The following is a 144179-nucleotide window of genomic DNA, read 5'->3' as shown; positions in this document are numbered from 1 at the left end:
AGAGACAACAGGGTACTACAGAAAGTTCATCCCCGTTATAGTACCACAGCTGCTCAACTCAGAGACCTGACAAGGAAGAACAGGCCAGATAAGGTAGTGTGGACCCCAGCATGTGAGCAGGCATTCCAGAAGCTTAAAGAAGCTTTGGGAGGACACCCTGTGTTAGCCAGTCCAGATTACAGCAAAGAATTTGTGCAGGTGGATGCTTCGAACCATGGGGTGGGGGCTGTATTTAGCCAGATTTCTTCAGAGGGGGAATAGCACCCAGTGGTTTATCTCAGTCATAAGCTCCAACCCAGGGAGGAATGCTATGCAGCTGTAGAAAAGGAATGTCTAGCCATAGTGTGGGCACTGCAGAAACTTCAGCCTTATCTGTATGGAAGAAAATTCACTGTTATGATAGATCACAACCCTCTAACATGGTTAAACAGAGCCAGCCAGCAAAATGCCAAGTTGCTAAGATGAAGCCTAGGGTTGCAAGCATATGATATGTCAGTGTAGCACCACAGTGGGAGTAGCAATGCCAATGCAGATGGGCTCTCAAGACAGGGAATGGTGTAAGGTACACCCAGATAGACCTAACCCTCTCAAGCTATGTTTCTCAAGGGTCACTTGAAAAACTAACTTGAGTTCTCCGCGGGAGAGAAATGTGAAGACTGGTAGAGAAGGGTGAAGGCTGCCAGCCTAACCAGATAGAATTTTATGCATAATTCTATCATTTGTAAATATGAATGTAAATCACTGGCTTATTGTCTTAAATGAAAAAAATGCTGTTATAAAAATGTGGCAACTGTGCTCTCTACTGAACTAGTAAAAGCATGTTGTGACCCTTTGATCTAAAGTCGGCTCCAGTCCGGCTAGATGAAGGCTTCCTGCCTGTTGTTTTAAGGCTAAAGTTAATGACCAGAATTTACATGTGGAATGTCCTTTATTGCTCTAAGTGTAAAATAATGTAAATGCGGTTTCTGTGTGGCCTGGGAATCAGGAAAGTCTGAAATTATGTAATGTTTTATCAGAACTGCAGTTTCAATTTAAACAATGAGAACCAGAGATTATTAACCATTTTTGTCTTGATATCTAACTCATCAGCACTCTGCCTGTTTTCTTATGTATGTTATCTTAGACTTGTGTTTTTTTAGAGAGCTAGAAATTAGAAAGTTTAGACTAAGTGTTTTTCTGTGATGTCAGAACTGTACTACTGAATTATTTTAAGTATCGCTGTGTGATCTCTGAACTCTTGACTAGCACTGACTGTGTAGTAGGGAGTATTGTCTTGTGGTTTTAATTATTTATTATTAAATATTTTAAAACCTTTTAACTGTTGCTGGTTTGTGTAGAGATAATTTAAGCTCTTAAGAGTACTTGCATACCTTTGGTAAAACTGTACAAAACCATTCTAATAGCTTTAGCCCTGGGCTACACTTACCAATTAGATAATAATATTGCACAGTAGTAATTGGACACTCTTTTAAGGGCCTTTGAGTAGCTGATAATTATTAGTGGGTGGTGGCAGCTGGTACTACCATATAGTCTGGGTAAAAGGGGCACAGCTGGAGAACCTGTGCCAGCCTTCCCCAGAAGTGTCTGTGTGGTTGTATAAACTCTTATCTCAAAGTGCATGTGTGTGTGTCAGTTACTTGGGCCAGGACATGAAGCACTGGTTGGACAGAGAGGGTACTAGAGGTTTTAGCTTGCCCACTAGGCTGAGATCTGGACCCTATAGCTGTGCCAGTGGGGAGAAGCAAGGGTCTGCCCAGCCCTGGACTGACTGTGATCTCTGTGTGCTCTTAAGGGAAATTGCACTTTACTGTGTGTATTTGTTATCCTTTTCTCCTATATGAGATGCCCTCTCTGGTGTTGGTGGTGAGGATTGAGGCTCCTTGATTGCTGGGCCAGGGCATGGGCTTCACATGGATTATGTCAGTAAGTATGATATTTTGGATGATAAACAGCATGGCTTCCACCCTAGGTGCAATATAATTGCTACCTAATTTTGTCTCACTGATCATATATACAAATAATATGATAAATGGATTGCTAAGTTGTCTGTTTTCCTTGACATGCACATTTGAGGCAATGGACCATACACGTCTTCTTCAGATGCTGACAAACTGTGGATTTTACAATAAGGTTAACACTAAGATTTAAAAAAAAATAGCTTACTGGCAGAACGTTCTGAGTAAAAGGAACAAAACTTCAAACTGAAACTGCCATGGAAACCTATGGAGTTCCTTAGGGTTCCAAGCTTGGCCATATTTTTTTCTCAATATTTTTGAATGATCTTCCATGGAATCTTCAGTGACTTAACTGTGTCTTTTATGCAGATGACATTGTCATTACACATGCAGACCCGCATTTAAATACCATCACTAAGGATTCACATCAGGACTTCATGCACCTCTGGAACTGGTTAACTACTAACAGAATAGTTATAAATTCCTGAAAAACATAGGTGATATTGTTTGGAATCTCAAAACATATTACAAATGCCTCTGATATCAATATCACCAAACCCAGAAATATACCACTGCCAGGCATGCATACACACGCACACACACACACACACACACACACACACACACACACACACACACACACACACACACACACACACACACACAGAGCTAGCCATTAGCAAAGTACTGACAAAACTTATAATCGGCTACAAAATTTCTAATCTTCAAACCATAGATGCCAGAAGAGCAATTGCTGTTAATGCATTAATTCCTAGGCTTGAATATTGCCTCACTTTCTTTCACTATTTTCTCTTCAGAATATGGCTTTACTATAGACAAAAGAAAACAAAATACTGAGACACATTTACCTGGGTAGTAGAACTGAACATCCCTTCACCACACTAAGTAAATACAAGTATCTTCGTATCACGTAACAGCATTGCTATTCCTAAACACACATTTAAATTACTACATGATAGATGTTGCTCACTTCTACTATGTAAACTAGCCCCAGAAAACAATTTTACAGTCTTGGAGGAATTTCATTACTTAGATCCTCTATTAAACTTTCCATTACTGAAAGAGCTTTTACCAAATTTTCATCAGCCTGCTGGCACACTATCCAAGATAATATTAGACAAACTGATACGGCAGTTTATTTCAGCCAGAAACTAAGAGATCATATGCTCAAGAATAATACACGCACCTGCTTTACAAATCCTGGTTAAGTGGTACACATATTTGTGCTTCATGTGTGCCCTGGCAACTATGAATGATGCCTACTACAAGTGTTTGCATGATATTATCTCAGAACACACCTGCTTACAGCCATTTGCTTGAAAAGGCAAATGCTCTAACTCCCACAAGCTTGATCTTACTTAATTATTTAACCTCCCAGCACCTGGGCCTATTACTCTGGGTAGCCTTACCAGACTCCTAACTCTAACCTTAAAGCTACCATCCAGTTCCTAACTCAATTCCTTGCTTCTTAACCCTAAAACTCCAACACCCTCTCCCTAAACCTAAATTCCTTGATTGCTTCCTAACCCTAAATTCCCTTCCCACTACCTAATCTTAAACGTCCTTGCAGTGCCAATTGATAAAAACAAAAAGAACTGACCATCCACAGCCAATAAATCCATGTTATTCTTACAGACAAGACTAATTACAAAAATAAAATTAGGTAAGTGCTTTCATGCATTAAATGCACTTCTTCAGACCGCAACATAAAAACAGCTAAAACTCAATTTAAATATATAGCAGACATTAATTAGACTTAATGATTCAATTTCTGTGTTCTAAGCACAGGTTTTAAAGGTACATTATCATTCAGTCCTGGGGCTCTGTGTGCACACAATGTGACAATCCATTTTAATTCTGCCTTCTCTACTATATAAATGATATTCCCCCATAAAATTATTATTATTATTAAAAACCTGTAAAACCAAGAAGAAAACATGTGTGGGACATTCACTATGTGTTTAGCTAAAGCATTATTCATGCATTTGCATACCCCTAACATGTTCCAAACTTCAGTCCTCCTGCAGGGGGCTCATTCCAAGGAACGATTAGCAGCTCACACCTCTGACACACCTCCTTTTCTGTTTTTATCCATAGCAATGAAGCAACCAAACAGATCAGTTGAGGCAGTGTCCGATGAGCCAAGGAAGGAAGAAGAAGAAAATATATCCAGAATGAAGTGCTCCACTGTAGAGAACCAAAGAACTGAAATAAGGTCTGATATCTTGGTTATTAATATTTCATCCTACATTCTTTTGCAGTTGCAGGAAAGTTTATTAAATAAGGGGCTTTTATACATACATTTTGAATCATTAAATCTAATTGTCTACTATATATTTGAACTGAGTTGGAGCTGTTTTTGTGTTGTGATCTGAAGAAGTGCATTTAAAAACCTCAGCTTTGGCCTGCTAAGATCTAGCTGTATTCAACTGGATGTATAAGAGAATTTAAGTACCTTTATCTGCACTTTTTTCAAATAATACAGTATTTAAATTGATTTAATTGTGTTGCATGAATATTAACATAACTGGAAGTTTTGACTCTGTTCTTCAGTTAGTGCTTGCTTGAATTTTATTGTCTGTTAGTAATTGCAGGTGTGGGGGTAGCCACATTCTTTGATTTCCTGTCACTGCCTATTTAAGTGGTAGAGTTTGAAATATTTTCTGCTTAAAAACCTCAGCTTTGGCCGACTAAGATCTAGCTGTATTCAACTGGATGTATAAGAGAATTTAAGTACCTTTATCTGCACTTTTTTCAAATAATACAGCATTTAAATTGATTTAATTGTGTTGCATGAATATTAACTGAACAGGAAGTTTTGACTCTGTTCTTCAGTTAGTCTTAGTGGCTTTGAAACTGCCCACCCCTCTTGTAAATTTGTGTTTGGATACTCCTTCTGGGCCCATCTCATTTGCTCACTCAACTGAGTGCAGTGAGATCATATTCTGATTTCAGGCACTCCTACTGTGTACAAAGAGAGCATCTGGGAAAGAGAACAAAAAAAAAATGTAAGCTTGTTTCCTGCCTTTCCTGTTAAGTGGTTTAGACTGTTTGTAGGCTTCTGAGCCCCCAAGCTCTTCTGTGTTGGAGGGAAGCCTTCTAGCTTAGTTTTGTTTCTTATAACTAGCCAGTTTTCTAGTTTCAGCACTCAAATCTGTTTCTTTGAACTCAGCACTTGTTCAGAACTCATTGTAAGCACTACATAAGCTGCAAATTACTACAGCACTCAACTTTCCTCACTTGTCTAGAGGAAAGCAGTTGTTAGTACTTAATAAATAAGCACGTATCCAGGCATGTCTAAGGGTCAGCTCCCAGTGATTTCTCCTGTCTACCTGATGAATCTGGGCATCTTGGGGCAATGCAGCAATTGCCTCATGTACACAGACAACCCTCTCCTCCTACCACCCAACACTACAACCTGTGAGAGATGCACTTATATAGCCAAACTGGAAGCAAAGCTCTCCTCACCCAAGACTGGACTAGACAGTCAAGAGGAGAAGGTAAACATGTGCACCACACCACACTCATCACATAGTCCCTCAAAACCTACACCACCAAAACACACACATAGAAACACAAAACACACATCTACATTCGCTGAGGCTCTCAATAAAAACCTGCCCAGGCATCAAGGACATCCAAAGCATAAACGCAAGCAAACTCCACCTCCCAACACAACCCAAATGACACATAGCCCACAAAGTCAGCGTGCCATTCAACCACAGCCCATAAGGCATAACAATGTACCCAACACTCTAGTCGTAGGTGACTCTATAGTCAGGCACACTGATGTTCCACTCACTAGACTAAACAAGGAGAAAGCTACTGTCAGCTGCCTGTCAGGTGCCAGGATCCACCACATAACGCATGCACTCAGGTCACTCCACAATAAGTACAAATATGACACTGTCATTGTCCATGTTAGTGTGAATGACCTGAGACGTAACTCCCTGGACTACATGAAAAGAGACATGGAGGAGCTCTCCGATCTTGTATCCCAGGCAGGTATGACCCTAACCCTGAATAGCATCCTGCCATCACCCAGAATGATACCACAGTTTGTTTGTTTGTGTCTTTCGGCTTTTCCCAGTTAGGGGTCGCCACAGCGGAACTCTGGTCCGCTAATGATTGGCAGTAGAATACAAGGACAAAATGATTGACTTCAACAATTGGCTAAGCTTCTGGTGTCATTCTAAAGGGATCCAGTATTCGTCTGCCTGGGACGACATGATCGACAGACCACAATACTTTGCCAGAGATGGCCTGGCACCTGTCGCCCTTAGGATTCCGGATACTGGCTAAGGCTCTTGCCACCCCTATAGTGCCTTTTTTAGGCAAGGCTCAAATGACAAATTCACCACTGTAACAGGTACAAGCAAGCAAAATCTGAGGGTAATGCTACTCAATGCTAGAGGTCTAAACCTCAAAATGCACTCACTCGAGACACTCCTTAAAATGGAGAACATTGACATCTGTGCAGTGACAGAGACCTGGTTCAAAGCTCCAGAGAGCACCCCTGCATTACCAGGCTACAATTCATACCACACCTTTCAGCCATCTAACCCAGAATGAAGCACTAAAGGCGGAGGCGTGTCCATATTCATTAAGGATATCCACACCTCCAGGCTAGTTGCACAGCATAATGCATCTGAGATTATCCAAGTGCAACTAACTCTGGGCAAGACCGCAATCCAAATTGTAGCTTGCTACAGACCCCCCCACCATGCCCCAGGATTCCCACTCCTCATTTCTTGATACACTGGAAAGTATTAGGGTACAACCCAACACCCTACTAATGGGCGATTTCAATTACCCCACCATTAACTGGGAAAACTACTCATGTACCAACACTTTTGCTCAACGTTTTCTAGAATTCATAAATTCTAACGCCTTGGATCAACTTATTCACATCCCCACCAGGGGCAGCAATATCCTAGACCTGGTCATTACCAACATGGGAAACCGGTGTTCCACACCAGAGGTCAATTCCTTGTTGGTCAGATCCGACCACAGGCTAATCAGCCTAGACAGCCACATCCCACCCCCATCCCCAATTAGGGAAAATATCGTAAAAAACTTCTCCAAAGCCAACTTCACACTTCTTAAGACAAAAGTGGCAAACTTCATGACACCCATGCAGATGGACAATAGAGGTATGACTGCTGGATCATACACAAATGCACTTTATAAGCACTTACACGAGTGCATGGATCATGCTATCCCTAATAGAACCAAGATGTTATTCTCCAAAAAAAGGAAGCCAATCTGGTGGTCCTCTGCCATAAACAAACTCTACAACAGAAGAAAGAAACTGCTGCAGAAAAGAGTAAAATCCCATGACTGGAGGAACTCCCTGGTCAACCTCAGTAAGTAACTGAGATCCCTCATAAAATCCTCCAAAGCTAGTTACGAAAACAAAATTGCCACTGACTCTAAAGACAACCACAAAGCATTCTATAGCTATGTCAAGAATCTAAATGGGAACACTCAGATCTGCTCTGAGTTACAGCACAATGGCACTAAATATACAGAACCAACTGATATTGCCAACATCCTAGCAGATAGGTTCAGTGCTAACTTTACCCCCCTTCTCACCCCCTAGAGGGCCCATCTCTATAACAGAATAATGCAAAGTTCCTATAATCACAGCTGCACAGGTAAAAAACACACTCTCCAAAGCCAAGAACACAGCATCCATGGGACCTGACAATATCCCAGGCTGCGTTCTACACGAACTACAGAATGAACTGGCACCCTACCTAAGTACCATGTTCAATCATAGCCTCACCTCAGGCTTTGTACCCACGGAATGGCGCACCATGACAGTTATCCCACTCCACAAAGGGGGAGCCACGACGGACCCCGGGAACTACCGCCTCATTAGCCCGACGAGCCTGGTCTGCAAGGCCATGGAACATATCATTGTGGAACTCATAAACAAAGACATTGGTAATCTCCAAACTCTGGACCCTACCCAGTTTGGATTTGTAAAAGGCAGATCATGTCTCCTAAACCTGATTGACTTCTTTGAAGCAGTCACCAAAGCCATAGATGAGGGTAAAATGGTTCACACAGCTTATCTAGATCTCGCCAAGGCTTTCAACACCATCCCCCACTCTGGAATTATAGATAAGCTCACTAAACTAGGTATAAATCCCTATATCACAAGATGGGTTGCCAACTGGCTCATGGACAGAACCCACACTGTGAAAGTAGCGGATTCTAAATCCGACTTCAGACCAGTGACAAGTGGAGTACCACAGGGTTCAGTCCTGGGTCCTCTCCTGTTTGGTATCTACTTCTCTGAAGTGCAGGCTAACACAGAAGGTCTTTGGCTAACAAAGTTTGCAGATGACTGCAAACTAGGAGCCATAATCGAAACTCCTAACGATGTGGACAAACTACAAAAGGGCCTCACTGAGACAGATACCTGGTGTCAAAGCCATGGCCTGAAGCTCAATGCCAAAAAGTGTATTGTCATCCCCTTTGGTAAAAACTCTGTACCCATGAACTACCACATAGCTGGTAGTCTACTTAATGCCAAAAATGTGATAAGAGACTTTGGGACACAGGTGGACAGTAGTCTCTCCTTTGATAATCACATCGCCACAGTGATCAGGAAATCTCATCACAAAAGGATTCTCATCCAGAAAAAAAGAGGTCATCGTTCCCCTCTACTCATCACTCATTAGACCCATTATAGAGTACAACACCCCTTTTGGTATGTACCTCACAAGACATCTACAACAACTGGAAAGACCACAGAAATACCTCACAAAGAGGATTACTGGCCTCAAACAGATGCCCTACGCAGACCGTCTCAAAAAACTACAGCTTTACTCCATCGCATATCGCCTACTCAGGGGCGATCTCTACCTAACATACAAAGCTATGTCAAACCCAGAGCTGTTGGACATGCTCCACTTAAAGAAATCCCAATCCCTCTGAGCTACATGCTCTAGTGACCTAAACCTTGTCAACACAATAAACAGAACATGCTGGAGGGATAGATTCCTGTCCCAGAGACTTCCCATACTCTGGAACAGACTACCTATCTATGTCAAACAGAGCTCCTCATTAGCACTCTTCAAGAAAAATCTTGATGATTGGATGGGAAATGGGAAATTCACCCCGGGGATCACTTCTATGGCTCTGCTCGACAGGGGCACAGGAAAATAATTTTCTTGGGTGGCGAAAGCCTGGGTACATTTTTTGGCTAGGCTTGTATGGGCCCTAGGGCCGATAGCCTAGTACCTACGCATAGAAGAACTTACCTAATTTTATTTTTGTAATTAGTCCTGTCTGTAAGAATAAAACAGTTTTATTGGCTGTGGATGGTGGGTTCTTTTTATCCATTTGTTTTGGCATTTGAAAAAACTGTCCTTAGAACTGAGGGGGTTTTCATTTTTATCTGGATCTCTTCCAGTTCCCTATACCTAAAACTCCCCCTCCTCCGTTTCCACCCTAAAACTCCTCTCCTGCTCCTTTTTTTAAACACCTTTGAGAATGCATCACATAAGACATAGGTACACATACATTAATAGAAAAGAAAACAAACCATATTAACATAGTCCATATACATATATTATACATCACATATGTTTTCTTTCTTTATGATTATCCAAATTTACATAATTTGTTCAACTCCTGCCTTCTCTTAAACCTCACTCCTCCTCCTCCTGAACATTATTCTGCATCTCTGGTTCCCACAAATTCTACTTTTTGCTCCTTCCCTTTCCTAAAGACCCCTTTTCCAGTTCTTGTGTCTCTTTTACAATATTCAGTACTTCAGATGTACGTAGTTGGTTTAGACTCTGGTTTCCATTCTCTAGTAATTGCTTTTTTTGGCAACCAACATAATTAAATTTAATAAGTTCCCATAATAAATGCCCTTTTCACTCATAAACGTTTCACCATCCTTCCATATATAATCTCAGGGGTCTCTCTCAATTTCTATCCACCCACCTAACTCCAAAAACTAAACTTCATTGCACTGACCATGCATTCTCCATCCTAGCACCTAAAATTTGGGACTGCATTCCACTCTCAATCAGAGACATTCAAATGTACTCCAGAAAACAGCTCAAGGAACACCTCTTCCCTTAAACAAAGTGCACCTGTACTTACACAGATCATGTTACATGAACACTGCAGCTTTCCTACATCCCTGTATCCCAGTTTTAACCTTTCTTATCTTATCTTGTCATCCACTAACTCACTTATTGCCTCTCATTCATCCTACATCCTTCTTCCCTTTGCATCTCTCACTCTTCTCTCCTTTCTACTCCTCTTCCTTCTGCATATCTATCTCTCCATTTCTCTCTCTTCTTTCTGTGTAACCATCTCTGACATTATGGCTGCATCTTATCCCCAAAGCTCTGTTCAGCATAATTCCATTTTTCCATCCATGTTTTGACTTTGTAAACTACTTCTTGAACTAAATGTTATAGCATATTTTTGCATTTGTAAATATGTCTATGTTTTATAGCATATCCTTGTAGCTGTAAATATGTTTGTTCATTTCTAGTGTGATCCTATTCACCTGGGCTTATGACTGCAAATGGTCCATTGAGATCTGTGCACCACACCAATAAACAAATATAAATAAATGCAATAAACTAACTAACTAACTATAACTAAATGAATAAATAGATCAGGGCCGGCCTTAGCCGAAATGGCGCCCTAGACAAAGTAGTGCTCCAACGCCCCTTAAGCACCACCCACACCACAGTCATGAAACATCCCTATTTGAGCCACACTCACAGGGTCACTCCCCAAAAATGCCACTCCGGTCATTTCCTTAAAATATTTAAATGCATAGGAAGAATAACTACATTAAAAGGTATCGTTAAATACAACTACTTTGCATAGTATTTTCTACTTTAAATACGAGACCAGATCACGGTCAAATAGGGCCCTAGGCAGGGTAATAGATTGACACCCAGAGCAGCTGCTCCTGCAGCAATCCCCTCCCCCCAGCAGCAGCCCCCTCTTCAGCCATTCCAGTGTTCCATTATTTGGTTATTTCTCACCAGTTACCATGCATACTGTTCTGTTATTTGCTTCTACAGTCATTACAGATATTGAACTAAAATAGCACAAACACAGGTAGCCATTTGCTAAACAATACATTCTCGCAATGAAAACAGACTCAGCATAAGCAGTACACTTCTCTGCCCTTGAAACTCACATTCATTGAAATGGAAAAAATCATATACATTGAACGGCATGAAAACCCACATTCATAGAAAATGCATCTGGACAGTGAAGAATTAAGTTTACCTTTGGGCTGTTTTCAAAACAGACTCCTTGCACACATTTTTTAGGGCCATGCATCCGTGTATTTGTTCTTTAATTCACCTTCCTGACTGCATTGAATTATATTCCTGGTATAATACAGCACCACTTGTTAGAAAGTGTTTTAAACTTGTAGTTATAAACATTCTTTTAATAAGCAATGAAACAAAATGTATGAACCAGTAACTACCCATTTCAGAAATTTTCAATCATAAAAGGCCACTCAAGACTTCTGTCATTATAATCCACCAATATTACTCCATACTCAACTTCTGCAGATGTAAAATCATCTGAATTCCACATTAAAGAAATCCGTACCTAATGAAGAGGTTGCTACTGGCAAAACAACTTCACATATCAATGTTTTATCAACAAATTCAGTGCCTGTTTTCCTTGAAGAATTAATTGCCTATATTGCATTAAAAAATTGGTAAGTTGGTAATATTGCAATACGAAATGACCAACAAGTTCATAGTCACTAGGCATTCATACAAAGGACATACTCAGGAGTGTAGAACCCCTATCGCCCTTATAATGCACCAAATAATCAGCAATCATATGGGCAATGCAATATCAGCACTCCATCTATATCTGGGTACCTTGCCTATATTTTTCTTCAAATATCTTTGGACCTACTTTTTTGTATTGATTAATTTGGATTTCTCTTCTGCATAAATACTGCACCATATCAGATCTCTCTCTTTCAGATGTCTATTTTTTTTGTTATACCTTTCAAAAAATTCTGTATTTTATTCTTTATATTTTTGCACTTCCTCTGGAGTTTCTTTTTCCAAATGGTCCAAGGTTTCTTGGTCTATATCATGTTTTTCATGAATCTGTTATACTAATGAAAACAAATTTGCATTTGAAGCTTTTGACAGTTTATCTTGTGCAAGTATTTTAATTTCTTCTAATTTCTCTCTTGAATCTTTTTGTGTATCTTCTGTCCAGGAATTCTGGACTTTTTGCGTAATAGTAACAATATACAACTTATTTTTTATCTTCAATAATCCACTCTGTCATTTTAATGGTTATTTTCTGACCTGTCAGATTTTGTGGACTACTACTTCCTTCTACAACAGGTGGGCCACCCTCCCCCCCAGAGCATGGCCTAACTCCATTGTAGGAATTTTTCAGTGTCTTGAGGATTCGACACTGTCATTTTTTCCACTCCTTGCATTAGTCCGCCTGCCAGGATTGGGCATTTTTTTTTAACATGGGACTTGTGCACCCAGGTGTTCTTTCTTATTTTTTTTTTTTACGTGCTTCTGCCCATGATACATAGACTGCATATTACATAGCATGCATCAGGGTCGTCTTGGTGAGATTTTGTAAAACAAGGGTCCAACTCATGAAGCTGCTCACCAAGACTTGAGAACAAATTCAATTCCAGCAATACTGCTCTTCTTTGGTTGCTGATTTTATCATCTCCCTACAGGGAACCCATGTTATCCCTCTACTCAGACCCAAGACGGCTTGTAATGTAGTAGTCAGCAAAAAGAAACAGGAGTCAAAACTAAGCTGTTTCATGTCCCACTGCTGCTGCTTACTGGCTGGCACTGTCAGCTTTAATGCCAGACCTGAAGTTAACAGCACCTTCTAAGCGTTACTAAGGTTGAGTCTCACACTAGCGTAGTATTGAAGCAGGATGTAACTTAACTGCATTTGGAGTGTAAGAGTGGCACTCTATGCACTACACGATTATGGATGCTGGAAGTGCAAAAGAGAAGTGCCCATATTCATTTTACTAACTGCAAGAAGAAATCTCACTGCTGTCTACAAAATGAAAAGCTTGAAATGGCATGTTAATGATAAAAAAACACCTGCCATTCTACCAAAATCATACGCCTGATAAATGTGAAAAAGCAAATAGAAAGCTGCTCTCCTGTAGGAAGGATACCCAAATGTAAAATCTTTTCAAATCTCTTGAAAAGAAATACTCACTAATTGGCAGGCTCCAAACACAAACCACTCTTCTACATGGAAGTAGCTCTCCAATAACAGAAAATTAAAAACATGAGTTAAACATGAAGGTGTAAATATTCAAACACAAAGTACCAATATTAATTCCACCAAAACCACATGCTACTGTAAGATTATAGTTTAAGACAGTTTTTCCTAAACTTCTTTCCAATTAAAGAAATCTATCCAAAATTTCCCCATCTTTACTGACAACAGAAGCATACACTTAAGAAACTACTACAGCAGGTCTGTAAAAAAACTGGAAGAGATATCTCTGTTAAGTTACAACTGTGCATGCATGCATGCCTTTAGTGTATGATATACATCTCTCATACGCACATCTTTTTAGCTTCATAAAGACAAACTATGTGCTTATGCAGTGACATTATAGAACACTTGCACACCAATTTGATATGCCTGATATTAGTTAGCCCCCTTCCCAAAAACAGCGCAATATATGTAAACTTGAAACTTCAATGGTTTTCCTTCTTGACCGCAGCCCATTCTCATATGAAAATGTACGTCGTCAAAACAGGTGCTACAACTGTTCTGCCAGTGAACTCCAGGTAGTTTCACTACGCAAGCACATTTCACTACCAGTACTCCAAAAAATATATATTAAAAAAAAAAATACCCCTTTGTACGCCTGCGGAATGTGCATGCACCTGGAGAGGAAAATGGCCTCAGAAGACAGAACGTCCAAACAGAAAAAGCAAAGTACTGAGACATTTCATAATACCACGCTCCATCAGAATTGATCTTTTTAAACTCAGTTTCCATGTTCACAGTGATGCCTGTGCAGACGGAGCAATGTTGTTTATATCCCGGTCTCTACATATGGTTTATTTATTTTAATTAATTTACTAAAGTCTGAGTTATGTAAATTACTTGAAATATCCTTTCAAATTGTGGAGTTGAGGCAGCTGTGTGGGGTGCAGTTATTTTATTTAGCATACTTGAAGATAAGCTATAGTGGTAAGAATTAGAGGAAATAAATATTAGGATGGTGTAAGAGAGTTAGAGGTACAGTTAAACACATAGCAGAGAAGGAAAGATAAAATCAACCAGTTAAGAAACCAAGGGGATCAAGCTATGACAGTATTGTTTTTATCCAAGGCTTTTGATACTGTTTTGTGTCAGCTACTACTTACATAGGTTAACTTTCCTACAAATCGGCAAGCCTCCTATTCATTGGGTACATAGCTGCATAGGAAATGAATCACAAGCAGTCCAAAAGCAGCAAATGTTAATCCTTCTTTAAATCTATTTTGGTTGGCAATCCACAGGGATACATTCTAGGCCCGCATATTAATACCTGGTAAGAAGCATTCCTAACTCTGGCCTAATGCAGTAGGTGTATGACTTGTATTATCATCCCTTCAGTTAATTATTTAACCAACTTCAAATTTCTGTACAAGGTGTTCTTAACATCAAGAAGTCCTTCACTGAATCACAGCCTGTACTTTAATTCTAAAAAAAAAAAACTAAACTCCTGTTCATCTCAGCATTATCAGCAGTCACTAATTTTAATATCACATCAACAGATTGCACCGCTATAGAATAAATAGCACAGAATAAACTAGAGTGTCAGTGTAGATGGGTAATTTAAAGTTTGACAATTATATTGATTACAGCTTACCACCATATAAGAAACTAGGTTCATTATATAATGTTAATGCCTGACTTGAAATGAATATGCACATCAGACAGTCAACAGAACACTGCTTCATCCGAACCTTTTCTTTGTATCTGCAATACTAATCCGGCTACTAAAAAATTAAAATCAATTAAACTTGAGTAGAGCTGCAATAATATACTGCGGTGGTGGTGCTGCAGTAGCATTGTCATCTCACAGCCAGAAGTCCCGTTCGATTCTCAGCTAAAGCGTCTTGTGGAGACATGCGTGAAGGGGCATACCTTCGTTGAAGGTTGTGCGTCAGGGCTGGTAACTCGGCCGGCACGTAAAAATCGTCTGCCAATCAATAGCGGACCGGAGTTCTGCTGTGGCGACCCCTAACCGGGAAAAAGCCGAAAGAACCATTAAGAAAAGTAAATTAATTAATTAAAATAAATAAACACAAATTGCGCCCTTTACGAGGCTGGCCTGCATGGAGCCCTAGGTGGTCGCCTAGTTCGCCTATGCCTAAGGCCGGCCATGAAATAGATGCATACATATATTCATGCATACATACATACATACATACATAAGGCCTCACTATGTCTAGGAAATTTGGATCCTGGTGTCCCAGCTCAGAAGAATAATTTTCTACTTCCAGCTGGCTGCTCCCCTGATATTTCTGAAAAAATACTCTGTAAGAAATTTTTTGAACATGCCAACTCATTGTACTCCCAAAAAATATGTTCCCAGTTGCATCTTTCTTCCCCCACACCTTCAGCATTTACTATCTACCTGAGAAAAAATTTGTTGATGTCTGCTTCTAATATAAAAAATACTTATGCAAACACTCCCAAGTAAAAATCCTAAACTTTCTGGACTTTTTTTCATACTTGGAAGGAATACATAATTCCTTCCATTGTTCCATTGTAAATTGCTTTTCCAGTCTCTCTTCCCAATCATGTTTAACCCATTCGGACTGATTTTTACATGAATTGAATATTTTATATGTCCTACCAATTATCCATTTTTTAACAACAGCTTCTGTTCTAGATTCAACTAAAAGCTCTACCCGATCAGGTCTTTTGCTCAGGACTCCCTTATCCTTTTCTCTTTACTTTTACTCTGGTCTGGTTAGATTCTCAGCTAGAGTGTCTTCTGCATGGAGACATGCGTGAATGGGCGTACCTTAGTTGAAGGTTGTGTGTCAGGGCTAATAACTTGGCATGTAAAAATCAACGACCAATCATTAGCAGACCGGAGTTCCACTGTGGCGACCTCTAACTGGGAAAAGCTGAAAGACACAAACAAACAATCAGTCTCTGGAAGGAAAGGCAGTCTCTGACCTGCAATCCAAACTTCTTGGCCTAATTCCACTTTATTACCTTTCCTTCATTAGTTATTCACTTCCAATATTTTGGCTCCTTTGCCAGTGTTCTCCAGAAAATTCCAGCCCCCTCTTGCCTACTTTCTGTACCACCACTTACAGTCATCCCTATTGACAGTGTTTTTTCTCCTTTCTAGTGTTGGCTTAGTTCTTAGAATACTTTCTGTAGCTTTACGAATATAATATTGTGTGGTTTTTATTATTCTACTTGAGGATCTGCTTCCAAAATCCCACTCTCTCCTTATTTCTTGACCCCCCCAACTCATCATTTGTTTCCACTTTGATTTATAACCTTCTACCTGTATTGTGTACATGAACATTAACTGTGTAGCTCTAAAATGTTCCTTCAAATCAGCTAATTCTAAACCATCTTGTCTTGTTGGGAGGATCAACTTATCCCACTTAACTTTTGCCCTCTTCTGCTCCAAGATAAATGCCTTCAGTTCTTTTTTAATTATTGCCCACTTTTCCTCTGCTTGATAAAAAATATGCCTGACCTCTATATAAAACCAAAAGGGCTAAAAATCTTCACTGCTGGCATCTTACAATTGCTCTCCATAAACAAGAGCTTCCAGTTTCTCAGTTTTTGTATTATTTTTTTTTCTTTAGTCTCTTCCCACATATCCTTAGCTGCTATGAAAAGCCTTTTTAATCCCTACTCCTAAATAATTAATCTTATCGTCTTCCCATAAATATGGGTATTGCTAAACCAATTCATGTGTGGGAAGATAATTTATTGCTATAGCCTTTGTTTTATCTTCTTTAATTTTATAACTCAAAAAGACTTGAAACTATCTGAAAATGTTCCACAACACCAAGATGACTTTTTTTTTAGATTTTTTTGAGGACAAAATAATACTATCTGCAATCAAAGCCAACTTTTCTTGATTACCATATATATCCTTGAATTTCCGAGTCCCTTTTTTTTCTTTGCTAATTGCTTTAAATATAAAGCAAATAACAAAGGGGGAGAACACACACTTGCCTGGTTCCTCTGTTCAATCAGTACTTATTAGAGAGGAACCCTCCCACTTTAATCATTTCCTCAGGTCCTTCATACATCCTCCTAATTAACCTTATGATTGTATCAGGGAATGCATATGCTTTCATTGTCCTACTCATAAAATCACAGCTTACTCTTTCAAATAGTTTCTCTACATCAAGCGCCACCAACAACTGTTGTATTTTCTTACATCCTGCTTCCCTCTGGTTCATCATTGTTCCATTAATGTCAAATGTTTGCCTCCCCTCCACAAAGCCACATTAATCTCTATCATTTTTGTCAATACATTTGCATTCTTTTATCTAGTACAGACATAAACACTTTATAATCATTGTTTAGAATTGAAGTGGGTCTATAGGAAACTGGGTCTGATGTGTCTTTACCCTCTTTGAGTGATTCAGCCACCACAGCATTTTTTCCAAGATGTTGGTGCTTCCCCTCCTTTTAAAATACTATTAAACAAAATCTTCCAAGCACTTATCACTTTCTTCCCTCATAGCTCCCAGACTTCGACAGAAATACCATCTGTCATAGAGACTTCCCTGCAGATTATTTACACATCACTGTTTGATCTCTTCTTCTCCTATATTAACTATTACTTGTTGAGCCTCATCAACCTCTACTTGAATACATAGTTCATCCATGAATATTTCCAACTGTTCTCTTTCTCGATTTCCACATTTCTCTGCTTTATGCAAACGTTCATGTTTTTAAACATCTCCTACATCAATAGGATCTCTGGTTATTATGTTTGTTATCATAGGCTCCCAAAGTTTGGCACAAACCCTTTGACTTTCTGTTGTCTCAGACTTCCTCCCTTATCCCTAACCATAAAACCCTCTTCTGGTTCTCTTAACCATAATATACCCCTCCTGCTTCCTACCCCCTACAAAAACTCCTCCGGTCCCTCCCACCACTGGGTAAGGTGCGGTAGTGTCTTGGGTGACCTCATATACGAGTTTGAGTGCAAACGGCAGCCTGTAGGAGACGCTCCAAGTCCCTGGCTTTGATACAGTGGTGCTTGGTGGCTTAGGACTTGTACGCCTGTAGTAGAACCTACTACAAGACTTTTTGTTTTGCTGCACTCTGCAGTTTAAACTGGATTTTCTCATTCAGAACCTTTTGGCAAATAATGGCCACTGTGCTCCACTTTAAATGCATTATTTTCTCATCCTTATGAAAATGCACGTTGATGCAATGTTTGTTTTCCTAGCAACTTTCGAAGTATGCAAGACCAACATTTAAAATCCGTACCTGATTTTGGACCCTCGTCTCCAGCCCTCCCCTTTTTTGTTTGCTTTATCGACGATTCTTAAGCTGACTACTAAGCCTACTAAGCAATGGGGGTGGGGCACTAAAAGTCGCTTCTGTTCAGAGGCGACCTTACAGCTGTTTTTTACTTGCACAGAGTCACACAACAGACAAATAGGGGCTGTGATGGAATTCAAACGCTGAACCACTGGATGTAGATTGTTCGCGGCCCATCTATTTAATCTTCTGCGTCAAATTTCCATTAGCAATATTACTTCCTAGATTTGTTCAAAGGGATCTGAGGTTGAGCAGCAAAGAATGTGCAACCGTAACACCCATAGCTCTCAACCTTTTATTACCTAAATACGAACATGCACAACATGTGGAACACTGACCCAGCAAGCGCTTGCTGGCACCTTCAGTTAGAAAGCTCACAGCATGGTAAAAATGTGCTATCCTGCATTTAAGTTTTTTTTTTTTGCTGAATTCGCATTCTTAAGTATTAATTGATTGCGACTATAAGTCGCTTCTGTTCAGAGGCGACCTTGCAGCTGATTGTTACTTGCACAGAGTCATACAACAGACAAGTAGGGGCTGTGGTGGAATTCAAACGCTAAACCACTGGATGTAGATTGTTCACGGCCCATCTATTTAATCTTCTGCGTCAAATTTCCATTAGTAATATTACTTCCTTGATTTGTTCAAACAGATCTGAGGCTGAGAAGCAAATAATGTGGAACCGTAACACCCATAGCTCTCAACCTTTTATTACCTAAATACGAAACATGCACAAAATGTGGAACACTGACCCAGCAAGCACTTGCTGGCACCTTCAGTTAGAAAGCTCACAGCATGGTAAAAATTTGCTGTCCTGCACTTTTTTTTTTTTTTGCTGAATTCACATCAGTAAGTATTAATTGATATGAATATTAGTTTAAAATTCTTTATAATGAATGTGTGGCAGACTCTTTCGGTGTGAAACTATGAAGAATGTGCCATTTTGAAGACTCAAAATGAGGAATATTCCTCATAATGAGGATGTATGGAACATCATAGGGGAGTTTTCTGCATCCTCCTCAGCAGAGCTGTGTCGCTGTGCTTACTTGCTGCACAGAAATACAATCCCGTGTCGGTGGCTCTTAAGCTTTTGATGGTGAGCCAGCCTTTCTGAGCACCGTCCCTGGTGGTGTTTAATCTTCCTTTAAACTCCTCGTCATCTGTAGCATCGCCAGTGCTATAGGAGTAGGTCATGAGCTTCAGCCCACCGTGACCCCCTGGCTGTTGGCACCAGACAGTAGATGTAGTCATAGTTGTTGTCATCATGATGGCAATAGAGCTCCACTGAGTCACCGGGTCTCTTGTTAAGTACCCTAGGTGACTCTTGAAATAGGATGGAGCTGCAGTGACCTGTGTCCAGTAAATAGAAAAAAAAGGATTAAGAAAGGGCAAGAAAATTACCTGGAAAGTAATTCTTTTATTCATTGAAGTATAATAAAATTGTGTACTGATTAGATGAGTTATACCAGACACAAAACGTTTAAATTGCAAAATAAATAAATACATAAATAAATAAACAAATTATCCTGAAATGTTGATTCTGTCAGATAACCACATACTTATGTTATTTATTCATACGGTACAAGGAATTGTTAGGTTTGCGTCTGAAGTACTTTCTCAGTCACAACTATTGTGATACAAATATTTTCCCAGCGGTTCCATTTTTTACGGTCCACCCTACCACAGGAATCCCCTATACATTTTTCTGGATAATTTGTTCTATAATATACTATCCATTTTTGCATTATCTGAAGTAGATCCGTAAAGTTTTAATGAACCAGCATTAAAGTAATAAATATTAGGAGTATTCCATCCACAAGACAGTTAATTTAGGAAAGTAAAGAAAAATAAGAATATTAAAAAAAATCTCATTTTAAAAAATTGAAAAGAATAATAATTACAGAATATTTTAATTTTATAAACTTGCAAAGAAAAAAAAAAAATCCCGATTTCTTTATACACGCATTTAACAACGGCGTGCATGCAGTATTGTCCAGTATTTTACATTTTTAACTTCCTGTTTCTGTGTATTTTTAAATTCATCTCTTACGTGGCATCCAAAGCAAAATGCAAAGAACAGCGGCACTTGGAAACAATTTCATCGCTTCTTAAGGCAATGCAAGGAAATGCGAAAGTACACTGCTTTTTTATGCACAAAAAGAAAATGGCGCCTCAGTAAACTGAAAAAAAAACGTTTCTGGAACTACCCTTTAGATCATACCTCTCAAATTTTCAGCACAAGAAAACTGAACAAAACCTAAAATAAATGAGGGGGTAAAGACCCCCAAACAGGGACAGATTTAAAATGTTGTTCTTATAAACTATGAAAATTTGTACAATAACAGGAGTTGTGTTGGCATGCATTTTTCCGAGGGAAATGAAGTATTAAACTCAAATTGTCCATCATTATTTAACAAATTCAACGTGCAGCAGCGATTTGTCAGAAAGGCACAAATTTTATGTGGAGCACGAGCAGGCCAACAATATGAGGCAAAAATCGGAACAGTTGAGAGGTATACTTCAGTTGCACTGTTAGATATTTTACGCAGTACTTCTCTCAAAACCCCATGGACTGCGGTGGTGGTGCTGCGGTAGCATTTGTCGCCTCACAGTAAGACGTCACAACCCCACACCTGTTCAATACAGTGGTCTGAGGGACCAGGAGATGGAGCTCGCCGGTTCCAGACTGTGTGCAGTATAGCTCCTGGCTTAACATGAAGTTGTAGAAAACCGACTTAGCTGAAATTAGGGTATCAGTTACCCTCACCGTTATTTGATTAACTGACCCATATCGTCCTAGTTCAGAAGTAAAGACAGATTTCCATGTCCTACTGTATACACGACTGTTGTCTGTTTTCTACAAGCATCTTTTGATTTCTTTCCAGTTTTTGTTCTAGCTGTTTAACTCGTTAATGGGAAAACAAAATATGTTTCAATATTCTGGCCTCGAAACTTGGGCCCTTTAAGTTTGAATGCATCGTCTTGTCTCAGGATCCCCTTTTCTGAAATACTGCTCATTCATGGTACCCGTTACTTTCAGTGAGGCATGCCAAAGTTTCTGCTATATATCCCACCCATCTCCTCTTCTGTATCTCCTCTTCTGTATTCTCTACGGGTGCAAAGGGACCTCAGTACCTCGCAGCCATGTCCACACCACTTAGTCTCTAAATCCATGAAAAATGGAGGAAGCCAAAAATAATGGGAGAGCAAAGGGCCGAAATCTGGAACAGAATTTATATATTCCACTTACAAAGTTAGAAAGTTGCTTGGATAATAGGTTTTTGCATTAGCATGTTTTTTCTGAAATATATGAAGTCTGAAACTCGGTTGTGTTTCATTCATTGTAATTTCAATCCTCACTGATGTGCCAGAAAACCACAAATGTTATGCGAAACATAAAAAAAGTGAAGCAAAATCAGGACATTTTGCGAAAATCTGGACATTTGAGATGTATGAATCATCGTATTTCTTTTTACATCGTTTGATTGCTTTATGGTCATGTTGATGCCTACATCCTTGGCCTCTTTCCTCATTTAGTTGTTCCATGCTGATATTGCAGTATTTGTCCAACATATCTCTCATCGTTTCTACTCCAAAATGAATGACACAGTGTGACAAGGGAGCAAAATATCAGAAAACACAGTCAAGTAAGTTCAGAAATTCTAATAGTGTTTGCAGACTACAGAGCAACATATATTATTACAAATAATATGCTTCTGAATGCCATTTTCTGTGTGGAATATTGCCCCAAACTTGCACTGCAGAAGATTTTTAACAGCCAGAATGAATGTCCCTCATACAATTGTGTGACAACTGAGATATGTGCTACTCTTTACCTGTTCCTGTTGCACATCATATGTATGTTCTACCTGGCTGACAGGATACCCGAGTAGTATATTATATGGGATCTTATTTTCTGTGGTATTTTACTCTGCACTTTCATTAGAAAACTTCTCAGCCTGCACTAAATCCATGCAGTACATAGAAGCAGTTATACAAATATCATACAGCCTTCTGAACTTCCAGGCATCAAACAAATGAACCACTGAAACTGCATTAATCTCAGATTACTCACTAGACCCCCCTTAGGAAAAAGCCCTATTTACAACTAACTCTGTGTCTGAATGAGAAGTCATCATTTAGCCCAAACTCGGCCTATACACCTAGTCCATGTTGTCTCATATGTTTACTAGCTGTTCTTGGGTCAATATCTCAAATACCTTGTTTAAACAAATATGGCCTACATTTATTCCTTGCTCCTTATTTGTTAACTGGGTAAGTGAACTGGTTCTTCACTGACCCTTTGCAGTCACAGCTTTAGAAGGGTAAATTCATTGCATATGAAAACTTTAGTCAAACAACCTTGAAAGAATCAATGAGTCATTACTATACTGGAATTAACTGGAAACAACTGAAATGAGACTGGAACGAAAGCCTTTATCTGTTAATTAACAGGTGCCAGTCTCTCCTTTATGGGCCAAGTATTGTGTACTTTTCAGAATGGATTCTCCAAACACTGTAGTGCATTTAATAAGAATTTATTAGATGTTCACAATATCCGAATACTGTCTTCATTAACAGTGCTGATAAACAATAACAGTCTGCAGAAATGCTGGGATGCTGGTTAGTAACAGTGCTGCTAAATGTATCCAAAGTTTCTGCACTTATATTCTGATTGTCCTGAATAATGTAAACTGAAACAGTCTTTGTTTGACCCATCTTCTGTACTCAGGCTCAAGTGTCTGTATTGTAGCGTCCTTTCTAAAATGCTGGATATTTCATCTTTTCTGTATGTCAGGTCGAACTAACTGACTTTCCTAACTGTATCTGAAGCATATTTTAATAATACCAAAACCCTGTAATGCTTTGCATGCCTCCTTGGCCTTGGTTACCTTGGTTTCCAAGCCTGGTTTTTATGTAGCATTTTATTGCTATGTACATTTTTCCTTTCAGAAAGGAAAAAAAAAAACAGTCTGCAGCCTTCCCTTGGGAACTGTTATCTCTCATGCTTTACTAGCAAGGTTATTTTGCCCTTCTGCGTAACTGTATTTTCTAAAATGTATGTACACACTGAGCAGAGTGCAGGAGGTGTGTTGACTACAACTCTGATCTGGGATATATAAGTATTCTGTTTTTTGTTTTTTTTTATACTGATTATTGTTTCTAGCAATTCATATATAACACATTTTATTTCATGCTGCATAGTTTTTACTACATTTTATTGCTATTAACTAATCTGCATGAGTAACTGATTTGTTTGCAGTTAAAAGCATTCTATAGAGTCTCTTTGCTCCTTTATCTGTTTAAAAACTTTCATTTTGTGGCTTTCTGTATTGTTTGCTATTTAAAGAGTGTAGGTTAATAGCTTTAGTATCCCCACACTCACTCCCTGTTGGTGTCTTGTTGTTATACTTGGTGGCTTTGCAGTTGCCTGCCCATACTGTAAATTTGACCTGGGACACTCCTCCCAGTCTAGTGTCATTAGCTCATTCTACCTAATACAGAGAAAAAAATAAGCTTCTTTCCTGTAAGTGGTCTAGACTGTAGGCTTCTGAGATCCCAAGCCTTTCTGTGTTGGAGGGAAGCCTTCTACCTTAATTTTGTTTCTTAGAACTAGCCAGTTTTCTAGTTTCAGCACTCAAATCTGTTTCTTTGAACTCAACACTTTTTCAGAACTCATTGTAAGCACTAAATAAGTGGCAAATTACTACAGCACTCAACTTTCCTCACTTGTCTAGAGGAAAGCAGTTTTTAGTACTTAATAAATAAGCACCTATCCAGGCATGTCTAAGGGTCAGCTCCTGGTGATTTCTCCTGTCTACCTGATGAATCTGGGCATCTTGGGGCAATACAGCAATTGCCTCATGTACACAGACAGCCCTCTCCTCCTACCACCCAACACTACAACCTGTGAGAGATGCACTTATATAGCCAAACTGGAAGCAAAGCTCTCTTCACCCAAGACTGGACTAGACAGTCAAGAGGAAAAGGTAAACACTTGCACCACACCACACTCATCACATAGTCCCTCAAAACCGACACCACCAAAACAAACACATAGAAACACAAAACACGCACCTACATTCACAGAGGCTCTCAATAAAAACCTGCCCAAGCATCAGGGACCTCCAAAGCAGAAACACAAGCAAACTCCACCCCCCCCCAACACAACCCAAATGACACATAGCCCACAAACTCAGTGTGCCACTCAACCACAGCCCATAAGGCATAACAACATACCCAACACTCTAGTCATAGGTGACTCTATAGTCAGGCACATTGATGTTCCACTCACCAGGCTAAACAAGGAGAAAGTTACTGTCAGCTGCCTGTCGGGTGCCAGGATCTGCCACATAATGCATGCACTCAGGTCACTCCACAACAAGTACAAATATGACACTGCCATTGTCCATGTTGGTGTAAATGACCTGAGATGTACCTCCCTGGACTACATGAAAAGAGACATGGAGGAGCTGTCCGATCTTGTAGCCCAGGCAGGTATGACCCTAGCCCTGAGTAGCATCCTGCCATCACCCAGAATGATACCACAGTACAAGGAAAAAATGATTAACTTCAACAATTGGCTAAGCTTATGGTGTCATTCTAAGGGGATCCAGTATTTGCCTGGGATGACATGATCGACAGACCACAATGCTTTGCCAGAGATGGCCTGCACCTGTCACCCTTGGGATTCCAGATACTGGCTAAGGCTCTTGCCACCCCTAAAGTGCCTTTTTTAGGCAAGGTTCAAATGACAAATTCACCACAGTAACAGGTACAAGCAAGCAATATCTGAGGGTAATGCTACTCAAAGCTAGAAGTCTAAACCTCAAAATGCACTCACTCGAGGCACTCCTTAAAATGGAGAACATCGACATCTGTGCAGTGACAGAGACCTGGTTCAAAGCTCCAGAGAGCACCCCTGCATTACCAGGCTATAATTCATACCACACGTTTCGGCCACCTAACCCGGAATGAAGCACTAAAGGTGGAGGTTTGTCCATATTCATTAAGGATATCCACACCTCCAGGCTAGTTGCACAGCATAATGCATCCGAGATTATCCAAGTGCAACTAACTCTGGGCAAGACCGCAATCCAAATTGTAGCTTGCTGCAGACCCCCCACCATGCCCTAGGATTCCCACTCCTCATTTCTTGATACACTGGAAAGTATTAGGGTATAACCCAACACCCTAATAATGAGTGATTTCAACTACCCCACCATTAACTGGGAAAACTAGTCATGTACCAACTCTTTTGCTCAACGTTTTCTGGAATTCGTAAATTCCAATGCCTTGGATCAACTTATTCACACCCCCACCAGGGGCAGCAATATCCTAGACCTGGTCATTACCAACATGGGCAACCGCTGTTCCACACCAGAGGTCAATTCCTCGTTGGTCAGATCTGACCACAAGCTAATCACCCTAGACATCCACATCCCGTCCCCACCCCCAGTTAGGGAAACCACTGTAAAAAAACTTCTCCAAAGCCAAATTCACATTTCTTAAGACAGAAGTGGCAAACTTCATGACACCCATGCAGATGGACAATAGAGGTACGACTGCTGAATCCTACAGAAATGCACTTTATAAGCACTTACACGAGTGCATGGGTCATGCTATCCCTAATAGAACCAGAATGTTATTCTCCAAAAAAAGGAAGCCAATCAAACAAACTCTACAACAGAAGAAAAAAACTGTTGCAGAAAAGAGTAAAATACCATGACTGGAGGAACTCCCTGGTCAACCTCAGTAAGAAACTGAGATCCCTCATAAAATCCTCCAAAGCTAGTTACGAAAACAAAATTGCCACTGACTCTAAAGACAACCATAAAGCATTCTATAGCTATGTCAAGAATCTAAATGGGAACACTCAGATCTGCTTTGAGTTATAGCACAATGGCACTAAATATACAGAACCAACTGATATTGCCAACATCCTAGCAGATAGGTTCAGTGCTAACTTTACCCCCCTCTTACTCCCTAGAGGGCCCATCTCTATACCGGAAGAATGCAAAGTTCCTATAATCACGGCTGCACAGGTAAAAAACACACTCTCCAAAGCCAAGAAAACAGCATCCATGGGACCTGAAAATATCCCAGACTGCGTTCTACACGAACTACAGAATGAACTGGCACCCCACCTAAGTACCATGTTCAATCATAGCCTCACCTCAGGCTTTGTACCCACTGAATGGCGCACCATGATGGTTATCCCACTCCACAAAGGGGGAGCCACGACAGACCCCGGGAACTACCGCCCCATTAGCCTGATGAGCCTGGTCTGCAAGGCCATGGAACGTATCATTGTGGAACTCATAAACAAAGACATTGGTAATCTGCAAACTCTGGACCCTACCCAGTTTGGATTTGTAAAAGGCAGATCATGTCTCCTAAACCTGATTGACTTCTTTGAAGCAGTCACCAAAGCCATAGATGAGGGTAAAATGGTTCATACAGCTTATCTAGATCTCGCCAAGGCTTTCAACACCATCCCCCACTCTGGAATTATAGATAAGCTCACTAAACTAGGTATAAATCCCTATGTCACAAGATGGGTTGCCAACTGGCTCACGAACAGAACCCACACTGTGAAAGTAGCGGATTCCATATCCGACTTCAGACAAGTGACAAGTGGAGTACCACAGGGTTCAGTCCTGGGTCCTCTCCTGTTTGGTATCTACTTCTCTGAAGTGCAGGCTAACACAGAAGGTCTTTGGCTAACAAAGTTTGCAGATGACTGCAAACTAGGAGCCATAATCAAAACTCCTAACGATGTGGACAAACTACAAAAGGGCCTCACTGAGACAGATACCTGGTGTCAAAGCCATGGCCTGAAGCTCAATGCCAAAAAGTGTATTGTCATCCCCTTTGGTAAAAACTCTGTACCCATGAACTACCACATAGCTGGTAGTCTACTTAATGCCAAAAATTTGATAAGAGACCTTGGGACACAGGTGGACAGTAGTCTCTCCTTTGATAATCACATCGCCACAGTGGTCAGGAAATCCTTCTATGTGGCTCATCTCATCACAAAAGGATTCTCATCCAGAAAAAAAAGAGGTCATTGTTCCCCTCTACTCATCACTCATTAGACACATTATAGAGTACAACGCCCCTTTTGGTATGTACCTCACAAGACATCTACAACAACTGGAAAGACCACAGAAATACCTCACAAAGAGGATTACTGGCCTCAAACAGATGCCCTACGCAGACCGTCTCAAAAAACTACAGCTTTAGTCCATCGCATATCGCCTACTCAGGGGCGATCTCTGCCTAACATACAAAGCTATGTCAAACCCAAAGCTGTTGGACAGGCTCCACTTTAAAGAAATCCAATCCCTCCGAGCTACATGCTCTAGGGACCTAAACGTTGTCACCACAATAAACAGAACATGCTGGAGGGATAGATTCCTGTCCCAGAGACTTCCCATACTCTGGAACAGACTACCTATCTATGTCAAACAGAGCTCCTCATTAGCACTCTTCAAGAGCAATCTTGATGATTGGATGGGAAATTCACCCCGGGGATCACTTCTGTGGCTCTGCTCGACAGGGGCACAGGAAAATAATGTTCTTGGGTGGCGAAAGCCAGGGTACATTTTTTGGCTAGGCTTGTATGGGCCCTAGGGCCGATACCTAGTACCTACCTATGAACCTATAATGCATAGAAGAACTTACCTAATTTTATTTTTGTAATTAGTCCTGTCTGTAAGAATAAAACAGTTTTATTGGCTGTGGATGGTTGGTTCTTTTTCTTTTTATCCGTTTGTTTTGGCATTTGAAAGAACTGTCCTTAGAACTGAAGGGGTTTTCATTTTTATCTGGATCTCTTCCAGTTCCCTATACCTAAAACTCCCCCTCCCCCCTGTTTCCACTCTAAAACTCTTTTCCTGCTCCTTTTTTTAAACACCTTTAAGAATGCATCACATAAGACATTGGTACACATACATTAATAGAAAAGAAAACAAACCATATTAACATAGTCCATATACATATATTATACATCACATACGTTTTCTTTCTTTCTTTATGATTATCATCAGTCCAAATTTACATAATTTGTTCAACTCCTGCCTTCTCTTAAACCTCACTCCTCCTCCTGAACATTATTCTGCAACTCTGGTTCCCACAAATTCTACTTTTTGCTCCTTTCCTAAAGACCCCTTTTCCAGTTCTTGTGTCTCTTTTACAATATTCAGTACTTCAGATGTACGTAGTTGGTTTAGACTCTGGTTTCCATTCTCTAGTAATTGCTTTTTTTGGCAGCCAACATAATTAAATTTAATAAGTTCCCTTAATAAATGCCCTTTTCACTCATAAACGTTTCACCATCCTTCCATATATAATCTCAGGGGTCTCTCTCAATTTCAATCCACCCACCTAACTCCAAAAACTAAACTTCATTGCACTGACCATGCATTCTCCATCCTAGCACCTAAAATTTGGGACTGCATTCCACTCTCAATCAGAGACATTCAAATGTACTCCAGAAAACAGCTCAAGGAACACCTCTTCCCTCAAACAAAGTGCACCTGTACTTACACAGATCATGTTACATGAACACTGCAGCTTTCCTACATCCCTGTATCCCAATTTTAACCTTTGTTATCTTATCTTGTCATTCACTAACTTGCTTATTGCCTCTCATTCATCCTACATCCTTCTTCCCTTTGCATCTCTCACTCTTCTCTCCTTTCTACTCCTCTTCCTTCTGCATATCTCTCTCTCCATTTCTCTCTCTTCTTCCTGTGTAACCATCTCTGACATTATGGCTGCATCTTATCCCCAAAGCTCTGTTCAGCATAATTCCATTTTTCCATCCATGTTTTGACTTTGTAAACTGCTTCTTGAACTAAATGTTATAGCATATTTTTGCATTTGTAAATATGTCTGTTTTATAGCATATTCTTGTAGCTGTAAATATGTTTGTTCATTTCTAGTGTGATCCTATTCACCTGGACTTGTGCCTGCAAATGGTCCATTGAGATCTGTGCACCACACCAATAAACAAATATAAATAAATGCAATAAACTAACTAACTAACTATAACTAAATGAATAAATAGATGCATACATATATTCATGCATACATACATAAGGCCTCACTATGTCTAGGAAATTTGGATCCTGGTGTCCCAGCTCAGAAGAATAATTTTCTACTTCCAGCTGGCTGCTCCCCTCATATTTCTGAAAAAATACTCTGTAAGAAATTTTTAAAATATGCCAACTCATCGTACTCCCAAAAAATATGTTCCCAGTTGCATCTTTCTTCCCCACCACACCTTCAGCATTTACTATCTACCTGAGAAAAAATTTGTTGATGTCTACTTCTAATATAAAAAATACTTATGCAAACACTCCCAAGTAAAAATCCTAAACTTTCTGGACTTTATTTCCTACTTGGGAGCAATACATAATTCCTTCCATTGTTCCATTATAAATTGCTTTTCCAGTCTCTCTTCCCAATCATGTTTAACCCATTCGGACTGATTTTTACATGAATGGAATATTTTATATGTCCTACCAATTATCCATTTTTTAACAGCAGCTTCTGTTCTAGATTCAACTAAAAGCTCTACCCGATCAGGTCTTTTGCTCAGGATTCCCTTATCCTTTTCTCTTTGCTTTTACTCTGGTCCGGTTCGATTCTCAGCTAAAGCGTCTTCTGCGTGGAGACATGCGTGAATGGGTGTACCTTCATTGAAGGTTGTGTGTCAGGGCTGGTAACTCGGCACATAAAAATCAACTACCAATCATTAGCAGACCGGAGTTCCGCTGTGGCGACCCATAACCAGGAAAAGCTGAAAGACACAAACAAACAATCAGTCTATGGAAGGAAATGCAGTCTCTGACCTGCCTAATTCCACTTTATTACCTTTCCTTCATTAGTTATTCACTTCCAATATTTTGGCTCCTTTGCCAGTGTTCTCCAGAAAATTCCAGCCTCCTCTTGCCTACTTTCTGTACCACCACTTACAGTCATCCCTATTGACAGTGTTCTTTCTCCTTTCTAGTGTTGGCTTAGTTCTTAGAATACTTTCTGTAGCTTTATGAATATAATATTGTGTGGTTTTTATTATTCTACTTGAGGATCTGCTTCCAAAATCCCACTCTCTCATTTCTTGAACCCCCCCAACTCATCATTTGTTTCCACTTTGATTTATAACCTTCTGCTTGTATTGTGTACATGAACATTAACTGTGTAGCTCTAAAATGTTCCTTCAAATCAGCTAATCCTAAACCATCTTGTCTTGTTGGGAGGATCAACTTATCCCACTTAACATTTGCCCTCTTCTGCTCCAGGATAAATTCCTTCAGTTCTTTTTTAATTATTGCCCACTTTTCCTCTGCTTGATAAAAAATATGCCTGACCTCTATATAAAACCTAAAGGACTAAAAATCTTCACTGCTGGCATCTTACAATTGCTCTCCATAAACAAGAGCTTCCAGTTTCTCGGTTTTTGTATTATTTTTTTTTTTCTTTAGTCTCTTCCCACATATCCTTAGCTGCTATGAAAAGCCTTTTTAATCCCTACTCCTAAATACTTCATCTTATCGTCTTTCCATAAATATGGGTATTGCTAAACCAATTCATGTGTGTGTACATAATTTATTGCTATAGTCTTTATTTTATCTTCTTTAATTTTATAACTCAAAAAGACTTGAAACTATCTGAAAATGTTCCACAACACCAAGATGATTTTTTTTTAGATTTTTCGAGGACAAAATAATACTATCTGCAATCAAAGCCAACTTTTCTTGATTACTATATATATCCTTAAATTTCCGAGTCCCTTTTTTTTCTTTGCTAATTGCTTTAAATATAAAGCAAATAATAAAGGGGGAGAACACACACTTGCCTGGTTCCTCTGTTCAATCAGTACTTATTAGAGAGGAACCCTCCCACTTTAATTCCTGCCTCAGATCCTTCATATATCCTCCTAATTAACTTTACTTTCGTATCAGGGAATGCACATCCTTCCATTCCCCTACTCATAAAATCACAGCTTACTCTTTCAAATAGTTTCTCTACATCAAGCGCCACCAACTGTTGTATTTTCTTACATCCTGCTTCCCTCTGGTTCATCATTGTTCCATTAATGTCAAATGTTTGCCTCCCCTCCACAAAGCCACATTAATCTCTATCATTTTTGTCAATACATTTGCATTCTTTTATCTAGTGCAGACATAAACACTTTATAATCAGTTTAAAATTGAAGTGGGTCTATAGGAAACTGGGTCTGATGCATCTTTACCCTCTTTGAGTGATTCAGCCACCACAGCATTTTTTCCAAGATGTTGGTGCTTCTCCTCCTTTTAAAATACTATTAAACAAAATCTTCCAAGCACTTATCCCTTTCTTCCCTCATAGCTCCCAGACTTCGACAGAAATACCATCTGTCAGAGACTTCCCTGCAGATTATTTACACATCACTGTTTTATCTCTTCTTCTCCTATATTAACTATTACTTGCTGAGCCTCATCAACCTCTACTTGAATACATAGGTCATCCATAAATATTTCCAAGTGTGCTCTTTCTCGATTTCCACATTTCTCTGCTTTATGCAAACGTTCATGTTTTTAAACATCTCCTACACCAATAGGATATCTGGTTATTATGTTTTTATCATAGGTTCCCAAAGTTTGGCACAAACCCTTTGACTTTCTATTGTCTCAGACTTCCTCCCTTATCCCTAACCATAAAACTCTCTTCTGGTTCTCTTAACCATAATATACCCCTCCAGCGTCCTACCCCATAAAAAACTCCTCCGGTCCCTCCCACCACTGCAGCACTTGCCTCACTCGAACTCAGACAGGGTGTTTGGGTAAGGTGCGGCAGTGTCTTGGGTGACCTCATATACGAGTTCGAGTGCAAACGGCAGCCTGTAGGAGCCGCTCCAAGTCCTTGGCTTTGATACGGTGGTGCTTGGTGGCTTAGGACTTGTACGCCTGTAGCAGAACCTACTACAAGACTTTGTTTTGCTGCATACTGCAGTTTAAACTGGATTTACTCATTTAGAACCTTTTGGCAAGTAATGGCCACTGTGCTCCACTTTAAATGCATTATTTTCTCTTCCTTATGGAAATGCACGTTGATGCAATGTTTGTTTTCCTAGCAACTTTCGAAGTATGCAAGACCAACATTTAAAATCCGTCCCTGATTTTGAACCCTTGTCCCCAGCCTCCCCTTTTTTGTTTGCTTTATCGCCGATTCTTAAGCTGACTACTAAGCCAACTAAGCAATGGGGGGGGGGCGGCACTAAAAGTCGCTTCTGTTCAGAGGCGACCTTACAGCTGGTTGTTAATTGCACAGAGTCACACAACAGAGAAATAGGGGCTGTGGTGGCATTCAAACGCTGGACCACTGGATGTAGATTGTTCGCAGCCCACCTATTTAATCTTCTGCGTCAAATTTCCATTAGCAATATTACTTCCTAGATTTGTTCAAACAGATCTGAGATTGAGCAGCAAAGAATGTGCAACCGTAACACCCATAGCTCTCAACCTTTTATTACCTAAATACGAACATGCACAACATGTGGAACACTGACCCAGCAAGCGCTTGCTGGCACCTTCAGTTAGAAAGCTCACAGCATGGTAACAATTTGCTATCCTGCATTTTTTTTTTTTTGCTGAATTCGCATCGTTAAGTATTAATTGATTGCGACTATAAGTCGCTTCTGTTCAGAGGCGACCTTACAGCTGATTGTTACTTGCACAGAGTCATACAACAGACAAGTAGGGGCTGTGGTGGAATTCAAACGCTGGACCACTGGATGTAGATTGTTTACAGCCCATCTATTTAACATTCTGCGTCAAATTTCCATTAGCAATATTACTTCCTAGATTTGTTCAAACAGATCTGAGGCTGAGCAGCAAATAATATGGAACCGTAACACCCACCCATAGCTCTCAACCTTTTGTTACCTAAATACGAAACATGCACAAAATGTGGAACACTGACCCAGCAAGCACTTGCTGGCACCTTCAGTTAGAAAGCTCACAGCATGGTAAAAATTTGCTATCCTGCACTTTTTTTTTTGCTGAATTCACACCGTTAAGTATTAATTGATATGGATATTAGTTTAAAATTCTTTATAATTAATGTGTGGCAGACTCATTCGGTGTGAAACTATGAAGAATGTGCCATTTTGAAGACTCAAAATGAGGAGTATTCCTCATAATGAGGATGTATGGAACATATTAGGGGAGTTTTCTGTACCCTCCTCAGCAGAGCTGTGTCGCTGTGCTTACTTGCTGCACAGAAATACAACCCCGTGTCGTTGGCTCTTAAGCTTTTGATGGTGACCCAGCCTTTCTGAGCACCGTCCCTGGTGGTGTTTAATCTCCCTTTAAACTCCTCTTCATCTGTAGCATCTCCAATGCTATAGGAGTAGGTCATGAGCTTCAGCCCACCGCGACCCCCTGGCTGTTGGTACCAGTAGATGTAGTCATAGTTGTTGTCATCATGATGGCAATAGAGCTCCGCCGAGTCACCGGGTCTCTTGTTAAGTACCCTGGGCGACTGCTGAACTAGGATGGAGCTGCAGTGACCTGTGTCCAGTAAATAGGTAAAAAAAGGATTAAGAAAGGGCAAGAAAATTACATGGAAAGTAATTATTTTATTCACTGAAGTATAATTAAATTGTGTACTGATTAGATGAGTTATACCAGACACAAAACGTTTACATTGCAAAATAAATAAATACATAAATAAATAAACAAATTATCCTGAAACGTTGATTCTGTCAGAAAACCACATACATACGTTATTTATTCATGCGGTACAAGGAATCGTTAGGTTTGCCTCTGAAGTACTTTCTCAGTCACAACTATTGTGATACAAATATTTTCCCAGCGGTTCCATTTTTTACGGTCCACCCTACCACAGGTATCCCCTATACATTTTTCTGGATAATTTGTTCTATCATATACTATCCATTTTTGCATTATCTGAAGTAGATGCGTAAAGTTTTAATGAACCAGCATTAAAGTAATAAATATTAGGAGTATTCCACCCACAAGACAGTCAAAGAAAAATAAGAATATTAAAAAAATAAGAATAATAATTACAGAATATTTTAATTTTATAAACTTGCAAAGAAAAAAAAAACAAATCCCGATTTCTTTATACACGCATTTAACAACGGCGTGCATGCAGTATTTTACATTTTTAACTTCCTGTTTCTGTGTATTTTTAAATTCATCTCTTACGTGGCATCCAAAGCAAAATGCAAAGAACAGCGACATTTGGAAACAATTTCATCGCTTCTTAAGGCAATGCAAGGAAATGTGAAAGTACACTGCTTTTCTATGCACAAAAAAGAAAATGGCGCCTCAGTAAACTGAAAAAAAAAACACGTTTCCGGAACCACCCTTTAGATTATACCTCTCAAATTTTCAGCACAAGAAAACTGAACAAAACCTAAAATAAATGAGGGGGTGAAGACCCCCAAACAGGGACAGATTTAAAATGTTGTTCTTATAAACTAAGAAAATGTGTACAATAACAGGAGTTGTGCTGGCATGCATTTTTCCGAGGGAAATGAAGTCTTAAACTCAAATTGTCCATCATTATTTAACAAATTCAACGTGCAGCAGCGATTTGCCAGAAAGGCACACATTTTATGTGGAGCACGAGCAGGCTAACAATATGAGGCAAAAAGCTGAACAGATGAGAAGTATACTTCAGTTGCACTGTTAGATATTTTAGGCAGTACTTCTCTCACAACCCCATGGACTGCGGTGGTGGTGCTACCGTAGCGTTGTCGCCTCACAGTAAGACGCTGTCCAGGTCACAACCCCACACCTGTTCAATACAGTGGTATGAGGGACCAGGAGATGGAGCTCACCGGTTCCAGACTGTGTACAGTACAGCTCCTGGCTTATCATGAAGTTGTAGAAAACCGACTTAGCTGAAATTAGGGTATCAGTTACTCCACCGTTATTTGATTAACTGACTCATGTCGTCCTAGTTCAGAAGTAAAGACAGATTTCCATGTCCTACTGTATACACGACTGTTGTCTGTTTTCTACAAGCATCTTTTGATTTCTTTCCAGTTTTTGTTCTAGCTGTTTAACTCGTTAATGGGAAAACAAAATTTATTTCAATATTCTGGTCTCGAAACTTGGGCCCTTTAAGTTTGAATGCATTGTCTTGTCTCATGATCCCCTTTTCTGAAATACTGCTCATTCATGGTACCCGTTACTTTCAGTGAGGCATGCCAAAGTTTCTGCTATATATCCCACCCATCTCCTCTTCTGTATCTCCTCTTCTGTATTCTCTACGGGTGCAAAGGGATCTCAGTACCTCGCAGCCACGTCCACACCCCTTAGTCTCTAAATCCATGAAAAATGGAGGAAGCCAAAAATAACGGGAGAGCAAAGGGCCGAAATCAGGAACAGAATTTATATATTCCACTTACAAAGTTAGAAAGTTGCTAGGATAATAGGTTTTTGCATTAGCGTGTTTTTTTCTGAAATATATGAGGTCTGAAACTTGGTTGTGTCTCATTCATAGTAATTTCAGTCCTCACTGATGTGCCAGAAAACCACAAATGTTATGCGAAACATAAAAAAGTGAGGCAAAATCAGGACATTCTGCGAAAATCTGGACATCTGAGATGTATGAATCATCGTATTTATTTTTACATCGTTTGATTGCTTTATGGTCATGTTGATGCCTACATCCTTGGCCTCTTTTCTCATTTAGTTGTTCCATGCTGATATTGCAGTTATTGTCCAACATATCTCTCATCCTTTCTACTCCAAAATGAATGACACAGTGTGACCAGGGAGCAAAATATCTGAAAACACACTCAAATAAGTTCAGAAATTCTGATAGTGTTTGCAGACTACGGAGCAACATATATTATTACAAATAATATGCTTCTGAATGCCATTTTCTGTGTGGAATATTGCCCCAAACTTGCACTGAAGAAGATTTTTAACAGCCAGAATGAATGTCCCTCATACGATTGTGTGACAACTGAGATATGTGCTACTCTTTACCTGTTCCTGTTGCACATCATATGTATGTTCTACCTGGCTGACAGGATGCCTGAGTAGTATATTATATGGGATCTTATTTTCTGTGGTATTTTACTCTGCACTTTCATTAGAAAACTTCTCAGCCTGCACTAAATCCATGTAGTACATAGAAGCAGTTATACAGATATCATACAGCCTTCTGAACTTCCAGGCATCAAACAAATGAACCACTGAAACTGCATTAATCTCAGAGTACTCACTAGACCCCCCCCCCCCTTAGGATAAAGCCCTATTTACAACTAACTCTGTGTCTGAATGAGAAGTCATCATTTAGCCCAAACTCGGCCTATACACCTAGTCCATGTTGTCTCATATGTTTACTAGCTGTTCTTGGGTCAATATCTCAAATACCTTGTTTAAACAAATATGGCCTACATTTATTCATTGCTCCTTATTTGTTAACTGGGTAAGTGAACTGGTTCTTCAATGACCCTTTGCAGTCACAGCTTTAGAAGGGTAAATTCATTGCATATGAAAACTTTAGTCACACAACCTTAAAAGAATCGATGACTCTGTACTGTACTGGAATTAACTAGTAACAACTGAAATGAGACTGGAACAAAAGCCTTTATCTGTTAATTACCCAAACTCATGCTGAACAGGTGCCAGTCTCTCCTTTATGGGCCAAGTATTGTGTACTTTTCAGAATGGATTCTCCAAACACTGTAGTGCATATAATAAGGATTTATTAGATGTTCACAATATCCGAATACTGTCTTCATTAACAGTGCTGATAAACAATAACAATCTGCAGAAATGCTGGGATGCTGGTTAGTAACAGTGCTGCTAAATGTATCCAAAGTTTCTGCACTTATATTCTGATTGTCCTGAATAATGTAAACTGAAACAGTCTTTGTTTGACCCATCTTCTGTACTCAGGCTCAAGTGTCTGTATTGTAGCGTCCTTTCTAAAATGCTGGACATTTCATCTTTTCTGTATGTCAGGTCGAACTAACTAACTGACTTTCCTAACTGTATCTGAAGCATATTTTAATAATACCAAAACCCTGTAATGCTTTGCATGCCTCCTTAGCCTTGGTTACCTTGGTTTCCAAGCCTGGTCTTTCACATAGTCCCTCAAAACCTACACCATCAAAACACATCAGGCATTTTATTGCTATGTACATTTTTCCTTTCAGAAAGGAAAAAAAAAAAAACAGTCTGTAGCCTTCCCTTGGGAACTGTTATCTCTCATGCTTTACTAGCAAGGTTATTTTGCCCTTCTGTGTAACTGTCTTTTCTAAAATGTATGTACACACTGAGCAGAGTGCAGGAGGGGTGTTGACTACAACTCTGATCTAAGTTATATAAGTATCCTGTTTTTTTGGCTTATTTATACTGATTATTGTTTCTGGCAATTCATATATAACACATTGTATTGCCTGCTGCATAGTTTTTACTACATTTTATTGCTATTAACTAATCTGCATGAGTAACTGATTTGTTTGCAGTTAAAAGCATTCTATAGAGTCTCTTTGCTCCTTTATCTGTTTAAAAACCTTCATTTTGTGACTTTCTGTAGTGTTTGCTGTCTAAAGAGTGCAGGCTAATAGCTTTAGTATTGTCCTAGTTCAGATTTGTGTTAATTGGCTGCTGGCTAGTGGGGGCTGGTTCTTTTGTGCTTTTTTTAAAAAAAAGTTGTCTAAGATTGTATCTTCTGGTATTTAAGCCCTAACTTTGAGAGGATTTCTGTCTCTACACACTGAGCAGAGTGGAGGAGGGGCGTTGACTACAACTCTGATCTGAGATATATAAGTATGCTGTTTTTTGGCTTATTTATAGTGATTATTGTTTCTAGAAATTCATATATATAGCACATTTTATTGCCTGCTGCATAGTTTTTAGTGCATTTTATTGCTATTAATTAATCTGCACAGGTAACTGATTTGTTTGCATTTAAAAGCATTCTGTAGAGTCTCTTTGCTCCTTTATCTGTTTAAAAACTTTCATTTTGTGGCTTTCTGTAGTGTTTGCTGTTTAAAGAGTGTAGGTTAATAGCTTTAGTATCCCCACCCTCACTTAATAAATAAGCACCTATCCAAGCATGTCTAAGGGTCAGCTCCTGGTGATTTCTCCTGTCTACCTGATGAATCTGGGCATCCTGGGGCAATGCAGCAATTGCCTCATGTACACAGACAGCCCTCTCCTCCTACCACCCAACACTACAACCTGTGAGAGATGCACTTATATAGCCAAACTGGAAGCAAAGCTCTCTTCACCCAAGACTGGACTAGACAGTCAAGAGGAAAAGGTAAACACTTGCACCACACCACACTCATCACATAGTCCCTCAAAACCTACACCACCAAAACACACACACAGAAACACAAAACACGCAACTAAATTCACGGAGGCTCTCAATAAAAACCTGCCCAAGCATCAGGGACCTCCAAAGCAGAAACGCAAGCAAACTCCACCCCCCCAACACAACCCAAATGACACATAGCCCACAAACTCAGTGTGCCACTCAACCACAGCCCATAAGGCATAACAACATACCCAACACTCTAGTCATAGGTGACTCTATAGTCAGGCTCACTGATGTTCCACTCACCAGGCTAAACAAGGAGAAAGTTACTGTCAGCTGCCTGTCAGGTGCCAGGATCTGCCACATAATGCACGCACTCAGGTCACTCCACAACAAGTATAAATATGACACTGCCATTGTCCATGTTGGTGTGAATGACCTGAGATGTACCTCCCTGGACTACATGAAAAGAGACATGGAGGAGCTGTCCAATCTTGTAGCCCAGGCAGGTATGACCCTAGCCCTGAGTAGCATCCTGCCATCACCCAGAATGATACCACAGTACAAGGACAAAATGATTAACTTCAACAATTGGCTAAGCTTCTGGTGTCATTCTAAGGGGATCCAGAATTTGTCTGCCTGGGATGACATGATCGACAGACCACAATGCTTTGCCAGAGATGGCCTGCACCTGTCACCCTTGGGATTCCGGATACTGGCTAAGGCTCTTGCCACCCCTATAGTGCCTTTTTTAGGCAAGGTTCAAATGGCAAATTCACCACAGTAACAGGTACAAGCAAGCAAAATCTGAGGGTAATGCTACTCAATGCCAGAAGTCTAAACCTCAAAATGCACTCACACGAGGCACTCCTTAAAATGGAGAACATCGACATCTGTGCAGTGACAGAGACCTGGTTCAAAGCTCCAGAGAGCACCCCTGCATTACCAGGCTATAAGTCATACCACACGTTTCGGCCACCTAACCCGGAATGAAGCACTAAAGGTGGAGGTGTGTCCATATTCATTAAGGATATCCACACCTCCAGCCTAGTTGCACAGCATAATGCATCTGAGATTATCCAAGTGCAACTAACTCTGGGTAAGACCGAAATCCAAATTGTAGCTTGCTGCAGACCCCCCACCATGCCCCAGGATTCCCACTCCTCATTTCTTGATACACTGGAAAGTATTAGGGTACAACCCAACACCCTAATAATGAGTGATTTCAACTACCCCACCATTAACTGGGAAAACTACTCATGTACCAACTCTTTTGCTCAACATTTTCTGGAATTCATAAATTCCAACGCCTTGGATCAACTTATTCACACCCCCACCAGAGGCAGCAATATCCTAGACCTGGTCATTACCAACATGGGCAACCACTGTTCCACACCAGAAGTCAATTCCTTGTTGGTCAGATCCGACCACAAGCTAATCACCCTAGACATCCACATCCCGCCCCCACCCCCAATTAGGGAAACCACTGTAAAAAACTTCTCCAAAGCCATCTTCACATTTCTTAAGACAGAAGTGGCAAACTTCATGACACCCATGCAGATGGAGAATAGAGGTACAACTGCTGAATCATACAGAAATGCACTTGATAAGCATTTACACAAGTGCATATATCATGCTATCCCTAATAGAACCAAGATGCTATCCTCCAAAAAACGTAAGCCAATCTGGTGGTCCTTTGCAATAAACAAACTCTACAACAGAAGAAAGAAACTGCTGCAAAAAAGAGTAAAATCCCATGACTGGAGGAACTCCCTGGTGAACCTCAGTAAGAAGCTGAGATCCCTCATAAAATCCTCCAAAGCTAGTTACGAAAACAAAATTGCCACTGACTCTAAAGACAACCACAAAGCATTCTGTAGCTATGTCAAGAATCTCAATGGCAACACTCAGATCTGCTCTGAGTTACAGCATAATGGCACTAAATATACAGAACCAACTGATAGGTTCATAGGTTCATAGGTTCATACTAGGCTATCTGCCCTAGGGTATTTGCAAGCCTAGCCAGAGTGTGTGTGGCTTTTGCCACCCCTTGGAATGAGAATACTGTGCCCATGTAGGGTTTAGTTTACTGTGCCTCTGTCTATTAGTGACACAGAGATGACTCCCGGGGTAAATCTATGATCTCCCATCCTCTCGTCAAGATTTCTATTGAAGAGAGTCAGTGAGGGGCTCTGCCTAACATGGACTGGGATTCTGTTCCAGAGAGTAGGGAACCTTTGGGTTATGAATCTGTCCCTCCAGCACGTCCTATTTATTTCTGTGTTGAGGTTCAGATCTCTCGCTCTTGTGGCTCTGGTGGATTTGGATTTCCTGAGGTGGAACATGTCCATTAATTCCGGATTGGACATGGCCTTGTATGTTAGGCATAGATTGCCTCTGAGTAGGCGGTATGTGACTGAATAGAGCTGGAGATTCTTCAGCCGGGCAGCATATGACATATGTTTGAGACCCTTGATCCTCTTGGTGAGGTACTTTTGGGTCTTTCTAACTGCTGCAGGTGTCAGGTAAGGTACATCCCAAATGGGGCATTGTACTCAATTATGGGCCTGACAAGGGAAGAGTATAGGGGCACAATGACCTCTCTTGATCTAGATGTGAATCCTTTCATGATAAGGTGGGCAATATAGAAGGTCTTCCTAACCACTTTGGCAATGTGAGTGTCAAATGAGAGGTTACTGTCAACTTGGGTCCCTAGGTCCCTGATTACTTCTTCCGTGCTTAATGGATTACCACCTATGTGGTAATTTGTGGGTACTTTGTTTTTCCCAAAGGGTATGACTATACATTTTTTGGCATTCAGTTTAAGGCCATGGCTCTGGCACCAGTTGTCCATTTCTATGAGGCCTTTCTGAAGGATGCTTGTGTCCGCTGGAGTATCAATTACGGCGCCCAGTTTGCAGTCGTCTGTGAACTTTGTCAGCCACAATCCTCCTATGTTAGCTTGCACTTCGGAAAAATAAATGCCGAACAAGAGGGGTCCCAGGACCGAGCCCTGTCGGACACCGCTTGTGACTGGCTTAGAGTCTGACATGGCTCCAGCAATTCTGACCTTGTGGGTTCTGTCCTTGAGCCAGTTTGCAACCCATCTTATGACATATGGGTTTACATTTAAGCTGGTGAGCTTGTCTACAATGCCCGAGTGGGGTATTATGTCGAAGGCCTTTGCAAGGTCAAGGTAGGCTGTGTGAACTGCCTTACCCTCATCAATGGCCTTAGTGACTGTTTCAAAAAAGTCGACCAGGTTCAAGAGGCAGGATCTGCCCTTGACAAAGCCGAATTGGGTGGGATCTGGTGTCTGTAGGTCCCCAATGTCTTTGTTTATGAGTTCCATAATGATCCTCTCCATAGCTTTGTAGACCAGGCTCGTCAAGCTTATGGGGCGGTAATTTCCAGGGTCCGTAGAAGCGCCTCCTTTGTGGAGTGGGACCACTGTTGCTGTACGCCATTCTTTGGCCATATATCCTGTAGTAAGGCTAAGATTAAACAGCAGCCTTATGTGCGGGTTTACTTCCTCTTGGAGTTCATGTAGCAATCAACCTGGGACACCGTCTGGTCCCATTGATGCTGTTTTTTTAGCTTTGGAGAGGGCGTCTCTCACCTGAGCATCTGAGATGTCAGGGAGGCTACACTCTGCTGGGATAGATATTTGTCCTTTGGGGGGGGGGGAATTTGCACTGAACCTGTCTGCCAGCATGTTGGCAATGTCTGTGGGTTCAGTGTATTTTTTGTCATGTTGGACTAACTCTGAGCATATTTGGGAGTTTCCACCCAGGTTTCTAACATAACTAAAGAAGGCCTTGTGATTGTCTTTAGTGTCTTTTGCGATTTTTCTCTCAAAGTTGGCCTTGGATGATTTTATGAGTGATCGTAGTTTTTTGCTAGTACTGATCAGAGATGCCTTCCCTTTTAGGGATTTTGCTCTGTCATGTAGTAGCTTCCTCCTGTTGTAAAGCTTATTAATGGCTGGGGTCCATCAGACAGGATGCCTGCCTTTGGGGGAATGGGTCTTGGTTTTATTTGGGATTGCATGATCCATGCATTCTTGAAGGTGTCCATAGAAGGCATTTATAAAGGATTCAGCAGTGTGGGCTGTGGTTTCCACTGGCCCAGGGGCCTTGAAGGATACCACTTCAGTCTTAAGAAGTGTGAAGTCAGCTTTTGAGAAATTCTTCACTGTGGTCTTCTGTGCTGGGGGTGGGGGTGGGATGTGGATTTCCAGTGAGATTAATTTATGGTCTGATCTCACCAATGAGGGGTATACTTCTGGTGTGGAGCATTGTGTCCCCATGTTTGTGATGATCAGGTCTAATATATTATCACCTCTTGTGGGAGTGGTGACTAGTTGTTCCATCGCATTTGAGTTTATGAATTCTACGAACCTTTGGGCTATGGTGTTTGGGCTTGAGTAATGCTCCCAGTCTATGATTGGGTAGTTGAAGTCTCCCAATATGATGGTATTTAGAGAGACATTCATACTCTCCAGTGTCTTCAGGAAGGCTGAGTGGGGTTCCTGAGTTTTAGAGGGTGGTCTGTAGCCTGCTACAAACTGTAGGGCAGTTTTGCCTATGGTTAGTTGCACATGGATGGTCTCCGATGCTTTGTGCATTGCCACTAACCTGGAGGTGTGGGTATCTTTGATGAATATGGATACTCCCCCTCCTTTTGTGGTTTGGTCCAAGTTTTCAGACCGAAAAGCATGATATGAGGTATAACCTGGTAGTGCTGGGGTGCTCTCGGGAGCCTTGAACCAGGTTTCAGTCACTGCACAGACATCAATGTTCTCCATACTGAGGAGGGCTTCGAGTGCATGCATCTTGAGATTTAGACTTCTGGCGTTGAGCATCATTACCCTTAGTTTTTTCCACTTATGTTTTCTAGGGAGGTGGGTTTGTTTTTTGAGCCTTGCCTAAAAAAGGCACTATGGGGGTGGCAAGAGCCTTGGCCAATATCCGGAAGCCCAGGGGTGACAGGTGCAAGCCGTCCCTTGCGAAGCAGCGTGGCTTGTCAAGCATGTCATCCCAAACAGACAGGCATTGGATCCCCTTTGAATGACACCAGCAATTAAGCCAATTGTTAAAGCTGATCATTTTGTCTTTGTACTGTGGCATCATTCTTGGTGAGGGTAAGATACTGTTCAGGGTCAGGGTCATACCGGCCTGGGCTACATAATCAGAGAGCTCCTCTATGTCTCTTTTCATGTAGTCCAGGGAGGTACATCTCAGGTCATTCACACCGGCATGGACAATGACTGAGTCATATTTGTACTTGCTTTGGAGTGACCTGAGTGCTTGTGTTATGTGGTGGATTCTAGTGCTCGACAGGCAGCTTACTGTAACCTTTTCTTTGTTCAGTCTGGTGAGCGGGACATCAGTGTGTCTGACTATGGAGTCACCTATTACAAGTGTATCAGGCATGTTGTTTGGCCTTAAGGGCTGTGACTGTTTGGCACACTGACTTTGTGAACTATGTGTTGCATGTGTTATGTTTTGAGGTAGTGGTTGCTTGGATGTCTGCTTTGGAGGCCTCTGTTGTTTTGGTAGATTTTTATTTAGAGCCTCCAAGTATGTTTTTGTGGGTTTATGTGTTTAGTTTGCAGTTGTGATAGGTCTATGTGAGACTGGGTTTGTGGTGTGTGTGGTTACCTTCTCCTCCTGACTGGTTTTGCCAGGACTGAGTCGAGAGAGCTCAGCCTCCAGTCTGGCTATATAGTTGCATCTCTCACATATATTTGTATTTGTTGGGAGGAGGAGAGGGTTGTCTGTGTACATGAGGCAGTTGTAACATTGCCTCAAGATTCTCAGATTCACCATCTGAACTGGAGAGGATGCCAGTACTTGACCCCTCGACATGCTAGAATAGTGTAAGGGATTGCTGTGTAACTGAGTCAGAAAGGACCTATAGGGAAATGGGTACTTAAGGGGATTGTAGGTGGATGTAGTGCTTTCTTTTTGTTTAAGAGTGCTTTGCATTTAGGAGCAAGTGCAGGGCTTTTCAGATAGAGAATAGACTGTTTAGATAGAAAGTAGAACAGTTCTAAGAGAAAAATTGAAGAGCAGACTTAGCGGAGCCAGAAATAGTTTAAGCTTGATTAACTGGCGCTGCCCGATGCTGCGTTATGCGCAACTTCGTGCAAAAGCGAGCTAAAGCGGGCTTTACAACAGGGGGTTAGAAAGAGCTAGGAAATGGCCAAAAATGGCCAATAAACTACAAGTTTCTGGGCTGGAACCACTCCTTTAGGGACAGATAGGCTGCTCAGTGCTCCCTCGACCTGCTATTGCCAACATCCTGGCAGATAGGTTCAGTGCTAACTTTATCCCCCTCTCACCCCCTAGCAGGCTCATTTCTATACTGGAAGAATGCAAAGTTCCTGTAATCATGGCTGCACAGGTAAAAAACACACTCTCTGAAGCCAGGAACACAGCATCCATGGGACCTGACAATATCCCAGGCTGCGTTCTACACGAACTACAGAATGAATTGGCACCCTACTTAAGTACCATGTTTAATCATAGCCTCACCTCAGGCTTTGTGCCCACTGAATGGCACACTGCAACGGTTATCCCACTCCACAAAGGGGGAGCCACGACGGACCCTGGGAACTACCGCCCCATTAGCCTGACAAGCCTGGTCTGCAACGCCATTGAATGTATCATCATGGAACTCATAAACAAAGACATTGGTAATCTCCAAACTCTGGAGCCTACCCAGTTCGGATTTGTAAAAGGCAGATCATGTCTCCTAAACCTGATTGACTTCTTTGAAGCAGTCACCAAAGCCATAGATGAGGGTAAGGTGGTTCACACAGCTTATCTAGATATCACCAAGGCTTTCAACACCGTCTCCCACTCTGGAATTATAGATAAGCTCACTAAACTAGGTATACATCCCTGTGTCACATGATGGGTTCCCAACTGGCTCATGGACAGAACCCACACTGTGAAAGTAGCAGACTCCAAATCTGACTTCAGACCATTGACAAGTGGAGTACCACAGGGTTCAGTCCTGGGTCCTTTCCTGTTTGGTATGTACTTCTCTGAAGTACAGGCTAACTCAGAAGGTCTTTGGCTAACAAAGTTTGCAGATGACTGCAAACTAGGAGCCATAATCGAAACTCCTAACGATGTGGACATACTACAAAAGGGCCTCACTGACACAGATGCCTGGTGTCAAACTATGGTCTGAAGCTCAATGCCAAAAAGTGTATTGTCATCACCTTTGGTAAAAAATCTGTCCCCATGAACTACCACATAGCTGGTAGTCTACTTAACACCAAAAATGTGATAAGAGACCTTGGGACACAGGTGGACAGTAGTCTCTCCTTTGATAATCACATCACCACAGTGGTCAGGAAATCCTTCTACATGGCTCACCTCATCACAAAAGGTTTCTTATCCAGAAAAAAAGAGGTCATTGTTCCCCTCTACTCATCACTCATTAGACCCATTATAGAGTACAATGCCCCTTTTGGTATGTACCTCACAAGACATCTACAACAACTGGAAAGGCCATAGAAATACCTCACAAAGAGGATTACTGGCCTCAAATAGATGCCCTACACAGACCGTATAAAAAAACTCCAGCTTTACTCTGTCACGTATCGCCTACTCAGAGGCGATCTCTGCCTAGCATACAAAGTTATGTCAAACCCAGAGCTATTGGACATGCTCCACTTAAAGAAATCCCAATCCATTCGAGCTACACACTCTAGGGACCTAAACCTTGTCACCACAATAAACAGAACATGCTGGAGGGATAGATTCCTGTCCCAGAGACTTCCCATACTCTGGAACAGACTACCTGTCTATGTCAAACAGATCTCCTCATTAGCACTCTTCAAGAAAAATCTTGATGATTGGATGGGAAATAGGAAATTCACCCCAGGGATCACTTCTGTGGCTCTGCTCGACAGGGGCACAGGAAAATAATTTTCGTGGGTAGCAAAAGTCAGGGTACATTTTTGGTTAGGCTTATATAGGCCCTAGGGCCAATAGCCTAGTACCTACCTATGAATTTATGAATCTATAAATCAAGCACAATTCTGACACTACATTTCTAGCCATATTTTACCTTTTAGTCTACATAATGTCTAATAACTACTTTAAAATGGAAGTCCCTAATCTAACAGTTGCCCCTGAGGTCCCTGACAAAAGCCTACAGGGACCTACTTTTGTAGTTACCTTACATCTGTATTGCTAACTACTGCATACAGCTTTATGCTACCTGACTCATAATCTGAAAATAAATTTCATTTGGTAAATAAACATGTAAGTTTAATTTTCACCACTAGGTGTCACTTGCACATTTATGGCCTGTTTGGATTGAAGTATCTTAACTTTATGATTTAATTATAACTAGGCAATTGTTTTTCTTTACCTGGTGAATAAACTTGCAATTTTAATTTTGCCCACTAGGCTTGAAGTCTGTTAATTTTATAATTTAATTTATTACCTAAATTCATAGTCTTTAGAGTCTTTAAGTCTAAGTTCTGATGTATGAGTGATATATTCAAAACCTGTACATTATTCTGAAAATGAGTGTCTTTTAATTCTGTGACTTTCTTGTTTAGAAAATGCAATACACATTTTTAACCTGACTTTGTGAATTTTTATTTGTTAGAGTACAAACTATTAACCCCTCCCTATTTTCTTCCTATCTCTGTATGATGTAATGGTAAACTTACACTGTCTATTGTCTATGTTTTTTTAAGTTATGAAACGGTGCCTTAGTGTACCATGATACTTCTCTTTTATAGCAAATAAAACCTTTTCCTGTTTTTTTTTTCATTTAAAAAAGCTTTTAGGAGTCATGAAAACGTTATACTAAGTGAATGGAGAAAACACACACACAAAAAGAAAAATATGAAAACAAGTCCTAACTCTGGCACTGTCAGGCAGAAACCTTAACCACCAAGCCATCACGCTGCCCAGTATTGATATGGTCATCCATTCAAAATGTCCTATTTATTTCACCTGGAGATGTTCCAGTGAATTTATTCTGTGCTTTTTTTTACATGCTTTAATTGCATCTAGAAAATCAAGACTGTTATCCTTCACAAGCATTTGTGCAATTTTCAAACTGCTGAAAAATACACAGATAACAATTACAAAGATTTCTGACCAATACTTCCTCATGCAAGTCAGAAAAGGAGTTGTATCTGTCCTCTTCTGGTCTTCATGTAACATTCTTTCTGTAATGTAATAAAACAAAGTTATCGGTAATTTTCCCATTACATGTATAAGAACTTCAGAATTAATGCCATTAGTCTTCACTGGTTTATCCATCTTTAGGGATGTTCTAATGAGAATTTATTCTGTGACTGGATGAGTCAGCCCCCACCATGGCCACACCAACTGACAGAATGTGATATATATATTTTTAAAAATATAAAACAGATACACGTATTTTAAGATAGTCTTTCTTCTAAACGCATTTTATTATATTTTTTCTGAACATTTGCAACCAGTATTGTCCCCTATTCTAATTTCTGCTTAACTATAATATATTTTTTGTCTTGTAAGGTCTTTATTTAGTATAAAACATTAAAATTACATTTATTTCTCAGCATTGTTCTTTTGTTATACACCTTATTATTTTTTCTCTTTCGAGAATAACACCCTACTTTGTGTATCTGCTTCATCTAAATGTGATGACAAGTTTGCATTTTTCTAATTAGTATTTTCTTTTTCTGCCCTGGTTTTCTTGCAGAAATATTAAAGCTTTTATAGGGCAGCTTGTCTTTTTAAAATGTTTGCTTTTCTAAACTGTAGTCCCCTCATTTTTGTTTCACCAACTGCTGGGGTTTTCTTTGTCATGTGAAAGCCCACATTATCTATGCATTACAAGTCATTCAACAACAACTTTTTTAGGAGAGAACAGGAAGTTTTTTGTGGATAATTATGGCTATCAGTTGCTAACAAACCATCATCTAGTAAGGGTTTTATTCCCTTTGCCTCTGTTTGCCAGATGGGTGATTCTGAGCAAGTCATTTAACTAGCAGTGTTTCCAGATTACCCATGAAAAGAAGTTTACTTATAGTGGGTTTACCTGGTTAACAAATTAAAAAAAAATCCAATAATTGCAGCTAACTACTAAGGCATGCACCATGTTTCATGTCCAGAGATATACAAGTAATTAGCTTCCACATGTAGCCTCAAACTCCTAAGAAATTGCCCCATTTTTAACATCTCTCCTAACTCTATATGATCATTCACCAGTGCTTCATGGTCAAATGTATGCTGGTAATTTATTTCACCTACCACTCCTAATAAAGTGTTTTAACATTTTTACACAATTTGCAAAAATTGCTAAGTTTATACAAATTGTTTTATCAAACATGGAGAGGTAAAACAAACTTTAATTCTTTTATTGTTATGTGTTTATAATAAACTGAAAAATATCACCTTAATGTATTGCCTGGTTTGTAAATAAAGAATGAAAAGATAGCTATGTTTTTTCTAAGGTGCTGTTTCATTTTAATTGATTAAAATATAAATAGAACAAGAAATTGTTCATATTAAATAGTGTGTTCGTGATGTAAAAGATAAAAAGAAGTTATGTACTCACCATAATGTTCCATGTGTGTTGTCCATCTCGCCTTCATTCTTAACTGGTGGGTTCAGAACCGATCCTTGGTTCCAACTCATCCATTTTCAAAAACTCAAGGTCTTCCAGTGGCTCATGGCTGTATCCCTATCCCATCATGCCCTAGAAAGCTCCCGAGATCTTGTTTGCTGATAAAACAATATGTAATAGTAAAAAAAAAAAATATTCAAACTTAACAGCAGAGAAGAAGGTCGGAGAACATATTTTTCCAAACTTGACCACTCTATCCTCCTGGAGTCAAAGGCTGGGGGAAGGAGGGTGGGATGTAGGAATGAAGGTGAGATGGACAACACACGTGGGACATTATGGTGAGTACATAACCTCTTTATGTGATGTTGTCCTATCTCATCTTCATTCCTAACTGGTGGGACAGCATCCCTAGCACCCATTTTCTTGGGCAGCTCACATGAGAATATTCTCCAGAACAGTAGATTCAAAAGAGACCTTGTTTCTGGAGGCCAAATTCACTTTGTAATGAGAGATAAAGGTATGAGGTCTTGCCTATGTTACAGCAGCACAAATAGTGACAATTACCAGTCTAGCCTGAAAGACAGATGAGGAGGCTGCTTTGCCACTCGTAGAGTGACCTTTAACTTTAAAGGGTAGATTTTTGTTGTAAATGTAATGCAATCTGATAGCCATTTCTAAATATGACCTTTGATACAGGAACATCTTTTTAGATTCTGAAAAGGAAACAAATAACTGGTCAGATTTTCTGAAGTCCTTTGTCCTGTATAAGAAGAAGCGTAGTTGTCTATCAATGTCCAGTTGATGTAGCGCATATCCTGCATTTTTACCATAGTTAGGAAAAAACACTAGTAGTTCTATGGACTAATGTAAATTAGGCTCTGAGCATACTTTTGGTAGGAAGTGTATCGATAAAGCTTGCAGCTCTGAAACTCTTCTAGTAGAAGTGATGGCAATCAAGAGAATCGTTTTCCATGTTAAGAACTTTAAATCATAGGATGATGCAGGTTCAAAGGGTGGGAGAATCAAACAGGAGAGAACAAAGTTTAGGTCCCATGGTGGTAAACGGATTTTAATGGGTAGTCTTAATAAAAAAAGTGCTCTTTAAAAAAGATTTGCATAGTCTGTGAGACATCAAACTCAGGCCCAAATCACTTATGTGAAAATTAAGATATTGCTGCCAACTGTACTCGAATGGTAGCTGCACCTTCATTAAACAGCTTTGTTTAAAATTCAAGAATGGAACCTATGGGAGAGGAAAAGGGATCACTGTGGTTACTTAATGCTCGAGAAGAAAATCTTTTCCATTTACTCATGTATAACCTCCTCGTTGAAGCCTTATGGGATGAGATCAAGATATGCTTCACAGATGAAGAAAGGTTAGGGAGTCTAGCTATATCTGGAGTTGAAGCAGCCAAGCTGTCAATTTGAGGGTTTGAAGAGAGGGATGGAGCATCCCTGATGCATGCGTCAGAAGGTCCAGAACTGGATTCAAAACCCACGGCTTCTCGTGGAGATGAGGCCAAAGGAAGGGGAACCAGATCTGACGAGGTCAGCATGGGGCGATGAGAATCAGATAGCTTCCCAATAAGCTGGCTTTCTGAAGAATCTTGAGTATCAGGGAAAAGGGAGGGAAGGCATAGATGAGACCCGAGGGCCAATCATGTACAAGTGCATCCCTTGGTGACTCCCCCAGAGGGGGGATTAGGGCAAAATAGCTGCTGCATTTGGTATTCATGGACGTGGCAAAAGGATTGCAGCAAGGCTGGCCCCATTTGCGGAAAATCATTTCCGCTACTTCCAGTTTTAGGGACTACTCATGAGGCATCAGAATTACTCTGCTCAGTTTGTCTGCTATCATATTAGATTTCCCTGGGATGTGTGTTGCTATCAGAAAGCATTAGGAAGAGGTTGCCCATTTCCATACTATCAGGGCCTCTTGACAAAGGGGCTAGGACCTGGTTCCTCCTTGTTTGTTTATATACCAAACAACTGACATGTTGTCCACCTGTATTGCAATAGTTCCCAGTGGAAGATAGTCCTGAAGTGCTTGCAATGCTAGAAGCACTGCTCTCATCTCTAGGACATTGATGTGCAAATGGGCCTTGTGGACCTGCCAAGTACCTTTGACTGTCCTTCCCAGATAATGTCCCCACTGCCCTATCTGGGATGCATCTGTGGTCGCTGTGGCTAATGGCTGGGGAGAACAAAGAGTCATCCTAATGTCACATGAGTGGATCGAAGCCACCAACGAAGGTCTTTCTTGCAAGATTCAGTTATCAAAATTGGGACATGGGTAATTCTTGCTTGGACAGCTGAGCGAATAGTTACTGTAGAATTCTCATGTGCAGATGTGCTAATGGAATCAGGGTTATTGCTGCTGCCATGGTTCCCAAGACTTTCAGAACTGTTCTTGTTTAAACATTCCTCTTGGACAGTAGTAGGTTCATAGATTAGTACTAGGCTAACTACCCTTATGAGCCATTTTAAGCCTAGTCATTTACCCCTTGTGAGACTCAAACCCTGCATCTTGTGTTTGTAAGGCAAACACCTGAACCATTAGGCCACCCTCCCAACCCTTGCAGGATGTGGACCTGATGTTGTAGGACTTTAACTCTTTCTGGGGGAAGATTTGCCATAATTTTCATTGTATCTAGATCTGTTCCTATAAAAACAACATGCTGAGATTGCAACAAGGCAGATTTTTCATAATTTATCGTGATTCCTAGATGAGAGCAGAGCTGTAAAGTGGTTTCTCTTTCTTCTATCAGTAGATGCTTGGTGGTGGAGGTTAGGAGCCAGTCATCTAGATACAGAAACATTCAGAATCCTAGATGTCTCAAGTGTGCCATGACTACTGTCATACACTTGGTGAACACTCTGGGTGCTGTAGTGCGACCAAAGGACAGAGCTTGAAACTGGTAGTGACTGGCTCCCAGCCAGAAGCACAGAAGACTCCTGGATGGCCTGTCCATTTTTATGTGGTAGAATGCATCCTGGAGATCTATAGAGCACATCCAATCATCATTTCCCAGAAAAGGGAATACTGACTGCAATGTTACCATCCATAACTTTGTTTTCCTTACTGATTTGTTCAATCTGATGAGATCCAGTATTGGTATCCAGTTCCCTGTTTTATTTGGAACTAAAAAGAACCTTCAGTAAGTTTTGGATCCTATTTGGTCTGTGGGGACTGTTTGGATGACTCTTTTATGTAGCAACTTTTGAATTTCTAGAGTTGCCTGTCTCCTTTCACTGAGTGGGCATCTGGTATGTTCTTTATATTTGGAACGGAGAAGGAAAGGAAAAGCCTCTGGATATTATGCTTTGTACCCAGTTGTTTTTTGTTATTTCTAGCCAGGCTTCTGGGTACAAAGATAAGCTTACCCCGACTGCCTCCAGAAATAGACAGGCGGGCCTCCCTTCAGGAGTGCTGAAAAGGCCTACCATGGAACGAATCCCTGTCACCCTGATTTTGTGGACCCCATCTGCCACATGGATGGCATTTCCCATTATTACTTCCCCCTCTGCCCCTGGGGGAAGAGTCACCATGTGTATCCTGAAAAGGTTTCTGGAATTTTGGGAACCACATCTTTCCTCCCTTTTGACCTTTTGGGTAAGGTCTGGGAGACAGTGAAAAGCAGACTCCCATGGCAGGGAGAGTTTTCCTTCTTGTTCGCACCTGGTGAGTGTGTCCTTAACTTTTGGCCCAAAGAGAGATGAGCCCTAGAAGGGGGCATTAACAAAGGCAGACTTAAAAGGCTCTGCAAAGTCACACAAGTGCATCCAGGAATGGCTCCTCAGAAAAAATCCTGAACCTGCTGCCCTGCTTGCTCCATCTGCTGTATAGGAAATAAGTCTTATTGAGGAGTTAACCACAGTGTTTAAGGTGGAGAGCTGAGAGGAAAACTTGTCTGAAACCTCTGCAGCTACTGAACACTGTACAGTATTTTTTAGCTCTTTCAAGAGATCCTTCTGCAACCTAGTAAAATGAGTCAGGTAATTCAGTGATCTAAGTGCAAATGTCACTGAAGAGAACATGTGCTTCCTGTATCTGTCCATCGTACTTGACTCCCTGTTTGGTGGATGAACAGATGAGTATGTCTCTGAAAGCTCCTTTTTTGTGGCTGCGGCCACCACCATAGCATCTACTGGGGACACCCTTAGTAGGGAATTCCTTGTCTGAAGATGCAGTAATAGACTTGTTTGGCCTCTAAGGAACAGGTTCCACTGAGTCTGGAGACTTCCAAGCCTTTTGACTAACCACTTGCATGAACTCATCGAAAGGTGGAGACACCCAAGCAGTGGAAGTGTGAGACCCAAGAGCCTTCAGGTATACAGAGTCATCCTCAGAAGGGTAATGTGCTTCCAGCCACCTCTCTGCTTAAGGATTTCTAGGATGTCTGTAAAGGAGACATCCTCAAAGGCTGACTGTGGGGACTCTTCTGACTCATTGAGGTCTGTATCAGAATTGATGGATTCCTCTGGAGAGTCTAAATGCTTCCTCTTACAAAGTCTCTCACAAGGGACCTCTTCAGAAGGGTATTCTAGAGAGGTTTCTAAAGAGAGGGGTTCACCCAATGGGGTACCCTGAGGCCTAGGGTCTCTGTGTGTCTGTGGATGGTGTGGTGCTGAGATAGACGCTGGTGGTTTTTGGAGAAGAATGTCAGTACCCAAGAGTAGAGCTGTCTGCAGAGACAGTACTCTCCTCATCACCCCAAACACCCCTCCCTGATCTGACGATACCTCCAACTCCAAAGAACCAGAAGGGATCCCCAGAACCAAGGGCATTGGCTTTGAGGCTGGTGTACGAGCCGAGCTCAGCCAGGCCAAAGCCCAGAGAGGCAAGGTCAGATCTGACAACTATCCAATCTGACTCCCCTCCTCGGACCCGACCAGAGACCATCAGCTCCTAGACTCCTCGAGTTTAGATGGAATAGAGAATGTCAGAGCAGATATCAGGCCTGAAGAACCCAGAATAGGTCTTGGGCCCAACGGTTTCACTATGGTAGGTTCTAGACATTCCTGCTCCAAGGTCGGAGGTTGGCTCGGAGAAGGAATCTTATGTCAAAGGGGAGGTCATTATCAGCTCCAAATCTCTATTATGTTGGAGCCAATAATAGTTTGGCCAGTGCCGGTGTCCTAAAGAGTCTGCACACCACCCGATCCACATCATCTTCAGAAAGACTCCTGGAGGACCGAGTGGAGGGGACAAGAGATCTAACTGGTTGTAGAAGAGGTGAATTTAAAGTAGGGGAGACTGGTACTAATTCCAGGGGCTGGCTCCGTACTTCAAGTTCTATTGGCACTGATGCTGAAGGAGCAAAAAAATGAAGATTTTTTGGGCCCAGCAATCTTTTGGTCTGAAGTAGTAACTTTGGTCAGCTTTTTTGCTTGCTCTGAATGGCCAGAAGAAGGAGATGACCTCTTTCCAGATTTGTTAGACTTGGATGAAGGAGACTTGGTCAATTTAGGAGTGCCCTGACCTTTTTCTAATGCTTCAGTGAAGGGGGACTTCAATAAACCTCTTATTATAAGCTTGTTCTTCCTTTCAAGCAGCACTCTTGAATGAAAACAGTGGCAAATAGAACAGGATCCTTGCAGATGCACAGCTCCTAGACAGTATACGCAAATAGTGTGTCCATCCATGATGGACATTTTTTTGGTTGCAATTCACACACTTTTTAAACCCTGAGGGTTTGCTTTCTTTATGTTCCTTAGACATAGTGAATATATTAAGTCAATAACAATAACAACAAGTATAAGAAGGTATCACTACACTCCACAACAAGAAGACATATCAAACAATCGCAATAGAAGAGGGGAAGGGTTGGCAGTTCTCTAACTGAAACAAAGCTGCCTAGCTCAAAAGGGAGAGGGAAGGGAGAAAGATAGTCCTCTAACTTAAACAGGCCATGGCAGCCCTCTAACTTAAAGAGCTGCAGTTTTAGTCAGAAATAAGCAACAGGAACAACAATCTACTTAATAGCATTCTTTAAATTAAAGGAGTGTGTAAAAAAAGGCTTTAACACTAAATTTAAGTTGGGATAGGGAGTAACATAGGCCTGAGGTAGACAAAATGACAGCCAGAAGCAAAAAGCAGAACAAACTCTCTTAAACTGAGAAAAAAACTACTTGAACACTAATCGCTAACTAATAACAGCCAAAAATAACAGCATCTATATTAATAACTAGAAGAAAAAGTTTGTCAACTTAGACAGAGTAAAACTGGAAGCACCCAATCTGTTTAGCAGCAAATGAGATCTGGGGAGCTTTCTTAGGGTATGATGGGACAGGGATACAGCCACGAGCCAGTGGAAGACCTTGAACCTTTGAAAAAGGCAGAGTCAGAACCGAGGATCGGTTCTGAACCCACCAGTTAAGAATGAAGGCAAGATAGGACAACATCACATCCACAGTTTAGTGTGGTCTATAAACCCAGATGTTGTTTGACTTACGTTTACAAAGCCTAGGTATAGATATTCAAAGACACCGTTTTCAAAAAGTGCTTTCTATATCTAACAGCTCTTAGCTCTTCAACATGCAATGTGCAATTAATTTAATAAAAATGTTGGTCATTTAGCTTTTTGAAGTGTATTCCTTATTGTAGACATAGTGCCTAGATATAGCAGTGCAGTTCTTAATACTGCCATTTCTAGAATCTGACCACATTTTGGACTAAATATGTTTTTCATATCATTTAGCATACACAGCAAGCTGTGTTAAAACATCATGAAATCTACATATTCAATGCTAGTGGCCCTGTTCTGTTTTCTTGGTTCTCTGGATTTGATTCCAGCTGGAGTACTGAATCTACATATTTTCACTGTGTTAGCTTGTTTTTCCCCTGTGGTATCTCTGGCTTTCTTCCAAAACTGCAAAGCATGCCAAGACCCACTAAAATAACTTGTAGGTGTGTTTGTGGGGTGCGTGCGAGTCTATGTGCACATCTTATGGGGCACAGAAGCTTACCAACATTCCTGGATACAGCAACTCTCTATCTGGACTAGGCTAGTTACAGGAAAGGTGGGAAACAAGTGCAAGTGTGGCTTTTAAGCCAGAAAGTTGAAAGAGATGGAAAAAACTGCCCAAACAGCCAATATCTACAATTTCTAGGCCAGGAACCACTCCTCTTGTGGTAGATAGACTACCTAATGCTTACCACTCCCACTGATAAGCTAGAAGGCTTCCCTCTAACACAGAAAGGTTTGGGGGCTCAGAAGCTTACAAAGAGTCCTGGATACAGCAAATCTGTACCTGGACTAGACTAGTAACAGGAAAGGCAGAAAACAAGCACAAACACAAGCTTTTAAATCAGAAGGTTGAAAGAGATGAAAAGGTTTCCCAAACGGCCAGTAAACTATAATTTCTGTGCAGAAACCACTCCTCCTGTGGTAGATAGGTTACCTAGTGCTTACCACTTCCACTGATAAGCTAGAAGGCTTCTCTCCAACACAGAAGGGCTTAGGGAGCTCAGAAGCTTATCAACAGTCCTGGATGCAGCAAATCTGTACCTGGACTACACTAGTTACAGGAAAGGCAGGGACCAAATGCAAATGCGGGCTTTTAAACCAGAAAGTAGAAAGATGGAAAAACTGCCCAAACGGCCAATGAACTACAATTTCTGGGCCAAAACCCACTCTTCATGTGGTAGATAGGCTACCTAGTGCTTACCACTCTCACTGATAAGCTTGGGAGGCTCAGAAGCTTACCAACAGTCCTGGATACAGCAAGTCTGTATCTGGACTAGACTAGTTACAGGAAAGGCAGGAAACAAGCTTAGATTTTTTTAATCAGCTTTGTTACAGCAGAGTGCAGTGTTGTTACATTTTTGCAGTTCCACATCTAACAGCATTTTCTTCCATTTAAGAGAACAAGCCTATGGCTTATATTAATATTTACAAATGACAAAATTATCTACAAAATTCTATCTGGCTAGGCTGGCAGCCTTCACCTATCTTCACACACCCCCCGGAGAACTCATGAGAGTTTTCAAGTGACCCTTGAGAAACGTTGCTTGAGAGGGTTGGGTCTATCTGAGTATACCTTACCCCATTTCCTGTCTTGAGAGTCCATCTGCATTAGCATTGCTAACCCCACTGTGGTGCTGCACTGACATATCATATGTTTGCAACCCTAGGCTCCATCTTAGCAACTTGGCATTTTCCTGGCTGACTCTATTTAACCATGTTAGGAGATTGTGGTCTGTAACTACAGTGAATTTTCTTCCATACAGATAAGGCTGAAGTTTCTGCAGTGCCCACACTATGGCTAGACATTCCTTTTCTACAGCTGCATATCATTCCTCCCTGGGTTGGAGCCTTCTCCCTCTGAAGAAATCTGGCTAAGTACAGCCCCCACCCCATGGTTTGAAGCATCCACCTGCACAACAAATTTGCTGTAATCTGGACTGGCTAACACAGGGGGTCCTCCCAAATCTTCTTTAAGCTTCTGGAATGCCTGCTCACATGCTGGGGTCCATATTTCCTTATCTGGCCTGTTTTTCCTTGTCAGGTCTGTGAGGGGAGCAGCTATGGTACTAAACTGGGGCCAAACTTTCTATAGTACCCTGCTGTCCCTAAGAATGCCCTCACCTGCTTTTTGGTAACAGGTACAGGCCATGCCTGAATGGCTTCTACTTTGGCAGGTTCTGGCCTGATCTTACTACTCCCTACTCTATGTCCCAGGTAGCAGACCTCTGCCATATCCACCTGACATTTTCTGGGATTAATGGTCAACCCTGCCCTCTGTAGTCTGTACAGCACCTCCCTGACATGTTGAAGGTTATCTTGCCAGGAATGGCTGGCAATATCATCTAGGTAAGCAAGGGCAAACCTTCCTGCTCCTGCTAGGATATGGTCTACCAGCCTCTGGAAAGTCACTTAGGCATTTTTCATCCCAAAGGGCATCTTTGTGAACTCATACAAGCCAAAAGTTGTCACAAAGGCTGACTTCTCTCTAGCACTGGGAGTCAAGGGCACCTGCCAGTAACTCTTGGTAAGATCAATGGTTGTAAGATACTTAGCACCACCCAGCTGCTCTAGGGCCTCATCTGTCCTAGGCATGGGGTAAGCATCTGACTCTGTGTGACTATTTAATTTCCTGTAGTCCACACAGAACCTGGTGCTGCCATCCTTCTTTGGCACCAGCACCACTGGGGGACTCTGGGACTGTTGGACCCTTGAATTACCCCTAGTTCAAACATTTCCTGTATCTCCTCCCTCAGAGTGTGTTTGACTCTCTCAGGCACCCTATAAGGGGCCTGCCTAATAGGCCTTTGGGGTCCTATATCCACCTGGTGCTGCACCAGGTAAGTGCACTCTGGTTTCCAAGTGAACATGTCTCCTGTAACACTGCTCAGATTTCTCGAACCTGGGTAGGAGATAGCTGCTGTGACATTGCTACCCATTCCACTGAGGTGTCAATCTGAGCCTCACTGAGGAGATCATTCACCAGATTTCCCTCTGACATTTCCTGCAAGCCACTGCAAATACTCACCACAAAGGTCTCCCTATCATGGTAAGCTTTCATCATGCTAATATGGTACAGTTTGTGCCCCTGTCTCTTGCCTAGCAGTTCTACCATGTAGTTAACATCACTTACCTTCCTTACCACCTTGTAAGGTCCCTCATAAGCAGTTTGTAGCTTGTTGTGTATGACAGGAATGAAAACCATTACCTGCTGCCCTACAGCATACTCTCTAGCTTGAGCATGCCTGTCATACCATACCTTTTTCTGTTGTTGGGCTTCTGTCAGGTTCTTCTGGGCCAAGTCCATGAGTTCCCTGAGCCTTGTCCTGAGGTTTAGGACATATGCCACAACAGACTCCTTGTGAAATTCACACTCACCTTCCCACTCATCTCAAATTAAATCTAGAGGTCCTCTCACCCTATGCCCATACAGCAACTGAAAGGGTGAAAAATCTGTGGATTCCTGGGGAACTGCTCTGTAAGCAAATAACAGATGGGGCAAATATTTGTCCCACACCCTAAAAACTGGTCTGCAAATGCCCATAGCATGGACTCGATTGTAGAGTTTAACCTCTCAACCAAACCATTAGTCTGGGGATGGTAGAGGGTGGTCTTTAGGTGTTTCACCCCATAGTACTTCCACAGACAAGCCAGCAGGTCTGACATGAAATTGCCACATCTGTCAGTCAGTATTTCTTTTGGGAAACCTACCCTGCTCAAAATCTGTAACAAAGCATTTGCCACCTTTTCTGCCTCAATAGAGGACAAACCCACTGCCTCTGGGTATCTTGTAGCATAATCTACTACCACTAGGATATATTTCTTCTCTGTGGAATTTGGGGTACTCAGAGGCCTCACAATATCCATACCTACCCTCCAAAATGGCTCCTCAATCACAGGCAAAAGCATCAAAGGAGCTCTCACCTTGTCTCCTGCCTGGCCTCCCTTTTGGCACTGCTCACAGGTCCTGCAGTACTCTGCTACATCTCTGGAAATTCCAGGCCAATAGAAGTTCTGCATAATGTGTCTCTTTGTAAGTTTCATGCCCATATGACCTGCAAAGGGAATATCATGGGCTATGGCTAGAAGCACCAGATGGTAAGCTCTAGGCACTACCAACTGCTGTACCCTCTCACCATTTAGCCATCCCTCATGGGGCCACTCTCTATACAGTAACCCTTTGTCCCAGTACACAGGATCCCCCTTCCCTTGAGAATCAGGTCCCTCATTAGCTACCTCTCTCAGGCTTTGCAATGTAGGGACTGAGAGCTGAGCCAGTCTCAACTCTCTCTCTTTGTAACCTTTCCCAGCTCCCCTTCTACAGGAAGTCTGGCATCCTCTGACAGTGGTGCCTCACTGTCACCCTGCATACTACTACTCACCTCTACCTTTGCAGTTACTCTGTCCAAGGGAACATCAGTACCCACAAGCAGCTGTGGCTCACATTCAGTCTCACTGTTACAGAGTAGATCCCTCTCTGAAGTAAACACCTCACCAGTCCTGGCTGCAAGTATACAGTCTGTCTGGGTCTCCTCCAGGTTACCAGACCCACATGCTTGTCTCCTAGCCTTACTGCATGTAACTGCATAAGCACATGGTACTGCCTCATCCAAATCCTTCCCTATCAGGACATCTGCAGGATGGCAGTTTGGTACCCTTGTTGTCTCAACACAACCTACTATTGGCATTTTGTCTTTCACACTTACTGGCTCCCTCACCTTTTGTTCTCCACCTTGCCTCCATGGACATCTGTATGCCACATGGCCCCACTGGTTGCATTCAAAACATTTAACCCTAGGTCCTGGACATGTACCTGGACTAGTGGCTTCCCCTGCTACTGGCAGATTCTTTTGTGGTAGTCTGTGCTGCCCACCATGGGTTCCTTTAGACAAATGAGCAGTACTGGGGGTCCCTTTCCTGTGCAGGGATTCCCTGCTTGCTATGTATAGGTCTTCCTTCTTCCCCAACTCCTCTGAAGTAGCACATTGTCTATCAGCTGACCAGATCCTCATGTCCCCAGGCAAAGTGCTAAGGGTTCCCTCACCAAAAGGTTTGCCAGCAATTCAAAAGTGGTGACCTGACAACCACTCACCCACCTATGAAAATAAGTCCTCAGTTCAGTAACATATTCACACACACTTTCATCTGCCTTGCGTCTATGCTCATGAAACTTTTTCCTATACGTTTCAGGTGTTAGTTTAACAAATTCTAAAAAAATGTTCTTAACAGTAGTATAATTAAAACAGTCAATGTCAGACATTTTAGACAACTCAGTTACAGCTTTACCATGGAGTAAGGGGGTCAGGAACTGTAGAGCCTTTGGTCAACATCATACTGTTTACATACCCTCTTAAACATATGAATGAAACTATCAAAATTATTCCTCTCTGTAAACTGTGGAAGAAATTTACTAACCTTTTGTGCTTCTGGGGTCCAGTTACTCCCTTCCCCATTACCTCCATGACTCTGGTGAAGAGTCAGCATCTACTTTTCATGCTGTCTTTGCCTTTCCTTTTTTTCAGCTTCCAGACGTAGCAGATTCTCATTTTCCTCAACTTGCAAATGTTGCAGTTTCTCCTTGTCCTCGGTCTCTAGATGCCTCAGTCTTTCAGCTGCTTCTCTTTCCAAATGTCTGACCTCCAACTCAAGTCTCAAGTCCTCTGCAGAAAGGTTGAGCTGTCCATTCTCTGAGTGTGGTACTTCTCCACTGTCAGTCTGGTCATCCTCCTGGTTGCTGTTTTCTGATGCAGCTGTGACCAAAGCTGCAATCATGTCTGCCTTAGTCAGGTTTCCATGCACCAGTCCCCTAGCCTGGCACATCTCAGCCAGCTGGCTCCTTGTCAGCTTTCTGTACACCTCTGCTGACATGCTGCCTGCTCTCCCTGACTAACTAAGCTAACAAAAGAAATAAAACAATTGTGATCTGAACTCTGAGTATTCACTGCATGGCTGATTTAGATGTACAAAAACACCTTCAGTGATCACTGTACATAAGCTACAGGAATTCAGACTACCCACATCACTACAAGCCAATTAGTATTTGCCAACCAAGTAATATGTGATGTAGATATCCCACCACTTCCACCAGTTAATATGTGATACCCGTGCACTGGCCCAGCAATCAAGGAGCCTCTATCCGCACCACTGACATCAGCGAGGAGCATCCATATAGGGAAAGGATTATAAATACACACAGTAAAGTAAATTTTCCCTTACAACCACACAGAGATCACAGTCAGTCTGGGGCTGGTTTCTCCCTTTCTCTCCAAGTCCCCAATAAGACTTCCCACTGGCACAGCTATAAGGTCCAAATCTCAGCCTAGTGGGCAAGCTAAAACCTTCAGTACCCTCTCTGTCCAACCAGTGCTTTGTGTCTCTGCCCAAGTAGCTGACATACACACACTTTGAGATAAGAGTTATATACTACCACACAGACACTCCTGAGGAAGACTGGCACAGGTTTTCCAGCTGTGCCCCTTTTACCCAGACTATACGGTAGAAATCACCGCCATCAATCACTAATATTTATCAGCTATTGAAAGGCCCTTATGAAAGGGTGTCCAATTATACTGCACAATATTATTATCCAAATGGTAAGTGCAACTGAACCGTCAAGGCTATTTGGAGTGGCTTGGCCAGTATCACTATATATATGCAATGTACTCTAGAGCTGAAATTATCTTTACACAAAACAGCCACAGTTGAAAGGTTGTAAAATATTTAATAATAAATAATAAAAACACAAGCAATACTTCTTACTACACAGTGCTAGTCAAGAGTTCAGATATCACAGGAAAATGCTTAAAATAATACAGAATAGTTGTGACATCAATACAGAAAAAAGACTAATCTAATCTTCCTATTTCCTAGCTATATCTAAGAGAAACACTGAAGTCTAAAATAAACTTACATATAGACACAGGCAGTGCTGGTGATGTTGGATGTTCTCAAGAGAAAATACTCAGTGCTCTGATTCTTTCTGTCCTTAAATTGATATCACAGTGCCACTGATTCATTTTAAATTACATAATTTTTTCTGGTTCCCAGGCTAACAGGTTAATAGCTCTTTTGATCTTGCAGCTGGTCAGGAAGCCAGAGCAATAAAATAAATTATACATGTAAATTCGAGCCATTAACTCTGGCCTCAAAACAATAGGCAGAATGTCTCCCTCTAGACATCTCAGCTCCGAGTTTTAGATCAAAGAATTTCACAATCCTTGATTTATCAGCTTTGTTACAGCAGAGTGCACTGTTGTTACATTTTTGCAGTTCCACATCTAACAGAATTTTCTTCCATTTAAGAGAACAACCCTGTGGCTTATATTAATATTTACAAATGACAGACTTATCTACAAAATTCTATCTGGCTAGGCTGGCAGCCTTCACCTATCTTCAAACAACCCCTCAACAAACTGAATGTAGGTGTTTTTACAAGGAACAAGTCCCCGTACCTCCCAGTGTGGGGTGGGGTGGCAAGACCCTCACACCCCTTAAGTTATACATATCAAATCTACAGCCACACCAACTTGAAGAAGGGAGAAATCTCACTAACAATTATTTCCCATGGAAACAGTGATCAGCATTCTTGTGCCTTGGGGTATTGATGCTTGAGGAATCATACTTTGTCCACCTATAGAGTACTCATTGGAGGATGCTTCAGAAATCATATTTCGACTTCTTGTAGAATACACATTGTTTAGTTGTAGCCATTGTGCATGCTAGTTTACATTTATCATGCATGGAGACAAAATCAACATACAATTGTATTCATTATCTAATATCTGTTAGTGTTGTAATGGACTGATCCATATGGACAAGTCTGAGACACTGTCTGGGACTTAATTAGATAAATACATCACAAAATTATGTGTTACAGTATCATTGCAAATTGTATACATGTACAAACAAGTAGAATGCACCACTGTATCTCAATACAGAGCCAAGTTACCTGTAATAAAGCTTATTCAAACATAGGTATCAACAAGTACACTTAATAAGAAGACATGTGTCTACAATAAATGCAGACATATAAAATAAATAGGTAGGAAAGCTTTGGTCACTCTGTTTCAACAGATTAGAAGAAGTTGATATGTCAGTTCATGTATTAATAAGAACCACAGTCATTGTAATTCACCTAAAGTAATCAGGTATATATTACTACGGAAAAGAAAAACATCTTCATTAACCAACTACAGTGTTATTATTTTCAGAAAAGAAGCAAATACACAAACTACATTGTCAGCCCAGAAGAGACCTATAAATCCTTCAAAAAACACCCATACAATATTCCTTCCAATAAAAGCACCATGTTTAGGGCTTGAACAATTTGTAAATTGCAGATGAACATGTATTGCAAATGGCATTGTAAAGTGACAGAAGGTAGTCAATGGTATGAACTTTAAACGATAACATTGAAAGAGAAGTGAAACTGGTGCACTGTCTGAGCTTATCTATATCTAATTTTAATAAAAAAACAACAAAGAGGAGGCAGAGCAGATAAGCTGAATTAGATATAACAAACAATTGAGCAAAGCATGTGTATACTAAGAAGAAAGGAGTATTTTAGCTCAAGGATAAACAAAACAGATAATCCATTGGCCACACAAGCTCTCAACATCCTTGCACAAGAATCAGGAATATATTCTAAAATCAAAACAGTCCAAAATCAGGGCTAGAATTTAAATATTGCTCTTGTATTCATAGATGGCCACTAGCATTACAGGCTTTACATGCATTTTATGAAGGATATGAACTCTTAAACTCAAATTCTGTCATTTTATTGTAAATGCAATCCTCAACTATTTGCCAAACTACCACACATTTTGAGAGGGACACATAAAAACTAATTGGCAAAATTATGGATGTTCTGTAAAATCATGGACAGCTGAGAGTTAAAGTATTCATTGGGAAAGCATTAAGTTATGGGCAGGTAGTAGGAGGGTTTACAAACTGCTGATTCATTTCAATGTGCTACTTAGTAGTTTATTCATTTCTAGTTCTTAGAACAGAGTAGCCATTATCATTGAAGTCAACACTTTGCTGAAATCTCGCTTCATTGAATTACAGCAGAATACAAAAGAAAGAAGATACAACATGGACAATTAATTACATACTTAAGTAGGATACCGTTAAACCCTTGTGTGACTCCATTTATAAATAACATTTCAGAGATGACACTTGTAATTTAATATTCACTGAGTCTGTGTGATGTCAGGGCTGTTGTATATACATAGGGGCACATGACAAAGGGGGATGGGGTTGCAGACTCTTAAGTTTGTACTGTATCATGTTTTTTTATTAAACATTGCATTGCAATAGCATTTAATAATATTCAGAAATTCATCTTATATACAAAAATTTGAAACTGCTATCATGCAATAGAATCTTCCACAATGATATAAAGCATTGTCTTGAATATTTCAGAATTAAAACAGACATGCATTTGATGCAATATATTCTACAAATAACACCTTACTCAATCAGTTGACCAACTGATCTCTTCAATTGAGAACTAAAATAAAATGAAATAAAATTAAATTAAAAGAACATGAGAGAGCTTTAACATTTAAAAAATAAAAATAGGTACAAATATTCTTTCTACAAACTACAGTTGGTCTTATAATGTCTATGCAAGCATGATTTATTAAACAGAATTTTTGTTAACAAAAGTGAGGCATTTATCTTGATCCAGTACTTAGAGGTCTGAACTAATGAGTTCATCAAAGGAATCAAAAACAACCAAAACTGTACTTCATGATTATTGTGCAAGAGGACCCCTTTGCGTTACATCTCAACTGTAAAGATTTTCGCAGAATGTCCAGATTTTGGCCTCATATTTTTGGTCCATTTTTTTCATAAAATTGTGGTTTTCTGTCAAAATTGTGGTAAATCATTAAACATTGAATTCCGAAAGTAATGACAGACATTTGAGTTTCAGACTTCATATCCTTCACAAAATTAATGCCAATGCAGAACCTGTTATTCTATCAGCTTTCAAAGTTTGTAAAAGCAATATTTAAAAACTGTCCCTATTTTTGGGCCTTTTTCCTGCTTTTATGTATGTCTTTGTCCAGACTTCTTGCTCTAAGAGACTGAGAGGTATGCCTATTGCTCATCTGATATTATTCTGGTATATCATCCCTAAGCTACCTTGTCATTGCACGTTCTGTGATCATGGATAAATAATTGGCTCCGTCTCCCTCCAATTCTCCAACTGTTATAGCTTGCTGACTCTTTTTGATCTTGAAGTCTATTTTGGGCAAATCATAATAAGCATGAAATTAAATTGTGTCATTAGGTGTTTGCAAAAGAATTTACTGTGGGCAGCATCTGTGTATCCAGAGTATCACATAGAAGCATACATGCCCCTCACTGTAACATGAAGACAGTGAATCTGGACCCTTATTTACATGCACAGAGTATAAGTGTTTCAGTTTTGTATAAAAATGGGGTCTATATCATAACCGCAAAAGCCCTTTTCAGTGAATAAGTAAACATCGACACATATTGTGCGAACCACAAATACACCAAACGCCCTAAACCGTGAAATCCAAAATCTCGAATGGTCATAGTTGGCCAACCCCACCACCCGCTGCATACTACCCACCCAAACAAAATAAATAAACCACATACATACACTAACCGAAACCCTACTTCTAACCCTAAAGTAAAGCTTGCATATACTATCATGTATGCACTTACCTTAACCTGCACTGTAACTCTAAGGTCCGTAACTATCGCATGCTTACCTTAAGGAGCTATACCCAAACAAAATAAATAATCCACACACATACACCTAACAAAACCCTACTTCTAACCCTACACTAAACCTTACATACATTACTATCTATGCACTTACTTTAAGTTGCACCCTAACATTAAGGTCTGTAACTATTGCACACTTACCTTATTGCAGAAGGGCCAACTATGACAATTTGAGATTTTGAATTTCGCAGTTTAGGGCATTTGGTGTATTCGCGGTTCACACAATATGTGTTAACGTTTATGTATTTGCTGAAAAGGGCTTTCGCGGTTATAATATAGACCATAAAAATGTTATGCGGCTTACTCAGCCTAATGGGCCCATTGGTTCTACAGAAGACTTAAGAGGGAAAACAAATGCAAATACTGCCAGCTAATTTTAAGATTGGTGTCCAACATTCTTGTAGTTTCTCAAAATAGCATAAAATCTGAACCCTAACATCCCATGTGTTCTGTACATACACACAGCTCTTTTCTATTGGATTTTCACAAAGAAAATTTTGTTTATCGATACATATATCAGGCTCAACTCAAATACAATAAAAGGAAAAAAAACTCTTGAATTTTGATTATGTCTTAGTCTTGTTTCTTTAATCACTTCCTCAAATTAGAGCTCTAAACCTCAGGGCTCCCACATGTTGCAGCAATTTGGAAATAAACTGAAATGTTTTGCATTAGTTATTGGAATTACTTTTATTCAATTTTTTTAGGTTTCTGTATGCTGACATCTTTCCAGTGTACATGTGTTACTCCATAATACCAAAATCTTGATACATGATTATCATGAGGAATTTTTTTTCAACTTTAGCATATTTAGCTGGGACTTTACTGAAACAAGATTTCATTTAGCCTTCAATGAATATTGATTACTGAGTGTTCTTCATTCAGAAAAGGGGTCTATTCTTGTCACAGGATAAATCCTAAACATTTGAAGAAATAAAGAGAGAGAGAGAGAAAGAGAGAGAGAGAGCTTTTCCTTTATAGATATTCAATAGAAGTTTATTACTGCTTAAAAAAGTGAATTCTCTTTTAAAAATACACATTAAAAAAATTCTGACAGGCCAGATATTCCCTAAAGCTTCCTTTTCATTTTGGCAAAATGTTATTTTAACATTTATTTATTTAAACTTGCCTGACAGAGTTAGTCCCACTAGCCCAATGTTCACTTATCAGGAGAGACACGAGGTGATATTTATACTAACTAGAGAAAATTTGAGCAGGACACCAGCTGACTTCCCCTAATCATTGGAGGAGAGGAGTGAAGTACTATCTGGAGCTGCTAGGTGGTGCTAGTGGGCTGCTACTGCACTTCTGGGAATTCAAAGCCAGAGGAAGGTGCAGCACAGCTGGAGAGAGGAACAGGAGAAAACTTACTGAAGGAAGGAGAAGGGGATGAAGTAGCTGCTACAGAGTTGGAAAATGTAGGACTGGAGATACAAGTGCCAATAAGACTTGATGAAACAAGCAGAGTGAAGAAAGAAAGGACAATAATCGATAGACACCTGAACATTTTGGTGAAATAACACACGAAAGCTTTAACTTGCTGTAAAAATGTATGACTGGGAGTGAAAAAAGAAATACAGTAGACCATGGCAAGACTATTAATTTCAGATCTTGAGGCTACAGCTAAAAAAGAAAATAACTGTGTAATTGTGGACTTCAGATATGGATGAGCATGAGTTAAAACTGTGTTTTCTTTCATAGTGCAGTAATGTACCCGAAATTAAAAAAAAAATGTGATAAAAGAAATGTATGGACTTAGCATTGGGAAGTATGGATAACAATGGATGTTAAGGATAGGAAAATGTTCAAATATGTGAATGGTAAGAGATAACGTGCATGTGGGCTAACCCAAAGAATGTTATTGCTGTGGAGGTGAAAATCATTTAGTACAAGGCTTAACAAATTAAAGTGTAGCCAAAGTGGGAGAGGGGGCAAATAGCAAAAAAATGTAAGCCTTTTGTAGTAAATGTAAAGAATCTGGACACTTCTGATTTAACTCTCTTATATTAAAAAAGGAAAGAGTAGATGAAAAGGAAAGCTCAGAAGAAAGACAAATAGTAGAAAATATTACAACAGAAGATGTTGAATGAGAAGGTGGTATGGGAAAAGGGGGCACTGAAGAAAGGTTAAACAATAATAATGTGGTAATCAGAAAAGAAATTATAGGTCAAAGTGAGATTATTAATATGCAGGAAGAGAACAGATTTCCAATTTTAGAAAGTGAAGTGGAAGATGAGGGAGAAATGGAGACAGGAGAAGAACAAGATAGTGAAAAATCATTTGGTTGGAGACTTACAAGATGGAAAAGAAAAATAAGATCCAGAAATAAAACATTTACAAAAAACAAAGAAAATGATGGTATAGAAATTTTAGCACTAAATGCAAATATCATTAGATAACATAATAGAGGTTTGCTGGTGGTGAAATGGTAAAAACTAAGAATGTATGTTTTTTATAAAGAAGAAATAAAGGAAAACAATAGAGGAAGTATGGGGCGGGCAGGGGGGAGATGCACACATTATTTGCTCGGTAGGAAATGAGATGTTCTGGAATAGAAATTCTTATGAAAAATTAAAATTCTAATTGTATATTGTCTGTCAGGGGCCAGAGTCCACCATATCACATACACACTCAAGTCTCTCAACAACAAGTACTGTTATGAGCCTGCCATAGTCCATGTTGGTGTCAATGACTTGGGACATACCTCTCTGGACTATATGAAGAGAGACATGATTGAACTCGCTGAATATGTGTCCAAGGCAGGTATGTCTCTAGCCTTAAGCAGCATTCTACCTTTACCCAAATGATGCCTCAATTAAAAACAGAAAATGACTGATTTTAACAACTGGCTTAGTTTCTGGTGTCATTCCGGGGGGGGAGGGGGGGGGTCCAGTACCTGATAGCCTGGGAAGGTATGATCAACAGATTATGATGCTTTGCCAGAGATGACCTGCATCTATCTCACTTGGGCTTCAAGCTTCTGGAAAAGGCTCTTGCCTCTCCCATAGTGCCTTTTTTACCACTAGTAATACCCCTTTGGAAGCAGTGCTGCAGTGGTACCGCAGTGTAAGAGAGCTTTTGAAATGTGGTGCACCCGAGAGTGTGCTTATTAGATGCAGATTGCTGTTTCCAAACAACAAACTCAGAACCAAACCCACACTACTCAGCTGTAGAATGAACTCTCAGAAGTGTCCACACCAACCCTTGGTCGGAAAACATGGATTCCGGCCAAAAAAAAACGAATCGAACACACAAAGATGAAGACAAGAAAGAAGATGCAGTCAGAACCTCAAGGAAGTCCATCAAAGTGCAGTTCCAGATATGCAAATTACTATCTTCATCGATATCTTCAGTACAGCTTAGGAGGAATGTCTGACTATTGTGAATACATGGTTGATTACCTAAATGATAACTGTAAGCATTAGGGTGACTATAAAAAAATCACAATTGGCTGAGTAGTGTGAGTTTGCTTCTGAGTTTGCTGTTTGGAAACAGTAATCTGCGTCTAGTAAGCGCACTCTCAGGTGCACCACATTTCAAAAGCTCTGTTACACTGTGGTACCACCATAGCACTGCTTCCAAAGGGGTATTACTAGTGGCATTTTTCCTCCCTGCTGGGAGGCTTATACCCCATCCCCTGGAGGCTACTTCAAGGATCCTTATAGTGCCTTTTTTAGGAAAAGTGATGAGGTTAAAACTACCAAAATTAAATTTTCAACAAAACGCAAATTAAAGGTTATACTGCTGAACACTAGGAGTCTAAACATGAAACTGCACACATTGCAAGCATTCTTTACCCTGGAAAATGCTGACATCTGTGCAGTCACAGAAACCTAGTTCAAAGCTGCGGAGATCACCCCAGTCTTACCAAAATACTCGTCCTGTCATACATTCAGACCCAACACTGTGGGCAGTAAAGCCAAAGGAGGTGGAGTTTCAATATATATTAAAGACATACATGCCTCCAGGCTTGTCAAACAGTATGATGAACAGGAGACACTCCAGGTGCAGTTAACCATTGACAAGACCCCTATTCAAATCATAGGTAGATACTGGCCCCCAAATCTGACTCAAGATGCCCAATCCACCTATCTGGACCTCTTTGAATCTATCAAGCTTCAACCCTTTACACTGATCCTGGGTGACTTTAACTACCCAAACATAGACTGGAAGAATTACACATGCCAGAGCACAAATGCCCAGAGATTCCTTGATTTTGTCAATGCAAATGCTTTGGAACTACTAGTTGATATCCCCACAACAGGTGACAATACCCTGGGTTTGGTATTAAGTAATATGAGTAACCACTGCTGCATCTCTGCAGTATCATCCTCCCTGGAAAATTCAACCATAAGACGGTCACTTTTGATGTCACCATCTCCCCTGAACCCCATCTAACTAGAGTCAAACAAAAAAATTCTCCAAAGCTGATTACAGCCTCCTGAGGGATGGTATAAACAACTTCACAGTCCCCTCCCTCTTTCTAGGAACTGACACCAGTATCCAGAACTATACCAAAGCACTATTCAAGCATTTATATAGATGCATGGAATCAGGAATTCCCAACAGGGCTAAATAATCCTCCCAAAGGAAGAGTAAACCTGTCTGGTGGACATCTACAATAAATAAACTTTGTAACAAAAGGAAAAAAAATGCTGTCCGGGACCAAGAAGGAGCAGGTGCCCAATTGGAAGCAATTTCTCCTTAGCCTGAACAAGCAAATAAGAGCACTAGTGAAATCCTCCAAAGCAAACTTCAAGTCTAAATTGGCCACATCTACCAGAAGCAATCATAAGGCCTTCTTCACATATGTCCACAATCTCAAAGGAAGCACCCAGATCTATTCAGAACTGGTGGTCAAGCATATCACATATACAAATGCCGTAGATATAGCAAACTTGCTGGCTGACAGATTCAGTGAAAACTTCACCCCTCTGTCCCCCCATCAGTAAATCAGAACATTCCCAGTACCTGCCTCCTTCCCCTTATATCTAGGGAACAAGTCATCACTGCTGTCTCAAAGGAAAAAAATACAGCCTCCATGGGACCCGATAACATCCCAGGCTACATCCTACATGAACTCAAGCAGGAACTTATAGCACCATTAGGCACCCTATTCAACCAAAGCCAGAGTATTGACTTTGTCCCAGCTGAGTGAAGAACAGCCACTGTCATCCCTTTGCACAAAGGTGGAGTGTCCACTGATCCTGGAAGTTATAGACCCATCAGCTTAACTAGCCTGATCTGTAAGGCCATGGAATAGATTATTATGGACCTCATTAACAAGGACATTGGCAATCTCCAAACACTCAATCCCACACAGTTTGGCTTTGTCAAGGGAAGGTCATGTCTGTTAAATGTGGTAAACTTCTTTGAGATAGTCACTAAAGCCATGGACGAGGGGAAGACGGTGTACACCACCTACCTTGTCCTGGCCAAAGCCTTCAACGCTATTCCTCACTTGGGCATAATAGATAAACTCTCTCAATTAGGCATCAATTCCTATGTTACAAGATGGGTAGCTAACTGGCTCACTGATAGAGCCCACCTAGTCAAAATAGGGGAAGCCACCTCAAGCAATATACCCATAACGAGTGATGTATCCCAGGGTTCAGTCTTCGGACCTCTCTTATTTGGGATATACTTTTCCAGGTGTAGGACAAAACCTGTGGGCTATGGCTGACAAAGTTTGTAGGTGACTGCAAGGTGGGCACTGTCATCAGTTCCCCTAGTTATGTGGACATCCTCCAAGAGGCTCTCACCCAAACAAATGACTGGTGCCAGAAACATGGCCTCAAGCTGCATACCAAAAATGCATCATCATCCCTTTTGGAGAGAGCGACATCCCCACAAATTATCACATTAATAACAACGTCCTAAGCATGCAATCAGTCATGAGGGATTTGGGCACTCAGGTTGATAGCAATCTGACTTTTGACCACCATGTTGCTTCAATTGTATGGAAAGCTTTCTACACGGCCCACCTCATAAGTAAAGGTATCTCATCCAGGGGCAAGGAGGTCATAAAATCCCTGTATTCTTCCCTTATAAGGCCTATTATTGAGTACAATGCCCAGTTTGGCATGTAGCTCACAAAGCACATGCAGTAGCTAGAGAGACCACAGACGTTCCTCATCAGGAGAATCCAGGGCCTCAGAAATCTACCATACACAGATAGGCTAAAAGCCCTATCCCTCTACTCAGTTACATACAGACTCCTCAGAGGTGACTTCTGTCTAGCATACAAGGCAATCTCGGACCCCACCTTGATGGGGCTGATGCATATCAACAAGTCAAGCACCACTCAAATAACCTGCACGTGCAGCCTCAACCCGACCTGTGACATCAGTAGGACTTGTTGGTGGGACAGACGTGTCCCAGAGACTCCCCCATCTGTGGAATAAACTCCCTCTCTGCATCAAGCAGAGTATATATTTACCCCTTTTTAAGCGCAACATGGACAACTGGCTGGAAAACAGAAAATACTTCTCTGGGATTCTACCCATGTCCCTGCTGGACAGGGGCATCAGGTGCTGACTTGTCTAAAGATGGGCTAAACTCTTGGTTAGGCTTACAAGGTCCTCAGGGCCAATAGCCTATTAACTTCCTATGATCAACAATAGTACCAGGAAGTGTACTGATATGTGATATAAGGAGACAAAAATGTATAAGACTGATAGTAATTTATAGCTGTACCAATATAATGGTGAGAAAGCAGTTGTGTGAAGAAATAAAAAAATCTATTAGCAAATATGTCAATAGTGATAGCAGGAGATTTTAACTGTAACCTGAGGAAAAAAATGAAAAGTAACACAGGATATTAAAACATTAAGGTATATAATAAAATATGGAGATTTAAATGTAGGAAAGAATAGGGAATTCACGTATAAAAGAGAAATGTTTAAAACTGAAATTGATTATACAGTTTATTCTAAAGACATGAAAGAAATAACAGGGGGAGTATAAATGGCAGAGCTTTCAGATCATAGAGCAGTATGGGCTAGAACAGGGGAAGACAGTGAAACAATAAAAAGAAACATTATAAAGAGATTAACTGCAGAGTTTAAAAATGAGGAAGAGATGATAAGACAGAAAAAATATTATGAAAAGATCAGATGATGATGAGACTATTTTATAACAATGGTGGGTAACATATAAACAGAAGTATAAAACTATATTTATAAGTGGAAAGAAGAATAAAAAAGAAATAGGATGCAATGTAATTTATTTTTATGGAATTATGAAAAAGATACAGAGAAAGAAAGTGAGAAATAAGGGAAACAGGAAAAACAGATGCATGAAAAGAATAGAGAAAAAGTAAAAATTATGTTGTATAGAATTTTTTTAAAGGAAAAGGGCTTTTCCTTATTTAGTAAAAGTAAAATGAGAAAAAGAAGAATGAATGCTGCCTTGGCTCCTATTGAAATGTTGGCACTTAAAATACGGAGTGCAAACAAGTGGGGAAAAAAGACCTAAAACTCAAGAAGAGGGAGTGTCAAAACACGCTTTTCTCTTGGAAACTTTTTTTGTAGGGGGGCAAACCTCCCCACACACCCCATTTATATATACTAACTCTGAGACTGACATGCCTCATAGTAAGGGAAATATTCTGAAAAATAGCTTTATTGGGCTTAGTATATATAAGTCTGTTCTTTTGGCCATTCAGTCTCTGTGTATCGGGACTTGTTCTAGCAGGTCATGACATTTTAGATGATTACCTGCTATCTTAGATGGCAAAGGAGTCATAACATATAAACAAGAATATATCCTGGAAGTGGTAGAAATTTTTTTGACAAAATGTATGAAAAAGAGCAACTGGCTGGGCAAAAATAATGGAAAATGAAAAAAAATCTGAAAAAGTAAGGATTTTTTTAGAAAATTATAAAGCAATAGAAGAAATAGAGAAGACAATAAAAACATAACAATAAATCAGCACCAGGATTAGTTGGTATAAGGTATTGTTATTATAAGGAAATGAATAAAGTTTAAAGAGAACTATTTAAAAATATATATTAAATGAATGGATGAAGGAAGGTACAATGGAAGAGGACCTATGTGATTGAGTGAAACGTTATCCGGCAAAAGGATGAAAGAAAAGATATAAAAAACTAAAGGCTTATAACACTAGGGAATACTGACTATAAAATATTTATGAAAATTCTACAAAAAATGATGGAGAAAGTATTAAATGAGCTAGTAATAGAAGGGATTTGTGGTATAAAAGGAAGAGAGGTGAAAGAAATGTTAATTATAATGAAAGATGTAGTAGAGATAATACTGAATGAAAATACAGAAGTAAGACTGGCGACATATGATGTAGCTAACACTTTTGACAAAGTGAACTATGAAGCAGTGTGGCAGATTTTAGAGGCATATGGCATAGGAGAAAAAAATTAATGTAATAAAAAATGTGATAAAACGTCATGGTTACAAGTTAAGATAAATGGATGGATGGGGAAAAATAAGTAATAAGAGAGGAATAAAACATGGCTGACCGATGAGTATGTGCTTATTTGTATAGTAATGAATGCGGTGTACAGATCCGCATGTATGAAATGAGGGAGGCAAGATATGAGATGGATGGAAACTTATACTACTAATATGTATGAAGTAAACAGATTATTTAGTTTTAATAAAAAACAAGGGATAGATAAGTGAGGTTGTAATAAAGATCGAAAAGCTGTTAAAAAAAGCTACTCTGCAGTTAAACAAAATAAAGTGTAAAGGATTTGGTGAGATGAAAAAAAGTAAATGAAGTACATTTTACAAGAAAGGAAATAAAGCTTTTGGGAGTGACATTTGGTGGGTATGAAGGTGCAGTAAAGTCAATGGTGAGAGACTCTAGAAGAAATAAAACGACATTAACTTGATGGAAATGTTTTTAGTTACCATTTCAGAAAAATAGCTGTATGCATATGTGTGTATATATGTATATATATATATATATATATATATATATATATATATATATATATATAGAGAGAGAGAGAGAGAGAGAGAAACACACACACACACACACACACACACACACACACACACACACACACACACACACACACACACACATTTCTCACGCAAAAAGAAAAAGCATTATTACAGATGTTTGTAACTAAATTTGGGGCTCAAGACTGGACCCGGTGAGAAGAAGAGAGTTTGATTTAAAAAAAATCAGTGGTGCATTTAGTATCTGCACATTTATTTTGAGTAATGATGAAGGTAAAATAAAAGAAAAAAATATAGGATAGGTAAGATGATATTTGAAAAAAAAAAAATATATATATATATATAATGTATGGGAAAAAGGGACAGGATGGAAGAAAAAGAATATAACAAAAATTAAATCATGGAAGCTGAAATAAAGTGAGGTTGATGGGAAAAGAAAAGATTGGTATAAAATGATTTTTAAAAAACGTGTTGGTGTTACCATCAATTTTTTTTATGAAGCAGAAGATTGTTTGTGGGAAACTTTATTAGACACGTTACCAGTGAAGAAATATGAAATATAATGTGATGTGTAACAAATGATATGAGTATTTGTTGTATAACAAGAAAATGGGAGAGGATGATGTTTTAGCTGAAACAAGAAGATGGCTGTGGAAGAAAGTATGGATGGATAGAGGTAAATATAAATGAAAATGATGAAAGAAATATAACTGTTTAGTTAAGTTACTTTGTGTTGATAATCTGTAAATAATCTAAATATAAATGTAAATAAATGAGTATGTAAATAATTGACTGAAGTTTATTTATTTTTTATATTGTAAAAAATGAATGTGAAGATTAATAAAGCACCCCTGCTGTTTTCAATAAGTGGATGGGGATGGCATAATAGTTAAGGTCTTTATCTTACAGATGCAAGGTACAGGGTATGATTCTCACCTCTTATTGGTTAGGCATATAATAGTCTGAAGAATAATCTAGTATGTATTTATTTAGGGGTGGATTTGGCATAATGGCTAAGGTCTTTCCCTTGTTGTAAGAATTGATAGGAATGTAGAATACTGAATGAACTAAAAATAACAGGAAGAAACTGGAATGAATGTCTTTTTCTGTTAATTACCCAGAACTGTGCTGAATACTGAGGTGGTGGTGCTGCGGTAGCATTGTCGCCTCCCAGTTAGACGTTGCCCATTCGATTCTCAGAGCGTCTTCTGTGTGGCAACATGCATGAATGGACGTTCCTTCGTTGAAGGTTGTGCGTTAGGCCCGGCAAGCCAGCATGTAAAAATCTACTGCCAATCATTAGCGGACCGGAGTTCCGCTGTGGTGATCCCTAACCGGGAAAAGCCGAAAGACACAACAACCCAGAACTGTGCTGGACAGATGCCTGTCTCTTCTTTATGTACCAAATCGTCTTGTACTTTTCAGAATAAAAGTCTGCATACACTGTAGTTCAGTTAAGAATGTGTTATTATGTACAGGGGAGGTAGATGTCAATGATATCTGAATCAAATGTCACTGTCTCCAATAGCAGCAATGGCAGTGCTGATAAACTGAAATAGACCATAATATAATGTCTGTAGCTTCTCCACTTTTACTCAGAATTATTTCTGTTCTTCTGAATAAAATTAATATTCTGGAATGCTGTATACTTGTCCTGACTTCTGCACTCACTGAGTGTCTGTACCAAACTTCTGAGGACTATACTGCAATGACTTTTGTTGATGTGTGTTGAACAATAAGTAAAAGATTAAAAATTAATTGTGCTGTAAATATGCTGAAAGATAAAGCATAGAATAAAACATTTCCTTGAATGTAGGTATACAGCTTAGCAATGTAAAACTGGCATCCATACTATGTGACATAGCTCTGGCTAAAATAAGTGAAAAAAACAAGAAACTTCTGTTAATTGATCAGCAAAGAAGTTTGACAGATGAATGGACATTTTTTTTTATAAAATTAGCAGTATGTGCTCTCCTACAAGCCGTTCCCTCAAAAAACATGGGGCAGGATTCACGATGGCTTGCACGGAGTCTAAGAGTAGTGTAAGACTCCATGCAGCCATTACGATCCAGGAACAGCCAGATTGTGCTGGTAAGAGAGCACCTAAAATGGCTCTTACACGGGCAGGGCGTGGATATGCTAATTACCTCACTTGCAGCCGAAAGGCATGCAAATGAGGTAAATTTGCGATCCAGGAAGCAGAAACCTGTCCGTGTAAGAGCCGTGTTATCTGCAGAAATGTACTCAGTTGATAACTGAGTACCGTTCTGCAAATAACACAATGGAGCCATGTCAGCTCCAAATAAAGGTTGCAAATGTTGCAGGTAGCATGCCAATGGCCAAATATGTGGCCACTGGCAACGTACCCTGATGCAAACATGAAATAAAAAAAAGTTGTTTTTTTTCGGCGATGTTTAAACGTAGCGCAGCATCGCGCAAACCGGCTGTGCTATAAAAAAACAAAAAATAAAAATATTAAACCTACAAATGTGGGTTTATGCAAAGCATGAGTATACAATGGAAGGGAATAGCAGGGTAAAACAACATGGCCACTGAGTAGGGGTTGCTAAGGGGGGAAGCGGAGTGTAAGACATGTAACTAAGCATTAGTAGGCAATCCTATGTAAATGAGTGGTAGGATAGTGAATCGCACTGTTACATAGAAAATGAGCACAATCCGTGCAGTGTAGGAGTAGGATAAGGGGGAGTAAAAGAGTAGGAGATAGGTGACATCACAGGGGGGAATGTATGAAAGGAATGCAGCTCATTGGAGCACAGTGGCATGTGAAAGCTGTCAGTCACACATCATGGAAAGAGGAGTGTCAACAAGTAGGCATGGGAAAGGTAAGAAATGGAAGGTGTACACGATGGATAACACCAAAGTTTCTTGATGGGTGTGTATGCGTGTGTGTGGGCGCTGGTAGGCACGAGTAAGACAGAGTGAGCACGTGTAAGCGTGAGTGCATGCGTTTAAGGCAGAATAAGCATGTAGGAGCCTGTTTAAACATCTGTAAACTTGTTTGTGCTGGTGTGTGCGCGTTTTAACCCGAATAAGCAGATTCTAGTCCGTCTAAGCATGTGTGTGCTCATGTTAGCCACTGTGAGCGTGTTTATGCTGGTATGCATATTGCTCCCCCCTGAGGAAACAGAAGGGAAAAAGGAAGCATGGGAAATAGTAGGAAGCTAGCAGAAATTACTGGCAGAGCTAGCAGGTGAAAACAATCAGAAGCAGGCAATTACACAGGCAGAACAGTAGCCCAGCCCAGCACTTAAAACACTGCAAACAACAATGCAGAATGTTTCTCTCAAGAGACACTGCAACAGAGGAGTAAGCTACTAGAAGGGAAAACTGAAAAAGCTTCACTCAGACCAAAAATGCTAGGGGCTGCTATAGCTGTTATAAGGAGACATATGCAACTTGCTGAGGGTGGTGACTATGCAAATGCTGCCAGACAACCCACAGTGAGGAGACGGAGAAGAGTGTACAGGCCCAGGGTCACCTACCAGGGGTTACATGAGCTGGAGATAGTGGAGCGCTATAGAGTGGACAGAGACCTCCTGCAGCAATTTATTGAGCTGTGCAGGCCACACCTCACACACAGAACCAACAGAGTGGAACCCATCCCAGTGGAAACCAAGGTTTGTGCTGGCCTAAGAATACTAGCAACAGGTACCTTCCAGAGATCAACTGGTGATATAATGGGGATATCACAGGCATCAGCATCCAGGGTACTGCACCAGTTCCTGGACGCCATGTCAGCACATGTCGGTGAGCATGTATATTTCCCCAATTCCCGTGAGGTATTGGCCAGCAATATGCATCTCTTCCAGCAAATAGTGGAATACCCTGAGGTAGTGGGTGCAATAGACTGCACGCATATACGCATCAAAGCACCAGCTGGTGAGTTGGGTAGGGCATATATTAACCGCAAGGGCTTCCCCTCCATCAACTGCCAGGTCATGTGTGATGCCCAGGGCATAATAATGAATGTGTGTGCTGGCTGCCCTGGAAGCTACCACGATTCACATATCTGGCATCTGACACAGCTGTACCAGATATTTGCCAATGGGGACATCCCACATGGTCACTTAGTGGGGGATGCTGGCTATGCACTGGAGCCGTGGCTGATGACACCCATCAGAAATGCACACACACCTGAACAAGAACGCCATAATGAGGCACACACACAAACACGAAATGTAATTGAGCATGTGTTTGGGCTGCTCAAGTCATGGTTCCGGTGCCTGGACACATCTGGTGGAGCCTTGCAGTACTCACCAACCACATGTACCCAAATTGTCATGGTATGTGCTATGCTACATAATATGATTCTGCGAAAACAGCTGCAGCAGGACCAGCATAGGGCTGGGCCAAACAGCCCCCCCACCATTGCCAAGCCAATCACATGCAGAGCGTGACTCGGAGGAGGAACAACCTGAGCCTGCCCCAGTAGGCAGAAGGAGGCGTGCCTAGTATGCCTTGGCCTTGGCAAAGCGGCAACGCATAGCACATACACTGGCTCAGTAGGAACCCAGGAAATGATACCTCTCTCTGACTCACACATATAGTAAAACGGATGCCTAAGTTGACACAACCTGCTATCAAACATGTACAGGGAGTGTAGTATGTGCATCCAACATAGACAGCCCTGCAGCACCACATGAGGCATGATTGACATGTGTTAAGCAATGTAACACCATGTAGTATATGCAAACATGATGACCCTGACTAACATCCTACCCTCACCAAGCATGATGCCAGAATATGGAGACGAGATGATCAATTACAATAATTGGCTTAAGTATTGCCAGTAGTCAAAGGGGATCCAATGCGTGCCAGCCTGGGATGACATGCTGAGCAAGGCACGATGCTCCACCTCCATAGGTATCACAAGGGATAAGAACCTAGATGTAATGCTACCAAATGCCAGATGTCCAAACTGAAAGATGCATGCAGTCTAAACTCCCCTCAGCATGGAGAATGTTGATATCTGTCCTGTAACAGAAAACTGGGTTAAGGCTCACAAGAGCACCCTAACACTACCAGGTTACACCTCATACTGTGCTTTACACCCCAAAACATGGAACAAACTACAAAAGGAGGGTGAGTAGCAATAATTGTCAAGGATAACCACACCCCCATGTTGGTACCACAACAAGAAGCAGCATGGATTATCCATGCTCAAGTAACAGTGGCTAAGACTGCCTGCCAGTTTGTAGCCTGCTACAGACTACCCTCCAAATGCCAGGAACTGCACTTGGCCTATGTTAGAACACATGGAAATATCAAGCTCTCCAAACAACATTATATTGGGTGACTGAAAATACTCAAACATAGACTGGGAGCATTATCCCAGCACCAACACCCTAGGCCAAAGGTTTCTGGAATCCATAAACCAACATGCTCAGGAACAATGTACCACTCCCACAAGAGGGGTAAGCATACTGGATGTGATAATCAGCAACATGGGTACTCTATGGCCAGATGAGAAGTGTATTCCTCACTGGTAAGATCAGACCATAGAGTAATCACACTGGATATTCACAGCTGGACCACAGTCCCTGTCCAGAAAACCACAGTGAAAAACATGTGTAAAGGAAATGTTGTACTCCTCCAAACTGATGTGGAATCCATTAAAGGCCCTGTGCCTGTGGAAAATATGGGCCACACCTCAGAACCCTTTATAAATGCATTCTATGAACACAGTCAGGAATGCATGGATTATGCAATCCCAAATAAAACCAAGGCCCAATACCATACACACAGGCATCTGGCATGGTGGACCACAGCCATTACCAAACCATGCAAGAGAATGAGGAAGTCACCACATGATAGAGCAAACCCAAAAAGGGAAGTAATCTCTGATCAGTATTATGGCAATAAAATATGGCCAGTCATAAAATCCACTAAGGCCAGCTACAACAAGTTGAATCTGTGAATCTTGGGCAATGTTACACCTGCCCCATGTACACAGACAACCCTCCACCCCCCAAGAAATACAAATATATGGGAGAGATGCAAGCACGTCTCCAAACTGGAGGCTGAGCTCACTCAACTCATTACTGTCTAAACTAGTCAGGAGGAGAAGGTAACCACACACACCACAAACCCACTCACATAGACCTATCACAACTGCAAACCAAATACATAAACACACAAAAACATTCCTGGAGGCTATAATTAAAAACCACCAAATCAACAGAGGCCTCCAAAGCAGACACCCAAGAAACCACTACCCCCAAACATAGCACATACAACACATAGTACACAAAATCGGTGTGCCAAACAGTCACAGCCCGTAAGGACAAACAACATGCCCGATACACTTGTAATAGGTGACGCCATAGTCAGACACACTGATGTCCCACTCACCAGACTGAACAAGGAAAAGGGTACAGTAAGCTGCCTGTAGGCTACTACAATCTGCCACATAACACAATCATGCAGGTCACTCCAAAGCAAGTACAAATATGACTCAGTCATTGTCCATGCTGGTGTGAATGACCTGAGACGTACCTCCCTGGACTACATGTAAAGAGACATAGAAGAGCTCTTCGATTATGTAGGCCAGGCCAGTATGACTCTGACCCTGATCAGCATCCTACCCCCACCAAGAATGATGCCACAGTACAAACACAGAATGATCAGCTTTAACAATTGGCTCAATTACTGGTGTCAATCCAAGGGGATACAATGTGTCTCTGCTTGGGATGTCATGCTTGACAAGCCATGCTGCTTTGCCAGGGATGGCTTGCACCTGTCACCCCTGTGTGTCTGGATATTGGCTAAGGCTCTTGCCACCTCCATAGTGCCTTTTGTAGGCAAGGCTGAAAAGACAAACCCACCTCCCCAGAAAACATAAGTGGAAAAAACATGAGGGTAATGCTGCTCAATGCCAGATGTCTAAACCACAAGATGCACACTCTCGAGGCCCTCCCCAGTATGGAGAACATCAATGTCTGTGCAGTGATGGAAACCTGCATCAAGGCTCCTGAGAGCACCCCAGCACTACCAGGTTATACCTCAAATCATGCTTTTCGGCCCCAAGACCTGGACCAAACCACAAAAGGAGGGGGAGTATCCATATTCAGCAAAGATACCCACATGTCCAGGTTACTGACAATGCATGAAGCATCAGAGACCATCCATGTGCAACTAACTGTAGGCAAAACTGCTGTACAGTTTGTAGCATGCTACAGACCACCCTCTCAGACCCAGGAACACCACTCAGTCTCCCTGAAGACACTGGAGAGTATGAATGTCACCCCAAATACCAAACAAGGTACTCACAAATCACCACATAGGCAGTAATCCATTACGTATGGAAGAAGTAATCAGGGACCTAGGGACACAAGTGGACAGTAACCCCACATGCAACACTCACTTTGCCAACATGGCTAGGAAGACCACCTATATTGGCCACCTTATCATGAAAGGAGTCACATCTACATCAAGAGAGGTCATTGTGCCCCTATATTCTTCCCTTATCAGGCCCATAAGTGAGTACAATGCCCCATTTGGGATGTACCGTATCCGACACCTGCAGCAGTTAGAAAGACCTCAAAAGTACCTGACCAAGAGGATAAAGGGTGTCAAACATTTGTCATATGCTGCCTGGCTGACAACACCCCAGCTGTATGCAGTCACATACTGCATACTCAGAGGCGATGTATGCCCGATGTACAAGGTCATGTCCAATACAGAATGGATGGACATGCTCCACCTCAGAAAATCCAAAGTCATTAGAGCCGTGAGAGCGACAGATGTCAACCTCAACACATAAATAAATTGGATGTTCTGGAGGGACAGATTCCTAACCCAGAGGCTTCCTACACTCTGGAACAGAACCCACTCCATGTTAGGCAGAGCCCCTCACTGACTGTCTTCAACAGGAATCTTGCCAAGTGGATGGGAGAGCATAGATTTACACTGGGGGTCTGCAGTGTGTCACATCTAGACAGAGGCACAGTAAAGTAAACACTAAATGGCCATAATATTCACATAGCAAGGGGTGGTGAAAGCCACACACACTCTGGCTAGGCTGATAAATGCCCTAGGTGTTAGTGTGTGTGCAATTCTGTGTGAAAGAAATGTCCCTTTTGCCAACTACAAGAACACACTGCATGATGCACATTCCTCTTTCTAAACACTGATGATGTCAGCACCCTATAAGTACAGCAGGAGAAGGGAAACCTCCCAGTAATGCGAATAGCATGCTCTGCTAATGCGTCTCTCTCAAGTGTCATAACATAGTTAGGTAGGGGTTTGAATCTAACAAATGTCATGTGTGTTTTTGTCACACAGTTTGTCCATGTGTGTGGGGTGTTGCTCTTAATATTGTATGACATAGATCATATCAGTAATGTCAATGCACACATGAGGTATGTGTGTGCCACATAGACATATGTACCTGTGACCTGAAATAGTTCCCATGTGTGAAGCCTGCCTCATGTGAATACATTTAATTTGCATTACACAACATTATGACTGTGGTTTTCTGTGCAGGGGCTGCATTTGGTATGTGAATATACAGTGAGAGTAGTCTATGGTGTCATCTTATCAGCAAGGGATACACATCTGATCTGGAGCATACAGTCCACATGTTGGTGATGAACAGGTGCAGCATGTATTCCCCACTTGTGGGAGTTGTAACAAGTCGTTCCATAGCAATTAAGTGTATGGATTCTAGGAACTTTACACCTAGGGTGTTGGAGCTACAGTAATGCTCACAGTCTATGTGTGGATAAATTAAGCTGCCCAATATATTGTTGTTTGGAGACACCTGCAGATATACATGTCTTCTTAAGTAGGCCAAGTGTGTTACCTGGGTTTGGGAGTGTGGTGTGTGCCAGGCTATGAACTGGATGGCAGTCTTACCCACTGTTAGTTGCACATGGATAGTCTCTGATGCTTCGTGCTGTGCCACCAACCTGGAGGTGTGTGTATCTTTGATGAATATTGATACTCCCCCTCCTGTTCTGTTTTGGTGCAAGTTATGTGGCCGACAAGCATGGTATGAGGTATAACCTGCCAGTGCTGGTGTGCTTTTGGGGTCCTTGAACCAGGATTCTGTTACTGCACAGATGTTGATGTTCTCCATGCTAAGGACAGTTTCCAGTGCATGCATCTTGATGTTTACACTGCTGGCGTTGAGTAGCATTACTATTAGTTTCCTATCCCTTGTGATACCTATGGAGGTGGTCTTGTCTGTTGAGCCTTGCCTAAAAAAGGCACTATGGGTGTATCAAGAGCCTTTGCCAATATCTGAAAGCCCATGGGTGACAGGTGCAAGCTGTCCCTAGCATAGCAGTGTGGCTTGTTGAGCATGTTATCCCAGGCTGACAGGCATTGTATCCCCTTTGAATGACACTGAGAAATAAACCAATTGTCTGAATTGATCATCTTGTCTACATATTGTGGCATCAATCTTGGTGAGGGTAAGATGCTACTCAAGGTCAGGGTCCTACCAGTCTGGGCCACATGCTCAGAGAGCTCCTCTATGTCTCTCATCATGTAGTCCAGGGAGGTATGTCTCAGGTCATTCACACTGGCATGGACACTGACTGAGTCATATTTGTACATGCCTTGGAGTGACCTGTGTGCTTGTGTTATGTGGCAGATCATAGCGCCTGACAGGCATCTCACCATGACCTTCATCTTGTTCAGCCCGGTGAGCGGGACATCAGTGTACCTGATGATAGAGGCACCCATCACAAGTGTAACAGGTGTGTTGTTTAGCCTTACATGCTGTGACTGTTCGGCACACTGGCTTTGTGAGCTATGTGTTGCATGTGTTCTGTTCTTGGGTAGCGGTTGCTTGTGTGTCTGCTTTGGAGGTGTCTGCTGCATAGGCAGACCTTTATTTAGAGACTACGAGTATGGTTGTGTGTGTTTATTTGTTTTGATTGCTGTCATGGTAGGTCTATGTGAGACTGGAATTGTAGTGACCGTGGTTTCCATCTCCTCCTGACAGGTTTTGCCAGTACTGAGTTGAGAGAGCTTAGCCTGCAGTTTGGATATATGGTTGCATCTCTCACATGTGGTGGAATTTGTTGGGAGGAGGAGAGGGTTGACTGTGTAAATGAGGCAGTTGTAACATTGCCTCTAGATTCCCAGATTCACCAGCTGGACCATGGAGGAGATTGACAACTGACATTTGAACATGCTAGGCTAGTATTGGGAATTCCTTTATAATTAACAACAAAAAGGGCCAATGGGGAACAAGGTACGTAAGGTGAGTTTGTGAGGATGTAGTGGTTTTAATTTGTTAGTGCTGGCATATATAAATGCTTTAGTGAGCAAATGCCAGGTATCTCAAATGCAATGTGTTACAGGTAACTTAATTGCATAACTGACAAACACTAACTTTCTGTCAAGTGAAACAAGGACATACATACAGTAAGCAATGCACATGTCACTAGGGATTCTCAGAGGTGCTGTAAAGCTGCATTTCAGGTGGGATTAGTGTTTCAGGGAAATAACAAGCAAACAAGCATACAAACAAAGCTACAATTAGCAGGCATGGATCTAGTCTATGCTACAGCAAACAAGGTGTACCAATTTCAGTAAGAAACAGTTCAAATATGCAGGCACTATAAGCCTTTAGCCAGAAATTCCCACCTCAGACGGGCAGAGTCCAGCCTCTCCTCCCACAAGAGTGCAGACCATGAACCTTTGTAATGTGAAATAACTGGCCTGAAGCCCAACTGCTTAAACCAGAACTAATACACATTTATAATGACAGACACTGAGCCCTCAATCAGCATTCCCCAACTTAGTAGGCTGTATGCTACCTGTCCTGCCACCACAGTATCCCTGACATTTAATGAGACTCACCTCCTGTCATAGTTAGTTGTGTGTTTTGGGGCTGTCAAGCATGGTATGAGGTGTAACCTGGTAGTGCTAGGGTGCTCTTGGGAGTCTTGAACCTGTTGTCTATTACTGCACAGATATCAACATTCTCCATGTAGAGTAGAGGTTGTACTGCATGCATCTTGCAGTTTACCTGTCCACCATTGAGTATCATAACTTCCATTTACTTATCCCCTGTGCTACCTATGTAGGTGGCCTTCTGTTTACAGCCTTACCAGCAGAATGCAAAGATGTGCAGACATTACACTATGGTAATTTATAGGGGTGTACCAAACAATACAATGACAATCATACTGTTAATGCATCAGGCATGCTGGGATATACCCACAATGATATCATTACACTACACAGTTGACAACATGATAATATTACTAAACATCTATGTAGTCACCCTGTGCATCAGCACCATGTTAACCGATCCTGCATCAATGTTACAGATTGCAGGAGGTGGCACAGTTTCATCATATGCACGGGGTGTGTACTTGGTATGCCTGAGTCTGCCACTGATACAACCAATCAACATGTATGTGTGTGTGTGTCAGTGAGGGACAGCCATAGAAGATGGGGCAAAGTTGATGCAGTGTGTGCGTGTATGTGTTAGCCCTAGGTGTTAGCATTATGCATGTGTGTATGCATGCACACAGTTCCACCTTGTGGCCACCATATACGGGTGTTTGTGGACAGCCACAGACTGTACCTGCCAGGTTGTACAGATCACTGTCTCTGGCCACGGACACGGTACCTGTGTCTGGCAGGGGTGCTACGGACAGTATCAGGTACTAAGTCAGACTGGGTACTGTCATCAGAAGCAGGTGGTTGTTGACTGGAGACATGTCCCTGCTGGGACTGTCCAGAGCCACGTGCACGTGGTCTCCTAGGGCGGTCTGATGACAGCAAAGTCCTAGCATTGCTGGGGCTGGTACTGGCACTATATGAGCGGCCACGGGTTTGTTGTCATCCGCGACGACTGCCAGCTGCTGCTGCTGTTGGTGGCATTTGTCCACGTTGATGCCTCAACCACCCTGCATTGCCCTGGCTCATGGACATGTAGTTGTGGAACAGATCTAATGTGTCCCCCCAATGTCTGTCAATGACCTCGGTGAAATTACGGATGGCAGCTGCAACGTCACGCATAGTGTCCTTCATAGCAGTGCGATGTGCTCTCAGCTCCCTCAGACCCTGTCTGGTGTACCGTTCCATACGTGACTGTGCCTGCATTACAGCCCGGAACATAGCTGAGGTTGAAAGACCTCTGTGGGCACGTCTGACAGGGGCAGTATGACCATGGATGCTCCCACGAGAACCCCTGGACATCTGCCTGTGTGGTACCATGTCAGGACTCTGGCCATGGCTGCTGTGAGGGGATGCATGTGCCACTGATACCACATTACCCTGGTCAATGCCCACTGTATGCTGTCCATCACCTAGGGATATTGGTGACAATGGATGTATTGGCAGGATGACTGTGCGCATTGATGGGGTTGACAGCTGTGTACTGTTGATTGGTTGACCAACAACGGACCCTGGCACACCTCCCTGTGCCATTACACAGGTATCATCATTATCACTATCCCCAGCAGCAGATTCAGGTTCCCTGCTGCACACCACCAGAGCAGCACCAGAACCTGTGAGAAGAAGACAGGAAACACAGTTTACAATGTGCACACAATGTTACCACACATGCACATATGCACACATGCACACATGGGCACATGCGCACATGCACACGTGCACATGCACACATGGGCACATGGGCACATGCACACATGCACACTCCTCAGTACATGAGATACAAACACACAGACACAGACACACCTGCAATCACACATATAGCAATACCATTTTAGGGTATTATTACTATTACTATCATTAGTATTAAAGGAATGTTATTACACACTTACCAGCATGGATATGCTGCCTTGCTGTTACACCAGAGGGACCTGCACAAATAAGACATTCATTGTCAGTGGGCACAACTGTGCCATTGATACTGTGAGTATGATACAGTTCAGTAGTACAACAGTTGGCTTTCACAGGTCTACTGCCGATATTGAGAATATCACTCTTGCACAATAATTACCAGGATAATAGCTTCAAACACAGTACACACCTCACACATGCATAAACTACCAGTGTAGAAAACAGTCAAATATAGATATGGCATGTTACCTGCATGCTCCAAGTCCTCCTGCTGGGTGGCTCCAGCCTCCATCATTACACATGTGTGTGGATGTTGTTGTTGTTGGGCTGGAGCCACAACACTTAGGAGGAGCCCCTCCAGTCTGGTGAGGGGGATGTATAGCTGCTCCACCACCTGTGGCAAGCTGTTGCCTGTGGATATCAGATGCAAGCTGATGGACATTTCTAATTAAATCACTGCAGTGATGGTGTACCTGCTCATATGCCCGGTTGTGCATGCCTGTATCATTTACCCAACGGACAAGCTCTAGCCACAGTGCAGCCCTCTCCTGCTGGTTCTGGCTGGTGTGGGAAAAGAGTGTGGCAAAATCCCGCACCAGGCTCTGGTGTATCTCCTCTTCCTCTGCAGCAGAGTATGTGGGATTGCGCTGGTGCACCATTGCCCTGGAAGGAAAAGAAAAATATGTGAGCAAGTGATATGGCACACATAAAACTCTACTGTAGTGATATCACTGAACTGCCATATATAGCATCTGTCTGTCTATTGGGGGATACACATTTGAATGAACACATATCAGTGCTCAGCTGACAACTCTGTGACAGTGCCTGGCACACTCCATACAACAAACAAGTATACTCCAGCAGTCGGCACACTGTTTGAGGTCCAATGCACAGCCTCACACTGGGGGTATGTATCAAGGTAATGTATGGGGAACATTGTCAACCCATGCAATGCATGCAATGCACAGTACAAATGTCACTGGTAATGCACCGTAGTCTTTGTTGCCATATCCATACCTACACCACAGTCACATACAGGGAACCACAGCACAACATATGGCAATGTAGTATGTTTGTATCCCAATACCTGACACATCTTTCTCTGGCCTCACACCAAGGACACACACTACCATGACAGACACAAAGTCATGCTGAGCAATCACACCATTACAGACCTTGCGCACAGTTAGTGGCACACGCATTCCACCTCACATAGTTGGTATTGCAATGAGTACATGTGTGTGTGCATTGTGTCATAGGCAGGTAGTATGCCATTGGGCCTGGGCCTACAGCAGCATACTGTTATGCTACCCTGCCCCTTGGGACACATGTAATGTGGTTGTACTTGCTCCTGTCAAACAGTTACACAGGGTGACTCATATGGCATACTACCTATCTGCATAACACTCAACAGGGGTATGTCTGACATCTACTAATGGGGAGCCTTGCTTCGTAATGCTGGGTGGTTTACTCCATGGTATGGCCTATTTATGTGTAGGGACCTGTACCTCCACCATGTGCTCTTTACTGCGGTGCCAAGGATGACAGACATAGGTCATTTATGCTGGGGATATTGTGAGGTGTTACCATGGTTGTTGGACAACTGTTATGGGTGTGCTAACTATGTATATCCAGCAGTGGTATACTCTGTGTCGGTAGTTTGAGAGGCACTCTATCTGTGGTTTTGTCAGTCACTCTGCATAGGTAATGTGTTTGAGGGCATTATCACTGTTTTTTAGGTATGACTGTATCATTCTCCCTTTCTGTAGTTGTCATGGGAGGTACATACCATGTAGGACATTGTGAGGTGTAGAGGGGTACAGTGACCTACATTTCACTAGCCGACACACCATTTCTGTTGACATGTACCATGTACAGGTATTGCAAGACTGGTGTGCCACTGTGAATATCACAGGGGAGGCTATTGTACACTTGTTTGCCATGTTCCCTCCTGACCCATCCAGTAGTAGGCAGGCAACCACATATGTGGTGGTTAGTGGTGTAAGTGTTTTGGAATGGGGTATGGTACTCCTGTATTCGCACTGGTGTTCAGTACATGCCTTTGTCAACAGGCACCTGTTGCAATACATCTACACACATCTGCCTCTCTCAGTATATATATCTATATATATATATATATATATATATATATATATATATATATATATATATATATATATATAGAGGAGAGAGAGAGGGGTGAGAGATAGAGAGAGATATTCATATACATACATATCTGTACACATGCATATCTGTCTGTATATGTGTATGTATCTATATATATCTATATATGTATGTGTCTATTACATAATATGTGTATATACATATTCTATCCATCTATCTATATATGTTCATAGGTAGGTACTAGGCTATCAGCCCTAGGGCCCATACAAGCCTAGCCAATAAATGTACCCTGGCTTTCGCCACCCAAGAAAGGTATTTTCCTATGCCGTTGTCGAGCAGAGCCACAGACGTGATCCCCGGAGTGAATTCCCCCTTTCCCATCCAATCATCAGGATCTTTCTTGAAGAGTGCTAATGAGGAGATCTGTTTTACATAGATAGGTAGTCTGTTCCAGAGTATGGGAAGTGTCTGGGACAGGACTCTATCCCTCCAGCATGTTCTGTTTATTGTGGTGACAAGGTTAAGGTCCCTAGAGCGTGTAGCTCAGAGAGATTGGGATTTATTTAAGTGGAGCATGTCCAACAGCTGTAGGTTTGACATAGCTGTGTATGTTAGGCAGAGATCACCCCTGAGTAGGCGATATGCCATGGAGTCAAGCTGTAGTTTTTTGAGATGGTCTGTATAGGGCATCTGTTTGAGGCCAGTAATCCTCTTTGTGAGGTATTTCTGTGTTCTTTCCAGTTGTTGTAGTTGTCCTGTGAGGTACATACCAAAAGGGGCATTGTACTCTATTATGGGTCTAATAAGTGATGAGTTGAGGGGAACAATGACCTCTTTTTTCTGGATGGGAATCCTTTTGTGATGAGATGAGCCATGTAGAAGGATTTCCCGACCACTGTGGCAATGTGATTATCTAAGGAGAGACTACTGTGCACCTGTGTCCCAAGGTCTATTATCACATTTTCGGCATTAAGTAGACTACCAGCTATCTGGTAATTCATGGGTACAGAGTTTATACCACGGGGATGACAATACACATTTTGGCATTGAGCTTCAGGCCATGGCTTTGACACCAGGTATCTGTCTCAGTGAGGGCCTTTTGTAGTTTGCCCACATCGTTAGGAGTTGTGATTATGGCTCCTAGGTTGCAGTCATCTGCAAACTTTGTTAGCCACAGACCTTCTGTGTTGGCCTGCACTTTGGAGAAGTAGATACCAAACAGGGGAGGACCCAGGACTGAACCCTGTGGTACTACACTTGTCACTGGTCTGATGTCGGATTTGGAATACGCTACTTTCACAGTGTGGGTTCTGTCCATGAGCCAGTTGTCAACCCATCTTATGACATAGGGATTTATACCTAGTTTAGTGTGCTTATCTATAATTCCAGAATGGGGGATGGTGTTGGAAGGCTTGGCGAGGTCTACATAAGCTGTGTGAACCATTTCACCATCATCTATGGCTTTGGTGACTGCTTCAAAGTCGTCAATCAGGTTTAGGAGACATGATCTGCCTTTTACAAATCCAAACTGAGTAGGGTCCAGAGTTTGGAGATTACCAATGTCTTTGTTTATGAGTTCCATGATGGTACATTCCATGGCCTTACAGACCAGGCTCGTCAGGCTAATGGGGCGGTGGTTACCATGGTCCATCATGGCTCCCCCTTTGTGGAGTGGGATGTGTTGTGGTGCGCCATTCAGTGGCTACAAAGCCTGAGGTGAGGCTATGATTGAACATGGTACTGTGGTAGGGTGCCAGTTCATTCAGTGGTTCGTGTAGAATGCAGCCTGGGATATTGTCAGGTCCCATGGATGCTGTGTTCTTGGCTTTGGAGAGTGTGTATTTTACCTGTGCAGCCATGATTATAGGGACTTTGCATTCTTCCAGTATAGAGATGGGCCCTCTAGGGGGTAAGAGGGGGGTAAAGTTAGCACTGAACCTATCTGCCAGGATGTTGGCAATATCAGTTGGTTCTGTATATTTAGTGCCATTATGCTGTACCTCAGAGCAGATCTGAGTGTTCCCATTTAGATTCTTGACATAGCTATAGAATGCTTTGTGGTTGTCTTTATAGTCAGTGGCAATTTTGTTTTCATAACTAGCTTTGGGGGATTTTATGAGGGATCTCAGCTTCTTACTGAGGTTGACCAGGGAGTTCCTTCAGTCATGGGAATTTACTTATTTTTGCAACAGTGTCTTTCTTCTGATGTAGAGTTTGTTTATGGCAGAGGACCACCAGACTGGCTTCCTTTGTCTGGGGGGATAACATCTTGGCTCTATTACGGATAGCATGATCCACGCACTCGTGTAAGTGCTTATACAGTGCATTTTTGTAGGATTCTGCAGTCATACCTCTATTGTCCATCTGCATGGGTGTAATGCAGTTTGACACTTCTGTCTTAAGAAGTGTGACATTGGCTTTTGAGACATTTGTTGCAATGGTGCCCCTAATTGGGGCTGGGGGTGGGATGTGGATGTTTAGGCTGATTACCTTGTACGAGGAATTGGCCTCTGGTGTGGAACACCGATTTCCCATGTTGGTGATGACCAAGTCAGGGATATTGCTGCCCCTGGTGGGGGTGTGAATATCTTAATCCAAGGCGTTGGTATTTATGAATTCTAGAAAACTTTGAGCAATAGAGTTGGTACGGGTGTAGTTTTTCCAGTTAATGGTGGGGTAGGTGAAATCGGCCATTATTAGGGTGTTGGGTTGTACCCAATACTTTCCAGTGTATCATGACATGAGGGGTGTGAATCCTGGGGCATGGTGGGGGGTCTGTAGCAAGCTACGATTTGGATTGCTTTCTTGCCCAGAGTTAGTTGCAATTGGATACCTCAGATGCATTATGCTGTGCAACTAGCCTGGAGGTGTGGATATCCGTAATGAATATGGACACGCCTCCGCCTTTAGTGCTTCTTTCTGGGTTAGGTGGCCAACAGGTGTGGTATGACTTGAAGCCCGGTAATGTGCTCTCTGGAGCTTTGCACCAGGTCTCTGTCACTGCACAGATGTCACCATTTACAGTGGTGTATTTGTCATTTGAACCTTGCCTGACAAAGGCACTATAGGGGTGGCATGAGTCTTAGCCAGTATCTGAAATCCTGAGGGCGGCAGGTGCAGGCCATCTCTGGCAAAGCAATCGGTCATGTCGTCCCAGGCAGACAGATGCTGGATCCCCTTAGAATGACACCAGAAGCTTAGCCAATTGTTGAGGTCAATCATTTTGTCCTTGTACTGTGGTATCATTCTGGGTCTATCTATTTCTACATCCTTTTCTATCTATGTATACATATATGCATATTCTATATAGATACATATATAAATATACATACATATATATATATATATATATATATATATATATATATATATATGTGTGTGTATATATACCTTTTTATTTACACATATGAATGCACACACTAACATACTGCTAAACATTCAGTACTGTACAGCCTACATTGTACGTTGCACTACAACCTACATTGTTATGTGCACATAGCATCCTTCACATACATATGTATGTCCAGCCTTCACTAACAATTGCAGTATGTCCCCTGCCCTATGCACATCCTCATATATATCTATATACAGACTGCTAACACATATGGAGGGTTCACAGTATGTAGACTATTACATTATTAGTTTACATTACCTTTCTTGGACACTGCTATTTTTGATGGCTTGCTGCTTGGTAGCCTGCTGTTCTGTACTGTAGTAGTTCCAGCAGTCTGTATCTCTTATTTGTTCTTTTTTTTTATTTCTTTGTTTTTATTTATTTATGTTTTCTCTCTCTCTCTCTGTCTCTCCCTCCGACTGTTGCAATGAACGTATTGCATGTGTGGACTGGGAGTACAGGCTGCTTTTGTAGGTATATGCAGATGTGCATGTGATGGCCTCTGCACCAATTGTTACGCAGCATTTGCTAATTGCATGCAGCCTGCTGTGTGGTAATTGCAGTTCTCACTGTGATTTCAGGACAGTGCTATAAAATGTTAGGTGAGGTAGGCGTAGCCCTTTCAGATTTTCAAGGTGGGGACCATGCTGGTATGCTGTGGACACTGTTGTGTGAGTGTAAAGGTTGGTATGTCTCTCATATCTCAGGCTGTGTTGTAGGCACTGAAATGCATGTTGTATTGACACCTGACTATTGCTTCTTCCAGTTTATTCTTCTCAGTGTGTATGTTAACTGACACCTAATAATACTAATACTTTTTAAATGGGAGCATGTGCTTTTCTGTGGGACTTGTTGAGTAACTGGTTTACTGCAGTGGCTCTTGCAATTTGTTGCTATGACTTCACTATTTAGCCTTTACCTTCACTCCTTGGAGGCCTGCTAGGTGTCTTTACTGGAATGTGTTGCTATGGCTTTCCTATTTTCCATTCACATTCACTCCTTGTAATGCTTGCTATATTTTTTTTCAGCAGCAATTCCTTATATGTTTGTTGTGGTTTGGTGGTACTGCATGCAGTCTGGTCTGGCCAGGGTGTGGGACTTGACACCTACAAGGGTATTTTATTTTGCTCCTGAGCAGTAGTGGCACCTTCTAATTTGTACTAACAGTTATGGATAGCAGGCACATGCAGTGCTTGTAAACAGCTATACTGTCCTTCTGTTATTAGTTGGATACCTCCTTTGATATTTGTGGGTTGTACACCTACATGTGGGTGGGCTTGTGAATACACCATTTCTGACATGCACGTAGTGCATACTTTCAGTAGTTGACAGTTACCATTACGTGGGACAAAACACCTTTCTGCCTACTATTAGTACATTTCACAGGGAGTCAGTGGGGCACAATTAACATTTGTTTTCAAATCAGGGACATCCCTGTAAATCAGTCCCATTTGTGAGGTCTGGCCTCTTACCTGTTCAAATATGGCAGTGTTTATCCTGCTCTGATAGTGTGTGTGGTTTGCAAGGTGCTACTGTCACATTATTACCTACTAGCTACCGACTAGCATGGCCGTTTCTCTTCTCACACTAATGTTATACAAATCCACAAGAATTGCCAGTAAAGATACAAGACAAGCTTTGTGTAATAGCCTTCCTATATTCCCTTTACATTCAGTCCTACTATTTCATGATATATTGCTTTCAGCAGAAGGTTCTTGTATATCAGTCATGGCTTAGTGGTAAGTCATGCAGACTAGTGTTTCCTGGGTTTGAGACTGACAGAGGAATTTTATTTTGCTGCTGAGCAAACTACAGGCCTTGTCATTCAGAGTGACTAAGGCACTTTTAAGCAGTTGTAAGCGGGTTAGCACTGGTTTGCGCGGAGCTCATGCATGCGCACTGTCGCTTAGCTTCACACACACACGCTTAGCTAAGCGCACTCCCGCTTACAACTGCTTAAAAGTGCTTACTCTCGCGCACACCCACACTAATTTCTTTGAAAGAAAAGAAAATGGAGAGATAGGACAGTGGCAAAAAAGGGGGCACAAAGAGGGTAGGACAGTAGGAAAACAAGCACGGGATTTGCAGGAAGGATGTAGGAAAGAACCACAGCTGCCCATTTCTTTATCAGCAACAGCTGTGCATATCTCTGTAATTTGGTGTGAAATTTGAAACCTTCCACCCCTGAGAGAGGGGTGAGGACAACAAAGTATGTTGTACAGCCAATTGTAATTACCACTTCACATGTCCAGCAGACATGTCTGCAAAATGGGCAGCTATGTATGGGGCGTAATTTTTTTGCAGGAACAGAGTGCCCTTTTTTTTTTTCCAGGTGAGAGTAGAATGTGAGGTACAGGAAGTAGGTATATTTGGGGAGGTAGGTAGGGGAGGTTAACAGACAAGACAAACAACTCTCATACAGGGGCGGAGTATGACACATGTGGGGGGGGACACAATTGACGGGGACGGATGTTGGGATATCGCGAGCCCATGAGCCCACAGATGGCAACAGTGGAACTGACATCCCCACCAATGGGCAGTTGCCACTGTGCCTTCACAGCCCAGGACGGGGCTGTGCTGGGGGCTGTGTAGGATGGGCAGCAGGGACAGCCATGAGTTGTGCCACCCGAGCCTCAAGCTGGCATAGGGGTTCAAGCAGAATGCCTGATCTCGCTACGCACCACAGACCGGACACTTTGGGGGGTGAGTGGACAGTCTCCTCTGGCCATGCTTGCAGAGGGGGGAAGAGCCCCATCCCCTGCAGAGCTTCCACCTGAAGGTGGCACAGGGCCACCGGAGGAGGTTCTGGCATGGGCACTAGTGCCAGGTGCACTCGCCAGCTGAGGTGGGAGAGGTGGGTCCGCTGGAACCTGCCTTCCCTGTTGTCCTATGTTTAGACATATTTTATGACATTTTGGGTTAGTAACAAACAATACCATTCAAAATTAGTTGTAACAGCATGCATCAGTATTCCCATTAACCAAACACCCATGAATTCCAAACATTGAACAGCAAGCATAACACATGCATATTTTGAACAACAGTACGCAATCCAACAGCATGCAGGGTCAATTGATGGCAATAGGCCATCGGGTTTGGATATGTGAACAGGGCACATGCAGCAACATACATGCAAATATGTTTGAACCAACAGGACAAATGTCCATAGGAATTGATTGTGAATACACATACCCAGTTTGTTGTGGAATGGCATTATTTGTGAATATAGGGTAGGGTGAAGAAATATTTAATTAACAACTTCAACTACATATACATATGCTGTACATCTCTAGTAGCTGCAGATATATATACCCTACAGGTCTTAATACAGTTTCCTATATGTAACCTTAGGAATGTTGTTGATGGGACTGTTACTGATACATTAATATCCATTGCATTTTTATTCATACACATTTCATATCTGGCTGTGTTCAGGTACAGCATCCTGCTACATTTCATTTATATGGCTCTAGACAACTGTGGATGTTCATTATTTCATACAACCATACTATCTCCATATTGGAAGGGTACAGCAACATATACAAATTGTGGGACAGACACATTCCAGCTTCAGTACTTTATTTCATACATTTCACTTTTTGGTTGTGGTTGTCTCATTCATTTCATTATGTACTGACTGCAGTATACTTTATTCAGAAGTTATAACAGCTTTCTTGGTCGATTCATACATCTTTCTCTCACTCACTTGTTTTATTTTTACAATTCAAGTTGGTACTTTATTGTAGGCATTATTAACACGTCATACCTGCTTACAACAATCCTTTCCAACAGACTCACTTGTTTCATATTGCAGATTTTCTAAGGGGATGTATTTGACACATATCTATTATCTTTGGCTTGTTTACCAATGATTTTCAGGCTGCTGCAGGTTATCTGATATTACACTTCAGGTGGGTAATCACTACTTCAGACTTGTTTACTTTTTATTTCTGGATTACAGGCTGCATCACTTATCTAATCATACAGTGCTAGCAGAATCTTTCTTCTAGTGTTATTTGAACTTTATTAAGGCTTCGGACCAGTTGTTTTGCACTGAGAGGGTTTGTGGTCTGCACTGTTGTGGCAGAACAGGTAGCTTACATCCTTCTAGGTTGGGAACTGCTGATTGAGGGCTCAGTGTCTGTTGTTCTAAAAGTGTATTAATTCTGGTTTAAGCACTTGGGCTTTCAGGACAGTTATTTTACATTAAGAGGGTTCGTTGTCTGCACTCTTGTGGGAGGAGAGGCTGAACTCTGCCCTTCTGAGCTGGGAATTTCTGGTTAAAGGCTTATATGCATGCATATCTGAACTGCTTCTTACCGAAGTTGGTGCGCCTTGTTTGCTGTGGCATAGACTGGATTCGGGCCTGCTGGATCTAGCTTTGTTTGTGTAACTTGAGCACTAATCCAGACATTCTCTAAAGTATTCAATTGTATTTATTACTGCTTGGTTGTAACTTGATTAAAGTGTAGCTATCATTCTAAGTCTTTTGGATTAAGCACTTGGGCTTCAGACCAGTTGTTTTACATTAGGAAGGTTTGTGGCAAGCACTGTGGTGGCAGGACAGGTAGCCTTCATCCTTCTAAGTTGGGAACTGCTGATTGAGAGCCCAGTGTCCAAGGGTATTAGTTCTGGTTTAGGCACTTGGGCTTCAGGCCAGTTATTTTACATTAAGAAGGTTCGTGGTCTGCACTCTTGTGGGAGAAGAGGCTGGACTCTGCCCTTCTGAGCTGGGAATTTCTGGTTAAAGGTTTATGGTGCCTGAATATTTTAACTGTATCTTACTGAAATTGGTACACCTTGTTTGCTCTAGCATAGACTAGATCCAGGCCTGCTGAATCTAGCTTTGTTTATATGCTTGTTGTTTGTTTGCTTGTTATTTCCTGGAAGCTAATTCCACCTAATACGGCTTCTCAGCGCTTCTGTGGATCACTAGTGATATCTGCATTGCTTACTGTACTAGTTCCTTGTTTCACTTGAAAGAAAGTTACTGTTTGTTCTTTTTTGCATTTAGTTACTTGTAACACATTGCACTCAAGTTACCTGGCACTTGCTCACTAAAGCAATTATATAAGTCAGCACTAAAAATTAAAAGCACTACACCCTCACTCCCCACTGGCCCTTGTTTTCAATTATTAAGGAATTCCCAATATTATTCTAGCATGTCCAAAGGTCAGTTGTCAATCTCCTCTCTGGTCCAGCAGGTGAATCTGGGAATCTTGAGGCAATGTTATAACTGCCTCATGTACACAGACAACCCTCTCCTCCTCCCACATAACACAAATACTTGCGAGAGATGCAGCTATTTAGCCAAACTGGAGGCTGAGCTCTCTCAACTCAGGACTGGCAAGACCAGACAGGAGGAGAAGGCAACTACACACACCACAAAACCAGCCTCACATAATGCTACCACACCACTGAATCAAACACATAAACACACAAAGACATACTGGAGGCTCTGAGTAAAATTTACCTAAACAGCAGAGGCCTCCAAAGCAGACACCCAAACAACTGCTACCTCAAGACACCCCACAAGCAACACATAAACCACAAAAGCAGTGTGCAAAGCAGTCACAGCCCTTAAGGCCAAATACAACACCAAACATACTTGTCATAGATGACTCCATAGTCAGACGCACTGACGTCCCACTCACCAGGCTGAACAAGGAGAGGGTCACAGTAAGCTGCCTATCGGGCACTAGAATCCGCCACATAACACAAGCACTCGGGTCACTCCACGGCAAGTACAAATATGACACAGTCATTGTCCATGCTGGTGTGAACGACCTGAGACGTACCTCCCTGGACTACATGAAAAGAGACATAGAGGAGCTCTCTGATTATGTAGCCCAGGCAGGTATGACCCTGACCCTGAGCAGTATCCTTCCTTCACCAAGAATGATGCCACAATATAGAGACAAGATGATCAGCTTTAACAATTGGCTTAATGTCTGGTGTCATTCAAAGGGGATCCAGTGTCTGTCTGCCTGGGATGACATGCTTGACAAGCCACGCTGCTTCAAGGGACGGCTTGCACCTGTCACCACTGGGATTCCGGATATTGGCTAAGGCTCTTGCCACCCCCATAGTGCCTTTTTTAGGCAAGGCTCAAATTCTAAACCTACCACCCTAGAAAACAAAAATGGGAAGAAACTGAGGGTAATGCTGCTCAATGCCAGAAGTCTAAATCTCAAAATGCACGCACTCGAGGCCCTTCTCAGTATGGAGAACATCGATGTCTGTGCTGTAAATGAAACCTGGTTCAAGGCTCCTGAGAGCACCCCGGCACTATTAGGTTTTACCTCGTATCATGCCCGCCCCAAAACCGGACCACACCACAAAAGGAGGGTGTATCCATATTCATAAAGGATACCCACACCTCCAGGTTGGTGGCAATGCAAGCTTGAAACCATCCAGGTGCAACTAACCATAGGCAAAACTGCTCTACAAATTGTAGCATGCTACAGGCCATCCTCTCAAACTCAGGAACCCCACACAGCCTTCCTGAAGACACTGGAGGGTATAAATGTATCTCCAAACACCATCATATTGGGTGACTTCAACTACCCGAATATAGACTGGGAACATTACTCAAGCCCTAACTTTCTAGTCTAACGGTTCCTGGAGTTCATAAATTCAAATGCCATGGAACAGCTAGTCACTGTTCCCACAAGAGGAGAAAATATACTAGATCTCATTATCACAAACATGGGGACAAAATGCTCCACACCGGAAGTATATCCCTCATTGGTGAGATCTGATCATAAACTAATCTCACTGGAAATCCACATCCCGCCCCCACCCCAAACAAAAAAGACCACAGTGAAGAACTTCTCTAAAGCAAACTTCACACTACTCAAGACTGGTGTAGTATCCTTCAAGGCCCCTGAGCCAGTGGAAACCACAACCCAAGCTGCGGAAGCCCTTACAAATGCCTTCTATGAACACCCCCAGGACTGCATGGATCAGGCAATCCCAAATAAAACCAAGACTCTTTCCACAAAGGGCAAACGTCCAGTCTGGTGGACCCCAGCCATTAACAAACTTTACAATAAGAGGAGAAAGCTATTACATGATAGAACAAAATCCATAAAAGGGAAGTCACCCCTGATCATTATTAGTAAAAAGAAATACGAGCACTCATAAAATCAACCAATGCCAAATTTGAGAGAAAATTGCCATGGATTCAAAGGACAATCATAAGGCCTTTTTCAGCTATGTTAGGAACCTGGGTGGAAACTCCCAGATATGCTCAGAATTAGTCCAAAATGATACAAAAGTCACTGAACCCACAGACATTGCCAACATACTGGCAGACAGGTTCAGTGCAAACTTCACCCCCTCTCCCCCCCTAAAGGAGAGATAACCATCCCAGCAGAGTGTAGCCTCCCAGACATCTCAAATGCGCAGGTGAAAGCTGCTCTCTCTAAAGCTAAAAACACAGCATCAATGGGACCGGATGGTGTCCCCGGCTGTGTGCTACACGAGCTAAATGAGGAATTAAACCCGCACATAAGGCAGCTGTTTAATCTCAGCCTTACCACAGGATACGTGCCCAAGGAGTGGCATACGGCAACTGTGGTCCCACTCCACAAAGGCAGTGCCTCTACAGACCCTGGTAATTACCGCCCCATAAGCTTAACAAGCCTAGTCTGCAAAGCTATGGAGAGGATCATAATGGAGCTCATAAACAAAGATATAGGGGACTTGCAGACATTGGACCCGACCCAGTTTGGCTTCGTCAAGGGCAGATCATGCCTTTTGAACTTGGTCGACTTCTTCGAAACAGTCACCAAGGCCATTGATGAGGGAAAGGCAGTCCATACAGCCTACCTTGACCTTGCAAAGGCTTTCGACACAATACCCCACTCGGGTATTGTAGAAAACTTACCAGCTTAAATGTAAACCCATATGTCACAAGATGGGTTGCAAACTGGCTTAAGGACAGAACCCACAGGGTTAGAGTTGCTGGCGCTATGTCATACTCCAATCCGGTCACAAGTGGTGTCCCACAGGGCTCGGTCCTTGGCCCCCTATTGTTTGGCATCTACTTCTCAGAAGTACAGGTCAACATGGGAGGAATTTGGCTGACAAAGTTTGCAGACGACTGCAAACTGGGCGCCATAGTGGAAAGTGCATCGGACATGGATATCCTTCAGAAGGGACTCACGGAAACAGATAGCTGGTGCCAGAACCATGGCCTGAAGTTAAACGCCAAAAAATGTATAGTCATACCCTTCGGGAAAAACAAGGTAACCCCAAGCTACCATATAGGTGGCAATCCACTAAGCACAGAAGAGGTTATCAGGGACCTGGGGACCCAGGTTGATAGTAGCCTTTCTTTTGACACTCACGTTGCTAAAGTGGTTAGAAAGACCTTCTACATTGCCCACCTGATCATGAAGGGATTCACATCCAGATCCTGTGAGGTCATTGTTCCCCTGTACTCTTCACTTATCAGACCAATGATCGAGTACAATGCCCCATTCGGGATGTATCGCACCTGACATCTGCAGCAATTGGAGAGACCCCAAAAGTTCCTCACCAAAAGGATAAAGGGACTCCAAAATCTGTCATATGCTGCCAGATTGAAGAAACTCCAGCTCTATTCAGTTGAATACTGTCTGCTCAGAGGTGACATGTGCCTGACATACAAGGCCATGTCCAACCCGGAATTAATGGACATGCTCCACCTCAAAAAATCCAAATCCATCAAAACCACTAGAGCAAGCGACTTAAACCTTAGCACGGATATAAATAGGACATGCTGGAGGGATAGATTTATCACTCAGAGACTCCCTATGCTGTGGAATAAAATCCCGGTCCATGTGAGGCAGAGCACCTCGCTGGCTCTGTTCAAGAGAAATCTTGACCTGTGGAAGGGAGATCGTAGGTTTATCCCGGGAATCATCTCTGTGTCACTGCTGGACAGAGGCACAATAAACTAATGGGCACAGTATTTTTTCATATAAGGGGTGGCGTAAGCCACAAAAATTTGGGCTAGGCTTATAAATGCCTTAGGGCAGATAGCCTAGTATAAACCTATGAACCTATGAACCTATGTGACTACGCTGACCTCTTTTACAAGCTGTCTCACTTATATTGTATAACAAGTACAGGAATATAATTACTAACCTGCCTGGTGGCGCAACCGCTCCAGCCTATCACCATAGGCTTGCCTATTCACGGAACGCACACCTGCAGCTGTAATATAAATGAAGTAATACTGGAACATACATCTCCATAATATCAGCTAGGATAATTCCTTACATACATAATTACATGGACACTTACTCAGTAGTGGGGCATTGGGCATTTGCCGGACCTCCTGGATCCAATGGTTCAGTTGGTCCTGCTTCCATCTCTTCAGGTCCGCATGGTGGTGACGGACCTGTTCACCAGTCCTTGGTATGCCTGTGGCACTGGTGAGATCATGTGTCAACCGGTTCCACGCCTCTGCCTTATATGCACCCCAAGAAACTGGCCCTGCATGAGTTGAGCCTCATGATCATGGACTAGGAGCCAAACCATGTATTTGGACTCCTCAACACCCCACCTCTGTGCTCGAAAGCGACTGCCCTCTCCTACACCTGCCATCCTGACTGCAAATAGGTTCCACAATCAGTTATGCTGTGTATTCCCACCTATGGCGCTTATATATGCCATTTTTCCCGCACTTATCTGTGATTGGCCATTTTGGAATTGTATCAGCTTCACAAAACCTATTTTGTCATGCTTCTATTTCCATTCATTCCTATATATATGCTAATACTGCATTTTTCAGTACAGCTGTCATGGCTTAGTGGTTCAGTACTTTGATTATGATGCACAGTATCCTGGGTTCAAGCCTGGGCATTGCTTCTTTTTTTATTTTACTACTGTCTAGACAGGCTAGGAGGTGTGTCTGTTTAAAGGCGGCTTTGATACAGGTTGCACAACGTTGCCAGCCGGTAAGCCGGTTGGCATGCTGGGCAGCTCCGCGCAAAAGGGTTACGCTGGTTAACGCATTATTTGGCTATGAGCACGCATATTACACTGTGAGAAATGCTGCGCAACTACGGGCACACACTTTCAGCATGTTAAAGCACTGCTCAACTCCGGGCACTCCTATTACACCTGTTAAACCACTGGTCACCTGCAGGCAAACATACTCAGCTTGTTAGAACACTGCTCAGCTTTGGGCACTTATAAAATATTTTATTTTTTTATTGTGTCAGAGTTCTTCATAAAACATGGCCCATTTCATTGCATTTTACTTAAATTATAATTATATATATATATATATATATATATATATATATATATATATATACACATATATGTCAGGGGATTGTTTCGTGCTTATTTCACTAAAAATAAAAAAATGATGTTGTTGGTGCTCGAACCGTGACTGCCTCCTCTTTGGCCAACGTCTCTACCGTTACGCTATTGCTACTTGGCTTATTTTGCATATTTAGAGCTTATATGCTTTTTCAATGACTGCTAACTGTGGCTGAGCGAAGGGCACACCCACGCAAACGAGCACAATTACGGGCAAACATTTCTGAAATAAAAAAAAAAAAAAAATTAAACTGTTAATTTTTACGTTTTACATTTCAGTTGGGTTAATAGTCTGTAGGGGCATGTGTGCTGTTGTGTTTCTTGACATTTCTGCGGACTCGCTCGTGGGCGTTTCCTTTTGGGACTGTGATTCTTCTGGGGGCTTGTCCCTTTGCAGGTCTCGCCATGCGGACACGCCCCCAACATTGCTACATGGACCGTGTTAGCCTAGGGTGTGATTCAGCATGCCCTCATGAATATGCATGGCATGCTGACATCACCCCGTTTAACTGCATCCTCCGTGTAAGACTTGCTAACTCTTACACGGAGGCTTCGTGAATCCTGCCCATGTTCTCCTACAGTATCAGCAAAGAAGTTGACAGATGAATGGACATTGCTTTTTATAGAATCAGCAGAAAAACAATTCTGAAAGGCAAATATTGTGTAGATTCTCACATCAGCAGAAGTGCTTGCAAGTAAATATTAAATAGTTTCACAGAAGAACAACAAGAAAGTCTAAAAACAGACATTACATGCTTTCCCCAGAAGTTCCTTACAAAAGAAGAAAAACAGGATCTATAGTGCGTGACTAAAAGAGTATAAAAAGACTGTAAATTAAACTGTTTTAGAGATATTTGTAAGGACTTAGGTTCTGAGGTAAATGGAGAATGGAAAGTTACTCTCTATACTGGTCGTGAAGAAAACTTTACACATTAAAACTTTAAACTACAGTAGTACGTGTCGTTTGTTATAAGAATAAGTTATTTATTAGTAAGTGCGCTATATAAAGTATTGTGCTGCAAAGTATATTTATTTCAACAGTAAACAGCCAACAAGGTTCCAGTCCAGTACAGCAAGCACAGCATGCAGCACCTTCATAATTAATGTTTCAACTTACTGCATATCAGTCTGAAATAACTAGCCATCTGTGTCTGAAGTATCTCCTAGTAACATCAAAATCCTATAAATTTCTACATGCGTTTTTAACCTTGGTTCCCAAGCCTCATACTAGCTAAACAAAATCAGTTTGTACTCAATATACTGCACATTCTGTTAGCTGTATTCCTATCAGTATTCTTGACTGAAGCTTATTTTCACTGATTGAAAATGCATTCACTGAAACTGGATGCAAAATATGAACGCTTACTTTAGCATGGCTACATTCCCAGAGTTATGCAAATAAGAATATTGCATTTTTGTCTAACAAACTACATTTAACTGAAAGTTATCTTACATACAAGGTACAGGGTTTAGTTCTAACCTTAGGTTATTGGCTAGGCTTAAAATGACCCTTCAGGGCAGTTAGCCTAGTATTAAAGTATGAATATTGAATAATTTCAAGCTAAGAATTGGCAAAAGTATTAAGTATTTGTCTCATACATACACAGTACTGAGTTTGATTCTCACTGTTGAGAGAAACTGGCTAAGCTTAAAATGGCCTACATGGACAGCTAGCCTAATACTTACCTATGAACCTTTAAGTCTTTTACATTCACCTGAGCAACCACCAACTTAAGCAGATGGACCCTCAGTTTGACATCTCATCAGAAGGACAACAGACTCAGGAGTGCAGCTTCCCTTATACTGAACTGCAGAGTTAGAACTGGAAAAATAATAAACCAACTCCCTGGTGTGAGAATAGAACCTAAAATCTTCTGCACCAAAAACAAGTGTATTACCTGTTGAGACTACTAAACTGAGGGACTTCTGATGGACTAAGCGATTAGTCTCTGGTTTAAGTGTTATACGGCTTAATATTAAAACAAATCCTAAGAGACGTATTCATTTGCAGTAGCGCAACTTAGCTTGCATCCAATAAGGCATTGTGGCATCCCAGCTGAATCTACTCTTCTGGTTTTCCATTGCTTCTGACTATTTCTCTTCCAAAGAAAATGGAACACTGTTTTTTTTTTCCTCAGTCCTTCTAGTGATCCTGTAATTGAATTAAACTCTGTAATAAACTTAGCACAATAATTAAGTGACTTCTAAACTCTGGTGCTAGCTGATGTATTGATCTTAGCTTCATTTGGCTAGGTTGCATGCAATCAATGGCAATTAAAAGCTGATAATGCTCAAGCTCATGCTTATCAAACTAAAATAAAACATGCAACTTGGTTTAGATTTTTTTCAGTCTATCTTAGCATCGTTATCAGAATTTCATTGTATATTCTTTACCTTAGCTATAGACTATAATGTTGTCACTAAAATTCTTTTTTGATTCCATTTACAACTTTTTCTATTACATTCTAAAAGATGCCAAGAGCATCATCAGCAGAACTGACCTGTAAAAGATTCTTTAGAATTTCTACAAATTCATGTGAGTTGAGAAAGAAATTATGCTTCTGTTCCTATGGTGAAGTTCACACTAGTGATATCTTTTTTTCTGGAATATTCTTGAAGATCTTTGTTGTCATGCATATGTCAGTGTTGTCACCTTAAAATGGTACTTGGGAAACTTTTCTGGGAATCAACTTTTGTGTTCAATTAAACATTATGCAATGATATGTGTGTGTGTGTGAGTGTGTGTGTATGTAATACTGGGATTAATTACACTTAATCCCTAAGGAAAAGCCTGATGATGGTAACTGTCTTTGGAGTGATCAAACAAACTGCTGCATATATGTCAGCATAATTTATTGCTATTTTATTCAGATTTTTTTGCCTTGCTTTTTCATTAGCAGCTTGTTAGCTGTGAACTTTTTCTTGATTTTGGTGGTTTCTGGATGGTAAGATGAATCAGATATAAAAATAGTGTCTCACACACACACACATACACACAAACAGACACCCCCCCCAGAGAAACACACGCGCACACACATACACACACACGCACACACGCACACACACACACACACACAAACTCATACACACACACAAACTCATACACACACACACACAAACTCATACAAACACTCACACACACACAAACTCATACACACACACACACACACACACACACACACACACACACACACACACACACACACACACAAACTCATACACACACACACACACACAAACTCATACACACACACACACAAACTCATACACACACACACACAAACTCATACACACACACACACACACACACACACACACACACAAACTCACACACACACACAAACTCACACACACACACACACACACACACACACACACACACACACACACACACACACACACACACACACACACACACACACACACACACACACACACACACACACACACTCACACACTCACACTCACACACACACACATGGCTGTAAGAAAGGTACCATGCATTTTCTCACTCTCTCCATGAATGAAATTTTATCAAGGCAGCTATTTACTTTTCTGGTCTGACTGCATTTTTTGCTTCACCTGTTTCTTCTTCTGAAATCTCCAACATCATGAATTGCTGGGTCCCTAAGGTGTTTAAACTGTTGTGTAATGTCCCTTGTCTTATCCCTCTAGATACACAGGGATGGCAGTTGCTTATTTAGGCTTTTTCCTCTCTGTACACATTCTAACATTGTCACACCATGAACCACCTGCCCTTACTTTTTTTCAGTGTTTGCTCAGTTTTTATCACATATGACCATTCGTACACCTCTTTCAGTTTCCTTGAAACTGTTTTCCACAAAATACTCTACACAATGTCCACGGTATTGTTGCCTCTGGTTTTACTCTTTACTTCTTCATTACCTTCCAAAGTCTGTTAGAAAAGTAAGACTGGATAAGCAACAGGCCTGGGTTTCTTTCACTTACCCAGAGGTTTAGTACCTTCAGAGTTAGTTAGGCTGGAGGTGACAAGAATCACAAGGGTGATAACAATGGGTGGGTGGGTCTTGATACCCTACTTATGTGTGCGAACCCTAACACTAATCCTAACCCAACCTTATTTAACTATGGCCCATGTTCCTAGCCACAACCTTGGAAATTATATCACTAACAATCCCTAATAGTATGACTACACAAGACATAAGGCCACAGAATGCATAAAATACCACACACCTACAACATTAAGTCTGCCCACCCTTATCTAAACCCAAGTTGAACCCTAACCAGGAAGCACTCCCATATATGCACTTAACTGCTATAAGTCAGTACTGTACATCTTCACAATCACCACCTTATTAGCCAAAAGTTCATTTTTCCTGTATACGTTTAGGTGCCTATGGTGGATAAAACTTTAATTAAGTCAGATTATATTTACACAAATAAGCATTCAGTCGTATATGCAGTCACTTTTATTTACATCTAAACTTTTTTTAACGGAATGAGTATTAAACTTGTTTAATCACAGCAAAGTGCAAAGGAACGAAGCGTAGGTTAAACCACAAAATAATTTATTTATTCAGATCCACATACAAACGGGAACGGACCAAAACAGTTCGCAATACACATAACACATGAACGCCTTCACTATAATAACACGCGTTTTCGTCCTTCTTAACATAGACTTCATCAGATGACCAGTGCATTTAATACCATCTATTATTTATATAAAATCAAGTAATCAGATAATTACAAAACCAATAGAAATCTGACTTCTTACTTAAAACCACCAATGACTTGTCATCTTGTGTAATTAAATAATAACACTTTAAAAAAAACTTTCATATTAAAAAATGAACTGTTGATATAAATAATACATTACTATCAATACTTAAAATTAATCTTTTAGAATGTCCCTATAATACCAATAAATATTTTGTATTATTATGTGTTAAAACCCCAAATAAATATTTAAAGGGCATTGTATACCCTTTAACACAAAACATGCTCTGCACTTTTAATCATTTTTAAATGTGTTTAAATATTTATTTTGCGGTTTAACCTACGCTTCATTCCTTTGGACTTTGCTGGATTTTATTAGTTTGTTGGTGCCGTTCTATTTTGGATTACTGTTTTTTTAATCACAACTGTATATAATTCAAAGAGGACATTCAAGAAATATTTTATGTCATTCATTTGTTAAGTGAGTGCACCTGCTAGGCACAAGCCTGTTTTCAGAGGCCATCCTGGATTTCTGTCTGGTTAAATACTTGATCAGAGAGAGTGACACAGTGCAGAAATGGATGCCGAGGAACTCTATTGCTGGACTAGACAAGGAACCTTTTTAGTGGCTCATAGCTGATTACTAGATTAACGACTGTGGCGATGGGACTTTTTAAGCCTAGACTTGCCTCCCAAAGATGAAGATCAAACCCTGCATCTTGTGTCTGTAAGGGGAAGCAATCATAACTATTATACTAACCACTACCTATCTTCTGCACCCAGTTGATGATGGTAGAGTCGTTACTTCCTGCATTTGTTAAACGGAACTGAATAGCAAATACTGCAAGAAGATGCAGCAGTAACAGCTTGGGGGAGTTTTCTGCACCCTCCTCAGCAGAGCTGTGTCGCTGTGCATACTTGCTGCGCAGAAATACAATCCCGTGTCGCTGACTTTTAAGCTTTTGATGGTGAGCCAGCCTTTCTGAGCTCCTTCCCGGGTGGTGTTTAATCTTCCTTTAAACTCATCTTCATCGAAGGTCTGGCCGGTGCTATAGGAGTAGGTCATGAGCTTAAGCCCACCGTGGACCCTTGTCTGTTGGTACCAGTAGATGTAGTGGTAGCTACTCTCCTCGTGATGGCAAAAGAGCTCTGCCGAGTCATCGGGTCTGTTGTTAAGTACCCTGGGCGACTGTTGTACTAGGATGGAGCTGCTGCTGCAGTAATCTGTGTCCAGTAAATAGAAGGCAATGATTAAGAAAGGACAAGAGAAGGACCTGGAAACTAACTATTTTATTCACTGAAGTATAGTTATATTGTGTACTGATGAGAGACAAGTTAAACCAAAGACAAAACGCTTACATTATAATAAAGCGCTTATTTTGAAACATTGAATTCTGTACAAAAGGTTGAAAACCCTTGCGTTTCCCATATAATTATGTTTCCAGCAATGGCTAGGTTTGTATATAACGTGCTTACACCGTAGCATCTAATGCGCTGTGATCAGCGTAACTCGCTTTTAATATTTAGACATTGAAATGTTTAAATATACTGCATTATTTACAGTTCACGCTATTACGTGTATCATTTTGCACTATTAATTCTATGTTTTCCTTTGTCAGTAATCTTATTTTTTGTATTAAATTATCATTCCTTAGCCGAGGAAGATGCGTAAAGTTTTAATGACACCAGCATTACTAATCCCTTCTCAAAACCAATCATTTAGGAAAAAGATTATGGAATATTCGAATTACACCAATTGGACGAGAAAGTACAGAAACTCCCAGGCTGTAAGATGGTTCTATTTTACAGTTACTGTATCAGTCTCCTCCATCATTTTAAATCTTTAAACCTTGCAGGTTATTTCTAAATATGTTTCTTACGTGACATCCAGAGCAGAATGTAAAGAACCGCGGCACTTTGTAATATTGTCATCATTTCCTCAAAGTAAAATGAGGAACGCTGAGACGCACAAGTGATTTTATACACTAGATAGGAAATGACATCTCACTACCGGAAGCTGCCTTCAAAGGCAGTGCTAGACATTTGTCTGAGATTGGTACAGCTCTACATGTCTTTTACAAAAACTAAATTCATAACGTGATTTGGTTTGTTCCCAGCCTTTTCAATCCTTCATCTAGCCAGCCCATCCCACCTTACCCTCCTACCTATCCTGGCCCTACCTGCCCCCCCCCCACTGAAACCTGAGTCCGAGCTGACCTGCCTCAGACAAATGGCAGCTTGCTGTGATTTGGCATGAAAACTGTTGTTTACACTTCTACTTCCCAATCCGAAATCAGTTCACTACAGAAACCTGGGTGATCCTGAGGAGATGAATCTTAAGGGTTCCAAACTGTGTGCAGCGCAGCTCAGCTCCTCGTTTACTTTTAAGGTCGTTGTAGCCCACCCACATAGATGAGGTCGCTTAGGCTGCATCCTTTCTTATTTGATAATCTGCCTTCCTTTCAAAAGAAATTTCCCATTCCCGTTGCACGCACAAATACTGCTATGTTTTTCACAAGCATTTTGATATTTTTTTCCAATCTCTAGCTTCTCTTCCAGGGATCGTGAATGCTCCCAATATACAAAAATTAATGCGCTTCTATAAGCTGCTGGCCTTGAGATTTCTGTCCTTTGTGTTGGGATCGAGCCTCTTCACTCAAGTAGCAAATTTTCTAAAATCTTGTATCCTCTTGGAGCCCCTTGCTGCCAAAAAGCTGTAGGCTGCAATACAGGAAGGGAGTATTATTCTAAAAAGAAACATACAAATATTAGATCTGATGTTGTCAACTTTCATTTTATCCTTGACATGTGGGTTTGGTTCCAACATCCAACTTACTTGGCCATTACTACAGCTCGCGCCAACCAAAAACTCTGGAGCTTAACCTCTACCCATAATGCCTATCTCCTAATTACCTCAGATCTCTTTTAATGCTAGCATTCAGCAGAGCTCTCGAGCTTAGTTTCGCTTTTTGAATAGTTTTCCCTTCTATTTTTCAAACTGCTCTCTTTGTGTGTTTATTCTTTTTCACTGTTTCTCTACCCTTTATTTAGTATCACTGTCTCCTTTCCGTACACTCTGGTGTATTCTCTGCTATCACAGGTTTATGGGTATGTACTAGGCTAATGACCCTGGAGCCTTTAAAAGCCTAGCCCATAGATGTTCCCTGGCATCGTGCCACCCGACGTTCGTTACCAGTGCCTCTATCATGTAGAACCACTGGAGTGATCCCCGGGGTGAACTTTCTATTTCCCATCCACTCGTCAATATTTCTCTTTAAGAGGGACAGTGATGTGCTCTGCTTGACGTGTATGGGAAGTTTATTCCAGAGCATGGGCAGTCTCTGGCTTATGAACCTGTCCCTCCAGCATGTTCTGTTGATTCTGGTAGTGAAGTTGAGGTCTCTGGAGTGTGTGATGATACGAGACAGAGGATAGCTGGAGTTTTTTGAGTCTGTCCATGTAGGACATGTGTTTAAGACCTAGGATCCTCTTTGTGAGGTACTTTTGTGGCCTCTCCAGTTGCTGCAGGTGTCTAGTGATGTACATGCCAAATGGGCATTGTACTTGATGATTGGTCTAATGAAGGAAGAGTAGAGAGAGATGATGATCTCTTTCTTCCTGGATGCAAAACCCTTGGTAATGAGATGTGCCACATAAAAGGACTTTCTGACTACAGTGGCAATGTGGTGGTTGAAGGAGAGGTTGCTATCAACCTATGTCCCCAGATCTCTTATAACACCATCAGTGTTCAGTGGGCTCCCATCGATGTGGTAATTAGTGGGAACTGAGTTTTTCCCAAAGGGGGGTGATGATGCATTTTTTGGCACTAAGCTTAAGGCCATGGTTTAGACACCAGTCGTTCATCTTAGTGAGGCTCTACTGGAGGATGTCTGCATTACTTGGGGAGTTAATAATGGCTCCCAGCTTGCAGTCATCTGCAAACTTGTCAGCCAGAGTCCCTCTGTGTTGGCCTGGACATCTGAGAAATAGATGCCAAACAGAAGAGAATGGGACTCCACTCATGACTCTGTCATTGTCCATGTGGGTGTGAATGACCTGAGATGCACCACTCTGAACTACATGAAAAGAGGCACAATGGAGCACTTGGATTATGTGACCCAGGCAGGTATGACCCTAGCCCTGAGCAGCATCCTACCATCGGCTTGAATGATACCACAGTACAAGCAAAAAATGATTGACTTTAACAATTGGCTAAGTTTCTGGTGTCATTCTAAGGGGATCCAGTATCTGTCTGCTTGGGATGACATGATTAACAGACCTCAATGCTTTGCCAGAGATGGCCTGCATCTGTCACCCCTGGGTTTCCGGGTACTGGCAAAAACTCTTGCCAGTCCTATCGTGCCTTTTTTAGGCAGCGTTCCAAAGACCAGACTACTGCCATAACAGCTATAAGATCTCGGTACCGGTAAAATCACTGGCTCAGGCCACCATTCCTACACCAGAAGGTTGTCGATGGCTTTGGCACAAGAAGATTTGCCTTCTGGTTCTGCATTGACACCAACTACTTTGATGCAGACTATAGACATAGGACAAAAAGAAACTCTACCCAGGACTTGTTACTCCATATCTATTGACCCCTTTGTGGGTGAGTTACCTGAGGTTTTTCTTCAGAGACCCAAATAACCCTCTCTGTCTTCATTTTGTTCCATCAAAAGCCACACAGAACTTGGCATGGAGACACTGGTGAATAACATTTTGTGGGTGAGAGGTATCACAGGACTCCCTTTGGCTCCAGCCCCTATGGGCTCAGGAGCCGAACCTTCATTCACTCCCCTAACTACTCCTCTGACCTCCTATGAGGCTTCAGAGTTTACAGCTCCAAGCCATCCAGTGCTGGTTGTAATGATTCTGGAGATATCTCTCTCAATTCAGAACCAGTTATTGCCCTGAGTTATTATTTTATTTTGAAGCCAGAAACCTCCCAGGGCTGTATCTGTCCTGTCAGCTCTGAGGGGCAGGAGTTGACTCCATTTTTTTCAGAGCTGTCCCTGCACCTTGGAGAATGAGCACAGTTCAGTTAGGCTCTGGCATCTGTCTCAGGGGCTGTTTCTTCAGAGCAGTGAGAAACCTCGGTATCAAGGCAGTCTATCTCGATTCTGGGCTCCCTTCCCTCTTTAGGGGGCCAGCATTTGAGGCAATGGAGAGGGCCTTGTCTCTTATAATGATTCAGCTGGCCCCTTCCTCCTCAGAGCAGATACCTACCTCATGCCCAGTTATTTGACCTTTCTCCCCACTGGGGCATGGAGTACCTAAACCTCAGGAATCTCTGACACAGGTTCTGTCATATTTTGAAACCTCCCCAGATTATCTCCCTGAGGAGGTTCCTCATAAGAAGAAGTGCAAGAGGAAGCATTTAGATTTCCCACAGGAATCAATCATGGAAGACACTGATTTTTATAAAGGGGAAGGGTCCGCAAGGATAACAGAAGGATGACTGGAAGTCCGAAAGTCCATCTTCGGAGGAATCAGTTTATCTGCAGCCTTTTGGTAATCACCTGTCTACCTGTTTGGTGGTTCCACCCACTGACAAACTCATCCAGTTTATTTCTCAGTGGGTGTAGAGGGGTCTGTACACTACTGAGCCCATCCCCAAGAGATTGGACAAAATTTTATCTGCACCTGAGAATAAAGAATTCTAGGCTAAAGGTTTACTGGTAGATGCCATGGTCAAAGAGGTTGCCATGAAAATGGTACTCACCGAGCAGAGTTCCTCTACCCATCCACCCAATAGAGAGTCTTGGGTGATGCATAGAGTTGGAAAGCAAGTTTACACTTCACTGACCTTCACCTTAAGGTCTTTGAATTTCCTGGCACATTTCACCAGACTTCAAAGGGATCAGATCAAGGAGCTATCGGATACCCTGGTGGGAGCTGTTACTGAAGAAGTTCAAGAGAAGGTTTCTTCCTAGTTGGCCACCTTGGAATCTGTATCAAACTTGACCATGAGGTTCATTGTGCATGTAGCCATAGGGACCTCCAGAGTGGCGGGTTCAGGGGTAGCCATAAGGAGACATTCCTGGATGCACCTATGTGACTTTGTGGAACCATTTAAATCTTAATTCATCAATGCACCTTTTGACATATCTTCTTTGTTTGATTCAAAAGTAAGAGAGACTTAATCCAGCTGTGAGAAGGATAATAAGACCCTTTCTGCTGTGGGCATACATTTTTCCACCCCCCCCCAAATACCCTTTTCTATGAATCAGAGGAGTGGTGGAAAGATCTGGTTCAAAAAATCCCAAGGGCCTTTCCAGGGCACACATGGAGACAGTTTCCCTGGGCAGAGGGGGGAACTATAAAGGAAGACGCTGCCCATACGGTAGAGGTGATCCACAGACCCAGGGCTTCAGGGACTCCTTCACTTTCAGAATTCATGAAAGGAGTCTCGATTGTCTTCCGCTGGAGGCAATCGGGGGATACTTATCATTGCACCAAAATGCCTGGCTGAATATAACAACAGATTATTGAGTGCAATGGATCATATCTAGAGGTTATACCATACCCTTTTCCCATCTTCCCTGTATGAAAAAAAAATCCCCGATGTTCCACCCAGTCAGAGGGAACCAGTGGTTTTAGAAATTCAAAAACTGCTAGACAAAAGAGGCATCCAAGATGTCCCACCAGACCAGAGAGGATCCAGAATGTACTCAAGATTCTTTTTAGTGCCAAAAAAGATAGGGGACTGGAGGTCAATTTTGGATCTCAGTGTGTTGAACAAATCAGTTCGACAAACAAAAGTCCAGATGGTCGCGGTACAGTCCATTCTTCTGTTTTTAGGAAAGGATGACTGGATGTGCTTGATAGATCTCAAGGACGTGTATTATCATATAAAAAAGGACCAGCCCTCCAGAAAGTTCCTTTTCTTCTGGTTGGGAACCAGTCATTACCAATTCGGGGTAATACCCTTTGGTCTCACCACAGCCCCCAAGGTGTTCACCAAATGTATGGCAGCAGTAGCAGTTCACTTGAGACTGCAATGATTCTGAATGTTTCCGTACTTAGATGATTGGGTCATTACCGTTCTGACTAGGCATCGACTGATAGAAGTAAGGGATTATGTTCTCTAGACCTGTGCATACTTAAGAATAACTATCAACCAAGATAAATCTGACTTGCTGAATACGACAACAACCATTGCATCCCTTCCTCCAGTGAGACTTAAAAAAAATCATAATCCAAGTGAAAAAAATTATACAAAGAAAGAAGGTTCCCAATCGCCTAGTTTTACAGGGCCTAGATTCTATGGCAGTGACAATTACTCTAGTTACCCTAGCCAGATATCACATGAGAATTCTACAATGGCTGCTTGCTTCTCAATCATTTATATTATATCAACCCATGTCAGACAAGATTCTGATCACCAGTCATTGCAGAAAGGATCTATTTTGGTGGATTCACTCCAAAGAAATTCTCCTGGGTTGCCCCTTCATTCTTCCAGAACCCAAGGCCATAATGACCACAGACTCCTCCCAGATGGTTGGGGAGCATTTTCTGGACAAGACTGTCCAAGGCATTTAGTCCCCTACAGAAGCCAACTTGCATTTCAATGTCGTAGAGCTAAGAATGCAGCTTTTAGCATTGCAAGCCTTTCAAACTGTTTTTCTTCTGGGAACAATTGTGATTCAAACAGACAAATATGTCAGTAGTTTGGTACATCAAGATACAGGGAGGAACCAAATCTTATCCCCTTTGTCCAGAAATAATCAAAGTGTGGCAGTGGGTGATCTCTTCCAACCACTTTCTGATAGAAATGCACATTCTTGGTAGTTCCAATGTGATAGCAGACAAGCTGATCAGATGTATTCTCCAGCCTCATGAGTGTTCTCTCAATCCAAAAGTGCTGGAAGAGATTTTCCATCAATGGGGCCAGCCTTGCTGCGGCCTGTCACCTCACCCCTAAACAACGAGTACTACTTTGCCCTGCTTCCACCTCTAAGGAAGTCACCAAGAGACACACTTCTCCATACTTGGCCCTCCGGTCTCCTGTACTCTTTTTCCCTGATACCTCTAATCCAAACATTCTTACAGAAAGCACTCAGGTTGAAGAGTAAAGTAATCCTCATTGCTCCATTTTGGCCTTGACAGATATGGTTCCCCTTTTTTTGGCCTTATATGATTCAACCACCATGGACTCTGGACCCGGCTAGACCTTTGCCTCATCCAGATGGGCTAGTTCAGCCAGACATTCTGAATCTCAAGCTGACAGCATGGTTCCTCCAGTTCCACCAGTGGCCAGGCATCTTAACCTTTTTTCTCCAGTATGCCAAATTATCCTAGTTTCTTATAAACCTTCCACACATGGGAAACTATATAAAAGTAAATGAAAAAGATTTACCATCTGGACATATGAAAGGGATATTGATCCATTTTCCACTTCTGTTGATAATATTTTAGAGTTCTTAGCCTCTCTTTTCAATGCAGAAGCTTCTCCTTCCACAATCAGAATACAACTAGAGGCAATTTTGAATTTCCATGATAGTTCCTTGGCTTCTAACAGACTCTGTAAGGTATTTTTAAAAGGGATACTTTTGCTGAAATCTCCTTTCAAAGATCCTACCCCACATAGTGTTGCAAACTATCTGCAGACTGTGATCTGAAATATTTGTCATGGAAAACATTATTTTTGGTAGCAATAACCTCTGCTAGAAGTATTTCAGAAATGTGAACTTTATCATGTAAACCACCTTATCTGATCTTTCAGAAGGATAGAGTCTCCTTTTGAACAAATCTCACCTTCCTACCTAAAGTAGTGTCATAGTCTAATATCAATCAGACAATTAATTTACCAGTATTATTCCAAATTTTTCAAACAGAGGTGAATACTGTTTGCATTTGCTAGATATTCACAAACAATTACACGTTTACATTCACCAGACAAAAGACATGAGGAAATCTGATCAACTATTTGTCTCCTTTTTAAGTGCTAGGTTTGGTAAACCAGTCAGCAAGGTGACCTTAGCTAGATGGCTTAAAGACTGTATTTCCTTTATCTATGACAGAAGAAAAAATTGCCTTACCTAGGTCTATTAAAGCACATTTTACAAGATCTGTCACTACTTCAGCAGTTTTCCAGTCTAGAGTTTCAATGGATGATATATGTGCAGCAGCTACTTGGGCTTCTCCCCATATCTTTATTACTCATTACAAATTGGATTTGGTCTCTAGGGGAAAAACATCCTTTGGTTCAAGGGTGCTCAGGAATATTCTTCCATGAATCCACCCAAGGTCTAAAGTAGCGGGGGACCCTGGCCCATATGTCAAGGATAAAATGAAAATTGGCAACATCAGATAAAGAAGTTATGTACTCACCATAACGTTCCATCTGTATTGTTCATTTTCATTTATCATTGACTTCCCTCCCTCCATCCCCCAGCTTCTGAAGAGTCTTTGGTGGAATTGATAATATACTTATCTCTTATGGCAATCTTTAAGACATAGCAGATATGGCTTTCATTAAGGCTTATCTATCAATCTAATCTGCAAATTTGATCTAAGGTAATTGAGAGACGTGTTGTGGGTAGAGGTGAAGCTCAAGAGTTTTTGGTCAGGGCAAATTGTAGTAATGGCCAAGTCAATTCCGATGTCGGAACCAAAACCATATTTCAAGGATAAATGAAAATTGACAATACCGTTGGAATGTTTTGGTGAGTACATAACTTCTTTTTTTTTCATTCATTCCTCAACAATTAGATTGGGATACAACTTGTGGATCCCACTTGGCCATTTTTTACAGTTTGTGGTCACTAGAACTCTCAAACCCCTCCCTTTCCCATAATACTCTATCACTTAACATACCTCAGATCTTGTTTGCTGCTTTTGCATACAAACATGGTCGGTGTGAGCTCTCGACCATTAATAGAAAATTTTCAGATAAGTGAAATCTTTAATTGCCCAATTAACCCTGTTTTCATTCAAATGTGCTATTATATCTTATATCCTCCCTACCTGCACTATTTAGTCTACTCATTTACCATTGTTAGTATTTTCTTCTCTCCCCTCACCTTTCTAATACCATTGTTGGTATTACTTTCAATCCCATCTTATTCCGGTTTAAAAAAGGTTATTTTTCTCTTCTTATCTTTCTGCTAGTTAAAGTGCTAAAATGGCAGAAATGTCTTCTGGCTTTAAAAAATGTAAAAAAAATGTGGCAAAATCTCCCTTTATGTAATGCACACAATTAGTGTGTTTATTGTTTGGGCCCTGATCACTTCAAAATAGATTGTGAAATAACCAAGTTTTTCAATCCCAGGCCAGTTATTGATTATAAAAATGAGCTGACACTGAAGGTCTTCTTCCTTTGACCTTTCCAGAGGCACTATCTTGGGGTCAACCCTTAAGATTTGACATAATGGAGCACAGAAAGAGGCTATCAGATCAGTCTGCATCTTCTACCCCTTCCTCAGATCTGATGGTGGAATAAGCTCATAAGAAATTGAAGAATTTAGATTTGAAGCTCAGATCTTCTGATCAGCTGACATCAGATGTTCACTCTACTTCCTCAGATCCAGTGCTGTTAGATCTGAAGTCCTTATCTTGAGTGAGGTACACATTGTCCCTGGATCCAATATCCTCTAGAGTTCCTTCACATTTTTTGAAAGAAGCTGGCATTCCAGGTCCCCCTCCATAGCCTCATCCTCTCATTCTTGCAGAAGTCTGACAAAAGCTGATGTGGTTAGAATGATGAGGAAATTTCTCTGGGCAGAGGTTCAGATGGGAGTTCTTACAGATTCTACCTATTTGGGTCAGGAAGCCCTTAACAGTACTACACCACCAATCTCGGCAGCCTCTCTGAATTAAAGCCCTTGAATCTGAGTTTTCCAGGACCATCTGTGTTGGATCAAAAGATCATCATATTTTTGGCTCTAGTGCATACTTTGAGTGCTCTATATGATTACATTGGGGCAAAAATACATTTATAGGCCCCTTCACTGTTTTTACTAATATTTAAAAGAGAAATTGGTGTATTTTTTTTCAAGATTTAACATTCTTACAGATATTTGACGGGAAGCTCCTGTTTTGCTTTTAGAAAAGGAGGTCTCATACATATATTTTTTGATAACGTAGATAGAGCTATTTTAAATATTAGTAAAAAGAGGGAAGTGGCCTATAAATGTTTTTTTTCCCACCAATGTAAACATATACTTGAAAATGGTAAGGTGACTATTAATAAGGATGCAATATTTGTTAAGGAACTTTATACATGCAATTCCATGCGGGTGATTTATGCAACTGTATGCCAGCGCTGCATGGGATTTTATATATGAAAAACAAAAAGACATCTTACAGACCAAATTTATGAACATTTTTTGATTTCAAAACCAAAAATAACTCATTATATAAACATATTTTACAGTTTCAGGATCATCATTTTAAAGGTGCATACATATATTCAGGAAGAGCAATGAGGGGGCGGGTGTTTTATGAGTCTTATTTTATTTTTAATTATTTGTTTTATGGGATTGGTTCTAATGTATCATGTGATTATTTGTAAAGGATATTTAATTTTGCTATAGAAATGTGCTTTTAGATTCTGAGGAAGTCTAATGTTATAATCAGGTGAAAGCACTCAATCAAATAAAGATTCATAATGTTTCCACGCCGGTTGCTCTGCTACTCTTCAGTTTTGTGTTTTATAAGTATTGTGGTGGTTATTAGTTTGTATATTCTCATTTCTTTCAATACTTCTCCAGAACATCCCAGTGAAAATGTCCCTAGGAAGAGAAAGTGCAAGAGGAGGTACTTAGACTATCCTGAAGGGTCGGTCACTGAAGATACCACTTTTGATGAGGGAGATGGGTTCTCAGGATCACCACCTGATGACATCTCCTTTGGAGACATCTGGGAAATCCTCAAGCAAAGGGGAGGTTGGTCTACCAATAACCCTTCACAAGAGGAATTGTTATTCCTGGAAGCCTTTGGGTCTGGCCCATCTACCTGCTGGATGACTTCACTCGCTGACAAGCTCATTGCATTGATTTGATCTCTAGGCAGGTGTGGAAGGAACCAGAGACTCTTGAGCTGATCCCCAAGAGACCAGACAGGATTTTGGCACCACCAAAATGAAGAGAGTTTTGGAGCATGGGAGTACCATTAGATGTCATAGTCATGGTGGCAGCCATGAAGAAAGAACTTGCGGAAGGGAGTTCTTCTCTCCATACCCCTAACAGGGAGTCAAGGGTATTGGATAGATTTGGGAGGTGTGTATATGCTTCAATGGCCTTTCCACTTAGGTTGCTGAATTATTTGTCACTCTTCACTAGACTGCAGAGGGATTTGATTAAAGAACTCTCCAAATCCCCTGACTGAGGCCAGTACTTCTGAGGCTCAGACCTCTGTTGCCTCACAGTTGGCTACCCTACAGTCAATCTCTAATTCATCCATGAGGCTTATTTCATGCACAGCTGAAGGTGCCTCAAGGGTGGTGGGCTCAGGTGTTTCTATTTGGAGGCACTCCTGGATGCAGAGCCATTGAAGTCCTCTTTCATCAATGCACCCTTTGCGGAAGCTCTTTGTTGGGTCTGAAGGTAAAGGACACTCCCTCCAGGTGTGAGTAAGATGGAAAGACCCTATCTGCAGTGGGCGGCATAATGGTGCAACAGTTAATGTTATCACCTCACAGCAAGAGCTTCATCGGTTCAACTCTAGGCAGGAGTGCCTTCTATGTGGAGTCTGCATGTCCTCCATATGTTCATGTGAGTTTCCTCCAGGTGCTCCGGTTTCCTCCCACATTACAAAGATATGCATTTGGAACATTTCTCCTCAGGCCTCTGCTGAGAATTGGCTCTTTCCAAGTTGGACTTTCCTGGTAAACAAGTGTTACATAAATAAATAAATATGATTTTTGACTTGTCAAAGAACCTTTTCTAGGAATCAATGGAGGGGTCAAAAATGTGGTTCAAAAAGTCTCAGGGTCCTTTCCAAGATAAACATGGCAATATTTCCACCAGAGGCAGAGTGGAGAACTCAAATGGAAGACACCACCCACACAGCAGAGGAGTCCCAACGGAACCAGGGGTCTAGAGATTCTTTTTCTGACAGACCACCATCAGCCTCCTGAAAGGAGGCCCAATTGTCCACCTCTGGAGGCAGTCATGGGTTATTTTTCCCTGCACTAGAGAGCCAGGTTAGATGTTAGAAAAAATATGTGGGTGCAGAGGATTATTTCTGGAAGTTATATAATTTCTTTTTCTCTACCCCCCCCCACCAACATTAAACAAAATTCCTGAAGTTCTACCCAGTCAGAGGAAAGCAGCAACATTAGAAGTAGAAAAGCTGCTAGAGAAAAGAGTCATCCAAGAGGTCCCCAACCAGATTGAATCCAGAACCTACTCAAGATTCTTTTTAATTCCAAAGAAAACAGGGGACTGGAGACCAACTTTGGATCTCAGCATTCTGAACAAGTCAGTCCAGTACAACAAGTTCCAGATGGTCACAGTTCAGTCCATTCTGCCTTTCCTGCACAAAGATGACTGGATGTGCTCAAATGACCTTCAGGATGCTTACTATCAGATAAGAATGAACAGATGATCCAGAAGGTATCTACACTTCTGGCTGGAAGGCAGTCATTACCAGTTCAAAACACTACCCTTTGACTTCACCACAGCCCTCAGGGTTTTCACCAAATGCACGTAAGTAGTACCAGCTCACTTGAGACTGCAGGGATTCCAGGAGTTTCCTTACTTGGATAACTGGCTCATAACTTCTGCAACGAGGCATCTACTAATAAGAGCTCAAGATTTTGTACTCTAGAGTTGCTCTCTTCTGGAAATTACTATCATCCTTAACAAATCTCAGTTAGAACCTGATCAAATGTTAGAGTTCAGTTCATAGGAGCCTTATTCAAAACAATATCAGTGACAGCCCCCTTCCTTTTATAAGGGTACAGACAATCTGATTTCAAGTCAAAAAGATAATTCAAAATTCTTCTCTTTCAGCCTGATTGATTCTACAAGCCTTGGGATCAATGTCTGCAGCAATAGTTCTGGTTCCCCTAGCAAGATACCATATGAGAATACCTCTATGGACATTGGTGAATCAGTGGTCCATTCTACACCACCCTATGTCCACCCACATCAAAATTACCCAGGCATGCAGAAATTACCTCTGGTGGTAAATCTTCTCAGATTAGGTTCTACAAGGCTGTCCCATCAGTCTTCCTCATCTCAAGGCCAGAGTGACCATGGATGCTTCCCAAATTGGGTGGGTGACACTTCTTGGAAAGACATTCCAAGGCACATAGTCCTCAAAAGAGGCCAAAATACATATCAATGTCCTGGAAATGAGAGCAGTGCTCTTAGCATTGCAGGCTTTCCAAGACTCTCTCCCTTTCAGGACAATTGTGATTCAAACAGACAATATGTCTGAAGTTTGGTACATCAACAAACAAGGAGGGACCATATGTTACCCTGTTTCTCGAGCAGCTCTGACAGTGTGGAATGGGTGAACTCATCCAATTGATTTCTGATAGCAACACACATTCTGGAGAAATCCAGTGGGATAACAGACAAGTTGAGCAGGTCCCTTTTGTTATCACAAGTGGTCTCTCAACATGAAAATTGCAGAAAAGATATTTTGCCAATGGGGCCATCCATGCTACAAACATTTTGCATCTTGCTCAACAACAAGTGCACCAGGTACTTTGCCCAAATCCCTCCACTGGGGGAATCAGTGAGATACGCTTTCCTTCACAATTGCCCCCGCCCCCGGTTTCCTCTATGCATATCCCCCAACCTCCTTAATCTTCAAATTTCTGCAGAAACCTTCCCAATTGAAGACTAAAGTCATTCTTATTGCCCCTTATTGGCCTAAGTAGATTTGGTTCCACTTTCTTTGGCCGCATCCAGTTTGCCCTCCATGGATTCTGGATCCAGTTCCAGGCCTCTTGTTTCACCAAACAGACATGATTCACCAGTACATCAGAAACCTAAAACTGACCAGATGATTTCTCCACTTCCACTGATAGCTAGACAACCAGGCTGACTTATCCTGTCCATCATATATACTTTGTCTTCCCATAAAGTTTCTGCTAGGAAAATTTACAAAAGTAAATGAAAAAGATTTGTTTGTTGGGCACAGCAGAAAGATATCAACCCTTTGTCAGCACCAGTACATAAAGTTCTTGAGTTTCTAGCAACACTCTTTAATGAAGAGGCTAGTTCCTCTGCTGTTAAATTTCAGCTAGCTACCATTTCTAATTTTCATATAGGAGTTGAAAATTCAACCTTAGCTTCATCAAAACTTTGTAAGGCCTTTTTAAGGGGTAACTTTCTTTTGAGACTACATTATAAAGATCGAACAACACAATGGAACTTAAATTTAGTACTACAAGCCTTGGTTCATTTGTCCTTCTCATCAGCAGCAAAATGCAAGTTAAATTATATTTTTGGTAGCCATTACATCTGATAGAAGACTTTCACAACTTCAGGCTTTGTCTTCTAAACCTCCTTATTTAATATTTCATAAAGACTGTAGCACCGTGAGCCAATCCTTCCTTTATTTTTAAGGTGGTGTCAAAATCCAACATCTATCAGTCCATTAATATTCCAGTTTTCTTTCCAAATTTCACAAACAAGGTGAATTAATATTACATTTGCTGGACATTCACAGGTGATCATGTTTTTATTTACATAGAACAAAGAATTTCAGAAAAACAGATCAATTGTTTGTTTCCTTTGCAGAGTCTAAATTAGGCAAGTGAGTTACAAAAGTAGCTTTAGCCAGATGGTTGACTGATTGTACATCCTTTGTTTATAACAAATTGAGTCTATCCTTACCAAAACCTTTGAGACCCCCATTCAACCAGGTCCATGACAACATCATCAGTATTTTTATCCAGGGCTTCCATTGAAGATATCTGTGTGGCTGCAACTTGGGCTAATCCTCATTACAAATTGGATCTGGTCTCGAGGGAAAGAGCATCTTTTCACGCAAAAGTGCTCAGGAATATCCATGGGCATCAGAACCATAGAGTGAGGGGGGATGAGCGCTCTCCCACATTTACAGCTGCAGGTTGACAATTATTCTTCCAGACTGTCTGGAATTAAGAGACACTGCCTCGAAAACAGAGACTGTCTTGTATTGTCCAAAAAAATTAAATCAGTCATGCTGCACATTTTCTTTTAACTTAAAAAAACTACAATTTTTTAAAGGCATTCTTCTTTAAGAATGCCCTTTGCGTCTGATCACACAGATGCAACAGGTACTTGTTAACTTACGTCTTTGTCTTCAGCGTGCATAATTTGAATTAGCAAAGATGTTCACTTTGGACTATGCAGCAGATGGGATGAGTAAGAGGTAAGTGTGGTGTGTACAGTACTTTAAAATGACTTGTGCTTATTAGATTAGACTCTAATCACTGTGGATGTTTAGTGGAATAAGCATAATTTGTAGATTTTGCATTGTTCGCAAAAGTATTTCTGCAGGAACACATACTGTGTACTGAAGAATATGAATGCCGGAAGCACCTTTTTTGAGACTACATGTCCTTTGGCTTTACAGAGTTCAGTTTTTTTATTGATTGAAAATACATGATACATACATACATGTAACACATTGTGCTCTACTCCATAATTTTTGTTTAATGCCTCAAGCCAACAGAGTCAGTGCTGATGCACTACAGGTTTTGGACAGCAGATTCTGCAATACAGATTCATGCTCTGCAGTTACCACCATCCTGTACTGCCATCATAGTGTGTTTGGCCATTAAGTTTATAGGCTTCATTTACATGACTTGTGTGTGCAAGCAGGGTTGACAGTTAAGTGCTCCTGACTCTGGAACTGAGTCACAGTAGCACTCTGAAGATGACAGTGGAAAATAAAATAACCAAACTGACAATAAAATAACAGTAGACATGAATGCATAAGAGAATGTTGAGGCGAGACATGTATATGATAGTTTATAGTGCACTGTGACACCACAGCTAAGAGAGGTAGAAATACTGCAGGGCAGCAATGTTTTGGTTCTACAACTTCATTTTAATTTTTGTATGGATGTCACCGCAAAGTTCAGCTAGCAATATTTTTTTAGTAAATGGAAAACTATATTGTCACACTGACACAAATTCCTTCAATAAAGGTAATTTAAAAGTCTGAAATTCAAATTATAGCCACTCGAATGAAATTGTAACTGGATTTCTTTGTCATTTTTTAAACCCAATGCCAATGCCTACAGATATGGCTGCAGTCTATAAGAGCAAATGCTCTTGCAGGGTTGTTTTTCAGCCTTTCGGCTAATTTACATATAAGATCATTGAAGAAAAAGGATACAATAACACATTTGCTATGATTTCTATCTTATGAAATGATTACAGTAAATCATTTAGCAACTTTGCTGGAGCTTTACTGCGGTGTGTGAGTGTGTGAGAGAGAGAGTGTGTGTGTGTGTGTGTGTGTGTGTGTGTGTGTGTGTGTGTGTGTGTGTGTGTGTGTGTGTGTGTGTGTGCGTGTGTGTATGTGTAAGAGGTAGGTAGCATACTCCTCGAATGTCCAGGTTTTTGCCCCACATGTCTGTTCCTCATAAAAAGGATTGCAGTTGCTAAATAATGACAGACATTTGAGTTTTAGAATTCATATCCTTTAGAAAAAAATGCATACTAACACAAATCATGTTAATCTAGCAATTTTCTAAGTTCATGAGAGCAATATTTGTAATCTGTCCCTATTTATTTATTTTAGGCTTTGTCCAAATTTCTTGCACTAAGAGGTTGAAGTAAGTGTTTGAGAGAGTGAAATGCCCTAGTTAGGCTTAGCAGGTGGTTAGTAATTTGCTTAGGCTCAAAACTTGTTGTACCTTAGCTACAGGAAACAAGAGCCTGAATCCTCTACCCCAACTGTGAAGCTGCATTTTTCAAGAAACTGGGTTTCAGGTACATTTTTCAAGGAATTTAGTTTCAAGTACATTTTTAATTAATTGAGCTTCAAGGGAAGAGAAAATGAATGCTGCTCATGCTAAGTCTGTTTACAATATGCAACTGTTTTCTTTAGCAAATGGTATTGCTACTGTGGTATAGAAATTTAAAGCAGTTTTAGCAGCACAACAGGTAGCATACTTGGATTCTGATGCAGAAGGCTGAGTTCTGCAGCAACAACATGTAGATGGATTGCTCATATTGTGTTATATTTTGAGGGGGTGGGGTACTGCAGTCCTGAGTATGTCCTCCTTTGGATGAGATGCCTAATAACTATAAAACTGTTCTCAGTTTGCCATCTTTTCGCTATTACAATATTACCAGTTACCATTTTTTAAATATGACATAGGCAATTTATTCTGCAAAGGCAGCATACACTGAATTTGTAGATGGAACACTGAAATATAAAGTTGTTTGCTAGCAGCAACCTTTTCATTAGTTACAGATATCTTTAATGTGGAATTATTCAGATGACTTTTACTTCTGCAGAGATTTGCATATTGACTGATATTGGTGGATTCTAATGACAGAGGTTTGAGTGGCCTTTTATGGTTGAAATGTTCTGAATTGGGCAGTGTTGTCATTATTGGTTCATATGTTTTCTTTCATTGCTTACTGGAAATGTTCAAAGTTATAAAATTAAAACAAACTCTAACAAGTGTATTATACAAGGGATACAATTTAATTATTATGTATTATTCAGTACAATTAGGAAGGTGACTCAAAGAACTTTTGCATGGTCCTAAAAATGTGTGCAAGGAGCCTATGATTTGAAAACAGCCCAAAGGTAAACTTAATTCACCACTGGCCAGATACAGTTTCTTTAAATGTAGGTCCCAATCCTGTTTCAGTGAATGTGAGTTTCAAATGCAGAGAGGTTTTAATGCTAAGTCTGTTTTCATTGTGAAACTGTATTGTTTTGCTTAGCAAATATATGTCAGTGTTTGTGCTATAAAATTTGAAATACAACTTTTTTAAGTTAAATACAAATATCTGTAATCATTGTACAGGTAAAGCAGAAAACAGTATGCACAGTGCACACTGAGAGTTTTGAACGGTGTGTATGGCTCCTCCGGAGAAATGGATAAATAGCCAAGTAATGGGACACTGGAATGGCTGCATGGGGTGGGGTGGGGTACCAAAATTGCACACATTTTGCTTTCACATACATGTCCAGAATTTTTTTAATTGAAAAGTTGGCAATCCTATTCACTCTGCAGTGCAAGTGTCTTCTCCTTTAAGGAGGAACTTGTGTGCATCACATGCACGCACGTCAAAGCAGATGTAAATACATTCCACACTCACACGCAACATTTAAGCTAGCAGTTCCGTCAATACAGAAGGTGTGTGTGTGTGTGTGTGTGTGTGTGTGTGTGTGTGTGTGTGTGTGTGTGTGTGTGTGTTGCCCTTTTTAGATAACTAAGTGCCCCTCTCACCCCCCCCAGTCTTCTACAGCTTCTGGCAACTCTGGGAATATCCTTCCTTAGTGTCCTCCCTGGATTTCAGGTAGCTGGGGACTCTGTCCCAATTGTTGAGGAATGAATGAAAATTGACAACATCAGATAAAGAAGTTATGTACTTACCATAATGTTCTATCTGTGTTGTTTATTTTCATTCTTTAACTCCCATACCGCCAACCCCCTATCTTTGCCCCAGTATCTTCTGGAAGAGCAAGAGGTAACAAGGGAACCAATGTTCCTACTACTGAGCTCCAGACATTGGTCCCTCTTACCTGGGTGCCAAGATTCCTTTTAAAACTATAAGTCAGAAAACAAGATCTGAGGTATGTTAGGGGATAGAACACTATGGGTAAGGGAGTAGCTTGAGAGTTCTAGGGGCCACTAGCTGTAAAAAATGGCCAAGTCAGATTTGAGGGTTGGATCCAAACCCAGTTGTTGAGGAAGAATGAAAATGGACAACAAAGATGGAACGTTATGGTGAGTACATAACTTCTATGGATGTGGATTACAGTAGGAAGCATACACCTAAAATATATTATCTGTAAGACTATGATAGGTGGGCAGTGACTTGGACAACTAAGATACTGAACTGCAGTTAAAGGGTGTATGGAAAACTGAAGGAAGTCTGACCTGTCTACTGTGTATTGCCTTGGTGCAGTCAATCTTGTGGCGGCCTGACCATTTTTGTTTGTTTGACTTTATTTATGCAAAATGAAAAATAGTGGTGAGGGTATAATGAATGGCAAATGGAATGATTACAAGGGTAGAAGAAACTGGAAAGAAAGAAAGAAAGAAAGAAAGAAAGAAAGAAAGAAAGAAAGAAAGAAAGAAAGAAAGAGTGATGAACTGTAGAGACACTGCAAGGAAGGGAACGAGAGAGATGGAAACAAATTAAGGTTTGATATGCTTGAGTGGCAGCACATGGAACCGAGCAAGCCTCCTGGTATTTAAAGCCTGTAAGGCTCCACTCCTACAGAAGATGACCAATCAAAATGCAGCCAGTGCCCTTGTAGGATTGTGCAAAAAAAAAAAAAAACAGTAGGGACAGTAGTTAAAAGTAAGGCTGGGGTAGGAATATGAATGCATGACTGTCAGATAGGTGAGGTAAGACTTTGCAGAGTGGGCAATAAATAGGTAAAATAATGTATTACTTGAAGGAAAGGAGAAGACCACCAGACAATAGATGACATAACAGGGTTTAGTATAATTTGAAAATGAAGAATAGAAAAGTGTAGGGTGATGTCTGAGAAGTTTGTTGCAACACTGAGAAGACTTGATACACATTAATTTTTAGCTGAATGTCTATATGCTTCTATATCAATTTGATACATTAAGGGAGTGAATTAAAACGACTTTATCAGACATAATTGGATAACAGTGCTGTAGTGCAGGATATGAGGTCCTCCATATGTCATGTTAACAACATGTGCCCAATATGTTTAAAAATGCTGAGTTATGACACCATTTACAACAATTTGCTTACACAAGCCATGGAGGAAAGCACTTCTGTGTTCATGCAAATGCAAATCAGAACCCAAGACCTGAAAAAATTTTCAATGCTTGAAGAATTTCCAAGATGTGAGGATTAGATTGTCATTAAAGAAGTTTTGAATCCCACTGCTGCCAAGAGACAATGTGAAGGATCAGGCTGGCACCAGAGGGGTATATACACAAACAAGCACACACACAGACATATCTATATATATATGGAACCCTTTCAAATTATCAAATTAACATAAGACCAAAAATTAAAACAACGGGATAAGAAGATCAACATCATAGAAAAACGAAAGTTTACAATGCCAAATTGCATAACCGCAAAAACCCAGCTGTGGATGTCACACACTAATAGAAGCTTTTAAATGGAAATTGCGGTACAGTGATGACCGGGAAATTTCCCTTCTCCCCACTGCATTGTGATCTTGGAGTTGATATATATAATTTGCAGGGGGTGTGGTGAGTGCGAGGGGCTTGCTCCCCTGAAAAACATTAAAAAAGGTAGATTTTTGCTTTTACATTATGTGGTTGAAATGAAGAGATGATGTCACGGAATTTCTTTAAGGTGTAGCAGCAGTTTTGTAAATGTGGAAATGGAAGTTTTACATCTGCCCCTTTAAAGTACAGTGTAATTCATGGAACGTTATGTGGCATAAACTGAGGACTTTTCAGCTGATTTTTCTTTTCATAAAAAAATGAAGGTATTGTTCTGCTTGTATTCACAAGAGTGTGTAGGGTTTCAGTAGTGGAATGTAACATCCTTAGGTGGTTATTCTGTGTTATGAATTTTGACATTGTAAAATTTGACTATTATTTTATTTCAGTGTTGTTGTCTCGTTGTAATTTGATAGGAATTCACACACACACACATATATATATATATATATATATATATATATATATATATATATATATATATACATACACACACACACACACACACACACACACACACACACACACACACACACACACACACACACACGCACACACAAAACTTCTAGGGAAGGCTGGAAGAATTCTTCAACTCCACACAGCTTTCATTCTGCAAGGTAGTACTGCCACCACTCTAGGTAACTGGGTTAGAGATCCACCATTTACAATGCCACTCTTAATTTATAGCCAACAAATAACAATACACAAAAAACAGCAATGTGCTAAGTGATCTGGCCAATTTGAACCAGATACTAGTGTTTTTTTTTTTTCATCCTGCAATAAACAAAAATACCATCCACAAGATCTTAAAAGTAAAATCATACACATATAAATAAATAAATAAATAAATAAACTTTACATGGATAATGACGTATGTTCAGTGTTGACACAAATTAAATATGCAGGAATAAATGCAGTTTGCACACTGAAAAGAAAAATAATTCATTTCACAGGCAGAATACTTAAATAAACCTCTCAGTAAGCTAAGTAAATACTTTAGCTATCTCTAACTGAAAGAATACTAAACACTAAGCTATGTTAAATTACTAAAATACTATACAGGCACATTACAAAACAGTAAATGTACAGTGCACAGATGTGTTCACCTGAATGTCTCTTAGCAAGACTGAGTAAATAACTATACTGGTTTCATCTTCGAACACTTGAAATGAGCTGCAAGTTTACTTGGTGGTAGAAAAATAATTTATTGTAGTGTCTCAACAGCTACTCAAGTAAAGAACCTAGCAATACCAAATAATACCTATCTGAGAAACTGATGCAGGAAGGAACAGTTCAGGATAGTTATCTCTCTGATGAGATCTAACACTGTAAACCCTCCTTAATGGGTACTTGGTTGGGTATATCATCTTCAATCACAGCTGGACATTTGTTCTGTGAAATCCTATGTTTGAGGCTTTCCTTACACGCATCATGATATACGACACTATCTAAATAAGCTTGTGGTTTCTCAGAACCCTCCATTTTTTGCTGTTCATATGATTTTGATTTTGAGTCATACATTATCATGTGTTAATGTCAGTAGCACAGTATGTGTCGTTGTGGGCATCAGATTATGATTTTTTTCTTTTTAATTCTGAAGTTGTTAACCAGGTTAGAGCACTGATCCACATGGACGTTTTTCAGAATTGGGCTAGCAGCATTGTCTGATTAAATGACTTGCTCAAAGTCAAATGATAGGCAACTTGAGGCTGAGCGAATTAAATCCTGTCACACAGGAAACAGCTTAACAGCTCACATCCTTAATTCTATGCCTTAACTGCTAGTTCAACATCAACTCCCACACCAGCACTGCCTGCACTATTTCTGTGTCATAACTGCTAAAGTGCCAAATGTTCAACCGTGCTTCTCAGAGATGATTGGGAAAGAAGCCTTTGACTTATTTTGGGACTAACAACACTGCAACTATGAAAGGTGAGTATCAGTATGACATCCATCTTACAGCATCAGGCATGTGTCGGAGCATCATTACAAAAGAAGCACTTGTACAGCAGGTCAAGGCCTGATGCTCCAGAGTTCACAATCCACCCAGCACCCTTATCTCCACACACAGTAAGCTCTTCCCCAGCCTGCAGGAGCTCAAGCCCTAAACTATACTTAGCTTTGCTGAAGGATTAGGGAACTGTGGACAGTGGAATCCCAGCTTCTACTTTACTGGTGTTTCTTGAGGTTCTTCTACCTCCCTGAGCCTAGATGACTAGTGGAGTTGTTGTTTACTGGTCTAAGTCGGGAGACTGGTCCTTGAGTTATCCAGTCATAGATCAGTGGTATATGGTACTGAGAGTGCTCCTCGGATGTCCCTCAGGACAAAATGGGGTGGGAAGTCCTGATAGAAGAAGCTTTGCCAGGCCATCCTGCTCCAGAACTCATATCTCAGTGCCTAAACATCAATCAGATATTTGATGCCTGGAGGAAGTTTGAGTCATACATGTTGAACCAAGTCATGATGTAGATGAATCTGAAGCCAACATCCGAACTACTGCAGGACTTGATGTATGATGACATGTTAATTATAAGACTCCTGATACCTTGCAGATATCAGTTATAGTCTCACTTCTGTGCAAAGTAGGACAAGAACATATGCCTGTGGGTGGTAGGATCCCATGATGAACTCTGAGAATATGTCAGGTATTGCTGTTAGGAAGTTATTTATCATTGCATTGTTAGGCATGGCACTTCTTTTTTACATAACTAAACAAGTTGCTAGACAGCATGGATCCACCCTAGGTGCAGTATAATTGCTACCTCATTTTGTCTCATTGATTATAGATACTAACATTATGGAAAATGGACTACTAATTTGTCTATTTCCCTAGACATGAAATGCACATTTGAGGCAGTGGACTATACACTTCTACAGATGCTAACAAACTGTGGATTTTCCAATGAGGTTAACACTTCGATTAAAATAACTTACTGGCAGAACGTTCTGAGTAAAAGGAACAAAACTTCAAACTGAAACTGCCATGCTAATCCTTGGAGTCCCTTACGGTTCCATGCTAGGCCATCTTTTGTTCTCAGTATTTTTGAATGATCTACCATGGAATCTTCGCCAACTTAACTGTGTCTTTTATGCAGAAGACATTGTCATTACACATGCAGGCCCTCATTCAAATACCATCACCAAGGGCTTACATCAAGACCTTATGCACCTCTGGAACTGGTTAACTGCTAACAGACTAGTTTTAAATTCCTGAAAAACATGGGTGATGTTGTTTGGAATCTTAAAACATACTAAAAATGCCTCTAATATCATTATCACCAAACCCAGAAATATACCAATGCCAGTGGAATCTCTTTAGACCATTCTTTATCATTTAGCACACACTCTCACACACACACACACACACACACACACACACACACACACACACACACACACACACACACACATGAGCTAGCCATTAGCGAAGTACTGACACAATTTATAATTAGCTATAAAATGTCTAATCTTCAAACCCTAGATGCCAGAAGAGCAATTGCTGTTAATGCATTAATACCTAGGCTTGAATATGGCCTCCCTATTTTGTACTGTTCTCTCTTCAGAATATGGCTTTACTATAGAAAAAAGAAAACAAAATACTGAGACTCGTTTACCTGGGCAGAAGAATTGAACATTCCTACATCACACTAAATAAATACAAGTATCTTCGTATCACGTAACAGCATTTCTATTCCTAAACACACATTTAAATTACTACATGATAGATGTTGCTCACTTCTACTATATAAACTGGCTCTCAGGAAACAATTTTACAGGCTTGGAGGAATTTCATTACTTAGATCCCCTGTTAAACTTTCCCTTACTGAAACAGCTTTTACCAACCTTGCATCAGCCTGCTGACATAATATCCCAGATAATATCAGACAAACTGATACTGTAGTTTGGTTCAGACAGAAACTAAGAGAGCATATGCTCAAGAAGAATACATGTACCTGTTTTACAAATCCTAGTTAAGTGGTACACATATTTGTGCATCATGTGTGCACTGGCAACCATGAATGATGCCTACTATGAGTGTTTGTATGATGTTATCTCACAACACACCTGTTCACAGCCACTTGCTTGAAAAGGCAAATCCTCTAACTCCCACAAGCTTGATCTTACTTAATTATTTAGCCTCACAGCACCTGGCCATATTACTCTGTCTAGCCCTACCAGAGCCCTAACTCTAACCCTAAAGCTATCAGTTCCTAACTCAATTTCTTGCTCCCTAACTCTAAAACTCCAACACCCTTTCCCTAAACCTAAATTCCTTGATTGCTCCCTAACCCTAAATTCTGTTCTCACTCTCTAATCTTAAACTCCCTTCCAGTTCCCTACACCTAAAACTCCCCTCCTGTTTCTTAACCCTAAAACTCTTCTATGCTCCTTTTTTAAACATGTTTAAGAACTTATCACATAAGACACAGGTACAAGTACATTAATACGAATGAAAACAAACCATATTAACATTGTCCACATACATACATTATACGTCACATACGTTTTCTTTCTTTATAACTATTACCAGTCCTACTTTATATAATTTATTCAACTCCTGCCTTTTCTTAAACCTAATTCCTCCTCCTCCTGAACATTATTCTGCATGTATCATTCCCAAAATTCTATTTATTTCTATGTAATTTGCTCCTTCCCTTTCATAAAGATCCCTTTTCTAGTTCTTATACCTCTTTTACAGTATCCAGTACTTTAGATGCAGTTGGTTTAGACTCTGATTTCCAGTTTCTAGTAATTGCTTTTTTGGTATCCAAAATAATTAAATTTAATAAGTTCCCTTAATAAATGCCCCTCTCACTCATAAACTTTTTACAAACCTCCCACATATAATCTCAGGGGTATCTCTCAATGTCAACCCACCCAAATAACTCCAAAAACTAAACTTCATTGGACTGACCATGTATTCTCCATCCTAGCACCTAACTTTGGGACTCCATTCCACTCTCAATCAGAGACATCCAAGTGTACCCAGACTTCAGAAAACAGCTCAAGGAATGCCTCTTCCCTCAAAGTGCACATGCACTTACACAGCTCATATTACATGAAGACTGTAACTTTCCCACATCCCTGTATTACTTTTTCAACCTTCCTAATCTTATCTTGTCATCCACTCAGTCACTTGCTGCCTCTTATTCATCCTACATCCCTCTTCTCATTGCATCTCTTACTGTTCTCTCCTTTCTACTCCTCTTTCTTCTGCATGACTCTCTCTCTCTCTCCATTTTTCTTCTTCATGTAGCCATCTCAGCCATTATGGCTGCATCTTATCCTCAAAGCTCTGCTAAGCATAATTCCATTTCTCCATCCATGTTTTGACATTGTAAACTGCTTCTTGAACTAAATGTTATAGCATATTTTTGCATTTATAAATATATATATATGTTTTATATTTGTAGCTGTAAACATGTTTGTTCATTTCTGGTGAGATCCTATTCACCTTGGCTTGTGCCTGCAAATGGTCCATTGAGATAAGAGCACTACCCAATAAACAAATATAAATAAATAAATAAATACATGCATACATATATTCAGATGTACAAACATACATACATGCATACATACATACATACATACATACATACATACATGCATACAGACATAATAAGGCCTCACTATGTCTAGGAAATTTGGATCCTGGTGTCCCAGCTCAGAAGAATAATTTTCTAGTTATGGCTAGTTGCTCCCCTGATACTTCTGACAAGTACTCTGTAAGAATTTTTAAAATATGCCAACTCATTGCACTCCCAAAAAAAAGCATGCTCCCAGTTATACCTTTCTTCCCATCACACCTCCAACATTTACTATCTACCTGAGGAAAAATTATTTGATGTCTCTTTCAACTATAAAGATACCTATGCAAACACTCCCAAGTAAAAATCCTAAACTTTCTGGACTTTGTTGCATACTTGGGAGCAACACACAATTCCTTCCATTGTTCCACTGTAAATTGCTTTTCCAGTCTCTCTCCCCAATCATTTCTAACCCACTTGGACTGATTTTATAGTTACCATGCAATATTTCATACATCCTACCAATTACCCATTTTAACAGCAGCTTGTGTTCTAGATTCAACTAAAAACTCAACCAGATCAAGTCTTTTGCTTAGGACTTTCTTATCTTTTTCTATTTGCCTTTACTCTGGTATCAATCTCTGGTAGGGAAGGCAGTCTCTGATTTGCAATCCAGACTTCTTCGTGGCCTCATTCTACTTTATTACATTTCTTTCATTAGTTATTTGCTTCTAATATTTTGGTTCCTTTGCCAGTTTACTCTAGAAAATTCCAGCCCCCTCTTGTCTACTTTCTGTACCTCAACTTGCAGTCATCCCTACTGATAAATTATTATTTCTCCTTTCTTGTGTTGGCTTAGTTCTTAGAATAATTTCTGTAGCTTTATGAATATAATGTTGTGTAGTTGTTATTATTTGACTTGAGGATGTTGTTGTGTCTTTTGGCTTATCCCAGTTAGGGGTTGCCACAGCGGAACTCCGGTCCGCTAATGTTTGGTAGTGGATTTTTACGTGCCAAGTTACCAGCCCTGACACACAACCTTCAACGAAGGCATGCCCATTCACACATGCCTCCACACAGAAGACGCTCCAGCTGAGAATCGAACGCGACAACGTCTTGCTGTGACGCAAGAATGCTACCGCAGCACCACTACCGCAGGTATTATTTGACTTGAGGATCTGCTTCCAAAATCCCACTCTCTCCTTATTTCTTGAACTCCCTCTCTAACTCTTTATTCCTCTCCACTTTCATTTATAACCTTCTGCTTGTGTTGTGTACATCATGCTTAACTGTGTAGCTGTAAAATATCCCTTCAAATCAGATAATCCTAAACCACCTTCTTTTGTTGGGAGGATCAACTTATCTCACTTAACTTTTGTGCTCTTCCCATCCAGGATAACTTCCTTCAGCCCTTTCTTAATTATTGCCACTTCTCTTCTGATTGATAAAAATATGCCTGACCTCTATATAAAACCAAAAGGACTAAAAAACTTAATTGCTTGCATCTTACAATCACTATCCATAAACAAGATCTTCCAGTTTCTCAGTTTTTGTATTATTTTTTTTCTTTAGTCTCTCCCCACATATCCTTAGCTGATATGAGAAGCCTTTTTTAATCCCTACTCCTAAATACTTCATCTTATTGTCTTCCCATAGATATGTGTATTGCTGAACCAATTCATGTGTGGGTACATAATTTACTGCTATAGCCTTTGTTTTATCTTCCTTAACTGTATAACTCAAAAAGACTTGAAACTATCTGAAAATGTTACACAACACCAAGATGCCCGTTTTTTTATATTTTTGAAGTGCAAAATAATATTATCTGCAAAGAAAGCCAACTTTTCTTGATTACCATACCAATTATATTCTTGAATTTCAGAGTCTCTTATTTTCTTTAATAATAGCTTTAAATCTAAGCAAATAACAAAAGGGAAACAACACACACTTGCCTGGTTCCTCTGTTCAAACATTACTTATTGGAGAGGAACCCTCACACTTTAATTTTTGCCTCAGATCTTTCATGTATCAAGGAACCCAAATCCATCCATTGTCCTACTCATAAAATCCCAGCTTACTCTGTTAAATTGTTTCTCTGCATCAAGAGCTACCAACAACTGTAGTATTTTCTTATATTCTGCTTCCCTCTGGATCATCAGTGTTCCATTAATGTCAAATGTTTGCCTCCCCTCCACAAAACCACATGAATCTCTATCTATCTATCTATCTATCTATCTATCTATCTATCTATCTATCTATCTATCTATCAATTTTGTCAATATATTTGCCATTCTTTTATCTAGTATAGAGATAAACACTTTATAATCATTGTTTAAAATTGAAATGGGTCTATAGGAAGCTGGGTCTAATGGGTCTTTACACTCTTTGGGTAATACAGCCACCACAGCATTTCTCCAAGATGTTGGTGTTTCCCTACTATTGAAGTTCTATTAAACAAAATCTTACAAATATTTATGACTTTCTTCCCTCATAGCTCCCAGACTTTAACAGAAATGCCATTTGTCATAGACAATTCCCTGCAGACTGATTGCATATCATTGTTTTATCTCATCTTCTCCTATCTTAAATATTAGTTGTTGAGCCTCATCTGTCTGTAACCTTGGCATATATGTAAGTCATTCATCAATATTTCCAAGTCTGTTCTTTCTTGATTTCCACATTTCTTTGCTTTATGCAGCATTTATATGTTTTAAATATCTCTTACACTTATAAGATCTCTGGTTAATATGTTTTTGTCATAGGCTCCCAAAGTTTGGCACAAACCCTTTGACTTTCTATTGTCTAAAACTTATTCCCTGATCCCTAACCATAAAACTCATTTCTGGATCCCTTAACCATAATATACCTCTCCTGCTTTCTACCCCTAAAAAACTCCTCCACTCCATCCCACCACTGCAACACTTGCCTCACTCTAACTCAAGTAAGGTGTTTGGGTAAGGTGCGGCAGTGGCTTGGTTGAACTTAAATCCCTGGCTTTGATACAGTTGTTTTTGGTGGCTTGGGACTTGTACGCTTGTAGTAGAACCTATTTAATCATACAAGACTTTGTTTTGCTGCACACTGTGGTTTATACTGTCTTTACTCATTTAGAACCTTTTGGGAAAAATGTTCTTTACAGGTGTATTTTGTAAATAATGTCCCCTGTGCTCTACTTTAAATGCATTATTTCATTTTATGTCTACCACTAAAATATATGTAATCTTGGCTAAATGCACATGTTGCAATGTAAATTCAGCTTGTATTTATATACTGTATGATTATTTGCATTCTGTTGCAATTCAACCTGCATTCTTTGCTAGGATTGGTTTTATTTTCGCTGCCTTCTTGCCTTGGGTCCTGGCTGAGATGGGTGCATGAACTAATTCAGTCTTGGTTAACAAACACAATAGATACATAAATGAATGAATATATAGGTAAATAAATAACAAAAAAATACTTGCTCTATGATTACCTACTCAAACATCTCAACTGTTCTTAGTTTCAGAGAATCCTCCTAAAGTTGCCTTTTATTTTTTGTTAGTTCCTTGTAAACTGTGTGATTTTCTGACAAATCTTTGAGGCCTGCAGTCACTAAGTAATGACAGATGCATAAGTTTCAGTTTTCTCATCCTTATGAAAATGCATGTTTATGCAGTGTTCGATGTTATGTTGTCCCATCTCACCTTCAGTCTTGCTATTTTGGGTTCGGAGCCAAAACCTCAGCTCCAACTCAGCCTATACTAAAGTTCGAGAGCTTCTACTGGCTCAAGGCTAAATTTTTAATTTTTTTTTATTTTAACATTTGTTGACCGGGAAAGTCCGACTAGATTCCACAGAGCCTGTTTTCAGCGGAGGCCCGGGGAGAAATGCTCCAGATGCATGTCTTTGGAATACTATAAATACTATCCCATAGTGCTTAGCAGCTATTCCCCAGATCTCATTTGCCGCTTGAAGCTTCAGGATTGTCTTCACTGGCTCAGGCTTGAAAAATTTAATATTTTATATATTTTATAACTTTTGTGTCTAATTGTTAGCTGTTTTTATATATTAGTGCTATAGTAACAGTCCTGTGCTATTTTAGCCTTTTTCTAAACCTGTAAGTTTATTTCTGTGGCTATCCTTTCTTTGGGCCTTGTTTTCTCCACAATAATCATTTTTAAATTAGAGGATTCTTGCCCTTTTCTTCCTTATAAGCCTTTTAGGACTACTCTGTTTAAGTTAGAGGCATCTCCTCCAGTGGAGAAGATAGTCATTTAACTAAGAGACTTCTCATCCCCACCTTTCTTCTCTTTAAAAAAAATATATATAGTACCTTATTTTAGATACTTGTTTTCTTGCTGTTTTCTCTTTTATAACAGTTATAGTTTGTTGTTCTAACTTTTATTAAGAATTTTTTCCTTATAGCTAGTATGTCTAAGGAACCAGCTAAGAAACACAAGTCAAGATTCAAAAAATGTGATTCCTGCACTCAGAAGATGTCCATTACTGATGGACACACTAGTGTGTGTCTGGGTCCACTCCATCTTCAAGACTCGTGCACCATTTGTCATATGTTTAGCACTAGGGTCTTGCAGGAGAGGAGGACTAAGCTTATATTGAGGGGCTTATTAAAAGTGGACAAAGGAAATCAGACTAAAAAAATCATGCAAGACTCCAAAGTCTGCTTCATCAGCTCCAGTGTCTGAGCCAACAAGCAGCACCAGGCATGATGCCTTTTCGGCTCTGAGAGTTATCAGAGCCAAAAAACATGGTTCTCCCTCAGCTCCATCTGTGTCATTGGAGCCATTGTGGAGCCGAAAGAGGAGCCAGTCACCATCCTTGGAGCCTGTTTGCTTGGTGCCGGTTTCTCCTTTATAACAGTCGGTAGCAGGTAGCCACAAGTCTTCCAGTCATTCCTCTAGATCCTCCAGGTTGTCGGATGAGGATGCGGAGTGGGTAGTGAAGAGGATGCTTTGGACCCGGGCCCTAGCTGAAATTCTTTCAAGCCCAGCCCATCAGACCTTGGAGCCAACAACGGTAGCTTTTACTATGCCTATTCCTCCTCCAACTCGAACGAGTTTGGAGCCAAAGAGTATGGAAGTCATTGTGCTGGATCCACCGGAGCCAGTAATCACTACTGATATCTTGGATATGATGTCTGCTCCAGTTTCTTCGATGCTTTCATCCATCGAGGGACCTGGGGGCTGACACTCACTGGTTGGCTCTGGGGGGAGAGTCTTGTTGGACCCTTGTCAGAGCCGGCTCTCCCACTTGGCACCTCAGCTCAGGTGAGTTCAGCTTCCACATGTGCCTTGAAGCCACCCTCCTTGGTGCAGAGGAAATCTCCCAGTCTCTCGGGGCTGGAGTCTCTTTTGGCCCAGGACCGTGGTGCCTTCGAGGTGATGCGGTGTGTGGCCTCTACTGAGTCTACTCCACCTTCAGCTCCAGTCTCTCTTCCCCCTAAAGGACTGGTGTCCACCTCTTCATTACCACTCCATGAACCACAAAGTAGAGAGCCGAGAGCCAGTGCCCCAAGAAGCCACAATGGGTGGATCCTCTTCTTCGGATACCTCACCGGAACATCCCCCCATGGAGGTTCCTCAGAAGAGACAGTGTAAGAGGAAGCACATAGACTCCCCTAAGTCTGTCACTTCTGATACCAACTTAGAGGATTCAGAAGGATCCCCAAGGTCCCCCTCTGAGGATGGTACTTTTTCAGACATCCTGGAGATCCTTAAACAGAGGGGTGGCTGGAAGTCCCTTTCCCCTTCTGAAGATGACTCGGTATACCTGGAAGCATTTGGCTGTTGCCCCTCCACTTCTTGGGTGTCTCCACTTTTCAACCATCTCCTGGATTTGGTGAGCCGGAAGGTGTGGGACTCGGACTTACTGGACCCCATTCTGTGGAGGCCTAATAAGTTCATTACGGCCCCGGAAGATAGGCAAAATGTAACTAAAGGGGTTCCTGTAGATGCAATGGTGGTGGCAGCAGCCACAAAAAGGAGTTAGATGAAACTTCTGCATCTGTTCATCCAGGGAACAAGGATTCTCATACCATGGACAGATACAGGAAGTGTATGTTCTCCACAGTGGCCTTTACTTTATGGTTGCTGAATTATTTGTCTCATTTCACATGACTTCAGAGAGAGATCTCCTAAAAGAGCTAGGAGATACCCAGCAAGGTGCTACAGCCAAGGACTTATCTGATAAGGTTAACTCCAAGCTTGCAACCTTAACCTCCATATCTAACTCCTCCATGCGGCTCATATCTTATGCAGCCGATGGAGTGAGTAGGGCAGCAGACATAGGAATAGCTCTTCACAGATATTCCTGGATGCACCTTTGTGAGTTTGCAGAACCCTTCCCTTCTTCCTTTATTGACACTCATTTGATGGCTCATCATTGCTCGGGCTTAAAGTAAAAGAAACTCTCACCAGGAGCCAACAAGATGGTAAGACTCTGTCTGCCATTGGAGTCCATTTTTCCACCCCTATCAGACCTTATCCTAAAGGTCAAAAGGGCAGAAGAATGTGGTTCCATAAGTCCAAAGGAGCCTTATCTGACACTCATGGTGATATTTCCCCCAGGGGCAGAGGGAGAAACAATGTAAAATGCCATCCATGTGGCAGAGGGGATCCGCAAAACCAGGGCAACAGAGATACTTTCTCTGGTAGGCCCTTCCAACGCTCCTAAAAGGAGGCCTGTCTGTCCACCTCTAGAGGCAATCGGGGGGGGGGATATCACTGTACCCAGAAGCCTGGCTGAATCTGACTCAAGATAAATGTGTACAGTCCATTATATCCAGAGGATACAACATAGGATTATAGGATCATAGGAGGTTACTAAGCTATCGACCCGGAGGTCATTTCAAGCCTAGCCATTTCATCCCAATGTAATACCATAGATACTCTAATCAATACCCTGGACTGTATTTATTAATGACTACCCATGTCTAAGAGGGTTGTGCACACTATTCCCAGTAAGAATTTACAATGCCCCATCCACTCGTTCAGGTTCCTTTTAAACAGTGTCATAGAGAGTATCCAGATTGAAGAGCCAAGCCTTCCTTATTGCACCTTACTGGCCTCTACTAGTTGCAAAAGTAACTTTAGCCAGGTGGCTAACTGATTGTATTTCATTTATCTATAACAAATTGGGTCTTACCTTACCAAAACCAGTACAAACTCATTCAACTAGGTCCATGGCAACCTCTTCAGTCTTTCTGTACAGAGCTTCCATGGACAACATATGTGCAACAGCAACTTCGGCTACTTCCCTTACCTTTATTACTCATTACAAATTAGATCTGGTTTCCAGGGGTAGAGCATTATTTCACATTCCACATTCCCTTCCAATGTACACCTCAGCCACCAAAGTCTATCTCAGACATTCCACCCGGTCAAAGGGATCAAGCAACACTAGAAATACAAATGTTGCTAGAAAAAGGAGTCATCCAAGAAGTCGCAGACTGACTAGGATCCGGAATTTACTCAAAGTTCTTTTTAGTCCCAAAAAAGACAGGGGACTGGAGACCCTATTGGATCTCAGCAGACTAAACAAGTCGGTGAAAAAAAATCAAAGTTCTGGATGGTAACACTGCAGTCTATACTCCCGTTCCTGGGAAAAGACAATTGGATGTGCTCAGATCATCAGGATGCATACTACCACATAAAGATGGACAGGCGCTCAAGAAGATTTCTATGCTTCCGGTTGGGAGCCAGTAATTACCAGTTCAGAGCTCTGCCCTTTGGACTCACCACAGCCCTCAGGGTGTTTACCAAATGCATGGCAGTAATCACAGCTCATTTGAGAAAGAAGAGCCAAATCATCCCCATTGCACCTTACTGGCCTCTACTAGTTGCAAAAGTAACTTTAGCCAGGTGGCTAACTGATTGTATTTCATTTATCTATATCAAATTGGGTATTACCTTACCAAAACCAGTACTTACTCATTCAACTAGGTCCATGGCAACCTCTTCAGTCTTTCTGTACAGAACTTCCATGGACAACATATGTGCAACAGCAATTTCGGCTACTTCCCTTACCTTTATTACTCATTACAAATTAGATCTGGTCTACAGGGGTAGAGCATCATTTCACATTCCACATTCCCTTCCAATGTACACCTCAGCCACCAAAGTCTATCCCAGACATTCCACCCGGTCAAAGGGATCAAGCAACACTAGAAATACAAAAGTTGCTAGAAAAAGGAGTCATCCAAGAAGTCCCCGCAGACCGACTAAGATCCGGAATTTACTCAAGGTTCTTTTTAGTCCCAAAAAAGACAGGGGACTGGAGACCCATATTAGATCTCAGCAGATTAAACAAGTTGGTGAAAAAATCAAAGGTCTGGATGGTAACACTGCAGTCTATACTCCCGTTCCTGGGAAAAGACAATT

This window comes from Protopterus annectens, chromosome 8.part0 (assembly GCF_019279795.1).
Source record: "Protopterus annectens isolate FY-2018-M chromosome 8.part0, PAN1.0, whole genome shotgun sequence".
In the NCBI taxonomy this organism is placed as follows: Eukaryota; Metazoa; Chordata; order Ceratodontiformes; family Protopteridae; genus Protopterus; species Protopterus annectens.
This window is presented reverse-complemented; position numbering follows the sequence as displayed.